Source organism: Gavia stellata, chromosome 3 (assembly GCF_030936135.1).
Source record: "Gavia stellata isolate bGavSte3 chromosome 3, bGavSte3.hap2, whole genome shotgun sequence".
Taxonomy (NCBI): domain Eukaryota; kingdom Metazoa; phylum Chordata; class Aves; order Gaviiformes; family Gaviidae; genus Gavia; species Gavia stellata.
This window is the reverse complement of record NC_082596.1, coordinates 35031681-35175859: the sequence shown is the minus strand read 5'-3', so window position 1 is coordinate 35175859 and position 144179 is coordinate 35031681. Positions and strand designations below refer to the sequence as shown.

Sequence of the window (144179 nt, the reverse complement as noted above, 5' to 3'; positions counted from 1 at the left end):
GAAGCACAGGGCTAATGGAGAATAAAATCAGAAGTCTGAGGTAGAAAGGTTAATTTTTTGACTGATCACTGATAAAAGAAGGTCGTACTGGCCACATTTCTGAGGTGCATAGGAACCACTGTGGATTTGTTTGTGCCAAATAACAATCTGGAGACACTAATGTGAGTCCACAGTAACATATATTAATGACAAATAAGATGCCAAAATTGTCAAACAAATTGCCACTTTCTATTACTGCAAAATGTGATAGTGTTGCCATGCAACTGTATTCAGATTGGATACCCCAACATTTCATTTGCAATCTCATCATGTAACTGCAGTCGTGTAAAGAAGCTGTTGAAGAGGAGAGTGATTAAAACAGTGTACTTCACCTGTTTCTCTGGATTTGTGCTCAGACTTGTACCTGGTGCTTGTCACTCCAGCTGTACAGTCCATGGCAGCCAGCTGAGGGGCTAGTCACACCGTGGCTGTTGTGGCATTACGGGTAGCAGCCCTTGCCCGATGGACACACAGGGAATTTCTAGGAGGGTAGAGAGTGACACAGATGTGTATGTTTTGCTTAAAGTACTTGTTTTACCACTGAGAAATATGCAGAATATTATCCCAGCTGATATGTCATATTAATAAAAAAACAAAACACAAAACCAAACAGTAAAGTACTGAGGGCTGCTGGTATTTAATATTCAGAGCAATGCTCTGCTGAGGTTCTCGTGTACTCTTGTGCAAGTGAGGGGATCTTCCTTGCCACTGGCAATAAAATTGAGCCAGGAAAGATTAAGGATTAATCAAAGAAAAAGAAGAATGAAAGCACAGTTCTGTATTGCTTGAATGCTTTAAAATGATCATTAGCAGACCCCCTAGGCTACCAGGTTAAAAAAAAATCTTCATGGATTCTACAGTTAGCCCATACCTTCTATATAGCAATCTGTCTGCTGGCAATCTCAGGGAAGGAGCGCCCCTACTTCTCACATTTTGTTCATATTTTCTTTGTGACAATGAGGGCTGTGAACATCTGGTTTACACAGATATCCACACAGAATGAGAAAAGCATTAATACAGTGTATGACTGTGTATTCTGCTCCCTTTATATTTAGATCACAAATTCTTGCTACCTGTTGCCATTAAAAACCATTTCAGAGTACTTGCAGAGAAGAGGAGAGTTCATTGCCATTTGCTTCGGTAATTATGTCTCTTCTACAACAAGGCATGCATAAAGATATAACAATACTAAGTCAGATATTTTCTTTTGTCCCTGGAAATCTGCATTCTGAAGTTCGGGGAAGGTATCTCCGAAAAAAAGATTAATTTTTGTCTCTGAAAATCAGGAAATCGGGAAAAAAATTAAATTAAAAATGTTTCAGCTTTCTCATGGAAAGTCATTTGGATAAATGATCATCCCCATCTGAGTAATACTTCTCCTTGCTCCACACATTGCATAATGAAGAACGAGACTACCAAAGGGTAGGTTGATATTTTTTTCTTACTCGTCATATTTGCCAGGAATAATGCATCTTAAATTCCTCTTCTTCCAAATTCTGAACTTTAAGAACAACTTACAAAGGGGTGCAATTCCAGGTGACAGTATCAGTCATTCTTTCTCAGGTGTGGCATCTCTAGTGGGGACAACTAAAATGTTAGTTTTCAATTTACCTTTTCAGCTCTAAAGATATTACTGGTTTAAGGATCTGTTTTACTTGAGAGATATTCTACTGCTTGAATCCATCCTTTTTGTCTACCTGCAAGAAAGCTGAAATAAAGATTTTATCTGCATGTACTTTATTTTTACTTTTGAAGTAGTGAATCATCAGAAAAAGACGATGTAACATCACTCTTAAGGAAAGTAAATGCAGTAAAGTGTTGACAGATCTTACCGGTGACTTTGGAAGAAGCCAGTAATTGCTTTCTGTGATGGAAAAAAAAATCACAGCATGTTTTTCAGAATTTATCAATCAGATCATAAATATGACGATAGGTATCAGCAACACGGAAAGTGAAAATTATGAATTGTCTTTCTTTTGTTCTTTGACAGTGTGTTGAAGAGATGTAATACAAATGGATGACCATTTTGATATTTATCGAGCAGCCAGATTTTTTTCCACTTTAAAATTATGAAATGTTGAAATTCTGTTTATTTTTCAAATAATGAGGAGATATCCTCTTGCAGAAATGGAAAACAAGTCATTAACATATTCTGGTATACATAAGAGCAATTTAGGAATATAACATTTTTACACTTGCAGGGGTAGGGATTGTCTGCTTTTAAGAAAAGTGTTTATCAAGGGCCTATGTGAAGTTCCAAGACATTTTTCCTTTCCTTTCTTGACTTAGCCAGTGATACTTTATAACTACGTCTATAACATCCCAGAACTCATTTGCATCAGTCAAACTATGAGAGAAAGCCTTGTCAGAGTAAGGAAACCTCTCTCCTCTCTTTTTGCTAAATGTTAAAAAAGTTCTCTCTGAAGAAATGAGAACCCTTAAGGCACATGATCAAGAAGCTAAAGTAATAGACATACATGGCCACTTCTACGATTGAGCCTATTTCAGCAAATTATGAAATTAATATTCATTAAATGCGCCTGTATTATCTATTCTATTTCTAGCTCTTCCAGCTCTGGAAAAAACTCAGAAAATGACCTGATGTAGCCTTTTCTCCAGGTGTTGGCATCCTTTGGATGGCCAAGCTGAGCTCTGAGAGACACAGACTGCTTCCTAGAGCCCTGTAGACTGCAAAATGACATCTCACAAAGTCAGCTTGAAACCCATCGTTTTAATACTGGTTCCAGGTAGAAACGTTGTGGTGCCTGTGTTTGGACCATCTTACTGAGACAGGTTAATTTAAGGAAAAAAACAGTCATATCATGAATTTTACTGATATCCAGAGGTCCTGAATCAGACCTTACATAAGAAAAAGATGTAGTTTCCTAACCTTTATGTAATTACACAGTACAAATATTATAAAGCCAGACTAGAAGGACTCCAACCTGTTGTGCAGCAAAACTGAGAGGTGCTCCATGAAAAGAGAAGGTCCTTAAGGAGGATCTGACATTAACAATTTCACCTAGTCATACTGAAGGCCTATAGTGAATATATGCCCCCTGCTTTAATAAAGGTACAGATCCCAAATGACATGGTTCCTTGATACCATCAAAATCCTGAGGCCTGATATTTCATTAGCACCAATGATGGGCTCCAGCAAAGTTTGCATGTTCAGGCTGTGCTAATAGAAGTTGCAGTAGTGCATTTAAAACTTGGAATATGAAACGTTTTACTTTTCAAATAAAATTACCGCAGGGTAAATGTATCCAGAGTAGCAGTAAGTTTGCAGTAACACAGCAGTCCTTTAGAAAGTTTGCAGTAACAGCAAGTGATTCGGATTAAGAGTGCTCCATTTAATTTGTTCTGGTAAACTTATTCAATGTTTTCTACTTACAGATAAAGTAGTGAGGTTGCTGTCTGAAGTACTTTGTTGCTTTCAGCTTTACCCCCTGTTCTGCAACAGCGTTTGCCCCCTAAGACATGTGTTGAGCAGGGTGTCAAGAGAAAGCTACTCCATTTAAATGATTGATATGAGGAGTACAATTCTGACTTTAATGCGAATGAGCAGAACAACTGTGTTTCTAAGTTCAAATTATAGTTAAAAATGGTTATGTACACCATTCCTCAAATTAAAGCATAGCTATCAATATAGGAAGGGAACAGACAATTATTTTTCAACTAATGTTGTGGACAGATCTTTGTAATATTGTAGTTGCTTCTCTTCTTTTTCTTCATCATAATGTTTATTCAGCTTCACCATCATTTTAATACCTAAGAGTGTAGTTGTGACTAGGACCTCCTGTTCCAACAAAGCTGTTGCAACAAAGAACAAAAGGGCAACTCCATCCCTTCTACATATAAATTATCTAAAAACAACTGAGAGACAGCTATAGAAACAGCTATAGAAAGGGAGGGTACGAGGGAACTGTGACCCATAGCATTAAAAGGCTTCCCTTGGGAGAGGAAGCTTGCTTTTTGGGCTTCAAGAAATTTCATTCAACATTAAAGAGATTTTGTTTTACAGTCCATTGCTTATTATACATTATGGAATTAAAAGAATTTATTTTTTACTATTTGATTACAGAGTGAAACAAACAAAAAAACCATCTTGGGTGATATTCTGGCCTCACTGGCAAAATTCCTGCTGACTTTATTAATGCTAAGATTTTAGTCCTAACTCTCAACTGGCTTGTGCTCTGTGAGTGCAGAGAACACCTCAGAGCTGCCTCATAAAGCCTCATAAAGTGGTCTCTGGTGTTGAAACTCCCTGTGTAGAAGCACTGGCCTGTTCCCTCTATGCAGTCCACTTGACAATTTTCAAGTGAAGTGTAATTTTGAAGTGTAGTTTTGCAGGGAGCAGTGCAGAGAGCACAGTGGGACAGCTTTCTAGGAAAATAATCTTTGGCTGAGGAAAGAAAAATAAATTGGCCAAAGGATGTTCACTTCAAGTTGCCAGTGGAAGTGTGGTGAGATGCTTTAACTCTATCGCAGCTCAGTTAGACCCGGTTGAGAGGTGGGGAGGGTTTCCATGCTGGACCAAATCAGTGATCTGGAGAGTTGGGGGGGGGAACTTTATACTGGGTGGAAGGAACATGACTGCTTCCCCAACTACTAATGATCTAGCAAATGAAGATTTGCTATCCCCAGGGAGAGAATGAGCATAGTTTGGCTCTGGGAGTTTGCATGATTAGCATTTGAGGGTGAGTCACCACCTCAGATCTTGACCCACTGAGTATGCAAGTCTTTCTCCTTTTTCCCTTTTGCAATTTTGTGTTCATGTCAGGCAGCTTTCTCTAACATGGTTAGTAGGAACACTGGATTGGTCATAATTTCACTGTTTTTTTAAACTCCTTGCTAGTTACCTTGAGCTTTTTAACTTCTCCTCATACAGAAACTGTCCCTCTGGCTTTAAAGTTACTTCAGTTTCTCTTTTTAGGATATTTTTCTATTTCTTTATATGCTATTTATCTATGTACAACAATGAAGCCTCACGGGTTCAAAAATCTAAATGTCTTTGCCCTGTTCTCTTACATATTCAAAACAGGGGACTGAACTGAGATACAAATTAATACAAGTGTGGACTTAGGATCAGACTTCTTTTGAAAGAGGTGAACTAATGGTACCGTCTCTTACAGTTTAGAAGATTTTAGGTCATTATGAGATAATATTTTTTCTGCTTCAGCCTGCGTTAATTATTTGCCTTTTCTCACGGAGATGATCTAGAGCTAGTCCTAGAGGGACTGAGACCACCTTTTCTTCTAGGAAAATAAAATAAAATAAGGAAGGTGAGGCACTTCATCTTCTCCCATGAAATACAAATGATTTACATAGCAGGAGGGCTTTTCACCAGCCTGCTAATGAAGGAATGCAGGAAATTAAAAAATGCTGCATATGCTCCCCTCCCCCTTATTTCTTATTCAGTGGTTATTTTCTTTCTCTTTCTTTCTCTTTTTTTATGTTTGCCAAAAATTTCATATGTCCAGAGAGTGGTCAAGAGTGAATAGATAATGGAAAGCAGAGCACACTATATATCACAGTAATGCATACCTGCCAAATCCACAACTTTTTAACTGAGTTTGAAACAACCCCCTGAAACTTTACCAATCAAATGCTGGAGATAATTCCTGAGAACCAGAAAAAGAAGCTGAGGAGAAATGAAAGTGGACTGGCAATGCTCTCACTGTCCAAGGCAGGGGCCGTGCCTAGTTTAGAGAGGGCATTAATAGTGAAAACCTAATCCAGACTTCACATTTCTTTCAAACACCTAACATACTATTTTGTGAGGCAATTTAGTATGCGAAAGTATGCTGGGTGGAAATCAGGAGCTTGGTGCTATTTGTGCAAATACAGTACACATTTAGATTATTGTGGGACTGCAGCCAGGTCACTTGGGAGCAATCACGCAAACCTCATGTTCAGCCTCCTGGCAGGGAGCACTCGTGCCAGAAGCATGATTAATCCCAGCGAAGGAGGGTGTTTATGGGGTGTTACAGTCCTGGCGGAGCTGCCCCTTATGGATGCACACCAGGCAGCTGTGTTTGGACCCACATGCTGGATCCATGTGCTCCTCCGTTCCCCTGGGCCTGGGCAGGCTCCAAACACCGACTGTGGCCCTGGCCTCTCAGGCGCACTTCCCAGACACACTTTTATGCTTGTACCTACTGTTGCCCCCTCTTTAAGCCCTCTTTTGGAGACCACTGATGTACCACGGAGATGATAAAGGGTTATTTGTCCACTAGCCACATGCAGCTAATTGACTTAACGTCAGAGATACAAAGCAGAACAAATGTCTGTACACAGGTTTTTTCATTTTGGGGCCTGGAGCAGTTCCTGTGTTTTGGATGGTGCTATTGCTGCCCCGGGTCCCCTCTCTTGTACCCTAGTGCTCCAGTTTAGCCTTCTCTTCCCAAGTTATAGACTTATCTCTAACTCCTCCGAGAAACTCCCTTCATTTTTCAGAGCTGAGGTCAAAGTATTCCCTGGCTTGAAGACCATTCCTTCTCAGCAAGCTTCTTCCTAACACTTCTCTGTCTTGTCCTTTTACTGTCAGTTTGCTTTGACTTTGTTCTGGGACCTTTTACGAACAGGTGTAAAGTAAATCCGCTCTGCTTTAAACACCATCCATCTTACTTTCCCTGAGGTGGTTCCACTTGAATGAAAGATCATTTGTATTAAGGGTTCATATTGATCTCTGTTGCACTTCTTCAGCTTTAATCTAGGAGGTACCTCATTCACTCCATATTAGCAAAAGCCTTGTTCAATGACACAGCAATTTCATAGAATTTACTAAATTTTGTCCTTTTCACTTAGAGAAATTTCACAAACTACCAGACAGAATCAGGGCGTGAATTACTGTCCTAGTCCATGATCTGTGGTCAGTCTTTTGACTTTGCAGGTTTGCAAAATTAAAACTATGAAATAAGTGTTAGAAATCATTATTAGCTCATACAACGGAACATATTTGTGATGTAGGCCACCTTATCTTTTGATAAGTTTACTTCTGACTTTGCCTCTTATTTCATACCTCAGAGAGCATACTCTTTATTTCATAGCCACTCAAGATTTATGAGTTTGAGTTTGGGTTTGTGTTTAAAAAGCTGCAATGGGCTGGGTAGGCAATTTTACCACATTCTGTTCCTGCCTTTCTACCTGCAATTCACTAAAACTGTCCTGCACCAAAACACTCCACTCAGGGTATTCAAAATTTATCATATCTAATTCCAGGATCGAGTTCCTACTTGGGTATCACTCAAACACTAAGATATACTAGGATTTGTGTGTACTTGTAATATAACAGTGAGATATTCTCTATCTGGAGCTGCAGTGGTGCAGTAGGTTCTATTGCTGATACCTCTGCTATTGCTGAGGCAAGCCTATTTGCAGTGGTGAAAACAGTGGAGTTACAAATCAAGCATGTAAGTGAGCAGGAAAAGCATATAAAGCAGACAGTGTCTAAGTTCACTTGTCATGTTCCTACCATTAGAGAAGAACTTAAGAAGTGACATTGTCTCTTCTTACAGTGCTGTTATCTTTTTATTCCAGGCAGGGAGCGAAATCAGCTCCCATGCAGAATAAAATGATGAAACTCATACCACACCTGGAAGCTATCCATAGTCTTTGCCTTTGTGGAATCCCTTTTCTTGACCTTGTGGCCTCAAATATGAAAAGCTGCCACACACACTCTCTCTGGCTATAGATACTCCCGAGATCCTATTTCAAATGTGTTGGGGTTTTGTGGGGTATGTAATACCTGTGCTGAATTATTCTTCCCTGTGTGCCTCTACTTCACTTTAACTTCCATCTGAGTCCCATCCAATGTTTCACTCCTCTCCACACATGGATTTCATCAACACAGAAGGGAAAATGGTAGAAGAATGCCTGTTCAGGGAAGGGTTTTTCCAGAAAAAAGGGAGAGATCTGAATACTTGGCTTCCTCTCATGATGTGGGTGGGAATTCTGTCAGGCAAATCCTGCTAGATCCGGTACATACTGCCCCACAGTTTTCTGAATTCAAGAGCTCTCTGCCTAGGTTACAGATCTGATGTATTATGATAGTATATTTGTGACTTAAGATACTGGCTTCTTGTGTCCTTGCACTGTGATCGCTATTTGTTTTTTCTGTTCTACTGCTAAGGATATTTTATTTTGTCAGGTTTGGGATGAAACTCTTGCCAAATCTGCAGAGGCTTGGGCTGCTACATGCATTTGGGACCATGGACCTTCCTACTTACTGAGATTCTTGGGCCAGAACCTGTCTGTAAGAACTGGAAGGTGGGCAGATAACCTAAAAAACACTTATTTTGCCAGCCTTTGAACAGCCTTTGAGATCCAGATCTTAGACTGATGCAAGTGTCATCCAGTATTCTAGCAATAATTGATATCCATCTATGTTCATTTGGCTTAAGAGTATTATTGCTTAATACTGTGCCCCTAGTGATGCATGGAGAAATGTGTATTTAGGTGACTTGCATCAGAGGGATGAATCACAGAATCACAGAATCACAGAATCACTAAGGTTGGAAAAGACCTGTAAGGTCATCAAGTACAACCTAAAAAAAAAAAAAAAAGAAAAACCCAAACAACGCCAAAACCACAACACACCAAAAACCAACCCACCCAACACCACACAGCACCATGCCCATCAAGCCACATCCCACAATGCCACATCCACACGCTCCTTGAATACCTCCAGGGAGGGTGACTCTACCACCTCCCTGGGCAGCCTATTCCGATGTTTCACTACTCTCTCAGTAAAGAACTTTTTCCTAATATCCAGCCTGAACCTCCCCTGGCGCAACTTGAGGCCATTTCCTCTAGTCCTGTCACTAGTCACTTGGGAGAAGAGACCAACACCCACCTCTCTGCAACCTCCTTTCAGGTAGTTGTAGAGAGCGATAAGGTCTCCCCTCAGCCTCCTCTTCTCCAGGCTAAACAACCCCAGCTCCCTCAGCTGCTCCTCATAAGACTTGTGTTCCAGACCCCTCACCAGCTTCGTCGCCTTTCTCTGGACATGAGCAGCAGAAAGTCCCAAAACACCTAAATCTAAAATGACATGTTTTTCTTTCTGTCTTTTAAACAAACCCAGGTATCGATCTATTCTCCAGCTGGTAAAGCCATGGTACGATGAGGTGAAGGATTATGCGTTCCCTTATCCTCAGGATTGCAACCCCAGGTGCCCCATGCGATGTTATGGACCCATGTGCACCCATTACACACAGGTTATATAAATTACATTCTTCTATTCAAAATCTGCTGTCCAAAGCTGCACTTTTCTGTGATGTATTTATAGCTCTCTCTCAAATAAATGTGTGTGTGTATATATATATATATATATTTCTTTTCAATTTGGACTTCACCAATAATAAATATTTATTCAGATGGTTTGGGCCACTTCCAATCGTATAGGCTGCGCAATCCACACATGCCACAATATGAACGTCTGGGGATCTGTTTGGCGACGAGCTGTTTACTTGGTATGCAACTATGCCCCAAAGTGAGTTGCTTTCTTTTAATATTGTTTATTTTTATACTTCATGCATGTTTTGGTCCTCTCATAGGACTGCTTACTCCTTTTTCTGCAGCTTGACCTCTATTTGTGCTTTTTCTGTGGGCTGCTCCTTCATTCTAACTTTACATCTGAACATACAGAAGATGCATGACTTTGGTATACGAGGAAGCAAAGGAAATAACTTGATGTGTATGGAACAAAACCAAAAGCTTGTTGTCTGTTATTGTTGTTATTAATATTATAATTCTTTTTGCCTTCTTCTTTGTGCTGACTCCACTTTACTTTCAATTCCTTATTTCTTCACTCTGTTATATATACTCTTGGTGAGCTAGACTTCCTCAGGTAAGCAATCCCACTGTAGATCAGGCCCTTGATTTACTGTGGACACATGTTGTTGCCCACAAGATGCCTTTCCTTATGACCGTGTTGCATAACGGCACCCATAGCATAGGTTTCATACAAAGTCCATCTACCTAAACTCAGTGCCTACAAATCTCATTTTACCTTCCACATTAGGGTCCTTCAAAGTATAGGTCATAGACACCCATAGGTGGTCCTATGTCAGGTAGCTGTGCAGAGATCTGTGTTAGGTTGAAAAGAAGAAATGAATTTTCTTTCAGCATTTCCTAGACATCATCCCAAGCTTACACCTGCTTGCAAAAAGAATCAATGAAGTGTGGTTCTGGGGGAGCGTTGATTTGAGGTCTGGTTTGGACCAGTGCTTCAGAAGCAGCATGGACAGTGTAAATGGCTGGTTTCTGACTGTATAATATTAGGCAAAGCCGTAGTTCTGTATAGGAATCTAAATATAATTAATTGAGCATGTTTTCCATAAACTCTCTGTGTCACAGGTCCATTTGTGGTAAAGAATATGCAAGAATATGTCATTTTTCTAGTTGTTACATGAGTAAAAGAATTTTTAAAGATTTTGCAACTTAAAAAAAGATAGAATTTAGTGAGAAAACTGAGTTGGAAAAAAACCACCTTTGGAAATCAAGGAGATTTCTCTGACCTTTTGTCTTTAATATCTACTAGAAAAGGGTGTAAGAAATGAATGTGAGGGAGCAAAAATCAGGCAGCAAAAATTATATCTTTTAGCTCCACAACATGGACAAGGTGAAATCAAAGTATTTGAGAGAAACCCAAATACTATTTTTTATATATCTCCATTTGAAAAAGATATTAAAAATTACAAACTTCCTAGAATACATGTCTCATGTTCATATATAGGAAAAGAATGGTTTTATACATTAGGCATTATTGAAACTGATGCATTGTTTGCGTATCAGTTAACAATGAATTAATGACATTTTATATTTTCTCAGTCTAAACCTCCCATGGTTTCTCAAACAGCAAACTAAAGCCTGGAGTTACAAGCTGCTTCTCTAGATGAGATTTTGAGTAGACCTCTGATTCATAGGTGGTAGAATCAGGGTTTTCACATCTTTGCCAATTTGGCAAAGATTTAGGATTTAGAACTCCAATAATTTTCACTGATGCCATGCTGTCATGCTGAAAAATATCTATGCTTCTGAAATCAGGGGAAAAAAGTTAAGGAGGATAATTACAAAGTTTAGAAAGGCCCTGCAGCTGGTTATCTAATGGACTCACACCAATCAACCATGCATTGCATAGAAAATTAAGCAGAAATCAGCTTTCAGCAAACTCTTTCTGGATTTCCATATCTGTTATCAAACTAAGTATATTTCCTGAGCACTCAGTCTGCTGTACCCATTTGGAAGAGATGTTGGAATGAGCAAATTATTTGAGAGATTCCTGCTTTATTCCAAGGCACAACCCAGACCAGGGCTTTTGATCCAATGTTATTGGCTGGGAGGTGGGGGATGAGAAAATCTTTCATAAATAATTGCATTACTCACTGCTATACCACATCACATGCAAACTAGAGGAAACTTCTCTGCTCAGTGAGACATAACATTTAAATAAAAACCTAATTTTAACTTACTTTCTGCCTACATCACAAGTGTTACATAATTGTCTAAAAGCCTGGGGTTTATATCAGCACCTAAAAGTCTGGATGCGTTTTTCAGATGTTCCTAGAGCTTTCAGAGTTACCTCTTTTCACAGGATCACTCTCCAGACTTGTACCCCTTTCCCCCCGGGCTCTATTACACAGCTCTATTCACCAGATGGGAGCCCTCCTCTTCCACCCATTAACACCTATGAGACCCCTACAAATGCCCAAATACAGTTCTTTTTAATACATTACTGGTGCAAATAGTTTTCATCTTCCCTTTTCTCTAATCATGAATTCAGCCTCAGAGCTTCACAATGTGGACCTAGGGTAGTGCAACCTAAGAATAAGATTTTGCTCAGTTTGTTTTTCCACCTTCCAAAACCAAGCTTTTAAGATAACTGCCAGTCAAAAAAGTGCTCAAGGAAAACCTTGCACCTATGTTTATGTTGCTAATTTCTCACAAATATAGCCCTCTGGTAAAAAGTACTCTGTCCTAGGCTCAGAGAGTCAAAAATCACTTGGCTGTAGCAAAAGCAAGATGACTGAGGCTTCACCACAGAGACTAAAGGATATGCAATGGACCACTGGCCTGGGGTGACATGGTCATTCTCCTGCTGGCTTTTGGGAATCGGTAGATCAATGTTTGTCAGTACCCTACAGAAATGTATTAATGTATGTTTTCAGTAACAGGGCATTTACAGGATATCACTGAAGACATTAACTTTAATCACTCAAACCAAGCATGGTTAATGAAGTTTTTTTTCTTCCTCTCTCAAATTACTAAGCATTCTTTTTCCTTTTTTATTTTCAGGGGGAATTGGATTGGAGAAGCACCATATAAAGTAGGAGTCCCATGTTCGGCTTGTCCTCCAAGCTATGGAGGTTCTTGTACCGACAATCTTTGTTTCCCAGGAGTAACATCAAACTACTTATACTGGTTCAAATAAGTTAAGGTTTACATTATTTTTAAAAAAAAAAACATGGATGAGTAACAAGAAGCTTGTATATTGAATTTTGCACATATTATATATAGAGAGATATTGTAATAATACTCTGATGTTTTCTTTTTGTATGCTTTTGTATAATTAGCTTTCAAAGTATAGTATAATTTGGTTTTAACACTTTGGGATTTAAGACTTACATTAACCCTTTTAGATTAACATTCTGTTAAAGGAAAGCAAACTAATTTTCACCTTAGCAAGTGTAGCTTCCTGAAGTTTAGGTTCTATTAAAAGCACATTAAAAGATAGAATATGACTTCCTTTTAAAAATAATAGCTCCAGAAAGAGAAGGGTCATTTTTTAATACTGTGCTTTAAAAATGGAGTGTGACGTGCAAAGCAACAAAATGTCCTCACGCTCCCAATGGTTCCTCCCATTTACACCTGTGCTTTCACCTGCAATGTCAATGGGACTCTGAGCAGAGGAAAACATATGTGCAAGAGAAACTGCAGAATATTACCTACCTCATGCACAACTTCAATTTGTTTATGGCGTTCCAAGAGTTCAGCACATGGCTGCTGCTATCATCAACGATGCCTGTGTGCAGACAGCAAAATTAGAGAGAATGAGGAACCGCACCGGCCAAGGTGCAGTGGCTGTTAATTCACATGCCTAAAGTCTTAACTAGATAGAAAGCTACATCACTTTAAATAGACTGGTACAATAACACAGCCTAACTCTACCTTCCTGTGTTTCCAAACACAATCATAATGGTATAATGGTGCTTTGCAGCAGTATATTCATTTTTGTACAGAAAGGTAAAGAAATATATTGCTACAAAGCAACATATATCAATACATTACATCCATACACTTTTACACTATAAGTTTGCCAGTATATGGGCTATCCCCCTGACTGAAACTCAGCCAGGTGAAACTTTCAAGGAGATATCAGACGTAAAAGTAGATAAAAGGATTTCCAAATAAAAGACATCAGGCAACTTTAAAACTTCATACAGATTTGTGACAAAAATTTCAAATTTCTAAAGGAATTGGCAGTGTCCTTTAAAATATATTGTGCTATTTCCTGAAAATATCTGTATAAACCCCAAATCTGTTTATTCATACCTTTCCTGCCAAAAACTGGATGCCTTATGGGTGCTTATTAGAACATTTATAAAGAGGACCTACACTTTAAGCTAGAATATTATACAAGTAGTTTTCTTGAAAAACGGATTATAAAAAGGAGGAAATAGAATGTCTGCCACAACTACTATGTCATTGAAATAGCCTTGAGTTTTGGCTTTATATTACAGGGCAGAATCTACTCCACTTTAAATATACGTGTTTAGTCTGCTTGCACTGCTACATTTAGACCTCTGAAATTTATGAACTTTGAAAAGCAATACTGAGTAGAGCAAGCAGAACAACAGAGGGTAATTTCACTAGCGCTACATATGTATGTGTCTTTAAGAAGTCACTAATTCAATCCTTTTGAGGGTGTTTGAGACAGTCTGTCACCAGAATATGAAGTATCACATTGGTCATATAAAAAGAAAGATCAGAGTTTGAATTCTTCACATTAGTTATTCTTTTTCTTCAGCAAGATAGCTGGGAGGGGGGTGGGGGGATAGGGAGGGGAACGGGCTCTACAGTGTATGAAATGTAATAGCCTCGCTCCGTCTATCCATAATCTGATCTCTCAGAGAACGTCAGCAGCTGATCTGTGGCTCTTCAGACATTTCTGCGTGGTGACACTTATGTATCTGACAGGACAATAACTAGACAAGTATATTGTCTTAAAAAGTGTCCATATTTTAAAAGAACAACACTTGTAATATTCTACTAACTTTTATTCTAACAGTCACAATATAAATGGTTTTCCTTTTGGTTTCAAAGGGTCTTGGACTTGGACAGTGCTCAATCAGTCAAACACTTTGGCTGAGTAAAATCCAGTCCTGTTTTGGGAGTGAAACAGAACCTCTTTGCACCATCTATGTACACATCGAAAGAAATAAGTGAGACAAAACTACTAGGTGGGTCACCAGCTCTCAGCCAGCCCAGTTTTTGACAAAGATGCATGGGACAAATACATTTTTGTTCTGCATAAAAAATCTTCTCTAAAGGTAAATACAGCACAGTTAAAACAGTGCATCTAGCCATTTTCAGTATTTTTTTTTTTAATACAAGATAGGAAGCAGACCATAAGCAAAAGTTCAGGTTAAGCCGTGGAGCCTACAACAGTAGGTCTAACAATAAATGACTATGCACTTTGGAACTTGCAACTTTTATGTTGTATGGTACACTTTCCAAACATGACTAGACATTGTAAATTAATTTATGATTCTGTAATTCAGCTGAAATTATTATAACGGGTATATATGTTATCGTATCTGTTACTTTTTAAGTTGCTACAAATACCTTGATTTTGTGGATTTTTTTTGTTTTCTGTGGATATAGAAAACTTTGCTTTTAACAAACAGGTATGCAGGTTTTTTCACAACATCCCACAATGGTGCTAGGGATTAACTATTGTAATCACACTGTAATTGACAGCAGCAAAAAGTGATCTGGGTATAAGCTATTTCATACGAGCAGCTCTTGATAAAACCAGCCACAAGCATTCAAGCATTAGCTGAATATTTTTCATGGAACAGAAAGGATTACAGCTCATCAGATATTTGATGAAATTTGCCCTTCCACTTTATTTAATAAGTAGTTTACTGAAGGCCTTTCTGTATTACCTATTTGCAGCGCCCCAATTTCTATCATCTTTTTTCTCTTGGATTGGGTAAAGGCAAAGCCAGTAAAGCTCTACTTTGGTTGCCAGTGTCAGTGCTGCCTGATTGATTACCTGACACCAAGTGCTGCTAGAACAAAAGTACTGAAATGTGCAGAAGACTTCAGATGTCTTTGGCAGTATATCTGCTCTGATACATGCTGGTGAAAATTCTTGATGAGTTCAAGGTTACGCTGAGGCAAACTACCCCCAGCTGCTGTTCTGCTAGCCTTGAAGATTTGTACTGATTCCTTCCGAGCAGAGTGTTGTGCCTTTAAAGACAGAGAAATTAGCTCAGACTTTTGTTCTGTTCTAAATATAAAATTATGAAAGTATACACACACTAAAATAAGGCTAAAAGTATTTCAGGTCAAAATACTGTGAGAGGCATAAGAGTAAAAATGAAGTAATTGATATCGTTAATTATTGAGTGCAGCTGTTTGTAATGTCTGCTTGTGGTTTTTTGCCTCATTTAAACGTCTAAGATGATGGGTAGCAATTTATACCTTTTGGTGCTAACCTATATGTTCTGGTGCTGAAGTTATACATTATTTTTGTGGAAGATGAGGTTTACTTCCAATATTACCATACACACTCCAGTCTTAGTGAGATCTTTTCCAGCTAATCATATCATTTACTACCACTAGGCCAGATTTGGCTTCAAGGTTCATTTTTATGGTTGTTTCAGGCTCTCATGAGAGTTTTATGTGCATCAGAGAGGAAAATGTATTCCTATTCAAAACCAAAACAAACAGCACCCCCCCATCACAACAGTGAAGTGCCTGTGGAACAAATTATGGGGAGAGTAAGACCTCTGACAGTCATGACTTCAGATTGATGCTGAGCAGGTTTTAGTGATCCCAGATCCTCTCTCTGGGGTAATAAATGACTTCAGAAAATCTAGACTTGACCTTGCACACTTATTCTTGGGAAGCTGTGTGTTCCTCTTCTCTGAGATGTTTGTTCCCCTCTGAATTTGAGACGAGTTGGATCAGGCCTCAGTGAAAAACAGGGGAGGTGTAACATAACTTTTGTAGGAGTGAGAAAGTTGGGTTCCATGAGAGCTTTGCAGACAGGAAAATTAGACTTCATGTGCTATCCCCTACCAACACGGGGAAATACCATGGGACTCTGAAGGAGGAAACCTCCCAGAGCAAATGCGTTCTATACCACAGCTGGGACTTAATAGAAATATATATATCTGCATCTATATCCATATCTATGTCTATAGATAGATATATCTGTTTATATAATGCTCTTCAAGGATCAGGTTGCAAGCATGGATGCCCTCTTGTGGTTGAGAATGCCAATATATTGGTTTGATTTCATAGGAATCCAGAAGGTTTTAGGATTTTTTAAAAACAAGCACATGCAAATTTAGTTTGTTTCCTTTAAAATTTTTGGTGTTGATTTTAAAGACACATGAGTGTCCATTTTCTTTGACAAATGAGGCCCACTGCATAACTCCACCATTTCTTAGTTTTCTGTGATTTGTAAGTACAGAACTCAGTCATAATTGTATTGGCTATCGGTTGCCTATCATACAAAGTTTTATGAGTATGAGGTAAAACAGAGCTATTCAGATGTCAGAAGAACTTTTAGAGGCATTAAATCAGATATAGTTATTAAAAAAGCAGTGAGTGGGAAGCCTCATTACTCAGATTCTAAATTCTAACAATCGCTAATAAAATAAGAGTTTTAAAGGCCCAAATTACTGTTGAAATTTCCCCATTATTGCTAAGTTTTCAAGACAAAACTGTTGCTTTCCTCATGTAGAATGAAATTATCTCATAGAATCCAAGCACAAAGCATTTTTATGGTGCTTTTTAAAACTGTGCAAAATACAAAATTTGTATACTCTGGTTGTCAGATCATAAATGGTCTGATGGTCTCAAACTGCACAAACCTTCCCATTTGGATTCATAAGGAGAACATTAAACTTCTGTCACTAGTAACTTGAAATAACCACAGCCTTCTCAAACTGCTTCCTTTCAATAGAAAATAAATTTAAAATCAAGAAAAAAGATAGTAACAAGCCATCTGGTTAATTCAACAGATGGGCAACAGTGCATCTGGTTAACTCAAGAAAAGAAAAAAAAATATAAATTCAAGACTTTCTTGCTGTTTAACCTTCATTTACTGAGTTTCCCTCAGTATATAGTTATTTTCTGTTAGAGAAGAAGCTTTTGCTCATATTACAAGGCAATGCATTTTTAAATTCATACAAATTAATGGAACAGACATAAACTTTTGATGGTTACCTCCACTCTGCTGAGCTCCCCTGAGTGTGAAGTGTGAGAAAACCAGACTGAAATGGTTGCAATTCAGTATTACCTCCTTGTCTTCTGCCAAAAAAACAAAATTCAGAGTGGAAAAAGATTTTATGGTTCCTTTAGCTTTTGGCACCTTATCATTTGGCAATCAGGTTGTAAATTCTTTAAAAATCCCTTATACTGACCATCAATGTAAATTATGCTTGGGGTCTTTTTGGCCAACAGAAGAGAGGGAGTATCCCTCAGGTTATAAGTTTAGCTCGCAATAGCAATCATTATTCAAATCACTGGGCTGTTCATCATGCTGCAAACTTGCTACAGCTTCAATGCTTCATCATGTAAGTCAGGAATTATCTTAGATACAATATTTAAGGTAATAAACTTGTTCCTTAAGAGTGAATGGTAATATTGGAATCTAATAGCTCTGAGGAGTTAAACATCTTTGTTTCATGTAGGGTGCTCTGATATAATTGAAATGGTGCTTAAAGGCAGGGTTCATTTAAGAAGCAAACTATCTACAGTTGCTTTTTTCCATATGCAATAAGGAAAGTTCTTTCTGAAGATTGAAGATGTTGAAGATTGGAAAATAATGACATTTCTATGCTTTATATCTGAATCCAAGCCAAAAAAATGTTCAGTGTTTATACAGTGAAATGTCCTTTCCCCCCTCTCATTATATATTTTCATAATTTCCTGTTTAGATTTTTTTGATAATTGTGTGGGTGGGGTTGTATCTGGTTTTTCAGAGAAGAAAGCTTGTTGTGTAACACGTCTTGCAGTGAACTTATCAATATAACATTTCTTTCATATTTTCATATGATGCTATATACATGTTATACCTGAGATAGAAATTTGTATCCCTGTTTCAACTTCTAATGCTATGAAACTATAAAGAAATGTACATCATTTTGATCCATTTTGTAACATCTATGCATTTAAATAAATAAGTAAAATTATGAGTATTTACACTTGATGTTCTTTTGAGGCATCTTTTGTTGTTTCTTTTGTTGATCTCTTCCCTGAAGAAGACAAGTTTTCAGGGAGATGGTAAAGGACATATCTAAACTGAATTTAAATGCAGTTTGAATATATTTATATGTGTGTATGCTTCACACCTGAGCTCCATTATATACTTGAAATCTGTCTTTATGTATCCACCTATACGGATAGAAGCCTATCTTTTGGTGTTGAGAGCCTGAACCCTTCATCAGAATTAGTGGTGGGGGAATGTTCTCTTATGTGCCTCTGGCCAAGAAGAAGAAGAATCTGAACTGTGACAGAAGGAGAGATCCACAGAAAATCAGAGAGGTACCATTATCAATTTGGCCAAGTTCTCTTCCGTGGAAGAAACCATGCTGCAGTCAGAAAAACAGTAATTCTTTGGAACCTGAGTAATTCTTTCTCCCAAGGTGGAACCAAAGCTGTAAAAAGCTACATTTGAAAACAAAAAGCCAGAAATATATATTTAAAAGAAAAAAAGGAAGCTATATCATGAGGACAAGGGAGAACATAGGGAGGAAGATAAGGCAATTTTAAAATATTAAGAATTGGCATTACAAAAGCTATTCAAACTGTGAAAATCCTTTGTTCTCTTTGGTTCATCCTTCACAAGCAAGACACAACAAAACCCACTTTTCTTATAATTCAGCATGACACAACGTTATTTTATACATCATTAATTTAGAGATTCAGCTGGGAGGACACAATCTCACAGAAAATGGGAAAGAATAGAAGGAAGAGCTGATTCTTTCAGCATGCCACAATGCATTTTGTCTAGTATGCTCTTTTTTGTTTAATGACATTGTACGCTTTTCATCACATCTGTTTGTGATGTAGAAGTTCACTGAAATTTGGGATTAATTTTATGTGTAATTATGAATGCAGCCCAAGCTGTTGGCACTCTCTGGCCAATTGTAATAGGCTTATGTCAAATGTCAGTAGCTAACCAACAATATTCAGTGTTGTTGCTCATCTCTTGCTGATCTGAGCCCAGTACCATTTGCACTACAACAAAAAGAACAGTGGTTTTACCTAATTTCTTAATTCTGGAGGGACTTGATTTGGTTTCTTTTTCTCTCCTCCTGTCTTGCTTCTCTCTCATTTTTCTCTTGACCTATGAATTGGTCTACAGTTTTTGGAAAGACAATGCTAAGGCACCTCAATCCACTATATTCTTTTTCATTTTCTCTCTGATGCCCTTTTATCTGGATCTGAGACTGAAACAGAACTGACCACTGAAGATTCCCACTGATGCCCTGTCTCAGCCTCCTAGTTTTCGAATCATGGTTTCTATCATGCCTTTACACCTTGATTTTTCACCTGCAGAAACCAGGACATTGAGGAGCTGGTGTGTATGTAACATTCACCTCGATAGGGAGAGTGGATGTAATTGGGGTGTGTGATCTCAGGTGTGGGAACTTGAAATCAGTCATAGAGTCCACCGTTCAGACATAGCATGAAGTGCCCTGAACTCTGACTTCAACAGGAGGAACTGTTGTCAGGAGGCAGCAAATCCACATGTTATAGTAGTACCATGGTTTGGAGTGCCTTTATGTTATTGCACAGTGTTTATTGTCAGTCTGAGAACCGTTCATGTAAACTACGAGATTCAGTTTTCTTTATTTTTTTGAGAAAATTATCTACCATGCCAACAGGGTATATGTCCACAGGGTGATAACCCCATATATGCACAGGTAGTCAATGTGGCATCCCAGCCATTTACAGCCTAGGAGAGAGGCAGATAGATTCCTGCTCATGGAATCACACAGTTCCTAAGAGCCCAGTTATAACAAGTTTTTGGATTCATCTTAGCCTCTAATTCTCCAAGTCCCCAGTGACTTTGACATCAGGGACATTAATTTGATATTCTTTGACCTTTTTTTTTTTTTTTTCTTTTTTTTTGTGTTTGTTTTCTTTCATGTTAGTAACACAATAACCTAAAAATTACTCGGTCAACCAGGCAATTTTTTCCTGTGTTTTTAACATAGTCCCTTATGTTTGACTGGGGGACCATTGTAGTAGTTGCGTTCCTTACACATATGACAGGCCTTTACAGCAACATCATGAAAATATGTAACGGAAAATAACATTAAGATTTCTCCTTAATAGATAATAGAGATTGACAATATCTTTTCTCAATTTGGCAATGCTTGTAACTATTTTTACTTTCTGCGGGATTTCATCCTGAGCTCTAGCTCCATCGTTTTGAATCCCCTTTTCATCTGAAGCAAGACAAGTTTATTTGATTTTGTCGGTGAAACTTAGCACTCGACTTGCCCCACTGCATTTCTTGTTGAAAAAGTTTGAAAGTATGTCTGCAAGTCCAAAACTCTCTGAGGTCTTGCTCAATTTGTAGTCCATACATCTGCAGCTACAACCTTATAGAGTGCTGTTTTGCTCTTTTGTAGACATTGGCAACAGTGAGGTGACGGTAGTTTCAACCAACAAGGACCTTGCATAAAGATGAAAGATTTTTCCACCCAGATCGCATCCAAAGTCTCCTCTGTAACTGAATGTATTGAAATTCACTTTTATTAACAGTTGTAGCAGATGAGTCTACACTTGACCATACTGTCATACTAGAATGTAGAACAGAGCACAGAGAGGGATGTGCTAATATCCATATAGAAGGTGAAGTGTATTTGCATTATTTAAGTACCATTTTGTCTTCTCTAAACTTTTAATATCCCTGTGTCTGTTTAGGCACTGTAGACCCCTTGGCTTGTTGCTTTAAGTTGGATTTAATTTTGGCACCATTTTTTCTGCATCATTCTTCAAAGAGTCTTTGCATCTCCTCCTTGTTTGCTGGATCAGATGTGTTGATAAATTCTTCATATTTACTGTGATCTACCTGCAGATCCTGCTATATAAACTTCTCCCCATGTCTGCTATTTTCATAACACAGAATTGATGCTTTTACTTTTTTAGCTTTTCTCAAAATCTCCAGCTCTTCCCATAGCTGCATTCTAGTCATCCTCTTTTTCACTCCTCCCCAGTAGAAAGTGTAATTTCTGTTTAGTATGCTGTATACCACCCGCATTTTCTATTTCCCAGTGAAAAGCATATGTGCCAAACATAACTGAGATGGCAGTCTGCAAAAAAAACAGTGTCTCCCTATGGGTGTGTTGAATGCGCACAGACATGTGGTCTTTTTTCCTATGGGTAATGCCAGAATCCTGCTGATATATCAGACATGGAAAAATGTTTGGCATTAGCCATCTCCTGAAGGATTTTTCCCCTTGCAGGTAGTGGAAAACATTCCTCTTTTACATATCTGTTTGACTATTTTGGGTATGTCCATAAGCAAAAATAAGCACACTGTTTTTTAGTGAGTGTATCTATTTTATCCATTCTTCTAACCCCAGTGTAGTCACCTGGAGCTGTATACCAAAATGTAATGTCTGGGAACCATATAGCTCAGTGAGCTGAGGGCAAGGGATGGCTCCAAGGGTGGCTCATAACCAAAAGATGCCTTTGGCAGTCCCAGAATACTTTTATTTCCTTGCTGAATGAACAAGGCCACATGGGCTTTGCAGCTGGACCTCATGATGATATTGCGACGTTTACATCTCCAGAGTCTGTTTCACTTCCTTCCACAGCCATATCATGAAATCTTCACACCCAAGTAGCCTTGATGGTTGTGTGACAAAGCTCCAGCAAAAGGCCTGAACATAATACCTTTCAAACTGTATCACAACTCAAGAGCCATCTCTTTCATTGCTGGGACCCTACCTAATACCTTTGGAAACTCAGTTTATGGTGAAGGCACTTCTCATGGGTACCCAGATTGTGGCACAGCTTGGCTGGATCATGCACAACAGTGAAAGATCCTCCACTCTTTGAAAACAGTGTCAAATTCCTCACCTGTTTTGCTTCTGTTCTCTCCAAAGTGTGAACTTTCTTCATAAGACCAATAGAGTGACATGCTTTTAATAAAAAAATAGATGCTCTTTACCCAGGTTCTATTAAAGTTTTTATAATTTCCATCATTTATTCACCCAGGCACGTAATTCATCTACTTTTTCATGGCAATAAGGTCAACCTGAATTGTATCCACTTATCTTCTATTACTCATAGCTTCTCTGACAAAGTTGTGAGGAATGTTTCAGGAAAAATCGAAGCTAACTTTTTTGACTATCTTTCCTTTTATTTGTATCCATATATTATCTTTCCTTGTCAAAAAAATGTTTTAACTACGGTCTGCAATCTTTGATATATACATAGATTTTCACCTTGACAGGGTCTTTTTGGATTTTTATTCCTCCCTATAAGGTATTTTAATTTCTTTTTAGCTTTATGACATTCTTTTCTTCAGGTATTTCCCAGAGGTTTATGGTGGTAAATACAACTTGTGATGCAGATAATTCCCCTCTCTCCCAACCAGGTTACCTACTTGCCCTTAGACATCATCTCTCATTTGTGTCATCTTTACAGCCTGTCACTCATGCGCTGTGGATGCTGATGTCATTGGATCATCTTCGTATTTGATAACTTTGCCCCTGCTGCTTGCAAGAGATCACTTTTTCTTTTTCTTTTTTTGTCTTTTTCTTTTTCTTCTCCTGAGTTGGTATCTTAGTGTCTGTGGATGCTAATAACAGCTTCATAGAGCCCCATGTATGGTACTTTCTGGGAAACCCTCCTCTTAAATACTACGGTTTAGGTGCATGTACTGCTATAAAGACATATAGCTATAGAACAAAACAGCAACCCTTTGAAGTCAATAAAAGTTTTGTTCATTCCATTGGAGCTGGAATTTCTCCTCCGACAAGCTGAGGACTTCTGCTTTTCCAGACCTTTTTGAATAATATCCCTTCACCTCAGCTAAAGAGAGAAGGAACTTTAAAGATACCTGCAAGCTCTATCCGCTTCTCCAAAACGTGTGTAAGCATATAATGGAGAGAGAGGGGTTACAAAAAGGAGAAAATACATCAGAAGGAGAAAAATGCCAGCTGAGTGAAACTAAGCAAATGGAAAATATAATTTTAACATTAAGTCTTTGGAAATTTCTGCTTTAGCATGTGGTGTTTATTCAAGTTTTTGTGCAATGGATGCACTTTAACTGTAAAGACTTTTATTTCTGACAGCTGCATTTACCAAAAATACAGAGCCAATAAAAGTCTTTAAACTGAAAAGGACAAAATAAGTAAAATATCTGCTTTGGGTAAAAAATTGACTACATTAAGGGTCCTTATATTCTAAAGATAAACAACGCTGTTTGTGTACTGAAAACCTTTTGCTCCTGACTAGTGGTATCAGAAATTAGTTTCTACCCTAAATTCCTACAATCATATATTATTTGTTCAACATATTTTCTCCAAGCACATTTTAACTTTTATCACTTTTAAAACATTTTCTTCCACTTCAACTAGTGTTATGGCGTATCCTTGTCAATGCTACCCATGTCAATGTTAAAACAGTCTTCTGGAGTCTTCGCTGATCAGAAAATACTGGTTCTTAAAACTGCAACACATGTTTTACTATGTATTATCATATAAATTATGTGTTTTCAAAACTATATTAATTAAATTAGCCTTACTAGCTGTTCAAAATGCTATTTATATGACATATATTTTCAAAATTGCACATCATTACATTAAAGAAAACCTTATTCCTCCTTACAAAGAGTGAGATGTATTAAAATCATAGTCCATGCACCACGTGGTAGAGCACCTGGGTAAAAAAGGCAAGATCCCAAAAAGTCACTTGTTTATTTCAAGAGCTACTTAGACAGGATATAAGTCCCTAAATCCAAGAAAGTAATAATCCTTTCTTCCTACCAACAATGTCTGCATATGCTAGGGTAGAAGCAGAGCCTGTTCACCTCTTTTCAGTGGTGAAAGCAAAACTGAATTTTGATATCCCAAGCATGAAGGGCTGCAGCCTTCTTCCCAGGAAGAAACAGAGGGCTTAGAAGAGCTACAGAGCATGGAGTTTGCTCCTTCTGCTGGCCAGGAAGAAGAAAAGAGACTAAAATGGTGGCAGCAAGTTCTGCTTCTATAAATGTTTAGGTTTTTTTCCATATCGTCTGTTAGATAACACACACACAAAGCAGGATCCTTGGAGTTAGTTTCTTCCTCATCCTGAGGGGATTCAACCCCTCTTACATTTTCAGGAGACTCCCAAATAAAACAGTTTACATGTGCAGAAGAGCTTTGTTAAAAGGCAGGTAGGCAAGTAATAAGAAGCCACTGCTGCACAGCCAGGTATGCAAGAGTCATGCAAGAGGCCCAAATGAAAATGAAAGTGGTGGTTTGGACACCGAACTAGAAGAGTTACAAATCCCAGTGCCTGCTTTTAGGACTGTGGCTGCTCTATGCATTTATTTTTACGCATAGAATGTAAAATGCAACATTCCCAGGAACACGGACTAGAACCCACCACCTGCTATGGAACAGTGTGTGTCTCACCTGAGAGGAGAGATATCACTTTCTCTCTAACCCTTACATAGGCTGGATGAGCCCCCAAAAGAGCTAGGTGGAAGCTAGCTATGAAGTGTGTGTTCACCTTATTCGTTCATAAAGAAAAATTCAAAGAAGGAAGTAGAAATAAGCCCAAATGCTTGTTAAACATTATGAGTATGCTCTCTTGAGTGTTTTGTAAATCTAAAATGAAGGGATGCCTCATTAGATAAGCATGGCTCTTACCCTACATATAAGGTGGGGGTGGGAAGGAAGTGAGCTCTCTAGTGCTAGGGTCACTGAAGGCCAGATTTTGTTACTTCTATTCCAGCTGTGTAGTTGAAAGGGTTACTGACTGTATCTAACGGAATTAATGCGAAGTAAGATAATACAACGGTAAAGTCATGGTGGCAAAACAAAGACTGTGCTATTTATCTGTGCGTGTAAAAGTATATGCAGATATGCATATATTCCTAAGCTTTCACATTCCTCCTCCATGAGAAGTTTGGCAAATCTTAACATACTATAAAGAGTATATATCAATCCATAGAATTTACTTCATAACTTTTTTCCCCTGTGCCTTAGCCAAACCTCACCATGTGTGTGCTTTAGAAACCCTTGACAAAAGCCAGCTGAGGGCTGAAATGTTGGGAATTTGCCCTCTTCACCCTTATGAATAAATCTTTCTTTAAAAGCAAAGAAAAAATCCTCTTGGCTTGGAATATCTCAGCATGCTGACTGTGCACAAACCAAGGCTGGAATAATTATGCATTACTGTGATTTGTTTTTGTATTGCCTCCTTGTCATGTTTTAGAAAAAGAATACAAGTATTATAATTTCTTATTGCTGTGCACCAGGTGCTTGCCAGATAGTTAAGGACGGCCAGCTGTTAGCTTTCAGAAGATGCCAGTGGAAGGACTGATAGAAGTTTTTTAACTAATGTGTTCAGAAACCTGTAACATTCCTGCAACTAGTAGAGCATTTGCTTGCCTTGAGAAGGAGAACTAGGAAAGCACTGAATGCAGTTTTAGCTGTCTTTTTAGAGAAGAGGAGAAAGGCAGCGAAATATGAACTATGATGTGATGAGCTAATTCTTCATGGACCACCAGTGAGTGCTCTGAAAGCTACACTTTGAGAACCGTTTCTGTAAATGATGCCAAATGAAAGCATGGTCTGATAAAACCAAAGAAAATGCTTCTGTCTGTCTCTACCTACTCATAAACTGTGCAATGAAAGCACTGGTGCTTATTCTACTGCTACTCTTGGCACCTAGGTTTATGAAAGCTGCAACTCCATGAAGAGAGTTTAGAGCGAAAAGAACCTGCTATCAGAAAATCTAAGTGCAAGTGCTATCAGTGTTGTTAAAGCAATTATTGCAACAAGATGATTTTAGTTTTCCTGCAGTTAAAACACTAATTCTCAGTATTTGACACTTTCTAAGCTTTCTCCTGTTCGTGCAGATGTTTTAATAAACAGAGGTGTTCTTTCTTGTTCTATCCCACCCCTTAAATGAAAAGGCTTTCAATTAGACACAACTCCATTGATCTGATCTGGCACTAGCCCAGACAGCAAAGTTTGCCAGTGACTCCAGTGGAAGCTGGTTCAGCTCTGCCCAGCTTTGGTGTCATGGGAGCAGCAATGCAGGATTCTCCCTTTCCTGTCATGCCACACCACCACGGCTAGGGTCCGTGAGAACTGATCAGAAGGAGGAACACGGATGGAGAAGGCCGCAACTTCATTAACAAAACACTTGAGATATCTCGGCTGGAAAACTCCCCCCGCAGAAAAGGACCTGGGGCTGCTGGTTGACAGCCGGCTGAAGATGAGCCAGCAGTGTGCCCAGGTGGCCAAGAAGGCCAACGGCATCCTGGCCTGTATCAGAAATAGTGTGGCCAGCAGGAGTAGGGAAGTGATCGTGCCCCTGTACTCAGCACTGGTGAGGCCGCACCTCGAATACTGTGTTCAGTTTTGGGCCCCTCACTACAAGAAGGACACTGAGGTGCTGGAGCGCGTCCAGAGAAGGGCGACGAAGCTGGTGAGGGGTCTGGAGCACAAGTCTTATGAGGAGCGGCTGAGGGAACTGGGGTTTAGTCTGGAGAAGAGGAGGCTGAGGGGAGACCTTATCGCTTTCTACAATTACCTGAAAGGGGGTTGCAGAGAGGTGGGTGTTGGCCTCTTTTCCCAAGTGACTAGTGACAGGACAAGAGGAAATGGCCTCAAGTTGCACCAGGGGAGGTTCAGACTGGATATTAGGAAAAATTTCTTTACTGAGAGAGTGGTGAAACACTGGAATAAGCTGCCCAGGGAGGTCTTGGAGTCACCCTCACTGGAGGTGTTCAAAGAACATGTGGACATGGTTTAATGGGACATGGTTTAACGGGCATGGTGGTGTTGGTTGATGGTTGGACTTGATGATCTTACAGGTCTTTTCCAACCATAGTGATTCTGTGATTTAGTGATTCTGTGATTCTGTGATCTGAAGACGTCTAGAACAAGACTACAGTGCTTCTACTGTGTAATCACAAAGCAGCTTTTCCACAGTCTCTAACACTCTGACTCTCCTCCGTTCCTCTTCTGTAGAAAAGGTAGTGGAATAGGGACCTCACAAGGCAACACCTCAGGACTTGTGCTTCTTTAGGTTTAAGGTTCACTAGCAAGATCCCAGTACTCTTTCGCTTCTTGTACTTGGATCTTTTCTTTTTCTGTACAAGCTGCCACTTGGAATGACCTAAAATGTTTCTACAGAAATGACCAGCATTCAGGTCTAAGTCCTCCACCAGTCTGGCTTTTCCTGACATTGTGAAGAAGATGAAAAATTTGCCAGTTTATCTCCAACAACAAAACCAACTGCTAGCCATGAAAATTAATCACTGGGTGGAATCGAAGTGTTTTAAAACTATATTGTACAAAATGTCAGAGAGTCTAAACCCTGAGGAAACAATTTTATGAAGGGGGCAATGAAGAAAGAAACGGTTGCTCTCTGTCTAAACTGTGGGAGGCAGAGACATGCTAGAAGAGATGGGATCCAAACTAAGTTCTCTTGTGCTCTCTCTGTTCCTTCTAGACATAGCCATGGGATGGTAAATTTGTTCCACTTGAAACTCAAGTCTGTAGCAGTCATTTCACTTTGAGTTAGGAGGTAAGCTGACTGTAAGTATAGTCAATGACATAATGGCAGTATTAGCAGCTGAAATACTTAGCAAGGATGCATGTTCATAAAGAAAGCGTCAGAAAAAAACTTGCTTAAATACAGCTGGATAAATAACTTACGTAGATAAAGAGGAAAGAGATTACAGATCCTAGCATCTGGCTAGTCCCATTCTTGACATGGTCCACTGAAAATTAAATAGACAAAGCTATACCAAATAACCTTCAGATCCCTTTTTTTCCTGAATAGTTTCCTGCTCCTTCAGCAAGACAAAAATGTCTTTTTTGAGAGGTACATTTTTTGAGAAGAGAAACTAGTTCAGTTATTAGAAGGAATCTTATTGTTCATATTTTTTGAATCAGTTCTGAGACTCCACATACACAGGCTCAGATATGTCTAAAAAAAGCCACCTGTCACTTCCTTCAGCAAGTAGCTTCCCCTTATATTTCAGAAGTTTAAGAACTGCATACATCTGAACTGAGCACAGAGACTCGATATATTCTAAAAAGGGGAAAATAAGATCCTACTGATTTTTTCTGTGATTTTTCTCATTCGCTCCCTGAATGAGAAGGTGGTTTTAAAGACAAAGGAAAAGATATAAATCTGACTGGATATAGGGATTAGAATTTGAGGAAGAAATAAAAAATACAGTTTGGGAACCGTTTGCACATAGATAACTTGCTGATAGATTTTGCATAAAAAAATAATCTGGTAGATCAATAAGAATAAGGAGGAGTAAGAAGTAAGGCTACAACTGCATGATATATCAACAAAGCAGGATGAGAATGAAGTAGACATACAGCCTGGAAGCCAAGAGAAGGCAGAAATCAGAGAAAGTGAGAGAAAGAAGAATTGCATAAAAGGTAGGAGGCAGAATAAACATAAAGATGATAGAAACATGCCCATTAGATTTGACTGAAGTGACAGTTAAAAGAAACCTCTAGCTTAGATTATCTGCTGGCAAAGATAAACCATTTTTGGTAAAATCGTTTTTAATCCCTGTAACTTGTAATTCAATGTCTCACTTTTACATACCAAAATAAACTTTCTCCCACATTCTGTATCGCTCTATCATTAGGACTGTTATTTCAACTTTTCGTTTTGAAAAACATTCAGCCCTCTAATAGCCAGTCAGGGACAGAAGATTTATTTTATCCCTTTTTTAAAAAAAATGTTCTTAGAAGCCAAAATTTACAGAAGAAAAGTGCAACAGAGTGGTTCCAATACACACCACTTTTTCCAAATGCAGTGAAGGTACAAGATAAGTCAGTCACATGAAGCACAAGACAGTACTGAACAACAGAAAAAAGTGATATATTGTTGAGACCAGTCCTGCCTTGGCTGGGAGAGAGTTTAATGATCTCATGGGTCTTTTCCAGTTCTAACTTCTACTGTATGATAGCTCTTCTGACTGTGAGCAAATAAAGAAGAAAACTAAGGGTAAAAATGAAGCCAACGTTAGACTGAAATATGTCCCCCAGAGGTGCAAAGGGTAAGGCATGGCTCCTCCTTCTTCCAATATGCATGTTGGACAAGTTGCATTGCTGCTTAATTTCATCTTTAAGACGTCTCACCTCTTTCCTGGGCAGTTGGCTTGCTTCACTCCCCTAAAAAAACCAGCTCCTGTTAAAAGGAATGTAGGAGAATTTTAGCATTTTCATTTCAGGTTTTCACCATCTTACACCAGTTTTATACCACTAAGCTTTACTCTGTTCCTTTCAGCACAGAGGCCCCTGGTTTCCACAGCTGTAAGAGAAGAAAACTAGAGGATCTAGATATTTTGTCTGGCTCTCTGCTTACTGATCTTCTTGGTGTTCTGCTGCAGAATTCAGAGCCAGCACCTATTTCTGGTGGCTGAGGATATTGAGCATCTTGCTCAAGCCTCATACTCCCATTTTCCCTTCCACAGGAAGCAGTTGCCATTCATTCCCACAGCTAGAACATTACCTCAACTACACATGTATCCTGCCACTGGTCCTGATTGATTCTATCCTGCTCCACTCAAAGGCATGGAGAATGCCTCTCATCCCTTACTTATTATTGAAAAACTAAGTACCTAAAATAACCAAGCCCACTATTTTTTACTAGTTTGGCCTATCTTGCTCACCCCAAAACTTATCGTCATTACCTTGTTACATTTTCTGTTTCTACCCTGTTTATCAGTACTGGAGTGGGCTTTTTCACTGGCCTGTGTGGGACAAAAAGACACCTTATGACCAACCTTCAGAAAATGAGAATGACAAATAGGAGCAAGTTCCAGCTTGTATTCAACATTGTATATGAATTATAGCAATCTGCTTCTAATGGAGTTTTATTGAAGAGATGATGCATTCACTCTCTCAAGCACTAATTCAGTCAACCAATCCTATTTTGGAAAACAAAATATGGGTCAAACTTGAGTTTTCAGATGTTTAGCCTACCAAGGAAGGCTTTTGGGGAAGGAGGAAGAGTCACAATCCTCCAGTTTCACCATACAGTGTTCCTATGCTTTGTTTTAAGCAGAGGAAAGAAGCTGACAGCTTCATCATCAATATTATATTGACATCCAGACATGGTCTGCCACATACAAACTTCCCTCCACTGTTTGCATTCATGTATAAAAAAGGGAAAGGGATATGATATATTTTGTATAGAAAGAAGGAGTTATCTTTAGAAAGGGCAGAGTTAGTCCCTGTAGACGACTGTAATCTAAATTCAGTCAGTTAATAAAAAAAACAGATTCAAATATTTTGGGGAACTATAGGGATGAGAAAAAGAGCCGTAATGTTGGATAAAGGGATACGGACACATTTGAAACAAATGTCATTAATGTTTGTGTGGCTCATGATAACATCTTATTTTTTTATACATATGCTGCTTTTAAACAAAAGAGCTATTTATTAAATGGCTTAAATTTGAAAGGTTATTCAAGCTGATTTTGTGTGTTCTGGCTGTGGTCTCATGCTCTATTACTAACATGAGTCCATCTCTGGGAGCTCTAATGCTGCACCTTTAATGGAGAGAGCATATCACATTCATATGAGTTCAAAATGTGAAGAAAAAATTCCAAAGTGTCTAAACTAAGGTTTCACCACATAATGAGCCTTCTTGTTCTCTAGCTACTTAATGAGGTGTGGGTATCTTGAAGATCACGTGAAAATCAACATGACTAAACAAAGGCAATTTCACCACCCACTCTTTTTCCTTAAAACAAAATGTTCTAGACAACTATGTGTAAATCCATGGGACACAGTACTACAGCTATCATCACATCAAGTCAGGCAATATAAGAATTATCTTTTCAGAAGCTGTATTAGCCAAGATATATGCTATATGGCTTTTATTGCTGCTTAATTGTGTGATATTTGTGTTGGACTAACAGTACAAAGTGTTGAGATTATGCAATGTGTCTTACTTTATGCTACTCCGGGAGTGTTAATGACTGAGTTTCTTCCAATTATGTCATTCTAGTTGTGCAATCTTCAAATTTTACCAATTTACGTTTCCTCTCATTATTTATTAATGTATCTTATAATCAGATATTACAAAATCCTATAAAACAGCAGACTGTACAAAACCAAATACTTATTCTCTAAGTAGAATTTCATTCTTCACAAAATAAATCCAGAATTTTTGTTAATATGGCAGAATAGTAAAGAGCTATGATAGTAGCTTTAGCAGTCCAGCTTGAGCTTCCCTGCCAACGCCTTATAACAACAATTTGTCTGATGTCCCTCTGTGAAAGCCCAGGTGATCCTTCTGACAGATGCAGTGAGCATAATTGGTTTCATAAGGTATAGAGGAAAAACACTTAGAGCTTAATTTTGCAAAATTTTCATCCATAACTTTGATAGTCCTGAAAAAAGAATTTCTGTTGGAGCATCTTAGTCCAATTTTTTCTTCCTTTTGGAAAATAAAGGCCTTTGGGGAATTTCAACATAAGGTTTTTCTAACAAACAGTGTTATTTTGTAAAATAAATATATTGTCATAATATATGAAGTCAAAATCAGAACAAAGTATTTTGACTGATTCAAAGATAATTACTTTTTTAAAAATATCTTTTCTTTTAAATATATTTTCATTCCATTTAAAGTTGTACAATATCAGATTTTCATTTCAGTTTAATCTCTATTAGTGTAAAAGTGTCCTCAAAATAGTCTAAAAATCACATTTTGTAATCTTTATGTGCAGCGTGAATTGCCATTCTGTTTGAAATTACAGATGACACTGAATTTCTTTTAATGTAAATTGCCTTTTTCAAGATCCTTGGTAGAAAAGAATTTTATTAAAAAGTGGACTTTTCTCAGTTTCTATTTCTACAGCACTATTTTTACTAGGATGAAAGGTGAAAGGAACAACTGTTAGCTTACCAGTATCTGTGACATGCTGTAGACAGTATAATTTTATCTGCACTGATCAACTGAGCCATGTCTACCCTGCAGAAGAGAGAACAGCCACGACCTGTTAGCACATGGGAACTGTCACTTCCCCTGTCTACCCTACAATTGTAAGATTGCTAGTTGGCATGTTGGCTATCACCTGTCAAGGGCCATGTGCTGTGGAAGACACAAAACTGTGGTCTTCTCAAAGAGGACAGTGTGGCCTTCTTGAAGGAGCAGGACCTTGGCTCCAACTCCCTTCTGCAGCAGGGAAGCAAACTGAGGTCAGCAGTGAGCAAATATGAGGAGTGTAACTGAGTGCAATGATTGCTGCTGTCTGCTACTAGACCTACCTACATGCCAGCGTGGGAAGGGACTTTCTGGTTGTTTCTATCCTCCCTTCTCACATAATTTAGGAATTGCTGCTGCAATACTTCAGGTCCTTGGACTGTGGACCCCATGCTCCCACTTGCTGAGGAGCCACTAAAACAGTTGAGCAAAAGGGCTTAGCTATATTGAGGATGGGCACTGCAGCATTTTTAACCTCCTGCCTAGAGGAATTTATGGCCTTAGTTTCAATCAGTTGAGGGAGTGCATAGGGAGTATGAAACAGCTAGCACTGAGTGAGAAACTGTCTAAAGTATCCATTGGGAAATGCTGATGTAAGAGGGAAGAGGGCCATCCTAGAACATTCAGGAACAGAAGTGCTTACTCAGGGTGCAAATTCCCTTTAGGGAGCAGGTAAATGAAACCCTTACTGACTATTTATAGGACCATTGGGACAAAAAGCAAGGATATTTCTATCATCTGTGACATCAGTGCTTTGCACTAAACCTTATCCTGGAGGTTTGCTCTCACAGTTAGTTGCTCATTAGGTGAGTAGCTTGATTAAGCCCTTCACAAGAAACAGAAGTAGGAAATCACAGTAAGAGCATCATAGTGACACCTAAGCATCTGCTCAACTCTATCAAGAGGTGACTGCATCTGAGCACATCTGGATTTATAGGGAAAATGTGCTGTGCCATAGCGGTTACAGTAGGAGTCTGAATCTCCATGTTTCTGGTGTAGCTCTTAAAGGGCTCCATTTTTTGTGGATCAGCTGCAGGCACAGGGAAAGTTGGACCTGAAGCGCTCTGAAGGAATAGTTTGAAAACCATGAGTAAGCTCAGAGCAAGTCCCCTACTGAGAAATGCAAAGAGATGTTTATTTTCAAAGGAAAATAACAGTTGGTTTCAAAACAATCTTGTATTTCCAACAGAGTTATTTGTAGGAAAAAAAGTATGAAAATATTGGAATGAAGTCCAATCACAAGAATGTAGGGTGAAGTTAACAACATCAAGGTTGTCATTATGAAAAATTCTAGGATTCAGTCTCCCTTGCCAAAACATACATAAATATATATAGTGCTGTTAATGAGACATATGCCTCTAACACCAGACAGTATAATTATGTCTGAGCTTTATTATAAAAGCTAAATAGGTGTTAATTGAACATTTCCCTTTTTTTTTGCTGGTTCCTCCCCTTGTCTCCAAGATCATTAGCTCCTTGGCAATTGCCTTGTCCCCTCACCACAAGACTAGAGGGAACTCCAGGCAGTCAAGAGATGGAAAAGGCCCAGCAGTTCCACCATGTGACTCCATTTGTAGCACTGAATAGAAGACAGCCTCTTTTAATAATGCTCCAGCACCTCTGTTTGAGATCATGCCATTAATCTGTAGCTGTTACATTCCCTGGAGTTGGCAGAAGGACATCATAAACACACTGTTTATTGAAGAGAAAAAAAACCCCTCCATCAACTGAAAAAACTCTATCCTTCAAGCAGGGACAGGAAAACATCAGTGAAATCAAACCTCCCACGGTGCTGAGCTAACTGCATCTCATTACAGGGGCATTAGTGAAGAGCTGTATAGTCACATTTTTATGGCTCAACAGGTAGGAAAGCAGAATTTAGTACAATTAATTGCCTCTTGGGAATAGACAATGACCACTCCTGAGTGACAAACACTTTTGATCTCAGATTTATGTTACTAATTTCTTCCAGAAGATACTGAATGTATTTGGTAGCAAATTCCTGGAACTTCTCAGGTATCATTCAAAACTTCCGAAGGAATGTTTTTGTTGTTATTTCCTCTGTTAACCCAGAGGCAAAGTATGACCCAAACTATTTCACTAGGAAAACTTCTGTTTCTTCATAAAAATAATTCTGCCTTTGCTCCTGTGCCTGATGTTTTGGGGACTATTTTGTTACAGTATAAACACATTAAGTATATTACCCTATGTATACAAAATATTAGTACATATTTTTCAGTCAATGATTTAGAGAATTTTATTCAAAAACAAAATCTAAAATAAATGAATATATTGACTGTTTTCATAAAGGTACAAATCAGCAAAAATAGCTTTTTTTAACTCCATAAGCCAAAAAAAAATTATTATTACTGGAATAAATACCTTGACTGCTAAATATGAAATGGAAGCAAAATTATAAACTCTCAAGACTTTTCTGGTTGATATTGAATTCGAGCGGATAATACGAACAGATCAGCCCTTTCCAAAACACCAGATCAGGATATGGTTTTAGTAATAAATATCTATGTCACTTCTCAGTGTCCTTGTTTTGTGTATGATGACTGGCTTCAAATTCTAGTGCCCTTGCTTGCCAGAAGGGAGCTTAAAACCACAGCTCTAGGATGCTGCGGTAATGCAAGGACTTAGTGCAAGGCTCTACCATAGCCTTGGTGAAGCTGCTCCACTTTAAAGAAATAATTTATTTGAGTAAGTAAAGGGTCCCAGTCTGCCCTTTCCAGGGAGTCCCTTAACTCATTGGAAAAACATTCTTACTTTTTCATGCCTTTTCTCCTTCAACTTAAAATTAAATATTCAATGTGAACTACAAAACAAAGTGACACAGAGACAATCCTGGAATATACCACAGCCTGGCAGTTTATGTTGTCTTCTGGGAGTGGGAGAAAACTTCTGGTGAAGGAGGGACAAAAATGTTAAAATCACTCAGAGCTTTAATGAGTGGCCTATCGAGTAAAACAGGAATTACTCTTTCAGCTAGCTTGCGAATGTGTGGGAAGGGGGCACATGGGGAGGTGTTGATAAGCTCGATCATCTACCAAATCAAGCTGTATTTTGAGAGAAGTGGAGGAATGCACATTTTATGAGCCCTGAAGGAGTTGAGCTATGAGAAAGGAACTCTGCAGTTTACTGCTGTCAGATTACAGGCAGATATGTACATACCTAGTAAAAAGGTTTTGGTACCATAGCAACATTAGTAATGGAAATAAAGGCTCTGAAAGAGCTAAGTTTTGATAGTCCTAGATGGTGGTTTTGTGACTGCCAGTGTTGACCTGAAACAAAGTTTTTCTGCAATTTAGATACTTAAGTAGCCATTGAATATCTAATGGTCAGATAACAATTTAACAGGCAGTCAAAAGGCTGGGACAAGAGGAGAAAACAAATATTAGAGCTGTTTTTATTTTTTTTCCCAGGAGTTCCACCTGAGCTAACCCTATTTCCTCCTGATCCAGAATGACAGGATCAATCAAATTCTGATATTTTGTACCCATTGAAGATCTGGATTTTATTTGTTAATTTTTTAAGTTTGTCACTGAAATTACTTGAAAGCTTTCTGAAAAATGTCTCTGAAGAACACAGACCTCTCTTAACTAAACTCAGCATGGAACTGATTGAACAAGATGAACAGACTCATTTCAAATCCTTTGGGATTAGAGATTTTAATGTAAACATCCAGGGAGAATTTTTTGATGGTTTTTATTTCCAGTGTTTTTTTAACCCAGTTATTTCCAGCTAGTCACATTTTTGCAATATGAAGGCATTATCCGCTTTTTTAAAAAATTCATTGCTTGTAAATACAAGGAATTATGGCAGAAAGAATCCTATATCCTGTATGGGTTTCATCAGATGAAGCGTTTAAGTACTTGAAGGCCAGATTGCAAAGCTCTGTTTAGCTGTTGTGAGTCTTTCAGTCTTTCAGAGTTTCCACCAAAGATGACTTGGTTTTCACCTTCTTCCTCACTTCATTTTTAACTTTGATATTGAAGAGTTGTAAATATTGTCCCTGGGTAAGTTTATTATAATAGCCGCACAAGTGAATTGAGAAGTGTGACAAAGGCTCCTGGTGAAGGCTAGCCAGATGAAGCATTTTGTTTTCTCGAGTTTTAATACGCTCTTATGGAAACCTGGCAAGGAAGGAGTTCATTGTTGGAGCTGATAATGCTCAATGACATCTCTTTGTTTATAAAAATTATACCCTTTCTCCCTCTTTAGGTTTTGTTCTTTCTTTTTTTTCCCCTCAGATAAGAGTCATGGTTTTAGCAACTTTGCTGCTTTGCCCTTTGAACCTTTAATCTTCTCCAGTATGTCCATTACTTTCCTGTTTATTTGGCTCTATCGCAGCACTCCACCTCTAGTTATGAAGACAGAAAACACTGAATCATTATGAATTAGGCAGGGCTGAGAAGAGGCTCCAAAGGGGACACTAGCCAGGGAGAACGCTCATCTATTTAAAAAGGGACCGAGCATGTCCCAAGGCTGCTGTCAAATATAGATCTCCCTCTGTATGGCCTCTGTCTGTGTGTGAGAAGCTTTTATTTTGTTTAACCTTCTGGTACCTGCTAATGATGTGATCACTGAAGTACACGTGTGCTGCAATGAAAACATGATGCACCTCCTCATGTGTTTGTTCATCAGTCCTCTCTATTAGCTGATCTAGTAGAGTTGCTGTTTTAGCTCAGTGGGTGGAGGTTTGTGGTTTTGGAAGCCACATTTAAATCCCAGTGCTGTGTTTGTGGTTGGCTGATGATACTGGGGTCAGTTTGTCTGTGGTCACAGATCATTACACCCTGTAGACAGCAACTCTCATACCACATCACCAAAAATTATACCCTGTGAACGCAGTTGTGCCTTCTGAATCATCTGAATATTTTAAACTACTAATCTTTTGAAGATTGTGCATGATAATTGGCTTGGAAAAGACACTTTTTATGAATTTTACCTTTTTGACATGTTTTAAGAATTTTGTGTCTACATATAGCAATTTTCTCAAGTTTGTTGATGAACAGAAGAGAAAGTATTTTATATTAATGCATCACAAATAACGTAATTTGAGAGCATCTATTATGGAAAAAGAACACAATGTTTCCACTAACTTCAGTAGGTGTTGGATCAGTCCCGGAGTACAAGAATATGTCAAATTCAGATCAGGCACAAAAATAATGAACAGGCCAAATCTTGCTCTTTTTCCTCATACAAAGTATTAGAAAAGTTAACTACATTCTTAAATATACATCATCAAATTCTTTACATAACTGATTCCTACATCTCTACCTAAAAAAGACATAGAATCAAGTCATAGAGCTTCTACTTCTGGAGTAAAGCAAAAAAGCCCACGCAGCAGACTGCTGTAGTTGGTAAATATGAACTGGATCTGCTTTGCAGGCTTGAAGATGAAGCTGTGACCTGAAGTTACAGCATCTGTGACTCACAAATCTGAGTAAATATTTGTTTGTTGGAGTCCATTTCTGCTTTACCAGAAGAGGCAGAGGCTTTCTTATGAGTCTCTGGATGTCCTGCAACTTTCTGTAATTGCTGGCTATACAGGTACAAATGTTGGTTAAAATGACCTGGCATATGCGAGTACACTAACCAGCTTCTTCCATGGATGAGGAAATAAGACAGAATAGTGGGACTTTTTTTTTTTTTTCCATACAGGTGCTTCCAAAAATACAGATTACTTTTTAATAAGCAATTTTAACCACTGGGTGCAAATATCCGTGTTGGAGCTCCAAGCACTTAATCAGAGTTTGATTTTGCTAATCGTTTGCTTATCTGAGCTCCTCAAAAAGTAGAAAAAATATGATGCAAAGTTATAAACTACTTGATTTATTTCCTGACCTATCAGCATTCTCAAGAGTGCTATCCTTTAAAAATATTTTCTGGAAGAGAAATCAATAACAGCACTCAAAACTAATTTTATAAATCAATGCCACTCCTTCCAGCTATGATCTTTCAAGGGGCATATGTTTTACATGGTATGGATCTGTTAATAAAGTAACCACAGTAAAACAACCAAGCAACCAAGCAACCAAGCAAAAAACCCAGGTACTTTAGTGGCAACATATTTTGGACTGCGTGCTTACAGACTATTACACACTGTAAAAACATGTCTCAACCCCGAAAAGCCAAATCTGAACAATTTTAATTAGTTCACTACTAAGTGGCTTACTTCCACACATAAGTTTTTTTCATACTTCACTGCTTTCTAATAAACAAAGCAAATAGATAAGGCCTCTAAACTTGTCTGGAGTAGAAGAAAATCCATTTTCCAGTATTTCCATTCATTTTAGGCTTACAAGCTGGACTTTCAGGCAGGAGCCATCAGTTTAGCAGCACTGAGTCCCATGATGAAAAGAGCTGTGTTAGGATTTGCATCTTTTTATATTTGAACAAGGGTTATTAGCCCAGTGGTTTTGCTGCTGCCCGCTGTGATGATCATTTCCTACCTGACCCAATGTACATGATTCCCTGGCAAGTCTTAGAAGGAAATAAATCCCTCTTCAGTTTTAGAAGGCCCTGTGTCTCTCCATCTGGTTCTGTCTAAATCCACTCTTCTCAATGCTTTTAACTGTTATCCCCCATTGCTTAGTGTTTTGATTGGCATTGTTCAGGCACCTGCCTATCCTGAGCTCTTCTGGATGCTCCCCTTCGTCTTGCGCCCTGGAGCAGCTCAGGAAGCTGCAGTTTAAAAACAGAGGCAGATAATTGTAATATCACTCACAGAGTGTCCCTGCATCTGGGTGTGTCAGCTCTGAGCTGCTGAACTCAATTGCCCTGGTTGGAGCATGTTCAGTGTTCAGTACTGTCAGTACATGTACAGTACTGTCTAAAGAACTGACAGGACACAGGCATCCTTATACAGATATTACAGAGTGAGGCAGGAAAGGGAGCATATATGGATCTTATGCTGTCCAAATGATAAAGAAGTGGACTGCAAGTTTGTTCTACCATCAAAAAAATTTAATTACTGTAAAATTTGATACCACCCCCCCATGCAATATGGGGCACCCTTATCTTAACATAACAAATCCCCTCTTCCCAACCCCTGAAGAGCTCTTCCTGTAAGACATGGGCCCCAACCACAAAGCATTTAATCAGAGCAGCCCAAAACTCAGTGACTTTGCAGATATAGGCATTGCTTTGCTTAATCATGGAGATAGGCAAACTATCACTGTGACCATCAGAAGGTTTTTTCCCAAACAAACCTGAAAATGCTTGACTGTGTTTGCAGGTATTTTGGGTGTCATTACACAAACATAAGAGTTTTCACAGATTTCTGGATATGGCCTAAATAAGGCAGAATTAACGCTTCTCTCATGGTACTCTGCAAGTAGCTTTCTTCTCTTTCCATTCTCCCCTTCCTCACTCTTTCTCAGCATGTTAAAAAATGCTGAACTTGTCAAACTTCAGTCTTTGTTTTCCTGCATAAACAATTCTCCCAGCATTCGGTCCCACCAGCCCCTTTCCCAAATAATTTTCTGCTTACTGTCCTTTCTTTTCAACTGTCTTAACCCATTACATCCTCCTGCCCCTTTATTCTCTCTAGCCATCTCTGACTGATGAGATTATGAAGTTCATAGAATCATAGAATTGTTCAGGTTGGAGAAGACCCTTAAGATCATTGAGTCCAACTGTTAATCTAATATTACCAAGTCCACCACTAAACCATGTCCCTAAGTGCCAATATGTATCTGTCTAAAAATAATAATCACAGAATCTCTACGGTTGGAAAAGACCTGTAAGATCATCAAGTCTAACCATCAGCCAACACCACCATGCCCGTTAAACCATGTCCCACAATTCCATGTCCACATGTTCCTTGAACACCTCCAGTGAGGGTGACTCCAAGACCTCCCTGGGCAGCTTATTCCAGTGTTTCACCACTCTCTCAGTAAAGAATTTTTTCCTAACATCCAGTCTAAACCTCCCCTGGCGCAACTTGAGGCCATTTCCTCTAGTCCTGTCGCTAGTCACTTGGGAGAAGAGACCAACACCCACCTCTCTGCAACCCCCTGTCAGGTAATTGTAGAGAGTGATAAGGTCTCCCCTCAGCCTCCTCTTCTCCAGACTGAACAAACCCAGTTCCCTCAGCCGCTCCTCATAAGACTTGTGTTCCAGACCCCTCACCAGCTTTGTCGCCCTTCTCTGGACACGCTCCAGCACCTCAATGTCCTTCTTGTAGTGAGGGGCCCAAAACTGAACACAGGATTCGAGGTGTGGCCTCACCAGAGCCGAGTACAGGGGCACGATCACCTCCCTGCTCCTGCTGGCCACACTATTTCTGATACAGGCCAGGATGCCCTTGGCCTTCTTGGCCACCTGGGCACACTGCTGGCTCATCTTCAGCCGGCTGTCAACCAACACCCCCAGGTCTTTTTCTGCCGGGCAGCTTTCCAACCATTCGTCCCCAAGCCTGTAGCGTTGCATGGGGTTGTTGTGACCCAAGTGCAGGACCCGGCACTTGGCCTTGTTGAACCTCATACAGTCAGACTCGGCCCATCGATCCAGCCTGTCCAGATCCCTCTGCAGAACCTTCTTACCCTCAAGCCTAATAACTGCATTGTGAGGCAACGTAGTGAAAACAAAGGCAAAATAACAATAAAAGATATATATTGGCTCAGTTTTGAGCTATAGTATATTGGTAAGCAGACTGCTTGCAAAGCAGTCCAAACAGATTGAGTTTCTCTTTTATTCCTATGCTATCTCAGTGCAAGTTTTTATGGGAAACAGCAGCATAACATCTGCTGTTAGTTTGCTCTTTGCCTTTTCTAAAAGGGTCCTTCCTGAGGTTCTTGAATATTTACATCAGGTGATACAGTTGACTGTAAAGTACAGTCTGCTAAGACACACACAGAATTACTATATTGCCACATAGCCACTTAAGCCATCACATGCATAATGCCCAAATGCATATCCATTTTGCAACCTCAAAATTGATCACAACCTCACAACTATTAAACTTTTGTTATAAAGGCTATTTTCAGGGAAAATATTTTGCCTTTGCAGAAGAATCCTTCTGTGACAGTAGAGGACAGAAATGTCAAAACTGGAGGGAAGGGAATAAGGAAGAGTTAAACAGAAAATGAGCTATGCTACCATTGAGATCAGTGTCACGGCTGGTTGTCCCATGTTTGTATCACTAATCTAGTCCACTAGTCACTGCTAGCAGTCTGTGTCCAGAAAAATGTCTCCACTGGTGAAGTTGCTTCAGATTAATGCTGTGTTTCATATTGCTGCTCCTATTCCTTCTCCATTTGCCTTATTGCCATAGCATCAAAAGCCCATGGAATTGCAAAGGCAAATCCAGTGGCTATAGAGAAAATACAATACAATCCCTTTAGTCCCACCTAAGGAAGTGAAATGGACATTTCTAAGAGTTATATTCTATACTTAAGTGAAAAGATCCACTGTGTAGACATGCCTAAAATGGTAAGCAAGGACTGAATTATAAAAAGGCAAGATGGTCAGGTGTATTCAAAAGTTATGGATCATGGGCATCTTTGGCTAAAAAGAGGGAAGTTTACACTCTGCTCTCATTGCACTGGGCTGATCTCAGTGTACTCCTAGTCTTTTGTTGAAATAGCATAGGATTTTCTTGCAGCACACTAAACTCAGATATGTTCATAGCAAAGAGTCTCATTATTTTAACATTCTAATTAATGTCCTTATGGAAGGTGCTTATTATTATTGGCTCTGCCTTGTCTGTAATTCTGACAAATTAACAGATTGAGGGAGACTGTGTTGATGTTGCCTATAGCTGTTTGTGGCTTTCCCATTTGAAAGAGTATATTAAAGTCGGATCCAGATTACAAATGTTTAATCTGGCAAAGATACTTAGTGGCCTCTAAAACAAATATTGTGTCATTAATATAGCAGTATCCATAAATGGGACTGGCGACATATAATGCTGTGTCTGTGGATATTTTCAAACTCTATTTAGGATCCTTAACTAACCCCGTTCTGTGTAGGTATTGCAGTCCCACCTCTTCAATACCTAAATGCAACAAAATAAGTTAAGACTGTATTTTTAACCTTAACTCTAAATTCTCAGGAGTTTGAGGTTTTTAAATGAGACCCTTCACATTATCTGGACTTAGACTTCTTTTGTGGTTCAATAGAAAATACACAGTATTCAGATTTTCACTTTTGGTACGTTTTTACAATGGCATTAAAAATAGTGAAACGTTTCAAGTTTATTCAAATTGACATAGTGAACCATAATTACATTGTTTAGCACAGTTTATTGTATAAATACAAGCTTCGATTTTTTCAAGTGAATTTTGATCCAATGCCAAAATAGTTCTTTGAACTATTTATGCTGATCTTTGACATGATATTCAAAGATGTATCATGTCCATCCAAACCACTGAGCTATTATAATGTTACAGGAAAGAGGTGCGGGCCAAAAAGATACGCGTATTGAGCTTAGGAAAAAATTACTGCATGGTAATTGATGTTAAAAAAAAAAGCATGGTCAATTTTATTAATTTTTTTACTACCAAAGCAAAAAAGCTGAATCTTTATTGCAAACTGCAGTCTTCAGGGACTGGGTGGAATAGCTGCTGCACTGCAGGGACCACAAAATGGCAGGCCTGTATTTTGGTCTTTTGCTGCTAGAAAGGCAGCAGTGGAACATACCACCAGTGGCAAGTCTCTGACACCTTTGCCTACAGTTTGCCCTTTAAGTATTCCATATCAAAAGACAGATGTTAAATTTAGTCCTTATGGAAACAGCTGAGGTAAACCAATGAAATCAGTAAGTAGAAATCTTCTCTTGCAAAGAATTTTAGCATGTGACAGGTAAAACCATTAGTCAGGAACCTTCCCTACTTTGTTTTTTGGACTATCTTCTCTCTGCTTTTCCTTCTCTCTCACACTGGTCTTCTTGTCAAGGGCTCTTCTGTGTATGAATACCATTTTATAAAGTTAGCCAACCATCTGAAGAAAGTGAGGACAAAACCTTAAATCTTTTTAAAGCTGCATACTCCTGTAAGCAGCCATAAAGCAACTCTCTTAGTAAATGGAACTATAAATACAAATTCTTTGTTAAAGATGCATATGATCCACAGGGTGGGAAAAAGATTTGTGTTGTGCAGCACAAATCATAAGTGTCTTTCAAAAATGGGTATGTAATTTTTCTGGCTATCAGACATCATGTGCATCCTTTTGGAAATATTTCACACCTTCTGTCCTTTCAGGTAGTTCTCAAATAGCAAATATTGCTTTGGTGGTACTTTTCTTTGAAGGTCTTGCTAGACTGAAAGCATAGTCATAAAAATAGGACATCACCAGTTTTTGTAGCTCACATTTTTCTGAAGTGCAAATAAATTATCAGTTTTAGCATGAAGCCTCATGGTGAAAAGGCAACAACAATATCCTTGGGGATGGTCAGTCAACAACATGCAAAATATTTCCTCTAAGATTTTCTGAAAACTCCTACTGCCATCAAATTAAACTGGGAATATTGCATACAGTGGAAAACAACCTTTGTCCTCGACACTCGAAACTCAACTCCTTCCCTTGATTGCTGCAAAATCTATGCTTTTTATGCAGTTAATACAAAAACGTCAAGTAATGCAGTAGAAGCTTCTATATTTCTCAGAAGAGGGAACACAGAAAAATCTTCTGTATATACTCAGCAGGTCAGTTGGTCACCATCCTGAAGAGGCTGAAGAGATATGCTATTTTGATTAAGAAATAAACACGGGAAAGAATTTCTCATCGCCTTGTCAATAGTGATTAACATCTAATCAAAAAAGAGGAACAGAGTTTTGTGAATTACAAGAGTTAAGAAAGGGGGAACAGAAGCAGGGAGAACAGTCACCCAAAAATATCAGAAAGCAAAGACTGGATTCACAGCAGCTCAAAATCTGGAGGGAAGTGTAAATTCGCCCGCTGTTAAGGCAGAGCATTGGGCAGTAGCTGGCTATTTTCACTGCAGAAGACATTTAAAAATAAAGACATAAACAAAGTTGCTGGATTTTCAGTGTTTTACTGCCATCTATTGGGCATAAAGTGTATTGAGTGTTTTTATAATTTAAAGAATAAAAGTTAATTAAAGAAATGAGTAAAGCAACTTCAAATCAGTGTTTCTGTACTAACTTAATTCATGAAAGAAGACGAACTCTCCACAAAGCGAGGAAACCTCCCCAAAACTGTGATTATCTTGTAGCAAATGCAAGTGAAAACCTTAAACCTGAAACTTGTATGTTAGTAAGTCAAGAAAACAGGTCAGGGGAGCTCATGGAGCTCCAGGAGAATGGGAAAGTGGGGCACCCCTGAATAGTCTCTCTTCCTGTAAAGACAGGCAGCACAGGGCTTTCTCACTTCCTAAGAGATCAAAGCAACAAAACCCAATAATAACAGCGGGGTTTATTTATATGACTATATGTTTGTTTGTTTGTTTGTTTGTTTTTATTGCATTGCGTACAGGAAAAGAAAATTTTTTTAAAAAACAAACCCAAACTTCCTGATTTTCATAGACTTCCTTCAGGGCAGACACAGTTCACCTCATCTCTGTTTCCTTTCTGAAGAATAGAATTATGAAAATATTTATAGACCTATTTAGACTTGCTCCTCCGTTATGTTAGGGATCCTTGAGTGTTCACAGAATCACAGAATCACCAAGGTTGGAAAAGACCTGTAAGATCATCAAGTCCAACCATTTAAAAAAAAAAAAAAAAAAAAAACAAAAAAAACCCCACCCCAACCAACAACACACCACAAAAAACATCACACCACACAACACCATGCCCATCAAGCCACGTCCCACAATGCCACGTCCACACGCTCCTTGAATACCTCCAGGGAGGGTGACTCCACTACCTCCCTGGGCCGTCTATTCCATTGTGTCACCACTCTCTCAGTAAAGAAATTTTTTTCCTAACATCCCGTCTAAACCTCCCCTGGTGCAACTTGAGGCCATGTCCTCTTGTCCTGTCGCTAGTCACTTGGGAAAAGAGGCCAACACCCACCTCTCTGCAACCCCCTTTCAGGTAATTGTAGAAAGCGATAAGGTCTCCCCTCAGCCTCCTCTTCTCCAGACTAAACAACCCCAGTTCCCTCAGCCGCTCCTCATAAGACTTGTGCTCCAGACCCCTCACCAGCTTCGTCGCCCTTCTCTGGATGCGCTCCAGCACTTCTATGTCTTTCTTGTTGTGAGGGGCCCAAAACTGAACACAGCATTCGAGGTGCGGCCTCACCAGAGCCGAGTACAGAGGCATGATCACCTCCCTGCTCCTGCTGGCCACACTGTTTCTGATACAGGCCAGGATGCCATTGGCCGCCTTAGCCAACGTTGCAGAAGTAACGGTCATCCTTCCCTCAAGATAACCATAAGAAATTCCTAAGTTCCTTTTCAAAACTTCTCTTTTATTCTAGCTTGCAACTCTAATATTGTGAGCATTCTACCTAAATGTAGCTCTTCTCATCTAGGCAAACTAGGATTAGATAGTCTTCACCAATAAATATCAATTGGGAACAATACTGACATCGGTTACTTGAAGTCAGGACTCTCAAACTAATGGAAACTGAGTGCCTCTTATATTTTGCTCAGCAAAGAGTTACATTTTATTTTAGCATTTGCTCCAACTCTAGGTTTCTCTAGATTTGAGTTGTCACTGAACTACTAGATGTGGGTGGGAGACGTAAAATTCGGAAGTACACCTATTTACTTTCCCTTCAGTTCTGCTGCATTTTGATCTCAGTTTCAAATGTTTAATCTGGTAATGTTTTGTCAGGTTCGCACTGACTCTGCCTATATTTTGAGTACTGTGCCTAAAGCTGTGAAGAAACTTGCTTTATTCCTGACAGAAAAGCTCAGCAACAGAGCTTAAGTTTACCCCTAGTACATCATAGCAATCTGTGTGTAACCATATTCTGATGCATTCATTAAAGAGGGTATCTGCTATAAAATTAATTTCCTGACTAATGATGGAGCTATAAATATTACAGAAAAATACCCCCCAAATGCTAAAACATTGCAAGTAATCTTATAATGTTGCTGTTACAATATTTCTTTGCAGTTAAACAATAATTAAGACTACCTTTTAAGGCTCCAATTGGCATTAGTAGAGGACAGAGAAATGATGTGGTGAAACGAGACAAATTGAAAGATGTCTGGAAAGAGGAACACCCTATTCAGCATTCCCACATTTGCTGGGAGAGCTCTACTCTGGGTTCCACGTTATAGCTCTTCCACATCAAGTTAGTGGCCCAACTGCAGAAGATAATTCAGAGTAGAAAAGGGTAGAGTCAATTACTGGGAGGTTTTCTTTTTTTTTTTTTTTTGGCTTAGAGGAATATCGTACTTGTCCTAAAGATGCCTTTGCATATATTCTAAGGGAAAATTATTTGGAAGATTTTTGAACATTATTTTTAGTGAACTCATCTGATAGATGTCTAAACTTTCCTGGGAAGAGTTAGAGGAGTCACTGAGCCACCCAAATACTTCACAGGGCAAGAAAGAAAATTGTGAGGTGCTTTCTTCTGTTTTGGAAACAAACCAAAAGGCAAGAGGAGTCCCAAATTCTTTTTCAGAATTTTAAATGTATATTTTCAACATTTTATTTGCCTAAGAATTGAAGTAATTTTTTGAAGTTTCGAATAATTTTATTCATTTTCAGACCTATCAAGGAATAGGAAGTAGAGCTGAGTAGGACTGGATGACAAGTGAGATAATCCATTTATGTTGTATTTACATAAGTACAGCTGTCAAAAAGATAACAGAAATTAATACACAGTACATAAAAGACACTTCAGGTTACTGAGGTTTGATTCAGCAGAGACACACAAACAGCACTGTAAAATCAGACAGTAAAATAGAAGACAATACTGCTAATCCTATTGTATTAGAAATTGGATTAGAAATTGTAATCCAGCACAGGCTGGCATAGAAAATAAATTAAATTTACTCTGCTTCCTAAAAAAAATGCTTCCAATGTATCCTACACAACTTTCTCTCCATTGTATTTGTATATATAAGACACTTGTCTACTTAAAGAGAACTATTGTAGTATAGAGAATAATGAAATACTGAGAAACACAGTGGGTATGATTATCAGTTTTATCCAATATTCTCTGGCACTCAAAGTAGGATTATTCTTTGTGTAGCTCATGCTATGGATAAATTACTGGAGAATGGATATTGGGATAGCCATTAGTCTGCCTCTTGCTGCACAGTTTCCTGGATTTTGAAGCAACTCTGAGGATAAGGATATTCAACAGGTACACCATTCTCTTCCAGACACAAGAAATGTGTTTTCTTCATTTGCTGTTTAGAAGAAGTAGTGGTACATGCTCCAGGGCAACACTTTTCAATTAGAAAATGAAAACTAATCACAGTTGAATATTTAATAGCAGTGGTCAAAGTGACTGGTATTTCAACTGGAGAAAGAAAAACCTAAGAGGATGTGTTCAGATATTGAAAAGTTGGTATTGCTATCTCTTCAGAAATTTCTGTTTTCAAAACAACAGATACATGAAAAGTATCCTTATATGAGATGTTTGAATTTTTTATTGAAATAAGACATTTTGATCACCCTTTATAATTTATTTTTTATTTTTTAAATTTTGTATGATGTTTCATTGCAATATTTCTAGGTTTGTTCCACTTTGAGGACAAAGGAACTTCACACTGTGGGAATTTCTCATGCAATTCCCTTTCCTCCCTACAGACTAGTAAACCAGAAACCAGCCTCATAGGAGTGGAAAATACAATGTACATACAGGGCATGAAATTATCCCTTGGTTTCCAACTCTGTCCACAACATTCATTTGGCAGTCTGAAGGTTTACTGTGTCCTTGATACAGCAGCAAGAAGTCAGTGCAATGAGAGTATCAGAATGACTGGGTCAGAGCCCTGCAGAAAGGCATAAAAATGGGAGGTCAAGAAATCATCTTTACAGTCAGCTCTACAGTAGCACTGAAACTCAGCTAGTGTGGAGGAGGCAGACTCCTTTCTCATTAGTTATTGGTTCCTGCATTGGTACTCAGGGTCTCACTCGTACCGGCCACCCAGTCAGCACTCATCCTGAAGTGTCGGTAAATCCCCATGGTGTGACTGCGAGGAGGGGTTTTGGGACGGCTCACTCTCTGTTAAGAGATGGAGAACACCCCACGACCCTTAGATCTACTAGGCAGGATTATACAGTGACCATGGTACTTGACAAAAAAAAAGCATCAGTCCTTTACTGGGATAGAGCACCCATAGTGACTGAACTAGAAGCTTTTAAAGCCTAGAGAGAAATAAGAGGTATTGAGTCCCATGCACTGAACATTCAGACTGTCTTTCATGCAAAAGAAATAAAAGACTGCTTTCTCATGGTTTATTTGTGGTAACCCAACACCTTACCACCACACGTCAATCTGGAGCCAGCAGGTTCACTCCCAGCAGAAATACAAGCCTTCAGAAGTATCATATTCATAGATGCATCTATGTCATTGAACAGAGAACAGAATTTCAAAATAACTATTTCTTTTGGATCATGTATTTTCAAAACACCCAAAGAAAACTTTTGAATACATTTTGCTCAGACAATGTTCAGATTTGGAAAAGAAATTTTAAAAAATTATTCTTTACATCCAGAACAGAAGCTAGCTGTCATTGATGGTAGAGATGGCCAATTCCTCCTCTCCCATCACAGCACACACCACATATCCAAAGATTTCACTAGCCAAGGAGTAAACAGCATCAAATTGTTTTTACTATACTTTGGCCCTCTTTAAATGGCTTATTCAAAAGGATTAAACATTACAGCCTTACTGCCTGTGTTCTCCTGACAGTGAGGTTATGTCTATTTACATGTGCTGGAGACTGGAACAGGACCAGCGCAGTTCTCTCAAAGGTAAGCTTTCCTTTGCTTCCTGCAAAATTTCTGCTGGTTTGAGTCCATGGCTCAGAGAAGTTTTGTGATGTTTTATACTCTCTGTGTTTTCAGAAGGAAAGCACAGGAGTGACTTAGTCAGTGCTTAGTCCTCTAAGCTTATTCGTTAGCCTCACACAGTGAATTAAAGCCTTTACATCCAAATACAGGACTGCATCTGGATGTCCTAGATCATGATGAATAGCATATTGATGGAGTAGATAAGGCTGATAGCATATGCCTCTTATGAAATAGTCTAGTGGCCCCATGAAGAAATGAGGACTGATGTGCATAAAGCCCCCCTCTATAAAGAAAGGTAACATCTACCCTAACGCATACGTACATTCTGTTGGTTTTGTGATACGCTTAACTCCTTTTTAACTGATTTAGGGAAACAAAAATAGATTCTTGAGCTATATCTACACTACAACAGATGTAGACTATGTTATCAGACCTGATTCTGCTTTAAATAGCTACGTCAGGTATGGATAACAAGGAAGTTGAAGCACACAAATCACAAAATCTATGTAAGAGCTCAGTAAAGTTAATGAATGTACATTTCTCCATACAAACAGCTCTAGATAGATGGGCTATTTGGTTAACTAATTTTGTTTATAGAAGTTTGTAAAAGACTGAAGGTCAGCAGTGTAAAGCAAGCATCTTGACACTGTCTTTCCAAAGAACTCAGAAAATTCAAACGAGGGTTGGACAAGTCTAATTAAAATAAAAAGTGAGGTGAGTCACAGTCTGAAATTGAAACAAATGTAAATCAAGCTGTTGTTCAGATTGAAAAGAAATAATTGTGACAAACTTATACGTCATATGTCTCTTCATTAGCTAAGAAACATGAAACTGCCAAAATACTTCATAAACACTGCTGCCACCTTATTTTCAGCCTGATAAAAAAATACAAGGTTCAAGACGTCTGTCCTTGCAAAAATTTCAGCAAGGGTTTACAGGCCGCAAAGTTCAGATTATTTGTGTATGTTCAGATAACTATGACAGCTGTAATCTCATATGAACACAAGTGAACCTCTGAATGCTTTGGGTTACTAACAAGTGAGCCATTTGATTTAAACTGATTGCTTTTCAGTATCAGCATTATCTGGACATAAGCAGGCAATGTCTGCTTCCAGCCCAGGAAGCCAACCATATCCTGAGCTGTATCAAAAGAAGTGTGGCCAGTAGGTTGACAGAGATGATTCTGCCCCTCTACTCCACTCTGGTGAGACCCCTCCTGGAGTACTGTATCCAGCTCTGGAGTCCTCAGTACAAGAAAGACATGGACCTGTTGGAGCAGGCCCAGAAGAGGGCCACAAAAATGATCAGAAGGATGGAACACCTCTCCTATAAGGAAAGGCTGACACAGTTGGGGTTGTTCAGCCTGGAGAAGAGAAGGCTCTGGGAAGACCTTATTGCAGCTTTTCAGTACTTAAAGGGGGCTTATAAGAAAGATGCGGACAGACTTTTTAGTAGAGTCTGTGGTGATAGGACAAGGGATAATGGCTTTAAACTAAAAGAGGGTAGATTCAGACTAGAAAGGAAGAAATTATTTGTGATGAGCGTGGTGAAACACTGAAATAGGTTGCCCAGAGAGGTGGTAGATGCCCCATCCCTGGAAACTTTTAAGGTCAAGTTGGACAGGGCTCTGAGCAACCTGGTTTAGTTGAAGATGTCCCTACTCATTGCAGGGGGGGTTGGACTAGATGACCTTTAAAGAACCCTTCCAACCCAAACCATTCTATGATTCTATGATTCTTTTGTACATGATATCTGCTGAAAAAGTGATTCAGTGCTTTTCCAGAACTCAGTATTTAATCACTGATATTATTGGTGTTAGGAGGAATAGACCATGGAAGTACCAAAATCAGTTAATATATACTCCAGATAAAACATATGCTTAAACATGCTCATATGTATACTAAAACCTGTTAAAGTAGATTTAATTTTTTTCCAGTGTGAGAACATTTTGTATCTATGTTGGTTTGTATCTTCTGTCCCATTAAACTACTAGGTGAGAACACAAGAATGGCAGGTGACTGGTCTCTCTAACCTGCTGTCCTTTCTGTAAATGTAGGCCTAGAGAAGGATAAAAACTGGACAAACCTATATAATACTTCTTCCTAATACTATGTCACCTTCCAATTATTTTTAGCCTCAGCAGATGTTTTTTTAGTACTGCTGTGTTTTTAGCAACATTCTAAAGATTTTTTTTTTCATGATCTTGCCCATTTTCCTCTTGAGCCCATCCAACCTCTAGTAATCAGAATTGCTTTTATGGAGGAGGCTATAGGACAACTACCGACTGTGATCAAGAGCCAGAAAGGTGCTATTTCTTTTGTTGTTTCAGTCTTGGTTCCTTCTCCCTCCATTTGGTGCTCCTCCTTTCCTCAGGTCTTGTGCTGGAAGAGAGAGTGAACAGCTGGTCCATATCTATCCTTTCTATGACTTTTGAGATTTTGTAGGATTCTGCTACATTCATACTTCAATCATCTACTTTAGTGGAGCAGGGAAGAACGAACAACTGCATTAACAGTGAAATGAAAAGGAACATGAAAATAAATATTCTGCAGTCCCATAATTTTCCTACCCTTTACAAATAGCAGTTTTGGTGGCTTATCATAGTGAAATCTAAACACTTTTTAGTCTGAGCCTAAAGGGTAAACTGAATTTTCAAGGGATCAGAGTTTTCTTTATAGGGCAGGCAACTTCCTTACCATTTGTGAAGCAACGTCTACACTGCTGCTGTCAAAATAGCTACATATTTTTGCTGAAAATAGTTCTCCCTTCACAATAACTTATAATCCAAGACAGAAGCAAAGCAAAGAAAAATTTCATGCCATAAATTCAAGCAATAAAATAAATAGTGAAATACTGGTGGCCACAGAGCAAATAGTTAGGCAAACTTGGTTATATTATGATCAAGGAAATATTATGATTCAAGGAAATACATACAAAAATAGCATGAGAATGAACATAATGTACATCTACTCCGGGATCCTGTCTATGACAGCACATGCCTAGAGAAGACTAAATGAACAGAATAAGTGAGAAGAGATAGCAGCAGAGAATACAGAATTCTCTTCAAAATGTATTTTTCTTGTTTTTCAAAGGTCTAGAACCTCTGCCCCATGAGATTTTTGAACTTGAGCTAGTTTTTAATGTATATATCAGACCTTCATATGTGCTCAATTTTCCCATGTAAGAAATACGCTGGAGCCTTTTCATTTGCGGATGAGGAATTATTTAGAGTAAATGCTGCTGTTTATTTTTAGTGATTGCAGGTATCTTACACAGTCACGTAATAAAATTCAATTGAGAAGAAAGTATTTAAGTTTCTTTGAGTGTAAGACTGAGAGTGAATTCCAACCACACCTGTTTTGGATGTTAGGTGAGGAGGAGGAGTTGTTTGGTTTTGAGCATATGAAGAAATGGCACAGCTAGTTTGCTATGGGAAAAAAAAAAATAAGAAAAAGAACAGTGGAAAAACACCATTGAGTAGAATTAGGGCAGTGACTGTAAAGATTTGCTAACACACTGACTAATTCTTCATCTTGATGAATGGTGCTTATGTACTGAGGACTAGGAGCAAGAGTGGTCAACACCAACAGCTGGATCACCAACAGCAGCATGGGAGAGATCTGGCTCACTCATAGTAGTGGGAGGCAGGTGCTCTGCTGAGGATCTGACTTCAGTGACAGTGAAATAAAAGAAATTATTTGAGACTAAAAAAGCAGGAACTACTACTGACTGTATCAGGAAAAACTTTGAACAATCGAGAGATCAAGAGTCAGAAATTCAACGTGGTACAGGAACACAAATAAACCACACAGAACTCTAATTGCTGTTTACATAATCCATGAGAGCCACTAATTCTTCATTAAACAAATAAAGCAGACAAATAATTTAGTTATTTTCCATGCTGGACACTCACTGATTTCAGTTACTTTTCCTGAATAGTCCAGGTCTGATATAAAGGAACAGTTGAAACAACTTTGATAAATTTTCTACTGTATTTCATACAGATGTTGAAAAGGTTTGCTAAATGCCTATGCACATAAAACAAATCAGGTCCTTAAAAAGGAAACTGTCTGGTTTTATACAGCATTACTAACAGTTGTGATAATATTTGTAGCAGTCTTTTCGGTTATTCATAGGAAGTGCCTATTGATTGGAGTCTGTTTAAAGTACGCCAAAAGAGAATCGGAGCTCTACTGGAATGGGACATCCAAAATTGCTGATAGTGAGTTGTGCCCTTTTTATAGGAAAGAGCCTTTTACGTCCTCATCTTTTTCTGTTCCTTCTTTACAGGAACTGACTGCATTATATAAATTTTAAAAAGGATCCTCCCACTTGTATTAGCAATGAAGATGCAACTATGGTGCTCTGTCATGTGCTGTGGTACCTCTGAACAACTTCAAAGATATTCCGGACATAAAGCCAACAGGAATTGTGGTCATGGGGCCCATGCCAAGAAACATGCAAAATTAGGACCATACCTCTGTAGCTGTGCATAGTTCTTTTCCATAGGTAACGAGAGGGCAAGGACTCCTGGTGTTCTTCCCTATTTCCAACAGTAATGGAAGGGTTATGTACTTAAGAAAACTAAAGAAAGCAGACTATAACAACAGCATCAGTCTATCTTCTAAGAAGTCTTCTTCTAAATATACCTGTTAAAAAACCCTGGCATAATCTAATTTTATTCATAGACTAGAATGTCTTTGACAATGAAATGTACATCCTCTGCAAATTTCAAGCCATTTGCAAGCTATGTTTGGTGTCTGATCTCTGTGTTTCTCCTTCTAAATGTCTTTCTTAAAGAAAACTGGCACTGAAATACAAAGGATGAAAGGAAGGAAGGAAGGAAAAAGGAAGAAGAAAGAAGAATTAAAAAAGGAGAAAGGAAGGAAGAAAGAGAGAAAGAAGGAAGGAAGGAAGAGAGAGAAAAGAGAGAAAAGAGAAAAAACGTTGTTTCTTCTTTAAAAACTTGTAAGAAAGCCACCCTAAATGTATCAGTACATCAAAAAACTAGTGGCACAGATTTCACTGTGTCTACCAGGTGTTAAATTTTCATTCAAATGTGTCTTGATCCTCTTACTTTCTAGTGTTCATTGTCTTAATGTTATTAAGCTATTGCCAGTCTGCTCAGAGAACCAGTAGTACCAATACTGGTGTGAGATTCCATTGCTTCATCTTAAGTGGTATGAACTTCAAAGACTACCTCTGATCATTTTGATGCTAATTATTTTAAACAACCTGCACAAAATAAATACCTTTAAATATCTATTTAAATCCAATTACAAAAGACAGCAAGAGAATGAAAGAAAAAACCCATAAAACTCACAAAAACAAAATTAATCTGGGCCCAACTGTCTCACAGAAAATAGATTTAGGTGCCAAAAAAGCATGTTTATCTGAAGTACTCTTGCTTTTAACATTTCATTTAGTTTTAAAAGTTCTTAACTGTCATGCACTCTTTAGACATTATATACCAAACGGAAATCTTTCCCTTGAGCAAAGCTTTTCCTTGCAGAGCAGAAAGGGATTTGAGATGCAAGATGCTGAATTTTTTTTTAAGATGATGCTCAGATTTTCCATAGGAGCCTGTGGGTTTTGAGCACTCTTAGCTCCTGGCGAAAAGTAGCGGTACTGTGTGGACGTAAGTTCCAGCTCTGTAACATTGCTCACTTGACTGTTTCTGAAACAAAAAATCTATACCAGCTTTCCCCATGATACCCTGGAAGTAGTAGTTGCAGTACAAAAAGGCAGTTTTCCTCACAACAAGAATATGTTTAATTTTGACCCCTCCATCTTGTGATGTTTAGTTTTCATAAGAAGGAGACCTTCAACAAAGGGTACATTAGATCTTGATAGCAGAGTGGTTCTACTTGTCAGATTTTTAAAGCTGTGTGCAATTCCTTATCTTTCCTTTTTTTTCTTTTTCAACAGAAAATTATTGAATATTGGAACTTTCATTTACTTACAGAAATCATGGGTAACTAAACAGCAGTTTTCACTAAGGCATTCAGAATATCTATGTTCTGGGAAGCGCTTCTCAGGTGTTGCTAAGTTTGTAAGCTGCTGGTCATTGGGTTTTCCTTGTGCTGTTACCTCATGGAAATCTGTGCTTTGCGATACCTTTCTCCCTCGAGTCTCTTCTGAGTTCTTTACTGTATCCTTTTCCTTTCAGTTTTCTTTCCTGTTAGCCTGTTTGGTGTGACTGCCTCCTGCTTTCTTTCCTTCTTGCTTTGTTTCCATCTTGATATATTTCTTTCTGTCTATAGAGATGTATGCAACTTGACAGATCCTTCCCTAAAGCCAAACTTGCATCTTCCAACAGGTTTTGCTTATCTTTGAATCCCTGACTCTAATCACTTTCTGATATCATACAATGAAACTGGCCAAAGTGTCTGATCTGTAATCAAAGATTTCACATTTAAGAGCATTTGGAAAAAAATTCACCAGTTTCATCCAACTCTCATAACTGTAATGAAAGCTACATCATTCAGGTGCTTTATTTTCTTGGGAGTAAAATGTTTATCAGACTTCTGAATGGCAACTATATAATTTCTTCTTAACATGATCTTGTTGTATACTTTTAAAGGCAGGTTCCTGCCTTATTCAGGTAAGATCTTTCCTAAGCCCAGAGGTTTCCACATAGATGTGAAATCCAAATTCTTATCTAAATCTGAATTTCCAATATACAATCCCAATGGATATTAGCTTTCTAAGAACTTTTGGTTGCTTCACTTATCTTGTTGTTCTGTTTCACGTTTTCTAAATTATCTGTCCTGGTTTCTGTCTTCTGAATACTTAGTCTTCCCTAAATCTAACTAATGGTACTAAATGGGTGTTTGGTTCTGTAACAGAAAAGATTGATGTTAACTACATATTTGGAGGGTGGAAGAAGGCTGGAGACAATGCGCCAGAAACAGCTTTCCTGGCTCAATCTCTCTCTGTCCTAGACCCACAGAGACAGCTCCTTGCTTCCAGGCTTTGCAAGAAAGCAGACTTTCTGTTTTTACACAGCATTACTACCAGTTGCGAAAATCTTTTCCATTATTCCATTATTCAAAGGAAATGTCTATTGATTGGAGGCTGCTTAAACTATGGAAGTTCTGTTGGGGATCATTCAATTCGGTGATAGTGAGTCATGCAACTACTGGAGGAAACACTGACATATTTTCTAACAAACCATGAAGTTCCTTTGTGAAATCAACACTAATAACATTACTATGGATATTGCTTGTCCGCTCTGGAAAAGGAGCCCAAGTGCTGGGGTTTGGAGAGGAGTCTAAATAAACAGAGGAGGTCTAAGTCAGCCATCCATCCATCAGCACAGACATCCTCTGTATGTTCAGCTAATGCTAAAAGATGGTTTTATTGACCCTCTCCTAATATTTATTATTTTTACTCATGTTCTGAAACTTGGAAATTAGTGATTTGCCATAAGATCTCAGCTTTTCATCCACAAAGAAAAGAGCATCTCTAGGCCACGTGGTTCTAAAGAGGGCAGAATGAATTAATGAGTCTGACTCATGATATTTTATAGTTTTTGGTTATGTTGGGATTTTTGGGATTATTTTCACAACTAGCCAAAAAATAGCTATCCTCACTCTATCAACAGTAAAAGATTTCAGGTAATAACGTCAGTCCCAAGCTTTAGAAAACAACCAAAGCCCTCACAAATCAAATTCTCACACTTGGTATTAAATTACAAATTGACTATAGATGGTTTTTTCTCCCAGCTTTTGAGCTTTCAGGGGGGTTATTTCTGATGTTTTATTCCAGTAGCTTCTAAAATGTCTCAAAATGAAGATTTAGTTTCTTGATGGACACTTGGCTCCATGAGTTGTGGCTACATGAAAAAAGAAATTGCATATTTTGAGCTTCATAATAAAATCTTGGTGTACCAGCAACACTGAAAATAGTGTTTGTGCCCTTTTTGCAACTGGTGTGTCAACACATGATTGACTGGGAGATCTGCAGAAATACAGGTTTCTGACTAGTTTTAGGTTATACCTAAGGCTAACTGAAACCTCAGACTTGATCAGAAACAGGGCGTAGAAAACTCTGAGAACCAAATATGACCTCAGGTTGATTGGAACTATAAAATGGAGCACACAGATATAGATGTCCTGGTAAAGTGATGTTCCAGTATGTGTAGAGCCCAAATAAGCTTCCTATCTTCTCTTCTGTAGAAGCATGTAAAAGTTCTTGTGTAGCTGCTTCACAACCTTCTTCTCAAAAAATGGCAGGTTCAGTTACAGCCAGGCCTTGAGAAATATCAGCATATCTGTTTATTATTCGTGTTTAAGCGACGCTCTTTCCCTTATTGTAACTAGCACACTGTAGTACTACAGAACAGATCTTATTATGAAATATTTCACAATTTGTATGAATTTTTAATAAGAAGTGATCAAAAAATAATAATCGATAGTAAAACAGATGTAATAATAGGCCTTATTTTTGGTAATTAAAAAATTGTCCTGCAATATGCAGGTTTGCCAGAAGAGAGAGCAATCTACCTATGGACTTGCAGTGTTTCAGCAGCCTTGCTTACATTTTAAAAACCTTCTTATTTAATAACTGAGGAAGGAACGGGACTTCTCCTCTTTCTTTTAGAAATCTGGCATTTGTCACGGTTTCCTTTGTGTCTAAGAGCAGAACACAGAAGGAAGAGAAGCAGGATATATTTATGCAGGTGAAGAAAACAGTTTGTGAACTAATCTTCAATTACGTCCTGAAGAAATGTTTGCTGGAGCTGGTCTTGAAGGGCGGGAGGCCTGGCAGTGAAAGCTGAAATTAGTGGGAGCAGAGCCTTCATGGTTCTCTGTAGACAATTCTCTGACTGTTTTACAATCCGGTTTGTAAGGTTATGCTAAACATAACAAAAGGGCATCTTGTTTGGGCAAGTTTCTTGCACAAACTTCTTGTATGAAGTAGAGAAACTGTCCTCATATGAATAAAGGCATCACCATTTTAAAATTTAAGGGCAGGAGGAAAATAATGGGCAGTTTACTTTGCATTTGAATGTGTTTCACAGTATACCTGGGCTTTAAATACAAAAGCATTTTAAATTTATTCACTGTGTCATACAAACTCTGTGTTCTCCTTAAACAAACAGCACTCTTCACTCCAAAGACGAAATGTGTAAAAGTAATAATGTAAACATAATCTGAAATCCTTTAAATATATTTCCTTATTTGATTTCCTTGATGTTGTAAGTGATATTTGTATTTTACTGTTATTGAATGTTTCTCCTTTGAGCCTCTCAAATGCACATGCAAGCACATTGCCTTGAGTGACCCCCCATTAGGTTAATATGCACAATTTTTCCACTTGTATCAAGCAAAATTATTCCAACACTAGTCTGAAGGGTTTCATTAAGAACATTTATTGGCAGGCTAAATTACTAGTACACTTTTAAAAAGTCTGCTTTGCAGCATTAAGAATATGTTCATGTATTTATATTTTAACATTTATTTATTGATGGCTTTCCTAATGATGGACAAACTGCAATTCTTACTCATGTGAGTAGCACTCTGGAACTTCTGCTGTAAAATGGCATAATTCATATGAGTAAATGCTGCCTTTTAGAGCCCTAAATGCTTTACTAAGTTCCCAGTCTTGGCAAAGTTTACCCAGGAAAATAGTCATTACTTAGCATGGGGAGTACTTTGAAAACTGAGGGTGTTCAGAATTTTATCCTCAGTGGATCTTAATTAACCTTAATCAATGCAGATGAGACAGCTGATACTTTCATAAAATAAGACCTCTGAGGTGTTGAACTATCCCTTGTAATCACTGGGAGCTGAAGGAATTCAGCACTGTTCAGAATTAGCCTCGCATTTGGAAACATTTGCATATCAGATGCATTGAAACTATTAACCAGAACTGAAAATAGATACCTTGTTGCACTGAAGAGTTGTCCCCATGGAAAAAAAAAAAAAGGCATCCTAAGATCCAAATCAGGATAGCCATAATTTTCTTCTCCCTCATTCTACAGCCTTATCTCAGGCTGCTACCTCAACAGCTAATTGATTTACACCTTGCTGGAAGGGTCAAGACTGTGCTAAGTGCTCAGCATGCACTGCTGCCTCCTGCCATCAGAGAAACCTGAGACAGGAGGAGTTGTAGGTTCCGCCAAGTAAAAACATAGCACTGGGTGCACATCCTTCACAACCTCTCCTGTGCTTTTTCCAGAGGCAGCAACACTGGAATACAGAGAAGGCAAAGTTAGGAACCAGAAAGTGGAGCGCCAAGCCAGATAATGATGGGTGAATAAAAGGCAAAGAACGCTGAGCCAAAAAAAGGGGTGTACAGAGCAAATAGTGTCAGTTAATGAATTAATTTGGAAATGTGTTATATGTGCTGTAGGACAGTGACTGAAATTTGGAAAAAGACACTACAAAAGGATAAGTGACCTTGTCCCCTTCAGTGCACTTTGAACTGACAAGTATTAAAAAGAGAGGGTACCATTTGCTTCCTACTCCTTCTTCTCTCAGAAGATCTGTTATCCCCAGCACCAATCTATTCTATTAACTTAAAAATCTAATCATGGAGGTGTGACCTGGGAGAGCTGATTACTACCTGCAGCCCCTCCACATAATTTGGGTGCCAGACTCACAATCATTTTATCACACTATTATTTATTCACCTGTATTAAATATTTTATGATATAATTGAAATATATATTATACAAATATATTATATTATTTATTTATTAAAATCACCCATCATTTTAGAAGGGCATGTTCCTGGCTGGGCTAGGCACACCTTTTCAGGAAGTATCTCTTTGCCAGCTACTTACCTTAAAGATCAGAAAGAACTTGTCATAGACTTGGAGGAACAAGCTGATCTAAAGGAGTTAACAAAAGATAAGGAATCTGTAATCTCTCTTCGAATTCAGTGGGACAGGTTCAGGCAGACATAGGAAAGAGGCCCTTCTCTGGCAAGAATTACACTCACAAGCACCTTGGCTCTAATTCAGCCAGGTACTTACACACATGTCTGACTAGAGATGCTCCACTGAAGTAACTTCCTAAAATTAGGAAAATGCCTAAATTCTTTGACAAGCCAGCACTTTGAGTGTTGGTATTTGCAGTAAAAACCTGTATAACCAAGCCAATTATAACAGCATTCAGCCGAGGGTTCAGAAGGCAGGTTAAAATGAAGCTGTAACCACTCATGTGCAGATGATGCCTTTCTGGCAGCCCAACCCAAGTGAAAGTCTGCTACTGTCCTTTTCCCATCACAATTCAGGCAACTGGGAGAAAGGCTGCCAGAGGATTCAGATCTACCAAGCAAATGGGCTGGGTGTTTTATTTTTCCAAAATGAAAAGCAAAAGAGAGGTTTTCTATACAAATAAAAACCATCAAAGACTTTGAAATAATGTAGAGCTGTTATATATATTAAAGCTATACATACATGAGGAGATCTGTCATCTGTTAAGACAAGAAAACAAGTAAACATACTTTTATTGCATCCATGTGCTTTCTTATGTATCCCATGTTTTATTCTTGGTCCTATGAGTTATATGACAATAGCCCACAGGCAGAACATGACACTGCTACCTGGGGACCAAGGATTGAGTACGTGTTTTAAATACTCAAATTGTTCAAACTGGTGTTATGTGAACAGTTTGGGGTGTATGGAAATGTTTGTGCATGTGCATGTACATGCATGTGATTGTGCAAAGTCCTCCATACTCTCTCTGCTATTATCTATCCATGGTCAAGAAGAACAATTTCTTTAGGATGCCACTGAGCGTTTACCATAGCCTTGGGCATGTGGCAACCACAAGAGCAAAATATCCTTTCAACAGATACACAGACACACAGATAAAGGAATTCCTTACTACAGCTTTGGATTAAAAAATACCCTGTGGCAACACTTGGGAAATCTGCACAACAACTTGGTCACCGAACAATTTCCCTGCCTAATACACTTCCTTTATGGGCCTTAGTCCAACATTTTCCACATATACATTTTTCTAAAAGGAGAGAAAAAACTCGCTGCTTTGAAGGAAAGATGTCCAGGTATTGTCCATAGCTATACTTTGAGGTACTTGCTATAATTAATCTTTCTCTTCAAATCAGTGTTATTGTCCTCAGCCTCACAACAGTTGATCGAGAAATAACTAATCAGCACAGTTTGCAGAATATGTGTACACACAGCTCTTCTGTTCTGACAGAATTTCACTGATGACAGGATTGGCTGGTAGCTTTCACAGAAAGCAATGAGGAGCGGTAATAGTTTTGCCCTTTGATTAGATAATGTTGACCTTATCTAAATAAGACTGAAAGAGAGCTCCAGGCCAATATACTACAAAACCCCAGAATAATGCAAGGTCATATAATTCCTTTTATAAGTTGATGAAACTGTGACTTAAAATATTTACGATTTTCCCCCAGATCTTTTACTAAAAAACTACTTGATAGTCTCATGTTTGTGATTAAAAGCCTTCTTATTTCCAGCCTTAATACTGTCATAGCTAATTTATGACTTTGTCTTGTTTCACCACTGTCCTTTAGTTTCAACGGCTGTATTATCTTCCTGGTGTTGAATGAAAAAACACCCTCAAGACATTTTTATAGAGAATATCTCAACCTTTGATTTGTTAAAAAAATCCAGCTGCTGTCGCTTGTTATACAAAAGGCTTTTATTCTTGTGATCTTCCTAGCAGACTTTCTGTGCCTCTGTCCCATTCTGAATCCTTCTTCCCTGGACATGGACAGCTACTGTTATACATGGAGACCTACCAATGATTCATATAAAGGCACTATTATTTCATTCCCCCTTAGCGGATATATCCTTCCTTGCCTGTTTCACAGACACATCACATCATCCAGGTTTCCTGTGACTGACCAGCCTACAACAAGTTTTCCTCCTCCTCTGTCATTCTCAACAGATGAGCTCCCAAGTTCATAGCACAAATTCTTGTTATTAGTCCCTATGTGCATGACCTTTTGCTTTGCACTCTTTAATTCCTTCCCATTTCTATTACTTGGGTTCTCAAGGTCATTCAATTTTTGTGCTAATCCCTTCCTTATCCAGCTCAAATACTAGTTTCCCACAAAGAACATTGTAACACAGCAGGCTGTCCTGAAGTTTGTTTATACTTTGGTTGAAGTCCTATTTGTTTCTGTGCACTCATTTCCCATTAACCATCCTGTCTTTGCCCTATGTTCAGTATAATTAGTCTTACTGAGAAGGAAAGCAAAATATTAATCTGGTCTGGGATTATATTTTGATTATCTTTAAAATATACCTAGTCATCACAGCATGGCATAATGCTTCTTTATTCCTTGACCTTTTTTCCCACACAGATACATGTCTGGCAAATCTGCTATTGGTTTTAACTTTTTTCTTTAAAGATAGAGCTTAGTTTAGCTTTCAAAAATCCTCAATTTATCTCATTATATCTTGGCTTTCTAGGCAGAGCTCTCTTTACTGACCTCTCTGTTGTATGATTAATCCTAATATGCCCCTCTCGGGCTTCAAGACCCTTCTTCAATTTTTTGTTTATCTACAAGCTCCAGGAAGCTTTCACACAGGCAAACACAAGACTTCTAGTGCTTCTCACCAGTTTCATTCATTTCTCAGTTCAGCAGAGTCCCACATTGACACAAGTCATGGGCAGCATTCATGACTGTGATGTTTAGACAGACCTTTCTGAGAGTCGTGAGAGTCCATGTGATGCACAAACAATGTTGAGATGCATTTGCAGGGTGACTTCCCATGAGACCCTGCCCTAACAACAGTTTTGGCATTTTCAGGTCTAAGATTGCAGGAACAAGAGAACAAGAGGAAGGGAAAAAATACTGCCACAGAAACTCTGGAGAACACTGGCCAGGGCAACTTGGGAGGTGTTGCAGAGCTGCAAGTGAAAAGCAGGCTACTGAATTGCAAATGGAAAGTCCTTTGCATTACACATAGTAAGGCATTTAAGGCAGTGTGCAGATTTCTGTTATTTGTATTGTAACCAGTTTCATCTGCTGTGTGAGCACTTTGAGAGTACTCATTCTGTTGCTAAAGCTTATTGTTATATAAATATTTCAGTGGGTTTTTTTCTCTGACTTCATCTATTTCTAGCCGGGTAAGATACAATACTCTCAGTAAATGCATTGCTCTTGTTGTCATTAACATTAGGACACATTTTCATCATGCTGTCTCTTCTCTTATTCTTCAGTACTTCTTTTTCCATTGTTACATCTCCATTCATCTGATTTTCCTTCAGTTGTGCACTAAACCTATGTGTGAGTTTACAGAAGTTTCTTCCAAATGTGTCCTACCTCTTTTGAAGGTCTTTTTATCAATAGTTCCATTCTTGATACTAGAAGGCCCATTCTCCAAGTGCTCAGGTAGACAAGATTTCCTGTTCAATGAATACCTCCCGTTTGTTCACAGTTGCAACACCTTTCCTTACTCAGAATCACAGAATAGCTGAGGTTGGATGGGACCTCTGGAGGCCATCTGATCCAAACTCCCTGCTCAAGCGGGGCCACCTAAAGCCAGTTGCCCATAACCATGTCCAGACGGCTTTTGAATATCTTCAAGAAGGAAGACTCCACAAACTCCCTGGGAAACCTGTGCCGGTGGTCGGTCACCTTCACACTGAAAAAGTGTTTCCTGATGTTCAGAGGGAACCTCCTCTGTTTCAGTGTGTGCCCATTGCCTCTGGTCATGTCACTGGGCACCACTGAATAGACCCTAGCTCTGTCTTCCTTGCATCCTCCCTTCAGGTATTTATAAACATTAATAAGATCCTCCCTGAACCTTTTATTCTCCAGGCTGAACAGTCCCAGCTCTCTCAGCCTTACCTTATAGGAAAGTCCCTTAATGATCTTAGTGGCTCTTTGTTGGAATCTCTCCAGTATGCCCATCTCCCTCTTGTACTGAGGAGCCCAGAACTGGACCCAGCAATCCAGATGTGGCCTCACCAGCACTGAGTAGAGGGGAAGGGTCACCTCCCTCAACCTGCTGGCAATACTTTACCTAATGCAGCCCAAGATACCATTACCATTCTTTGCCGCAAGGGCACATGGCTGCCTTGTGTATTCGTCATGTCATGTACTTGTCCCTAAAACTATGTTATTCCTGCTGCATTCCTATAAATTATTTGGAATACGTTCTGAATTTTCTCAGTTGCATTCATTATTGCTTTTATAACATTCCCATTCTTTTTTTTTTTTTCATTTTAAATTATCTCCGCAGTGTCTGTGTAATAACTATATTCCTGTCCATTGTATCTTCTTTTCTTTTCCCCAATGGATGTTTCCTCTTGCTGAATAACTTTACTTTTCACAGAATCAGACAGAATCACAGAATCATTAAGGTTGGAAAAGACCTGTAAGATCATCAGGTCCAACCATCAACCAAACACCACCATGCCCACTAAACCATGTCCCTCAATGCCTCGTCCACACGTTCCTTGAACACCTCCAGTGATCGTGACTCCACCACCTCCCTGGGCAGCCTGTTCCAATGCTTGATCAGTCTCTCAGTAAAAAAAATTTTCCTAATATCCAGCCTAAACCTCTCCTGGCGCAACTTGAGGCCATTTCCTCTTGTCCTGTCACTTGTCACTTGGGAGAAGAGACCAACACCCACCTCTCTGCAACCCCCTTTCAGGTAATTGTAGACAGCGATAAGGTCTCCCCTCAGCCTCCTCTTCTCCAGGCTGAACAACCCCAGTTCCCTCAGCTGCTCCTCATAAGACTTGTGCTCCAAACCCCTCACCGGCTTCGTTGCCCTTCTCTGGACATGCTCCAGCACCTCAATGTCCTTCTTGTAGAGAGGGGCCCAAAACTGAACACAGTATTCGAGGTGCGGCCTCACCAGTGCCGAGTACAGGGGCACGATCACCTCCCTACTCCTGCTGGCCACACTATTTCTGATACAGGCCAGGATGCCGTTGGCCTTCTTGGCCACCTGGGCACACTGCTGGCTCATATTCAGCCGGCTGTCGATCAACACCCCCAGGTCCTTTTCCGCCGGGCAGCTTTCCAGCCACTCGTCCCCAGGCCTGTAGCCTTGCATGACGTTGTTGTGACCCAAGTGCAGGACCCGGCACTTGGCCTTGTTGAACCTCATACAATTGGCCTGGGCCCATCGATCCAGCCTGTCCAGATCCCTCTGCAGAGCCTTCCTACCCTCGAGCAGATCAACACTCCCACCCAACTTGGTGTTGTCTGCAAACTTGCTGAGGGAGCACTCGATCCCCTCACCCAAATCATCGATAAAGATATTAAACAAGACCGGCCCCAAAACTGAGCCCTGGGGGACTCCGCCTGTGACCGGCCGCCAACTGGATTTCACTCCATTCACCACAACTCTCTGGGCTCGGCCGTCCAGCCAGTTTTTTACCCTGCAAAGAGTGCACCTGTCTAAGCCACGATTCGCCAGCTTCTCCAGGAGAATACTGTGGGAGACAGCGTCAAAGCCTTTACTAAAGTCCAGGTAGACAACATCGACAGCCTTTCCCTCATCCACTGGGCGGGTCACCTGGTCATAGAAGGAGATCAGGATGGTCAGGCAGGACCTGCCTTTCATGAACCTGTGCTGGGTGGGCCTAATCCCTTGGTTGTCCGTGATATATGTACCACCATTTTTTTAATTGCAGCCAATCTTTGTTAAATTTATTAAAAAATCAATTCTTCCTTTTTGAAACTTCAGTAGTTCTGCATTAATGCTCTTCCCACACTTCTTAAAATCAGCATTTTAAATTTAATAGAATGACTAAGAGTCCAGTGTCATCCAGTTATTTTCAGACTCAGACAAGATATTAGGTCTAGACTACCTTATTGATTTGACCATGCTAGAAGGAAGCAACATTATCTTTACTTCCTGAATATTTTCCTTGCTAACTGTTGTTTCCCAGATGGTCTTAGTCATTATAATCCAACATGATACATGCTTTGCTTTCTCCCAGTCCTTATTTTATGAAGTTTTTCCAACCCTATGTGTTCCCTCTTCTACCTTAGTCACAACTGTTAAGCCTTCAGCATCCAGAACAGTAGTCTTTCTTTCATATGACAAAGCACCCGTCAAGTAATATATGAATTATCACAGCAGATCAAACCAATAGTCTATTTCTTCCAATGTCTTTTCTTTGAATTGAGAGAATACCAAACTTTTCAGAGAAAAAAACAGTTAAAAAATCCCCACAGTGGCTTGCAATGGCATGTTATTGAATAGTTTTTTCCAGTGCAGGAAGTTAGGTATAGATAATGTCTTGAAGCATGAAGGTATGCGTCTTTTTGGAATACATATATTGTATCTTATTGAGTGGAATTGTAGACATTCTTAACAGGTGTAAAAATGCTGAATCCTCCTTAAAGCCCTGCTCTGCCCCATAACATCTTGTGCCAGGGAGCTCCACAGCTCAGTGTGCAGACGGGTGGTTTACAAAGTATTGTCCATACCCGACTGGGGTCTGGTAGGCAAGGGCCCGTGGTCTGCAGCATGTTTGCAGTCAGCCTGTGTTCTCTGACAAGTGGTTATATAGGGCTCTGGTGAGCCAGGAGAAATTCCTACATGCTTGGCTTTTGTCAGTGGTCCCAAACTATGCCTGTAAACACATTCTTCTCCTTACTACTTTTAAATGTCACACTTTTGAAAAAAAATCTTTTAGACGGTCCTATGACCTTTCATTGTGAAATAATTCATACACGTTTGAGCAATCTCCTCCTATGTATTGATTGTTGTAAATTCTTGTCTTGTCAGATCTTGTTCTTTCATATACAAATCATTCTATGTCTCTAATCATTCAAGTTGCCTTCTGCTGGATCTTTTCAATACAAGTGACCAAAAGTAATGCAATATTATCAGTAAATAGTAAAGTTATAACATTTAATTGCAGCATTACCTGTTGATGCACCTTTGTAGCGTATCTTGGTTATCATTCTGAACATTACTGCAAAATGAGCAGTTATTTTCAGTGTTGGTCAAGGAAAAATTCTTAGAAGTTTATTTGAGTGGCTGCACTCAATGTAGAAGCCATCAGCAGCTCTCATTACTTGAAATAGTCCTTTCCACTATTACTGACCCTGAATTTTCCTTTCTGAGATTAATCTATCACTGAGTTGCCAAGTTACCTATGTAGGTTAGTTTCTGTAACAATGCTCATATTAACCTACATAATCTGCATAATTCCTACTGTTGCTTAATGAAGTCTTTACTGAATTCTAGAAATTCTGTAGTGGGGTCCAATTAGATAGGAGAGAAATATTAAATATGTGAGAAATGGTGAGATTTAATACAGACAAATAAAAAAAAAAGTGTTCATAAATCATGTTATTTGGATTCTCTGCTACAAGCTCATGAGTCACACCGAAAGCTCAGGGACAATCTTTCCCAATGCAAGACAAGTCCTAAAATGCTGGCTCTGTAAGAGATACTTTAACTATATCCATTCAGGCATGGTTTCTTTAAGAACTTTTTCAGATACCCAATGGTCCTTTGTGGAAGACAAGTTGGAAACATTGTCTATAAAACTAGTATCTTTTCTTAGGGAAAACAGTGAGAATAACTCAGGTGCTAAATTTATACCTATGGTTTTTGCTACACATTATCAGGCTATTCCAGAGCAGGAAGGGTTTAATGAGGACCCCAACAATGAAAGGGATATATATATAACCTTTAACATAAAAATATAATGGCTATTTCACTTTATCTGTGAGATCTAACCAGCTATTGCCAGTAAGTATGTGGGCTGTTATGCTGTATCTGTGAAATTATCAATAAATCTCAAAAGTTCACAGTGGAAGTGCATTATTATTGTTTTGTATTCATGTTGAGCATCTGTTTAAAATGTTTGTTATCCATTTAATCAGGAAGTAGACCTCCCTCCTGATACGTGAATTACTCACTGGTCAAATGCCAAATTACCATCAAGAGCCAACAGTAAATAATCTACATGATTAGCTTTTAGCATTTCAGGGAGTGGGTTTTGATCTCAAACAGTGAGTACCATATGCCTCATTGCCTTGTTGTATGATTCCTGGAGTGCTTTCCAGAAATTAGCATTACATTATATTTTTATGATAGAATTACTTTCTCTATTTTTTCTTTTACATTTTGGGTATCTAAACTTTACTGCATAATATGCAGAACATAAAGAACAGAAAGATAAATCTAGTTCATTACTGCATCTTTGTAAATAGCCAGCATGGGTGCTTTAGGAGGAACATAAGAGCAAGGCAACCATATATATAGATTCTAGATATAATTTCCCAGTTTTGGGCAATCTAAGGCTCATGGACTTCCTCAGGCATGAGACATATATTTATGTTTGATATATTTTGATATTTTTTTTCCTCTGTGAATTTGTCAACTCACTTTTTGAGCCCATAACAGCTCTTGTAATCTAAACTGCCACGTGATGGTGAGTTTCATGGTTTAAATATGACCTATGTTAAGAAATACCTCCGTTTGGTTTGGTTGTGGGTCTTTTTGAACTTGACACAGTGTTATGAGAGAGCTGCTGAGTGCTCACAGGCATCACTGAGTTTATTTGCAGAAGTAAAAGTGAATGCTTGCACTTTTTTGAAGGCCTAAGAAATCATGAAAAGCAGAAGGGAAAAGCCTGAATTGCTGCATGTTGAGTAAAAGTTGAGTCAGGTAAAAGTTCCGGGATCATGTAGAAATTACGTTTGGACTCGCAAGACATAGCATATTTTCTAAGGTTCTGTGGAAGATTTCTTTTCAGGCTTGCAGGTTCCACATTTTCTGCATGTGACAGATGACTCAATCAGAGCTCGAAGGAAAAAGGAAATGGAAACAACTCTATTCACTTAGTAGACGACCAGTATAAAATTAAGGGATGTATACAACTATGAAGGTTTCATGCTAGATCTGTGTTACTTTAAATGCATGTTACAGATCCTTGGGTTTTTTGTGGAAATTAGTAAGGTATCTGACTATTTGTCCAGATACTGTAACTGCTGCTGGCTATAAAGGTCTGGTTTTTTGTTGTTTGTTTTTCTTTTTTTTTCCTGTGTGGAGTCTGCCATTCTCTTCTGACTATAAAGAAACTATCTATATATATACAAATTAAGGCTGAGCGGGCCCTTTAAAGCTAAAAAAAAAAAAAAAATCTATGTAAAATCAGAGAAAGGTATGTCTTTATGAATGCAAGAAAATATTAAAAAGTAATTAGTTTGTACTAAGCTTAAAAAATCCTAGATGCATCAGCAAATGAAGAAATTTGTTTAAGGAATATCAGTAAATATTGTTTGTTAGTTTTGCTAAGGGAAAGTTGAAAGTATTTTCAAAACTGATGTAATTTTTTATTTATACTTGCAGTTTTATTAAGTGTCGTGGTTTAAGCCCAGCTGGCAACTAAGCACCACACAGCTGCTCACTCACTCCCCCCAGGTGGAATGGGGGAGAGAATTGGAAGAGTAAAAGTGAGAAAACTCGTGGGTTGAGATAAAGACGATTTAATAGGTAAAGCAAAAGCCACACAGGCAAGCAAAGCAAAACAAGGAATTCACTCACTACTCCCCATCGGCAGGCAGGTGTTCAGCCATCTCCAGGAAAGCAGGGCTTCATCACGCATAATGGTTACTTGGGAAGACAAATGCCAAAACTCTGAATGTCCCCCACTTACTTCTTCTTCCCCCAGCTTTATATGCTGAGCATGACATCATATGGTCTGGAATATCCTTTTGGTCAGTTGGGGTCAGCTGTCCCGTCTGTGTCCCCTCCCAACTTTTTGTGCACCCCCAGCCTACTCACTGGTGGGGTGGTGTGAGAAGCAGAAAAGGCCTTGACTCTGTGTAAGCACTGCTCAGCAGTAACTAAAACATCCCTGTGCTATCAACACTCTTTCCAGCACAAATCCAAAAGACAGCCCCATACTAGCTACTATGAAGAAATTTACCTCTATCCCAGCCAAAACCAGCACATTAAGAAATTAATAAATAGGAATATTATTTTGGTGCAATGCATTTCCCCCTTGCAAAATCACAAAGGGTTAAAACTGTGCTTTGTGTTTTATCAGTGACAGATGCTGCTGTGAACAAGTAAAATGTAATAGCTGTATATGTATTTTTACTTCAGTACTGTCCATATTCCCACTACACCTACACAACAGCTCTTAAAATTCAGGTTAAATGCCTCACAAATTATCAGATTAAGTAACCAAAACACCAAATTAATATAGGAAACTGTTCTTAGCAAGAGATAATTTTTATGACCACAAATTAAAACAATAGAAGACTAGAAATAAAGACTAAAACCTTTACCAAGCTAGTAGGCTCTTTGTCAAAGGCTCTTTGCTCTTTTTCCTTGCTCAGAAGTTCTCTACAGGAATGTATACACTAGAGAGGGAAAGAAGTCAGTAAGAAATCTCTTGTTTGCTTATTTGTATTCATGATGACTATACAACAAGTTTTGGGCATGAGAAAAAGGTTACGTTGAAAATCAGTGGTTGTGCTTAAAAATGTGGCTCATATCACCTTCTTGAAAAGCATACCACACTGTTAATGGACAAAATCGTGAACAACACTGAACAACATCCGTTCATGCAGAGTACAGTTACCTTCTGCAAGGTGCAAGGGAGAAAGAAGTCAGAAAAGGGCAGTTGTATGCAAACTGTTACTATTTGCCAGTACCAACACATAGTAGCATAAACTTGAAAACATTATAAACATTTGAGTAAAACTAGGAAATTCACAAATGCTGCATTAGACAAAAAGAGAGGCTGAGGAAAGGCTCTTAAGCAGCTGCAAGATTTTCTGTTTAAGAAACACTTATCTGATTTTCTTATGCTTGTCTTCTGCAATGTCCATACCACATCAGACTCTGTACTGTGTCAGTAAGGAATCACGAATTCCTCTCTCATGCTCCTCAATACCACATGCCAGTGGGGCTGCCTGCTGGCTCTGTCGTCTACCACTAATCCCACCTGAGAGACAGTGCATCAGTACAAGAGATGATGTGATGCTACATCATGCGTGACAAAGGACTTGGGGGACCCTGTGTTCACCTCATTGTACTGATACACAACCCAGCGTGCGCAGTCTTATATACAGGACCTCTGGGAAAGTGAGAGCACTACAGTATCGATAGGTAAAGTGCAGCTGCTTCTCTGGGAAACTTTGTTTTTCCCAGATACAGCAAATAGATGCAACATGTCTTCTCAATATTCGCTTTTCTATATCGTTTTTTGAGCTAAAGCAAATACATTAAAAGGGTTGTCTTATAATGCCATATGCCATAAAATGTCGTGTCACCACAGTATTTTAGCCACTGAGATATCACTGCTACCTCCTGTGGAACCCTGGTGAAAATGTGCTCACACTTATATTTAACACCTCTAGCATCTGAAAAGTCTGTTTTTTCAGCGTAGGCAGCTTCTTGTATGTAGGTCCTTATTTTATGAATGCTAGTTTTGCGGTTGTGCCACTGTGGGGCTGTGGCTGCAGTGGTGATTACTATTTGTCTTCACTGCCCAGTGTGTCTTTTTTGCCACTTATACAAGCAGCCTGATGTTGTGGTGGGGATAGCAGCCAAAGGCTAGCATGTAAAATCCAATATACAGAAGGCAATTCTGTGTGGCTGCTTCTTAACATATTACCCTATAATTAGTCAAGAGCCAGTAAGCTACAGAAGAGGAGAAGCTTGAAACAGAGCATTGAGTCAGATGGAAAGGGTAGTTCACAGCTCCAATAACGTCTCTGAAAAAGTTCATCTTTCCCTTCATGCAAGCACTGAAATCTTTTGTTTTGCAAATCATTTCCTCATGTATACCCATCCACTTGCATACGTCAACAATACTCAACAACTTTTTACTGGTGTAAGCTACTTTTATACTTCACTCTACAGACTGTTTTGGTTTGGATTACAACCATAAAGCTGCTGATGGTACTTCAGCTCAATCTCTGCATGGCAAAAGTGCAAATATCCTTTCCACACATAGTCCCTCAGGGTTATGCTGCAGCCTTTCTGAAAACAAGAGATTCTTACTTGCAAATTGTCTTGTGCATGCTCTTTCCTTTCAGACTGATGTGCCAGCAAGCCAGGGTGAATCTGGCAGCCATTGGAATCATAGCTTATCAGTAGCTATGTGACAGATGTCAGACTATTAAAATTTCCTATAACCCTGATCTAGGTCATATGACTCAAGCCAAGAAAAAAGTAGTAATTCCTCACCTGTACTCTTCTACATTATGGCGTTATGAAGCTAAGTCTTTTTAGATACTGGAAGAAATTGTGTTGCTTGAATTGTTCACTGCATACAGGAAGCTATCAGAAAACTGAAGGAAGTACGCGGAATGAGGTGCTTTCATATTTTATCAGTTAAATATTTTCTGAAGGAAATTGTAGATGTTACAATCTACTGTTGATTATAATGGTAGGACTGAAAGTGCTAGAAATTAGTCCACTGGCAATCTAAAGAATATGAGGAACCGAGACAAGTACAAAAAATACTGGCGTTCACTTTAAACCGTTACTCGATGAAGGCAAATTTACAAGAAATGTAGCAGTCAGGATGAAATGTGGATGGAGGTTTGCAGGTAACAGAAATTTGGAGGTATCACCAGGAAACCGCTTCATGGGAATGTGGGTAAAAAAAGAGCTACAGTTAAACCATCTTTGTGTATACTTCATTTAATGAGAACTGGCTATTTGCAGAGACATAGAAAAGAGGTTATTCGCACTGCCTAACTTCAGGCACCTAAACTAGGAGTCTGAGCTCCTGTATAGTCAATGTAGGCTTCTTTAGAGGGCTGGCCAAGATGAGGAGGTTAGCTTTGATGTTCAAAGTCATCTTCATAATGGACATATTTGTCATAACTGATGAAATAGTGAGATCACGCTTACTTAGCTACCTATCTCAAATGTTCCCAGTTAGAAGTTGTGAATAACCTCTATCAGATGCTGTCACATTAATAGTCAGCACATTTGTTCATGAAGCAGAAGCCACATTCCAGGTGTGACCATTTGATATTATATTAGGAATGTGTGTTCTGAAACTGCCATTTCAATTCACATAATTAACAAATGGATTATTTGTTGTATTACTGATAACTAAGTCTAAATGAGGTTATTGAAATAAATCAACTCTGCTTTTGTGAGGAGAGTGAAAACCATGCTTCCCCAATGAAAACATTAATCAGTAATGAAAGGACAGAATAAGATTTAATTAAAAAGTCATATAAAAGGAGACAGAAAGGCAGAATAAAAAGGCAGAGAAAGAGCACTAACTAATAAATGCAAATGAGGTGTCTTATTCAGCACTCCAGGAAGGAACAGTGACAGAGACAAGAGTGTTTCTCTTATTTTAAACTGCAAAGAATTACTAACTATAGTACAGCCCTGATCTGGAGGAAAATATTCTTCTTGTAGGTATGAAAAGAAGATGATGATGCAAGATCAGAGTTTTGGTTTAGATTGCTTTAAAAACGGCAAATTATAAATCCAGATTCTATTAATAATTTTCTCATAGCTACAATTAATTCTCAAAGAGCAAGCATATCTCTGAAACTATATCTGTGTAGATCTAAGATAGTCTTTCAAGTAAGGAGGATTATCTCATTAATGAAATATTGTTACAGATTTTCTTTTAATGGGGAAAAAAAGCGAGGTGCACTGAAATCAGAGTTCCCTTACCAGGAGATCTTGGCTTACAAATAATTTCATTTAACTAATTATGGGTTGTTTTCATCAGCTTTTTCTCATCAGCTCATCAATTTACCTGTGCCAAATCAACATTTGATTTAGTGGATTTAAACGCTTACCAAAGAATTTCCTTTCCATTCATCTTGTTTTCGGAGCTTAGTAACAAATCTATGAATTTTCTTCAAAGACAAATCATCTTTGAAATGGTTACAATTAAATGGCACACCTGGAACTCAAAGAAGTAGAACTATTATAACCAGCATACCAGTTTGTTACTCTGTGTAAGATCACTTAAGATGCTTCCAGAGAATGAACAGAAAACATCTGTAAAACCCAAGGCAGACTACATTTTTCAGTTCCCTACAGACATCTGAAAGGGTGCTTGCTACTGTTCTTCACTCACTGATATTCCATAGTATGTCTAATAACCAAAAACAAAAATCAAGAACATCAAAGCCAGGATCCATATTATATTCTGTAGCCAAATGAGAGACTGAAGAGATGGGTCTCAATCAAGGAGGTAAAGAGAATTGGCATGACATCAGAAAGTAATTGTACTTGAGAGAAACAGTATTTTCTGTCAGAAGCTCCATACCATCCCTACATGCTCTGCAGCTTCAACTTCTGTTTTATTAACTATTTTGTAGCAGTGATATTTAATTGATATTGTACTGCATTGCATCTTGAAGAGTAAAGATAAAAGTAGACATCAAAAAAAAAAAGAAAATACAGGCACTTGCCATTTAACAATCAAACTTTTAGTAAAAATCCTATCTGTGTCTGTCTATGACCTGTCTGTCTTTGCTATATTTGGCATTTATAGCTGGAGAGGACATGTTTTCCTGGGTCTAATGGAATGGTATTAGCCTGAACTACCATGTCAGGCTGGTGGAGTAGGAGGGAGAGACAGTGGAGAGAAGATGATAAAATAAAGGCAAGGAAAGTGAAAACAATTGGTGAGGGGTTGAAGAGAGACAGTGAAACACATGTCTGCCTTCTTCCAAGAATGAAAGGAAAAGGACAGTGAGCATAAGAAAGGCAGCAGGGAAGAAAAGTTCAGGATCGAAAAAGGAAAGAAAAGCTGTGAAATGAAAGAGACTGAGAAAATCCATTCTGGCAGGCAACAAATGGCTGAAACAATATTGTGGTGAGGAAACTGTGGAAAATATTTTTAAAGGGCTAACTGGAGAAAAATTCTGCATTAGATAAAAGATGGTTGTAAGTGTACAAAGTATAGGGTATAGTATTGAATACTGCACAAACAATTTCAATACATTCCAGTTAAACTTAGTGGATTCCTTGTATTCAGTAGATGGTATGTAACTGTTCAGGGGCTATTTATACAAGTCTTCTGGAAATGCTTCAAAATGTATCAGTCTTGGTTAGGCATTTTTTTTGGCTCTATCAAGAATAGATGGTTGTTCACGAGATCTGAACTGCCAGCTGGCCTTCTTGAGGGTTCCCCAGGACAACTGGATACTTTCCACTTAGACAGGAGACGTGTGCAGCTTGCCTTGGCTTGTGCTACCAAATGTACCATGAGGTGAGGGAAATGTTGAACCACCAGAGGTCCAAAGCCTGGTTTGAAGAATTTCTGCAGTCCAAGAAAGAATGAAGGCTTCCCAAACAGATCTGGGGTAGCATCTCACATGGAAGGGAAGGCTGGGAGTAGGCATGGAGATACCTCTAAGAACTGATGAAGACACTGTACTGAGAGCAGCAGCCTGGCGAGGTATTGTAGTTGGATAAGCAATTGGGTATGGGAATTGTGAAATATAACAGAAATATTTTCATTTGGATGTTTTAAATCACTCTTCTACACATAGAAATATATATATTTTAATTAAAGGTTCTTGTTAAAAAACCCTTTAAAATTAGAAGGACTTTGACCTTTAGTTTCCTTACAGCAATCTCTATAGACGTTACCAATGCCAAACCATCTTTCTTGCACCTAACACTGTTTCCTTTATGTGCCTTTGTTCCTTAAACTGTCTTGAAAGTTGGAAGAAACTGCTTTCCTAGCATTTTTTAAAGAAACATGCTATTTATTATACATCTGGAAATGATGCATTATACAGGTCCCTCAGAGCATTTTTTCTAATGTATATTTTGGGAACCTTAGAAATTTCAGTTATTTTTATCATGATTAGTTAAGTATAGATGTGAGTCTTGCTGACAGGTCATTTTTCAAAACCTTATCATATGTCAGTGAGTGGGTGGTCCTTATGTCAGAAAATGATTGTGAAGGGGAAACCTGGCTGAGGGGAGAAAGCGCATAGAGTTAAAATTTGCCCAGTGTCAGGTGGGTCACCACATTAACGCTGTGTGGCTTTTTATTATGATAATATTATTTTGAGTATGTGGTATGCTATCATTCATACATAGTAATTCAGTTGTAAATTCATGTGATATGAAATATTTAGGAGAAAAATGCCACAATACATAAAAAATGTCATCCACAAGTTTTCATCAAAACCACAAGGATCAGGTTTCACAATCTTCCCAAAAAACTTTCAACCTCTGAAATTTTTCTGAGAAGTATTTACCCCAGGCATAAGCACCTTTTTATAAAACCTTCCTACTATGCACCCTGACAGCCTTGCACATAAGTGGCAGTATTTTACCATTTTACTATTTTTCAAAGTGCTATGGTGAGGGGTTTTTTTAAAAAAACCTGCTGTTTTTAAATTTTAAAAAAATTCCATTACAAGACTGACAAGCAATAGCAGAGAACCCAAACACAGCAGTATTTTGATTTGCTAACTGCAAAGGACATACAGACTATCAGCAATATTTGAGGGGTAGGTCCTTTTTTCCTCCATTACTTAATCAACATGATTTGCACAGAGGAAATGAAGGAATCAAAATCTCCCCTTTCTAGCCATGCACTCACATGTGAGGAGGTTACAGGTCTAGCTCATTAGTGATAATGGAAGCAGACAGTGATACCTTTCCCATGTAGCACAAGTGTCCAGCTCACTGACCCTACCAGATATACGTCTCAGTTGCACAATCATACTGTGCCAGCCACAGACTCCTTTGCACCCTTTGATGTGTGCCAAAAAAACTGAGGAAGCCTACTATCTCCTTGTCCCCTGCAAGATCCAGACTGTGATTCCAGCAGCCCTACTGCATTTTGAACATTTCACACCTCCTCTGTAGTCAGTGTATTTCTTCCATGGTACAAACTAATTAAAATGAAGCCATATCAAATTTCTCTTCCAAAGGAAGCAAACTTTGAGTAAACATTGTTGCTTCCACTTGGTTGCACTAAATTTTATAGCATCCTCAGGAGGACCGGTCACAGAAGACCTTATGGCTCACAAAGTTTATCCTCAGATTGGTCATACACGATACTACTGCAAAGATGCCAAGATCCAAAAACTCTCATCCACATCAGGAAAGACCTGTCCCTTTTCCCCTTTTTTTCAAGGCAAGAAGGAACTGTGGTGTGAAAATATTGCAGTCCATACTCTCTGTAACTGTCTCGTTTGCATATATAAATACTGCTTCTTTAAGAAAAACAGACACTGGCACCACTGTGAGAATGTATGTTTTAGTATTTGCGCACATACAGATATCAGTCTGTTTAGAGTGAGAAGGCTGAAGAACAGGCACACACAACTGGCACAAAAGGGAAGCTGACCTTTCAGTATTTACCCTGGTGGTGTTTTCAATGGCACCTACCTGGCTGACGTTGGCGACGCTGTTTTGGAAAGCGTCAATAGACTTTGCAAATCTGAAAGCTTCTTTGCAAAGCGTTTACTATACTGCTTGCTTGAACTTCCTTTTCTGTGGCCCCACATTCTGTAAGCAGTTAATTATGTTTTATAACATAAGCATTCAGAGAACAGGTCAGTGTTTTGATGTGTATAACCTGCGCTCCTTTAAAGATGCAATTCCTTCAAAGCAGCAACTCAAATCCTCACATACCCTCCTTTAGCTGTAAATGTAGCTGTAGCTGTAGCTGTGTGGGTTTGCCATCCACTGCAGCAGCATATTCCCCAGTCCTTGGCAGAAGCGCTCTGTTTTAACTGTGGGTCAGAGGAAAGAGAGAGTTGGGATTACTGGATGCAGAACAGCAGGGTATGGAAGGCTGATGAAATGGGAGATTCCTAGGAAAAAGGAGATCTCTAATAAGCATCCCTTTATATTTTTCAGCCACCTGTATACCCATGCCCATACTGCTGCCAAATGTAAGATTTTTTAATGCATAACCCACACTACACAAGCAAAAAGGTAGTAAATAAATGGTATATCTACTTAGAAATACGTGTCCAGTTATTCTGAGAGCTGAGGTAGGAAGCTAGGGAATTGTAAAGAGATTGCTCCTGAGGAGGAGTCGGAAGTCCCGATATGAAGCAGGTAAGTACGTGCAATAACAAAGTTGAAGAGGCAGAAAATAAAGAGCTGGGTCTTGCTGTGAGAGGGAGGGAGCATGGGGTCTGGTTGCTTGTTGGTGGAAAGTCACAGCAGAAGTGCAGAGGAAGGGGGAAGTGTGGGACTGGAACAGCATGAAGAGAGAGGAGAATTTGGTGCTTGGCTGATCTCATTCAATCAACATTTGACACCATTCAGTTTAAAGAAATGAAGGAAAAACTGTTCTTCCTGCACTGCCTGCACTGCAGGCACAGAGCTGGAAGCCGCTGCTGGTGGTGAGGCTGGCAACCCATCCACATCACGGTATCCCTGCGATGGTCTTGCTCTTCCACGATCATATCCATCTCTCCTTGATACAACCAAAGGTGCCACATGGATCAATTCCCAAAGCCATCATTGCCTCAAAAAAGGATACTGCGTCACAGACCTTTTCCTGATACTGAAAAATAACTTACCCAGTGTGAGGAATGAGTATTTAGAGGTGCTAACAGTCAAGGCTACGCACTGAATTGTAAATGACTGGCAAATAAGCTATTAATTAAAATAGAAATTGATTCCATCTTGTGGGATTTAAGGAGAAATAAGATTCTCACAAGGTCTCTTCTGAGTGTTCTTTTAGTACAGCTAAAGGCAGTATTTTAATTTTCAAATAATCCAACCCTATAATTAAAGTTACATTTTTGCCACAAATTTTAAAATATTAATGAAACTTGAATAAATCTGGCCGAAGCGCTCCTGGGCAAAATATAGAAAAATACTAATGAGCAGCTTCTTCAAAGATCTACTTATGAAAGAGCCATATTCCAACTGACAAAGTTCATTGCTTTCGTTGTCCTTTGTAATTCTAATTAAATCTTCCTTTATGAATAAATTTTTAAAACATTCCTTCCTTTCATGTTCTTGTGGAATCACATATTTAATTACAGGAAATATAATAATAAAATTAATAATCTTAACATCTTTGTTTTAAACATTGTGTTGATTTTTGCCATCTAGAACGAGTTGCTATTGAAAACTGAGGTGATATGTAGGATGACATAAATTAAGTCTTAATAAGTGGATCATAACTGTCCATGCTGGTATAATTTATAAAGACCCTGTTTTGCACAGCAGGGTATGCGTAATTTATATAGAAGAAAAAAGAATTACTAACAACCTATAATAGAAGAACTAGCATGCTTTTTCATGTCAACGTAAAATCAGATTTAAATATTCTTACTGATCCTTAATAGTCCTGTTTCAGAGCGTTCCAGTTGCACTATCAGGATGTGGATAAAGATAATTTCACCTGACCTTTAGGCTGTGGTATCATGAGATACTAAAGGACGCCCAGCACCAACTCAGAATTGTGATAGCTAAATAATATAATTTTCTTGTCTGATCTATATGTCTGTACTAGTTCAGATTTGTTCAGGAGGAAAAAAAAAGTGGATTAACTGTGCAAGAAATTATTCTGTGCTATCTAAAACTATCCTGTCCTCTAGATGTACTAGCTGTACCACAAGCATGATCTCCAGCACCTCCTTCGTTCCTTTGGCTTCTGCTTTTCCTGGGGGCTTCTGCCCCCAAAATCCCTTAAAAGCACCAGTCCTTTCTCTAGGGGAATGCTACCTATGACCAGTGGAATTATGATTCCTCTGTCTGGCTTTGTCCACATTAAAAAGACATGTGATTCACCCAGAGCAAGGCCTGAGAGTTGTACATCATTCTGTATTTCATTGCAGGATCTGATACCGAACATCTATACCCAGGCAGAAGTGCTGGATGTACCGGATCTCTAGGAGAAAGGTTGCTGCCAAGCAGCCACTTATTAGGGTGGCACGGATGGTGTGAGATGTTACAGACACTGTTGCAGATGATTCAGTATTGGTACCTGAACATGTGTCTCAGATGAAGATGCTCTACCGGTGTCACAGTCAGCCCTGTTTGTTGTTCTCTTCCAGTCATAAGAAGCTTGGCGTAAATAAGTAGACGTGTTCTTCTCCTCCACCTCTCATCCTCAACATGACACACAGCTTTGAAGACCCAGGATAATGTGGGAAGCAGAGGTTGAGTCCAAGATAGGGGCACAATCATGGCAGAGGCTGTTCCAGGGTGAAAATGGGTTTCTTAGAGCTGAATTGCTCCAGGCCAGTCAAGACATCTCAAGTCCTCTGATTATTCTGCAGGGAACTGTGAGTGAAGTAGAACAGCCTGTGTAGAAGCAGTCCCATAGGTCTTTTTTCATATGTGTTTGATTAGAAAAACAAACAAATACTTACATAACAGGGACAAACCAGATCCAAGCATTTCTGTCAGCAGGAAAGTCAAACATTTATGCCTTGCACCATTTCTAGCTCTGGGGTCAGGGCAGTGCTACTTCCTATATTTCTGATCCCCATAACCAGCCATGCATCTCTCCCAGCTCACTTACAAGATCTCTGAACTTGCAGAATTCGGAGCACTGCATTGCTATTAGTTCAAGGTACCTCACAGCACTGGTCATATCAGTGCTATGTAACTCACAGCAGTTCTCAGTTGCTGCTTTTCTCAGAGGTGTGACCTTCTAGTTTTGCAGTGTGATAGTGCTGCTGAAATCTGACAATTTCTCTTGAAGTTAGTTCGTCACCATCTGCCTTACTGCAATTGTGAAGGGTAAAGCAGGCAAACAGTAATAGGACATCAGGTCTGATACTGATGGATCTCTGCCTTCCTTCCAGTAAGCAAAATGTACATTTCACATACCGTATCTGGAATATAAAGTTGGTGGCTTCTAGGTATCCACAGTATCTTTTTCACTGTCAGTGAGCTCCTAATTTGTTCAATGGCCAAAATATCTCAGCACAGATGCCTGTGTCTTTTTCCCCACCCACTAAAGATTTCTTCATCTCTGTAGAGTGATGTACTGTTACCAGTCATTGCTCTTCCTATGTATCCAAACACTTGCAATAGCGAGTAGAGATGAGGTCCTGGAGACATCATCACTGATAAAACGTATGAGGCTGATACTTGCAGACTGCATGTGTCCCAAGTGTGCACACTTTAAGCTGCACGTCGTGCCAGAAGCCTACAAAGTCTACAAAACTCTCACCACCAAATTAATGATTGACCCATCTCTGCGGGCCTGGTGGTATAGCAGGTGACGAGCATGGCCTAGGTAACCTGCAGCATGTAAGCATGTAGGTCTGGAGGGAACAGGATTGCCAATCTGCCAGAGGTGTCTTCAGGAGGAGGAAGCAGGCTCTGCTCCCCCACTGCGGCTAAGCTTGGCTGTAGGTTAGGGGCATGGAAACCTTGGTACCTATGTTGCTAAAACAGCACAGGGGTTAGAGGAATAGGGGTAGGGATGGCGGGGCCCCATGCTGGCATCACATCCAGGTACTGTCATGACCTTGATGCTCTAGGCGAAGATGGGACAGTGCAAAGATAGAGGCCCACTGGAAAGAGTTGTCTTCCCCCTGGGTCTTTTACAGAGCCCCAGCCTCCCTGAAGAGGTCCAGTCCCTCCCTGTCAGAGAAGGGAAATGCCTGGTAGCTGGTGGGTCAATGCCTTAGCGGTGAGTGGAGGTGCTGATGACACAATGGTGAGGGAACCACCTCTGAGGCCTCCCCAGCTAAGAGTTCCACAACTGGAGGAACAGCAGAGGAGATGCTCCCTGCAGCTCTTTGTGCCTCTGTAGCCAGCTCTACCTCCTGGGCCACCTCTGGGCCAGAGCCACAGGGCCACAGATTACCTTCTCAGGTGTCTCGAAACGTATCCCACCTTAGTGAGGAATGTGCTAGGCCCATGATTTAAACTCGCTGGTTGCATCCCTCTCCCCGAGATAACTGGCTAGGGGATCTGGACTGAGGGCCACGTGGCAATGTATAAAGAGAAAGGATCAGAAGGCAGGGGAAGGAAGGAAATGGTATACCCCCTCGAAATGAACCTTTTCCATACCAGACACACGGTTTCCTCTAGTTTGCTGTTCAAGGACCCTGTTTGACTTTGTTAGCTCCAGTCTGCGTTACTGGGTGTAATGGGAAGGGGGTAAGTGGTTGATTCTGCACCTGGACGGGCTCTTTGGATAGTGTTACAAAGGAAGGGTGACATTCACCTGAAGTGAGTCAACAGCAATGATGTGGTCAGTGCTATCCACTGTCCGGGGCACCAGAGCTCCTCCTTGCCATATCAAAGGGGTGTCCCTCCTGAGGTACTCCCACAGCCAGAAGGAGTAGTGCCAAGTTGCTCTTGCAGAACAGTTCGCTGGGTAGAGGGATCTCTCCTTGACAAAGAAGGGTGACAAAGAACATTTCTATTCCTCTCCGTCACACTGTGTGCTGCCACTGGCATTTCGATGATGTTTTGCTGGCAAAAGGAGAGCATGTGGTAGAAGGCAAGGTATTTGCAGCCTGGTGGGAGAGGGCAAGGGGGAGAAACTGGCCTTCGGGGGCTAGAAAAGGCAAGGAGAAGGGCAGCATGGGGGAGGTAGAAGAGGAAAGGCAGAAGAGGGATGAAGACTACTTATAACCATAAAGACTCAAAGGGGATGGTGATACCATACAGTGAGATTTCCTTCGCCACTGCTGTCAGGGTGTTATTCCCCAATACAAAGAAGACTGTCTTCTTATACATCTTAGAGAATTATCAGTACAGCTGAGACCCCCATCCTCTCTGCAATGTCTGTGTGGGTATCAGGTTGGGGCAAGACAACTTGATCAATGAGGGTAAAAATTTGCCTTAAACCCCCCCCAACAAACAAACAAACAAAAATTACCTAGATACTCAGGAGGAGCAAAGGAGAAAGGTGAAGCAAGGAGGGAACAGGACAGAAGCCAACAGGAAGAACTTTTCTCTGTCCCTTCTCTTTCAAGGGGGGATGAACTGAGGAGTCTAGGTGTAGCAGGAGATATCATTCCTGGCAATAGCAACAGTGGTCGCAGCAGTTCAGGTGGTAAATGTTTGATTCTTCTCCTCAGCCCCCAGCGAAGAAGTAGAGATTTCCGTTTCTGTGCTGCTGTGGCCAGCAGGCCCTGCCATGAACACAGGCAGTGGGGTAGGGCTTGTCCTTCTGTCCTGGCTGGCCTCTGCTGGGCTGCAGCTCAGTCTGCAAGGGGAAAAGACATCCGAAAGTGGCCGGCCCACCTACTCTCCCTGCGCAGCCTCCTCTATGGCTGGCATTGCAGACAGGGCACTGGGCTAGATGGACCATTGGTCTGACATGGCAGGGCACTCCTTATGTCCTTCATTTATTCTTACTTTTCAAAGATTTCCCATGCTTAGATGTAGATGGTCAGAAGAAAAAAAAATGCTTCTAACTGCCTAAACTTCATAGCACCTCTATGATACTGTTTCTGTGCCAGCCATCTCAGCCACGCAATCAGGATGCTTGGGCAGATGGAATTTACTCCCTGGAAAAAACAAACACAAAAACCCCAAACAAACCAAAAAATCTTGAGCATTTTCATTGGAAAGGTCTTGGTCCAGGGATATACTTCTCCATAAATTCTCATTTTCAAACATTTTTCTCCCTTTTTATTTTGACTCCTTTTTGTAATTCATATTTTGATAAAGATGCTACTTTTAACAGTAATACTGAAAAAATACTGATATTCCCACCTAACTTTAGAAAAGCTGATATGGCTAAGTCAAGCCATTTCTTTTCCAGAGAGTAAACAAGGAATTAATGACTCTCACAGGGTCAAACTGGACAGGACTGCACCGTTACAATTAAACTGTTAAACTGTTAAGCCACTGCAATGTTAAATGCTCTAACTGGCAGGAAGGGATTCAAACTTTGGTTTGCTCCCTCATATATGCAGCTCAAGTGATTCATACATATAAATTTATAAATAAATTGTCAGCCACATTTCATATAAAAGACGTAAGAAAAATACATGCAGCTCAGTACTAGGTTTTGTTCAAAATTTATCATGACAAAATCCACCTATCTTGGAGTAAAAGTTGGTTTTGGGCAAAATGCTCCAATCCTGTCTCTGCAGCAACGCTGAGCACAAGAGCAACATTTAATTCAGTTAAATTATTTTATGGGGCAAACAGCTGGAAACAGTAAAAACCACCAACAAAGTTCTCAGTCCTATTCCAAATCAATCAGCAGCAAAGGGACTTTCAAAGTGTTTCTGAGCCTATGGCTTAAATTTGTTGGAGCAGTCTGGGTATATCTGTTCAGGCAGAAAAAACCAGCTTGCTTATAAGTCCCCTATCCCCCCAAAACAAAAAAGATGAGAGAAGCATACTGTTGTGAGCTTGAGAGAGAGCAGAAACAGGACACTAAATCAACAAGAATATACATGGTACCATATACCTTCCTCAATTAGTTCTTTATTTCAAATACATTAAAGGTAAATATGAGTTTTCAATGTGATTTCATCTTACCAGAAGTGCCCTCATCACGGGGTTACAAAAGCATTACTACACATCTTTCTGGCTCAAAGTATACTTGATTAGTTTGTGAAATAGAAGTGACAGAAAGAATGCTATCCTGACTCACTGTAATGTACAGGTTGGGGGAATTAATCAAGGACAGTCAGGCTAAATCCTTTTAGAGACAAGTGGAAATGGAAACTTACTCTTTCAGGTGCTGACTGATTATTTCTTGTGGTACTGTGTAAAAGAAAAGGGGGTACGTATTTGTCTTTTGTTATATTTTATGAACAGCCATATTGAAACAATGAGCATATGTGCTAATATCTAAATGTCAGAAACTATTTCTGTGAGTGTCCAACTGTTCTTCATTTCAGGAGTTTTTTAGTTTGGTAAACAAAATAATTTTGGACCTTTATACGCTTAAGAGGCAAGGGGAGTAAATTAACCAGTTTCATAATAACCAACAGTTCAGAAATCAGAACAATTTCCTGTATCTTTCTTTAAAAATGTATCTTCAAAGTATTTAAATCACAACATTTTTCTTTTTAGTGATAACCCGCCTTCCATTCACCCCAGCTCCCCAGTGGCCTGGAGCTCTGACATTTCTCCATTGGTTAAAATCTTTCTTGGATTTCATATTAGTTGCAGAATATTAACTGCTGATAACTTTTGTTCATTGTTGATCTTGGACAAAATTAAGCTAAAAAGATAAACTGTTCTTAATCTCAATTAGAAGCAAAGTAGAAACTCCCCTTAGGAGAAATAATTGCTTCCAATCCCTGTAAATACACAAGAATGACTTTTTCAAAGTAATATAATGATAATAAAATTACAGTTCTGTCCTCATGCAGCCATTGTATTCAAATTTTAAAATGAAACTTTTTAAATTAGCAACATAAAAGTGAAATATTCATGCCATCTATTCATAACAAGTATAAAAAGTTACATTCAAATAATTGTTCTAGAAATTGTTGCATGACTTTATTTCCTGTATTTCATGTATCTTTATAACCCAATTTATATTTGACTATTTACTTTTACAGACCTTTGTGATTACTTTTTCAGTCATTTGTGTGAAATAGCTGGTAAAGATGGTGTAGAAAAACATTTCTGCCAAATTTGCTTTCCATCGTAGTGATGGATAATACGTGATATGTATGGCTCCTATTGCGGAGCGTTACAAGTGTCTTTGTAAAGTCCTGTTCTTTTAAATATTTTCAAGCTTCTCGGAGAGACAATGGGAAACCATAATTTTTGTGAACTCCGCAGGTGGATATAAAATCCGCAGTGGATATAAAATTTTGTCTATGATGCTACAATGTCTAAAGATGACCAACTCTTGAATGAACAGTATGTTACACAAACTGTGCTAGGGAATGTATAGTGATGCCTGTTGATAAAAGGAAATGATTGGAAATGCTATCTGGTACATGCAAAGTGTCCAGGCACCTGAATGACTTCTGACAGATGATATGGGATCTTTATGCATCATTTTACCCTGGTAAATCTGGCCATAGGAAAGCTATGCCCCGTTGCTTTGTTTTGGTTGTGTTCTGTTTCCAAATTACCAATATAGCTGTGCTCTTTGAGAATAGAATAGTTCATGAGGTCCTCAACAATGAATGTGGCCAAGACATTTTCAGCTGAAGGAATCCATCTATCAGAAGACCTTGCAACATTGGAATAATTTAGTTTTGGATATGGGTTTCCCACCACACCCAGAACAGCACAAAGACCAACATCCATCGTCTCTTTACTTAATTTCTTGTCCTTGCCAGGAGCCTTTTGTGACAGTTTTTCAAACCTGACCAGACAGAAAACCAAAAAACTGTAGAGGCAGTTTGGGCAAGAGCTTAAAACAAGGCTCTGAGCACAGTTCCTCCATTTTAGCCACCAACTTACAGATTAATATGTTTGGCTTTTCTAGCACTATGTATATTTAATTATAAAATGGAACAAATTAAACAAGAGCCATCAAAAGGAAAATCAAATCAGACTGCTCAGCAACATGGTGGGCATATTAGGTTCTAGCAAAGGAGCATTCAAGAGCCTGCTCCACATCAGGAAGAGATTAAGTTTGAAAATTGGTCTCCCACCTTACAGACATGTCTCCTGAAAAGTCTCCTGCTTGGCCATTTTTGTGGGAGTCTGGAGCAATTTGCCACATTGTTAGGACAGGTAGACAGGGGGGTGCCTTATTTGGGAGAGTTACTGGAGTTTACGTGCCTGTAAGCAGGTTTGTGATATACGCAGTAATGTACACCTCCAGGGGTGGAACTTTAGGTGTATAGCAGGTTTTTCTGGCAACAACTGTTCCCATGATTATTAGTTGCCCACAGGATTAGGCAACAGCTAAACACTGTTTTTGTGGGTCTAATTTTTGGAAAAAAAGTGGCAGCAAAGTCCTATAATGGGTCAGACTTCTTCATAGTTCTTTTTGGTCAATGCAGTGCTGGAATACTGTAATGTCAAGCAGAAAACCAGAAGGTATATTAACTAAAGATGTTTAAAATCAACGGAAAGATGGCCTGGATTTTTCTTCTTCCTTCTGTTTTCAATTAAAAGCCCAGATCTTATAATTTAACAGATTTGCTAAATATGTGTTTATATGTATTAAAGTCTTTCTCTCTGTCTTTCCTACTTGGTGGTGTCACTCTTTCTTAACTCAATTATCCACACTTGGGGGCCCTGTGTATTATTTCTATTAGGAAAACAAATTGATGATGAAGTAAAGTATCTTTCATTCAGGCCCTTGTTTATTTACAATGACTGCTGGAATTCTGTCTCTTGAACCCGGGAAGACTCAAACAGCAGAAGATACTCTTTCCCTCAAACTTTAAATCATTTTTTAGCCAAAGTTGAGGCTAAAAATCTTCCTTTCTAGGATTTTCTCAGTGCCATATTCTCAGTGCTTGTCCAGCATGTACCTGGTGACCCCTTACTGATTTCTTTCAAGTGGATTTTTTTGTTGCAATTGTTGCTGCTGCTACAGCTATTCAGAAAACAGTTACTGAATTTGTCTGTCTGCATATGCTCTGTCTGCATGTGTCTTTAGGAAGGGAGGATAGTTAGTTTTAGTTTCAGGAGATGTAACGGTGCTTAACTGTTTATTATAAAAAATTTAAATTATGGATGGCAGTTATATCCTCAGTGTCAGAAGTTTAAACCAATCCAGAATAACAAAAAAGGAGAAAAAGGTTTCCCCCAAGTTGATTAAGACAACAGATCCAGGCAATTACGTTTAATTACATACACAAAATTAGTGGATAAGTCAAAATATCATTTGTCAAAGTCACAACACTCTCACATGGTCACAATTCATACAGCCATAAACCAATACAAAGGGCACAGTCACAGAGTGTAAAGGGTTTATTCACTTGCTGATAAATTAATTGATAAACAAAAAAAAATCCGTTTCAGTGAGGTCTAGCTCTTTTTCTATTAGTGTTTATTTTATAGAATCTAAAATCTGCATTACAATATAAAAAGGTCTGCAATCTGACCAAGACCAAATATGATCAAGTGCTTTCTAGAAAGTATGATGAATACTCAAAATGAAAGATGGAAGGTGATGTTTGAGCTATACTCTATTTGAAGCCCAGCAGATGTCCAATGCTGACGGAAAGGGGCAGCTACTGTGCTTTCCAATGATTGATGGGAACCTCATAAATATCTTCACTCCTTTAGAATTTTCAGTTTCTTGTGTGCGACCATTAATGGCTATAAGAGTAAAACTTTCCTGCTGCTTTATAGTGAAATAGCACTTGTGCCTGTACACAGAATAAATGGCTTGGTATGACACATAGTCTTTATTAGGTGATGATGGTGAAGCTATGCCTCAATGATAAAGAGTCTATGTCTTGGCCTCCATAGGTTTAAAGAGGATGGAAGTCCATCTAGCAAGACAAATGGGATGTGGGTGCTACAAAAATCCAGATTAGACGTTTAGACTGTATCAAGTTCTTCTAATTTTTTGTTTCCTTCCCCTCTCTTCAAACTCTTTTGAATGATCACACTATAAGTAAAGCTCATTCTTTCGTACCAAAAATGTCCGATGTTAAGCCATCGTGGTGCATTAACCTTGAAAAAACTCACATCTAGTCTGTGTATCCAGCTGCACAGTGGCATTTTACCTCACACAGTTTTGCTAGGAAAAAAGTTCAGTGCCTGATACTTAAGTGCAGAAGTCCACTTCCCAGCATTGCAAAGAAAGAGTCATAAAGATCAACCAATATAGAGCATAACAATTTTTGCGTATCACCGTACGTAAATAACAGAGTACTTCTAGCATCCTGCAAGCCAGTTTAGTTTCAAAGTCTTTAGGGAAATTATAACTAAAACAGAAAGAGAGAGTACAATAAGAAGCAGTGTGTTACTTGCACGGCATTGTTTCTCTTGGGCCCATGAAATTTGGAAGCATTTACAGAGCCGGTCTGAAGCCAGCTGGATTCTGATGAATTTTAACCTCAGCCTCTCAGTTTCTGAAAATGAAAATACAGAAAACCTTTGCAAGCTGGTACAGCAGTCCTGTGAAGGCTGGAAGCTGGTCAATCCTGCCATGAGCTCAATGCACCAAATTATACTAAATAAATGAAACATTGTCCCAACCAGCTTGCATAAAAAACTCAGGCTAGCAGATTTTGATACAAATACAACAAAGAAGTACATATTTGATGCCTAGTCTTGCCGGAAACAGAAATGAGTAGTTACAAGCTTTTGAATTCTACTTCGTAAGGAGAAGTCTCACACGGCTGGTCTGAATCCGCAGTAAAATTCCTGCCCTGATACCTCCTGCCACATTCACACGTTCTGGACTTTTGTGGAGCTCATGTGTGAACACCCATCTTTTTCGCTTTGCTGTGTTTCAGCAGGAGCAGGCTGGCTTAGCATCCTCTTGCCAGCTAGCAACGGATGGAGGCGGCAGGGGACGGGCCCCCCTCGACCTTTTCTGGGCGATAGCTTTTGCAGGACCCAGGCCAGCTTCTGGCAGGAGGCAGAGGGCCCCGCCAACCCTTGCTGCCCGCAGGACTCGAGGCACCGCCCGGGGAGCTGGTGCGGGCTCCGCCGCCCCCAGCAGTTCCCGCGCCCGCCCGGGCGAGAGCGGGCAGTGTGGGTGTGGGCGCGGGCGCGGGCGCCGGGGCCGGGGCCGGGCCGGGGTCGGAGGCGGGCGCGGTGCCCGAAGCGCGGCGCGTCCCGCCCCGCGGGGTTCTGGGGAGGGGTGTCCGCCCCACGTCACCGCCGTCCGCGATAAATGCCCGGCGGGGCGGGAGCCAGAAGGAGAAGTGCGGAGCTCCTCGGGGCGGAGGCGACGACGACCCGGAGGCCGGCAGGGGCGGGGGAGGAGGCGGCGGCGGTGGCGCGCTCAGCGGCAGCCCCTCGCCGCGGCTCTGCGGCTGGACACGTCCGCACCCGCCGCGCCGCTCCCACCGCGGCTGACCGCCGCAGCGAGCGGGGTGAGGCCGTGCCTGCGCCCCCCGGCCCTGACGCGGGCCTGGCGAGAAGGTGGGCAGCAGAGCGAAGCTGGCTGCGGAGAGAGGAGGCAGCCGCCGCCGGAGGGGTAAGGGCGTTACTGGGGGGCGCCCGGCGGCTCCCCGCAGCATCCACCCCGCGGCGGGCGGGGGGCCGGGGGCCGGCGTCGTCCAGGCCCCGGCGGCCGCGGGGCGCTCCGGTTGGGGAGGGGCTCCGCGGGGCCGGCTGCCCCACGGAGAGCGGGGCCGGGCCGCCGGTTGCGGGGGGCGGCGGCGCGCTGGGGAGAGCCCGGTTCTGCCCCCTTCGCCTCTTTTTGTTTCCCTCCCAGTGGCTGGGTGCAGCGCGGTCGGTGTGGCGGCGTTCACGCGTTGTCACCCGGGGTGAGGGAGTGACCGTGTCTTTCCTACCTAAAGCACTCGGTCATGTAACAGGCGGTGTTGCAATGTTGTATTCTTGGAAGTGGTACTACTTTTTCTCAGCGTTATCTATGCTTTCCTTTGTTTGGTGAATAGAATAGAACCCCACCTCCCCTCATTTTCTTGGCCGAGTTGAATAACTTTAGTTTTATTAGGTTTTTGGAAAACATGAAACAAAAGATTTAATCAAAGTTGTATTTTGAAATGCACCAAGAGGGGATATTTCATATCAACTTCATTGTGTTTTTCAGTTCATTTTGGCAATGAATGCAAGCCTTTTAACTTTTTTCTTCTTAAATTCCAATACTGGAAGACCTTATCTACAGTCTAATCTTCACTGATGTCTGGCTTCTTTTAAGTAGATAAGAAAAGCATGCTTTCTTGCATGCAGGCAGCAAAATGTGCATGCCAGTGTACTACATAAAACCACTTGAACAAACTGGAGTTCATAAGGTTGAAGATAAGCTATCTTCCCAAAGCAACAGTGTATACCTACTAGAGTAAAAAAAAAAAAAAAAATTAGCATGCTAGTTTCTCCCCCTAAAACAACAGTGGCAAACCCTGTACGAACTAATTTTACTTTTGTTGCTTAGTAAGTTCATACAGGCCAGTAGTTCAACCTCCAAATTACATTACTCTCTCTTATGCATTTACAGCCAACAGACCTGGAAGAAAGACTTTGTCTTGGAGCTAACTCCTGTGCATTTTGAGATCATTCATCATGAAGTATGTAGTACAGGAATGGCTCAGAGTAACTACCTTGCTATTCATAACTCAAGCAGTTTCTGCAATGGTTCTTCCCAATGCCACGCTCTTAGAGGAACTTTTGGAAAAGTACATGGATGAAGATGGTGAGTGGTGGATCGCCAAGCAGAGAGGGAAAAGGGCTATCACAGACAGTGATATGCAAAGTATCTTGGATCTTCATAATAAATTACGGGGTCAGGTGTATCCACCAGCTTCCAATATGGAATATATGGTAAGGAAAAACTGATAGCGACATGCAGAAAGAAATGTTCTTAGACTAGTTACTGTCATTTTATGAACCAACATACTTTCAGTGTTAGCTTGCTTGTTTTCTCATTTACTTGTTACTTGTTTGTCTTTTTTTTTTTTGTACAGGCATGAACTGAGATAAAAATGCCTGTTTGTGGATCAAGTGTCATGTTCTACTGATATTAATGGGTTTAATCTCTCACAGCTTTCCTGAATATACATGGCAATTCCTCAGTGTAAGGGGCCAACTTTCAAAATTGCATTACTTAAAATGGTTGATTGTGGCCTAAGAAGTTACCATCTAAGAAGAGTACTGAACTATGAAGTTTCAAAATAACATGGATTCTGTCCCATGCTTCTAGGCTGGATGGAATTTATGAGCAAGAAAGTTGTCTATAACAAGAAAGTTGTCTATTTAAGTTGGCATGTGCTACTAGGCTGGAGACCTGTATGTTCCTATGTCTAATAGATTAATAATGTAACACGTAGTTTCTCTTTGTTTTTCCCTTAAGAAGCCTCTATGTTTGGTTTGTTATTAGTAGACTTAAATCTCCCATGTTTTTGAGCTTTGATTTTATGCCATAGTTCAAAACTAACTATATCTCTCCTTGCTAACTAGATCAGATCAAGTCATTAGAGCTTTTAAGTCCAGAGGTCTGACAAGAATGGGCAACTTTTTTTCTGTATTCTTATTGCTGCTGAAAAGCTCAAATCTTTTTCCTCTGGCAACACTCTGTATTATTTGTTTATCTGTTCAGGCACCAGAGAAATAGCATTACTATAGGTTGGATTGTTTATACTAAATATTACACAGGTTTCCTGAAACTTTCCCTTGTAACGTTATGACAGAGGATCATATTAACACATTTCAAGATGCAGTTATCTTTCCCAGCTTGGAGTGATGTCTCTCAGCTTGGACATCTGATTGAACTGAGCATATATGTGTCCTGGAGAAATCATGCTTGGTTAAACCATCAATAAAGGTAGTTTGACTTAAGTTTACCTAAATGAGTGTTACTATATTAGACTAAGAGCCATCAGAGAATTACTTACCACGCTCCATCTCCAAACAAAGGGATGATAATATCTGAAACTCCTTTAACCCTTTCAGTTACAATTGTCTGCACATATCCTTAAACTTTTTTTGTTGTGAATATTTCAGACCGTGTTATAATATAGGTTACCTTTTTGTTCCCAGTAAGTCAGATTGATTTATTTCTGGAAAACATAAAAAAAAGCTGCCCAGCCTTTTTGTAAAGTGAGAATAGGGAAGACTGTATTGTTTTCCCATGTTAAAATACTGCAAAACTTTTTCCCGAGACTCTACAAAAGGGTAGCTTTGATTTTTAGTTATGTGCCTTTTTCATTCCTAATGCCATTCTACATTTGCCTGTGTTACATATCTTGAAAAGAAGAATTTGGATATACTCATTGGAGCTACGTTTTTGACAGCTGTGTTCTTCAAAGATTCCTCCTGCACTGCACACACTTTGGCCTAGACTTTGTGTTAGGTACATCTGGAACAAGTTTCTTTGGTTTTGTTGTTGCTTTTTCCTGTGCTCCTCAATGACCCCTGACGCAGAGTAAAAGTAGCATGGAAAAGAGATTACCCAACTTGAATGTTAAGGAGATATTCTTATGTCCTGTTATTCAGAATGGGACAGCAACTTTCAAGAGTGGGATTTGATTTTTGGCGTAATATCTAAGGGAGTCAGGGATTGGGATGGGCAAGAGTTTGGGATTTGAGAATGCAAAGGGTCTGTGTAAAGGGTCTAGTCAAAGGGATGGATACATGTTCAGGGACCCAGGGACCCACGAGAAGGGCATGGAGAGAGGCTGAGAGTCTGGTCAAGAAGGTGTTGAGAAATCAGTAGTATGAAAGAAAAGAGCATTTGATGAATAAATGTGGTTAAGGGAAGAACTGTGACTATCTGGGCAGAGAAAAATTGGGGGCAGGAGTTTATGGAGGGAGGTCAAGAGCACATAAATTTGCTAAGAGGCTCTTTAAAAAGACTAAGCCTGGGAGTAAGTGGGAAGGGAGATTGAACCTGGCAGAAGCAGGCAGGGGTCAATACTGGGAACCCGGAGAGGGTGGTTTAGGAGACAGTGGGAGCCCTTGGCTGCTTGAACAGAAGGAGTAAATGACAGGATTTCTGATTGTTTGCACATACATTTTTATGATACAGTTTGTGATTGTCCACTGTCTTTTCTATACGAAGTGTCATAAAGTAATCAGGGCTGGTATATTCGTTAATAACAGCAAAATTTGAGTACAAAATTGTAAATTGGTGTGGAGCCACAGATTGAACAGCAAAGAAGGAGCAATAAATGATAGCTCATTAAGGAAGTGTGATTTGTTCTGTGCAAAGAGATTCCTTTGGAAAAACTAATATCTGCTCATTATCATAGTGCATATATGCAAGAAATAAATTAGAGGCAAACTCCATTCTATCATTTCATAACTTCTGACAGATATAGCTGTCTTACTATTACTGCCAGCTTTTTGTCCAAAATTAAAACAAATGCCTGTTTTGACACTAAATAGTCACTTTGCTTTTCTAGATGCATATTAATAATAGGCTGGGCAAGTTCCACTTTTCCCGATAAAGAAATAAGCACTGTTAGATCTGGTTTACCAAGGGTCTGTGACCTCTAGATCAGTTTTGTGAATGACAGAAAGTTCAAACACCCAAGTATTGATAGAATTAAAACTGTACTTGGCTGTTTTTTATAAAATAAAGGATTGGGGATAAATGGGGATGTTTAATTAAAAAAAACTTTCAGCAAAAGGACCCATACACTAAAAAAAAATCCTTGCAATGTGATACATTGGGTATTACCAACGGTGAGTTCCAGTGCTCCAGAATAGGGAAACAATCCATCTAAATGTTTGCCAGATGTTTAGTGAGCTAGATAAGTACAGCTGAAATACTTTTGTCTACTTTTAGGGTGTTTTATTAGTATAGACATGCTGGCAAAAAAAAAATCTGCTATGGGTACAGTCATGTCGCTGTAAGCTGCCCCATGTACTAGTAAAACCTCTCCATGTAAATAGAGCTAGCTCTGCTTGTGGAAGTGAAGTTTTAAGTCTTACTGAATCTGAATGGAGGTGATCAAGGTCCAGGTACCTCACTGTTACACCGTTCTCTCTAGAAGTCTGTTGTATAGTTGAGAAGTTTAAGATCTCCAAGAGTCCTTGGAACTGGGAGAAGGTATGTAGGGGCTGCATGCTCTCATTGCACTGTTAGTGTGTAACAACTAAGCTAACCTACCAGGTGGCTCTGGCTGAAATGCCTCTGTCCTGCTCCTGCCACTGGCATGTATCTGAGTTGATGAGATTGATCCAAGTACTTAAAGAATCAGATTTTATTTTTTTAATTTAATTTTGTTTCCAGTTTCAGTCATGAAACTGGCTCCCTACATGGCTGAATCAGATGAATACCAGTGCTGATAAAAGAGAGTGGGAATGCATAGCTAAGGAATGGGAGTGATGAATAAGAGAGAGAACCGTAGGGCTAATGCCACATTTTGGTTTAAGTTGTGCAGAGGAGAAAAGTTTTTGAGGATGGTGTTCAGCATATAAGATCTTATAAGAAAACAAAAAGGTTGAATTACTGATTTTCTGTACAGCCTTTTTATGCCTTGAAAAAGAAAAAGTGTACTGGGCTATCACAGTTCAGAGACCTAAAGTTAGTAGCTGCAGTAAGATTCACAGTAGATATGTTGAATGAACGGAATGTTCTCATGGTTGTCTGGCTGAACTTACCAGATGAAAAGTTCATCTTCCCAAGTACTGTGGCTTTGGTGGTGAGCAGTAATGGATTCCTAGGGTAAGAGGATAAGAACAGAGCATGTGAATAGAGAAACTTCTGCAATGAATCCCCCCAGCTTCCAGCAAACAGCAGCTTAGGGACTTCCTAAATCTGCTGTTGTACGTTTTGTGTCCAATAGTCTTGGAATTTTCTTTAATGAATCTGAGTGCTTTTGACTCCACTTGTATTCTTTGAATCCATGGCATCAAGTTGCAGAGCTCTATACATTTAATTATGCACTGTATGAAAAAGTACTTTTTTGCTTTAAACATGTTCTTTTATTTGATGCCTTTTTTTTCTCTATTGTGAGAAATAATTTCCTCAGGGGTCACATCTTCTTCAGGTGAAGAGTCCTACTCCCCTTCTTGAAAACTGTTCTGACTGAAAAGCTATTCCATTTTGCTTCCTTCTCTATCAGCTATGTTCGCCTTTTAATTCAAAGGGAACAAACCAGACCATTGATAGTTACAGCATACTGAAAATTGATATAGTTGTATTTTTTCTTTTTTTTTTTGCTTCCTAATCTAACATTCTTTTACTTTTTGACTGTGGCTAAACTAAAGCTGCCATTTTCATAGAGCTATTCACAATGGCTCCAAGATCTTTCCAGTGTGCTAAGAGGTCATTTACTACACTACAGTGTATGTATAGTTGGCTGTAATCTCCAGCTATGTCCTCATTATTTAGCATGTGTTCACATTGCATGCTATCTGTCATTTTGTCTTCCAATCACTTAGTATTAGTGAGTCTCCTATCTCTATCTTTTATTTTCCTACCTTGTTTTTAACTACCTTAAGTAGTTAATACCTTCTTGCATTCCCTTTTCTTGGGCTGTTGTGAAGAAGGTATACAGCAGAAGACCATGGACACATCTTGCAGGGAATTTGAAAAATGATTTTGTATTCTTAAATTTGTTTTCTATCTTTTATCACTTTTATCTCATGATAGCTTAATTTTATTCATTTATTAATTTTTAAATAAGTTGGGAACTTTGTGGAAAGCTTAACTGTGCTTAACCCTTTTCCACATGTTGTTGACACCTTCAAAGTCTAATATATTTGGGACGAATTCATGTTATCTGTATATTTACTATGTTTTCTAACTTGCCCTATGAAATCATCCCAATGGAAGTTAGTCTTTAGTCTGCAGTTTCTCAGGATCTACTGGAAGCTTTTTAAAATATTAACACCCACGCGCTGTTCTTTGTTACTGTGGTGATGAGGCCATTTTAAGAGAGGTTGTGTACCACACAGTAATTCAGAAGTTTCATGATCAAGTTCTTCCAGATTCTTGAAGGATATTGTCTGGTCCTGGCAATTTGATACTGTTAACATTTTCAGTTTCATCTGATGTTTCTTAAGTCTGATATGGATGCTCCAGCTCGCCTTCTGTATCTTTTTTAGCATAGAAGGATTCTGGCGTGAGAACCTGTGTAAGCTCCTCTGTAGGGAACTGCAGTCCAACAAATTCAGTTAATTCCTCTGCAGTGGCCTTATATGACCTTATGACTGCATGTTAGATCATTCTTTCCCAGACCTCTTCCTTCAATGCGGAGAGAGTTTTTGAATTGTCATGATTATGAATTCAATAGAAAAAAATAAAATCTTTCTTGAGGTTATGATGAGCAGTTTGTTATGAAAATGTATGGCAGATGCATGCTGTATATATGTTTATCCTGCCATATGCTGTACACATTGTTTCCTAGTAAAGAAAGGCGTAAGGAACGTTTTGGTTTTGGTGTGCACAAGAATTTAACAGCACTGGAAAGAGAGCTGAGAGGGATGATGTTTCCCTGCTGCCCTTCCAAAGCACCCAAACAACACTTATCAGAGCATTGTATAAAATATCATGCTTTCAGCATGTCCTACGCTGGGCCATTGACACCAGCGTGGCCTTCACACCATGTATGCACTTGGGGTACATATGTATGGAAGAGATATCTGAGCTGGCACTGAAAACTGAAGTCAGCTGCTGCTGGCAGTAGTCAGTCTGACCAGAGCAGCGTGCTGTTGTGGCTCTGCTGCTCTGCAGCTGCTCTGGTGTCCCTGCCTACTCCTTCACTGTGATGGACCTGTCGGTGCCTGCCCAGCCTTCCTTGGCAAAGACCTAGCCTCTAAGATAAAACTGGGAACCATCGTGCTTTGTCATACACTTGTTGATGTTTGTAATAATCTTGGAATATATTAGGCAATACATTCTTTCTGTGGTTAAAATCGTTTTTTGGCGGATTGACTTTAGACAACTTGATGCACTCTACTGCCATCAATCCCACCCTTAAATAAGTATCATACAAGAGACTGTGACCAAATTGGGAAATCAGTACATTGGTTTGTTCAGACTGGATTGATGTGGAAGGCCTTACAATATGTTATTCAGCTAGAAAGGGGTTTATTGCATTATTAATAAATTCTTACTAGATTGTAAAGTGTTAATAAAACTGGAAAAACTTGGTTTAGGCACCATAACCCTACAACTTTCTAACCTCTTGATTCTTTTTTTTAATAAGTGTTATTTGTGTATCATGGACTGAATTTGCAAAAACTTTTTTTTCCCTGATAATTTCATTGCCAACATTGCACCTTAATAAATCTGAACATATTAATGAAAACTGAGATTTTTTTCTTTCATGGTTATCATGGTCAACACTTTAAAAATAGTCATCATTATTTGGATAGTAGAAGTTGTTAGTTCCTTTAGATTCCAAACTGTTGTACTCTGCAAAATAAAAGGAACCACCAAGAATAAAATTTACAAAAGCGATTTTGATTAATGAATTTATAATGCATTATATTTTAAACTGTTCTTTTAGTGTTCATTCCTTGATTTCATACATAATTTCCCAAACAAATGAAGAAGTCAAATAGCTCATGTGAGATCCTCATTCCATGCTTGTGCCTTTGCTGTACTGAAAAGTGTTTAGGTTCCCAGCTTGATAGGTAGCAATGCATTTCAGCCTGGTATTTCTTGGCACCTAGTCACACACTGCATTTTGCAATTACTGTAATTGGAGAACATCAGTGTCCTCCTGGGCAAGGAAGTATTTATTTCTTTGATTATTTTTAGTTGTCTTTTGGCTGGATCCTGCCAATAAATGCTGGGGACATCATTGGAAAGCCCACTCCTTTCTTCTATAAAGTTTTATTTTACAAACCTTCTGAAGAAAATACTATCTTCTAGAAGTACTTTTTAAAAAGTACAGATTAGAATAATTTGTTTGGTGTAACTGCATGGTTCTTAGGGACAGTTACGGATGTGTATCTGGCAGCAGTATTGGATCCATTTTTTTTTCACAGGAAAAAGAAATATATTTATTCTTTCTTTGTGTTGGTATAATAACTCTGAAGGTCTTAGTTTGAAAACCTTGATAGTGATGTGTTGAAAGTGCTGGTACCATATAATTCCTTTTAAAACCATGACTGACTCGTGACTTCTGTGGGGCTTTATATTTTGGGAGGCTTGAAGGTTTGCCTCTCCATTTCAGTAACTTCGTGAAGACTTCAGAAGAAGAAACTTAAGAATGGCTATAAATAGTTCTCATTTAGATTTTTCTTAATTTTTCCTCAGGCAAATTCCTGCTGTATTTAAATATAGATCAGTGGGCTTTGGATCATATGAACCCACTAGCAGATAGAGCTCTTGCATGGATAATAGTAAAACGTTGTTCGTGTAATCATAGTGACTGACTAGGGATTGAAATAAATTTTTGGCTGTTTCGTGATGCTTTTAGATCCTATGATCTGCCTAAATCTGGATGTAGCAGTTTCTCTCTCTATGTGTATCTGTCAGCTCACGGCTGAGATTTTTTGTCTGTAGTCTACTTAGGAGAATTAAAACAGCATTAGGAAACATAAAGGACCTTATAGTGGACTTACACATTTTGGTAATTTTTTTCTGTGCTGAACAGAAGTGCCCTGTTAAATTTCCTAGACCTTTCTGACAAAACTTTTTAATGTCTCTGTTTAGTGTATCTTGTCCGTTTTGCCAAAGCTCTTCGGGGACGCTTGCTTAAAAACAATTCCCATTCCTTTCGAGCAGAGGACTTTGGTTTGTGGAATCCCTTAAGTGGCCAGAGAGCACTTTGGGTGCCAAGAACAGAGCAGCTTTATTCAGAGTGAATCCTGCCTGCTTTCCCTCTGGTTTTCCACTTTTCTGCTCCACTTCAAAGGTTGGTGGAAGTGCTTCAGCTCCTTTGCCTGTGCTCAAAGGCTACTGACACTGCATCAAAGAACACAGTGACGTTGACTTATCCTCTTATTCTCTCTGGCAATTTTAGCAAAGGATTGTGCAATTTGAAGTGGCCAAGAAAGCAAGTGGATAAGTCCACGGTATGACTTTTATTGATGTAGTGCCAACAACAACTAAGCAACTCCAAGTAAAGAAACTGAAAGTGGAAAGTAGCAGAAAGGCTCACTGTCTCAAAGTTTAAGGGAACCTTCCCAAAATAAAATAATTAACAACACAGGACAGACACTGTTTATGTTTTATTTTTGCTGTCAGAACTTCTTCATCCCCCATATCAAAAAGATTATTAAAAATTAATCAGTAGTAGCAGAATCAGAGCTTAAATGCAAAATACCTGGAAGAATCAGTGAGATTTATAAAAGTAACTCCATGTAGCCTGTTATCTTCATGATATCTGCCTGGGAATCTTCTTTAACTTAAGATATTTTCTTTTAACTGAGAAAAAAAAATATATTTCTTAACATAATTTCATTGAAATGCTAGATATTAATTTATCCTATTGGCTATAAATATAGTTCTCAACCTTAGATTTAGCATAAGTGACTATCATAGTTAGAAAAGTGTGATTCATTAAGAAGACTATCTTCTGTCCATATAGAGAAGGACAATGTTTACTTTATTATGAAGGAAGATAACAGCTTCTTAAAATGAGTCTATTTCACTCATAAAATGCAGAATTTTGGCTACTATATATCACAATATATTTGTCCTGAATTCTCTGGTCAGGAACTTTTCCAACTCTTTTTCTAGATTTTATTTAAATATATTTCCAACAGTAGTGCCAAGTCACGTATGATCAATGGGTGCTCTCTGGCAGTAAGTTTAATTCACTTATGTCAAATCACAGTGGTCATCTTTTAAAAGCAAACATTCACTGTGACACATACTTGAGATACTGCAGCTAATTCCTGTTCAAAGTCCAGGAAATTCTGTAGCATATCTAAAACTGCTGTATGCAAGCAATCAGTTATAGCTAATTTATCATGGTAAGCACGACTAGGATTTGAGGTAAGAACCTGTGCTCTGGTCAATTTGTAATTAGCTATAACTATTTATGAATACTATTTGTAATGAATATGTGTAATTCATACTTTGACAATGGACAAAATGCAGAAACCAAGATTAGCTTTCACACTGTTGCTTCTCTTCCATTCGTGTCAGAATATAGAATTGAATAGATGATTTTTAGTCATGTTCTAATAGAAAGTCTTTATGCGCTGCTTTTAAAAAGTAGCAAAGTAAATGTAGTGTTTCAGAACACCTTGGAAAGCTGAATATTCCAGCAAGGTTTTTTTAACATGCTTAGAGTACACACAGAAGTAAATGTGATTAGTCATGTCTGCTTGTTCCTATTCCTGGTTTTACTTTTTGAACACAAAAAGCTCAAACACATGAAACTGTAATAGGGAGATACTTCTAAATATTGGTGCAATTTATTCAGTGTTCGGGAACAATTTTTTTGGCCTCATACAGCTTTCCTGTTTCCAGGCAAAAGCCACGGTTTTCCTGCCTTTTACTCTTTTCCAAAAGAGTAGCTGAAACCTCAAGGTCTATTCAGGGATCTCTGCCCAGTTTAAGGCTCTATAAACTCCGGTCTGCCGTATGGTAGCGCATAAGGTCCTTACCATTTCATTTCTAGACAGGTAGTAGTCCTCCAACAGAAAACGGATGCCCAATTTTCTTGGTAGTGGAAAGTTTAACAATTTTTGCAATCCCCTTTCTTTGTGCTTAAAAGATACATCAGTAGTAGTTAGTATAGTTGGTTTTGTATTTTCAAGGAGAGTTGTCTGGTGTTTCAGTACTCCCGAGTTTTTGTGGTCATTCTGCTGTATACTGTAAGGGACCTTGGGTGAGTATGGAGGCCACATTTTTTTCAAACTCAAGTGACTGAAGGTAAGCATCTGAGTCATGTGCAAGTTACTGACTTTTCAGATGTGCTAATTATCATTAGTTTCCGTGGACTTCCTTCAGCAGCCTTGGTATGGATGAAAATGCCTCACCTAAGCATAACTGAAAGCCAAGGCGATGAAAACTGCCGATGTCTGTTCATCAAGAAGAGATCATGTCAGACCAATCTATTGTATTTTTTTTTTTGACAAAAATACAATCTATTGTATTTTTTTTTTGACCCAGCGTAGTGTGTCAGAAGAAAGTAGTAGGTGTCATGTTTTTGAAACTCTCCACCCCAACATTTTTGCAAGTGAAAATTGACAGAAGCTTCCTGTTAACTGGCAGAAGATTGAAGGTGTTGATGCTGTTGGAGCCTGTCCCTTTTTGGTTAAGCACTTAGGTTATGACTTGTGTGAGCAAAGAATACACTTGAAAACTGCAGAATACATTAACATGGGCACAGTCAGGGTTGTTTTAGACAACACAATCAAAATTAGAAGAACTTGACAAGTAGAAGTAATGGCCTGGAATCAACATGATGAAATTTAACTGCAAGATATGGAATAAGGAAGAAATCAAACAGGTAAAATACAAGGAATAACATGTAGAGGTAACACTGGAATAAAAAGATGCAGGAATTGCATGGAGTTAAAAAATAATATGAGGCAGCAATCTTTGAAAGGAGACTTTTCTCTGTGAAACTAGTGAGACCTTGTCTGAAATACAATGTCCAGTTTTGGTCATATTTTTAAGAATGGTCTACCTATTCTAGAGAAAATGAAAGGATTAATGGGATTGATTATAAACACAAAATACGTGATTTATGAGGAAGATTGAAGGAATGAAGCAGCTGAGTTTGTTTTATCTGGGAAATAAAAAAAGATTGTTACAGGAAAGAGAGTGATTTCTTTTTTCTTGGCAATAAAACATCAGCTAGCATTGCAGGGCAGGAGGTTTAGGTTGCATACCAAGGAAATCCTCTTTACTCTTACAGCCATAAAATTCCAGAAGAAAATTACAGTAAATATTATTCTGAAACTACTGTTACTAGTTTTAATTTTAAAAATGTGGATAATACATATATTTGATTCTGGGTAAGTGGAAGAGGCTAGATAGACTACAGTCAAGATCAGTCTCTTGAAGTAATTTTCAGCTGTACCTTTCTGTCACTTTGTGCTGGTGCCATGCAGCTGACTTCTAGTTCTTAACTGTATTTCTGGCTTATTTGCTCATGGCATTTCTCATTCTATGTTTCATCTTTCCTTTTTTTCCTTCTCAGTGTCATTAGCCTTAAAGAATACAGTGGATTCTATTAAAAAGTAAATAAATACCCATACTGTACTGTGGTATTTACTTTATCACTCTCTCCCTATATTTAGAATGTATACAGCAATGAGGTATTTATGCTATGCCATGGTAAATGTTTACTTTCAGTGGTGCCCACTGTACTTACTTTTCCATCTTTACTGAGCTTAAATTTTAGCTCTTTTTTTCTTTCCATATAGTCCCATTCCGTATGATTTTTTTCTGCCTTTCTATGTATATGGAAATCTCTCCAGTTAAAATGTTATGACTGTATTTTTTGTATTTTACTGGGAAAACATTTTTTGAGCTACGGGGCTTGCCAGTTCTGTTGCAGTAGCAGTTGGTATAATTGGTGGACTTGCTTATGCTGTTCTGCCTTGGGTGAGAATGTACTCTTTTGATTTAACACTCACACAACACAAATGGTGGGATTCATCTCACCAAGCTTTTGATGTCTGTGGTGTAGATGTCTGCATTTGAACCAGTCTCCTGTATAATTAGTAGAGAAAAATGAGAATCTCCAACACACAGTTTATCTCAATTAAAGGTGGGGAGCTAAAATTATCTCCCTCTATAGATGCTTATTTGTCTATGTAACTGCAAAGGTGATCTAGATAATTAGCTCAGATGTAGGTATCTGCTTTGAGGCTGTTTAAATTCAGGGCAGGTTAATCCCACCCCATGTGATTAGTTTGGCTGTTGATGAATTGTAATTTAAGCTGTGGTAGCCTCACTGAAACATGAGCTCCTCTATAAGCAGAACATTGGTTTCAGTCAACATGCTACTTGAACCCCGTGTTGACAGAGGTTAAATACCACAATTTGTAGTCCAGTTTGTAAAGTTAAACTAGTGTTAGTTGTGGTTTATTTTAATGTGATATGTTGTAAACCAGAAGCATGCAGAAGATCCATATTGCATGCAACATCCCTGCTGCAAAACTTGTAACCTTCTGGGGTAGAAGAAGAGTCAGCAGCTGGAGTCGGTAACTGCTACTACCATTCAGTTTAATCTGCCACCTGGGTTTTAGCCTCAGCTAGTCTAGCATATGTGGGACATTTGTGAAACACTGATAATGCCATTTTTGTGTGAATGTCTTTGATGGTGTGCTAGGTTTTAACAAGATACTGGTGAAGGCAATGCCCGTGTTGGCAACTGTTGTGGTGCAATAGGAGCAGATTTGTAAAGATTGAAAGAATTGGTGCTGAGGATCTGACATTCATGCTGTCTGCATTTCAGGGGTTTTCATTTTGAGCTAGGTCTAGTCTGTGTGGACTGAATACCCATGAACAACTGCAAAGTGTTAGGTGCACTCCTGGAGCACAACTCCTGGCATTTTATCTGGAAAGGATCCAGCTTGTACTCCAAGAGTACTCTGTGATGCACAGTAAATGGGAGTGATCAGGACTTTCATTTCAAAAGCACCTTCCTGATCTAAATTAAAAAAAGAACCCTAATCCACTTTGAGTTCAGTTATGGTAGTATTGCAACCCAGTTTAAAAGATCAGCGTTGTTTCCTGTCTGCTGGCTTCATGAACGGGAATGTTTTAGGTAGTAGATCTGTGTGAACTCTCAGAAATGCAGCAGAAATAGCATAAATAATCATGATACTCAAATGATATGCAAGTTGTTTTCCAAAGCTTAAACAGGAAGACACTAGATAAAGTATACAACCCTACTGAGACTGTAAGGCTGAAGTATGTAGAGCTAAATGTTTTCTTTTACTGTAAAATAGAAGCTTGCAGGGGCTGGAAGTTTAGCCAATGCTCCTGCTGTACATAGTGGCTCAAATACAAGTTTGAAATAGCATTTTTACTGTGTGGCTATACTGTTTGGGATAGCAGAAGCATCTGAGCTATAGACCATGCCAACTTGTCAGTGGTAAACTATTCAGAGTAGATAATGAAATCAAGTCTAGGGCAGCACTGAGCCTTGAACTAAGGGTTGTTGTGTGTGGATGAACTATACCATGGGAGGAACACGCTTCACAGCAATGGTATCTAAAAAGTTAATGTAGACCATTTCTGTCACACAAGAGGATGGATACAAGAGTAAAAGGGAAGTGGTTATGCTGGTAACTTTCTTGGATGGCTAAAAAGCTGGTTTCCAGCGTCTGGATCTTCTGTTCTGAAATGTACATGTTTCATTAGAAGAAAAGATTGTTTGTCATAGAGAGGGGTGTTACTTGAGAACTTAGTCATGTCTGCATGACCTAAGGGTTTTAGAAAGAGTACATTTGGCAAGGTTAAAAGCTAAGAGAATATCTTGATTAAGTATTCGATAACACTTGCTTGAGGAAGTCTGCCTTGCAGGATGTTGGTTTTGAGTATCAGCAAACTCTATATTACCTATGCCTGTTCTTTTTTTTTTTTTTTGTTTTTTGGTCCTCTCTTCCTGAATTTGGAAATTTTTATATCAAAAACTGAAGCACAATGAGCATCTCTAACATTAAGATCAGCATCGCTTCACTACCATTCAGCAGTCTCTGCCAAATGTTTCAGTTTTTCATTTTGTTCAACAAAGGACAGACATGCTCTTGTGAATGCCACAAAAAATATTAGAATAACAAAACCATTATTTGTTTTTATAAAGGAAGGTCTCTATTAATGAATCTGTCCACCACTTGGAACTAGACCAGTAGGCAATAATGGAGGAGGGAGGAACATCATCCTTTGCCTTCATAAGGACCTAGATGTCTAAAGTTGTTTGTTCCTGCAGTCTTCAGGAATATGTGTGTACTCAACGCTCCAGCCGTCAGCTATCAGCGTAACACTACCCAAATCCCTTTGGCTGTTAGCACCATTTAATGTACCAGATGTCTAAATCAGTTGTGTGAATCAGAAGAAATGTATACCTGTATGCTCTCAGAGCAAATGTAGACTTGTGACAATACCATCATCTGTAGCTGAATTAAAATAGTCTTTTTTTAATTATGTATTCCATCCTTAAAGCAGATGTTTACAAAAATCTTAAGAAAATTTTCAAAGAGATTAAACATCAGATATGGGCTGGAATATAAGAGATTAATGTCTTTCTAGTTGAAGCCAGGTCCATAAACTTGTAAAACTGGTACATGACTTGTAAAAGCCATGTACGTGACTTGTAAAAGTTGATAAAGTCAAAGTCTGCAGAACTGCAGTTGTAAAAAAGTTAATTTGTTAGACACAAACAGTTATCTGTGAAAGCTGAAATTAAGAAAGATTCAATGCCTAAGTGTAATATAGAAAAGAGGTAAGATAACGGGAGCAAGTTTTCACAGACTGAAATTTCAAAGGGTGATCACTCATTATTTCCTGGAGTTTTGGTGCACAATTATTTATGTATGCAGAAGGTTAGAAAGCACTGAACCAAAGGCCATCTTGAAAATTTTACTCTGGGAAAAATGTAGTTTATGAGCCAGAAAGCTGTATTTGTCATGATAACCCCGTGTTCAGTAGCATCAGGGAAGGAACTACAGCACTGAAGAGATTGTGGAGCACAAAATGGTACCATTTTCTTAGACTTGAGTATGTATTGATTTGCACTTGTCTTGCCCTCTTACGTCCGAAGCAGAAAAAAACAATGTGCATTTCTCAAGCTGTGTGCAGTTGTGAACTTGATCTGTATGAGAGGGAAGGGAAGAGAGGTACGTAACTTGGTAGCTACAACCACTTTGACGTCGTGACTGCTGATGGACGAGAGGGTGAAAAACCTCTTTATTTTCTCCCAATCTCTGCAGTAGCACTGTGTCTTCCTGTTGCTAGGTAACATATTTTGGTCTTTATAATTAGCATCACTGAGTGATCTTCTCTTGGTAGTAAAAAATGCAAGAAGTATTTGGAAAGTAGAAGGACATTTTTCAATTTAAGACATGCTAGCAACTCCTTTTACATTTGTTGCTACTCTAACAGAGTTCTGTGAAACAAAAGGAATAGCTTCAAGTAGGTTTGTGTTGCTGAGCAGTTGGTGATAAGGTCAGTGTTTACCTGTCTCTCTATCTCAGTGTAGAAAGCCAACCCTGATGATGGTCCCTTATCCAAAAGGTAGACCACATGCAGTTTTCTGACAATGTGAGCAATACTTTTTCTTTGTAAACAGGTTGAATTACCTTGCACGTAGTACCGAACTATTGCTGGTCAAAATGCTTGTCAGACCTAGGAATCAGCTGCCTAGTCTTACAGGATGTGATTTTAACTACACAGCTCCTGTTACTACTTATCAATTGCTACAATTTAATTATACGTAGATTCAGGCTATACAGCCCACCCCTATTGGAATGAATCCCACTCTAATAAGAAAACTATTACATCATGAAAATTTAAAAAGATTGTTAAAACAAGTTCAAGAAAGTGGAAGAAAGACTTTAATTACTGCCCATCATGATACAGAGGAAATACACATCCTGTAAGACTAACAAAGTTGTCCACCATTTGATCATCTACTTGTACAAGATCACATTGAGATCTCAGACAAACACATCCCATACCCCTGTAAATTATGATGGTTCTTAGGGTCTCGTTGGGATGCACCTCAAAGTGACAAACATTTTGTTCACTGTCAAGACAAATATCTTGCCCTTTGATGGTGTTTCCTTCACAAATAAATCCTTGTTGGTCTCGTACGATACAGGCCTCGACATCAATAGTTTGCCACTTATTCCTTATTTTCATAGCCCATACCCTATGTCCTAGGGGATAAAGTACAGTTCCATGGTAATTTAATCCTAGTGCAACAATTGGGTATATGTTATACACTAAAGCTTTGTATATTGTCAGTACAAAAGCTGTAGCTGTGTTGTTAGTAGGGTCAAAGGTAAAATTAACCAAATGCCACCGTTTGAATTATATTGAAGGGATACCGACAAACGTCCTTTCTTTTACATATTGTGCTACCTGTTGTATTGACAGAGTCCCAGACAGAATCATTTTTGACAGTAATTTGGGTCTGGAGAGGAGGTGGGTTACTTACTTTAAGGAGTCTACAACCTATCTGGACCTCCTTTCCTTTCTCAATCATCCAGGTATAGACCAATTCTATCCCATACAGTTGGTCGCAGTGTCATGTTATTATTACATATTGCCACAGTTGCCAAATTCAACCCTTTCCCGAGCTTCCCGTATACCCAAAATAAGCGTTTGTCCAAGGCCACTCCCAACAGTGGTTACAGTTCAGCAGAGTCATAAGAATCCATATCACCGCTTTCGAATGCGAAGCTTCAATGGTCCCATAGATGTCGATTCCCATTGTGGCTTAGGGGCTTTCTTTACTCTGGTATGATGCACCCACGAGGTCTGCTCTTTAATCTTGATCGCTGTATGGGATGTCAGCAGCACCTGGAAGGGGCCTTCCCATTTCTGTTTCAGAGGTGAATCTGTAAAGGACTTCACATACACATAATCACCAGGTTTAATATCATGCACTGGCCCATCAAGACCTCGGGCTCTGGTTCCTAAAAAAACAAGTTTCTCTATCTCCCGAAGTTGTTTTTGCAGGCTTATCATATAATTAGATAAGGTTTCATCTCCAGTCTGAGTTGATATTCCTGCCTGTACAATATAGGGCCTCCCGTACAGTATTTCAAAAGGGCTCAACCCTTCTTTAGTTCTGGGTTTTGTTCTAATCCTCAGGAGTGCCAAATATAATGATTGTGGCCAAGACAATCCAGCCTCCTGCCCCAATTTTACAATCTGTAACTTAATTAAGTGGTTCATCTTTTCCACTTGACCACTTGCTTGTGGCCTATATGAGGTATGTAACTGCCAATCTATTCCCAAGAGTTTACTAACTTGCTGAACAATTTTTGCAATGAAATGTGATCCTCTATCTGAGGAGATTGTTGCAGGAATTCCAAATCTCAGTATTATTTCTTGTAATAGTGCTTTAGTTACTTCTCTAGCCTTATTAGTTCGGCAAGGGAATGCTTCTGGCCAGCCTGAAAAGGTGTCTGTTAGAACCAGCAGATATCGAAACCCCCCTTTTCTTGGAAGTTCTGAGAAATCAATTTGCTACTGCTGCCCTGGATAGTTTCCTTTCCCTATCTGTCCAAGCTGGACTTTAGGGCTTACCTTAGGATTATTTTTCAAACATATTTCACACTGCTGTGTCACTTGTTTAACAGTGGTGTAGAGGTTCCAGGCAACTATACACTGACTCAAATGTTTATACAAGGCCTCAGCTCCCCAATGGGATTTCCTGTGTTCTGCTATAACTATGGCCCACAGTAACGCAAATGGGATTATTATTTTGCCCTGCAGAGTCTTTGCCCACTTACCTTTCTCTACTTCTCCCCCTACGTCTTCAACTAATTTCTGATCTTCTTTGGAATACCTGGATTCACAATCAATTTGTATTTTACCGTCTGGGACCAAAGACTGCACCTCTAATTCACCTTTCTCAGCTGCTCTTTTGGCTTCTCAGTCTGCCATAGCATTGCCCAATTCTTGAGCGGTATCTCCTTTCTGATGAGCCTTGCAATGCATGATAGTCACTTTTTCAGGTTGCTGTACTGCTTCCAGGAGCCTAAGAATTTTTTCAGCATGTTTTATATGTTTCCCTTGGGTGGATAGGAGTCCTCTTTCTTTCCATATGGCTCCATGGGCATGGACTACCCCAAAAGCATATTTGGAGTCTGTCCAGATATTAATCTTTCGTGTCTTTGGCTAGTTCCAACGCTCGGGTTAAAGCGATTATTTCTGCTTTTTGTGCCGAAGTATTTGGGGCAAGGGCTGCGGATTCTGTTACCTGATTCACGGTGGTTATTGCATACCCTGCTCTGCGGACGCCTTGTCGAACAAAGCTACTTCCATCTGTGTACCAGGAATCCTCAGCGTCTTCCAGTGGCTCCTCCTTTAGATCTGGTCGGCTGGAATAGACCGCTTCAGTCGTCCAGGCAGTCATGTGATACCGGTTCTCCTGTGGTTCCACTGAGGAAAGTTGCTGGATTGACAATATTAGTAACAATTATTTCCACATCATCCTGTTCCACCAGAACAGCTTGATATTTAAGGAATCTCTGTGGTGAGAGCCAATGCCCCCCTTTTATCTCTAATACTGTGGATACAGTATGAGATGTCAGCACTGTAATCTTTTGGCCCAATGTAAATTTACGTGCTTCTTGAATATTTAACACCAATGCTGCTACCGCCCTTAAGCAGCTAGGCCAACCTTTACTTACTTCATCAAGTTCTCTGGAGAAATACGCCACTGCTCTTCTATATGGTCCCAAGTTTTGGGCTAGGATTCCCAGAGCTATTCCCTGTTTCTCATGGGAGAACAACCAGAACATCTTAGTAATATCTGGTAACCCCAAGGCAGGGGCTTCCATTAATTTCCTTTTCAGCTGCTGAAATGCTCTTTCTGCTTCGCCATTCCAGGTGAGGTCTTTTGGATTAGATTTCAACAGTTTATAGAGTGGTCTTACCGAGAGTCCATAGTTATAGATCCATAGACGACACCATCCCGTCATCCCTAAAAACGTACGGAGTTCCTTAGTTGTCTGTGGTCGAGGAGTTTAGCAGATGGCCTCCTTTCTTGCTGTTCCTAGGGTCCTTTGGCCAGCAGTTATCTCGTACCAGAGGTAAGTTACCTGCTGCTGAGCTATTTGGGCTTTCTGTGGAGAGACTCGATAGCCATTAAGTCCAAGGAAATTCAGCAGACTGACTGTCCATAGTATACATAGTTTTTTTGTTTTAGTGGCTATCAAGAGATCATCTACATATTGTAACATTATTCCATCTCCATGTGGTCACTCCCACTGTTCCAAGTCTTTGGCTAGTTGGTTCCCAAAAAGAGTGAGGCTATTTTTAAACCCCTGTGGTAACACAGTCCACGTTAATTGTGTCTTTCTCCCAGAGTCCGGGTTTTCCCACTCGAATGCAAACAGCAACTGGCTCTCTGGACTCAAAGGTAGAGAAAAGAAGGCGTCTTTTAGGTCCAATACAGTAAACCAGGCCAATTCAAGTGTCAATTTAGTTAATAATGTATATGGGTTTGCCACGACAGGATGCAGATCCTCAACAATTTTATTAATAGCTCTGAGGTCCTGTACTATTCGATAATTACCATCTGGCTTTTTGACAGGTAAAATGTGAGTGTTATATTCCGATTCACACTCTGTTAGTAGCCCATATTTGATAAACCGGTTGATTATTGGTCGGATTCCTTCCCTATCTTCAGTTCTGAGGGGATATTGCTTAATTCTTACAGGCCGCGCCCCTGATCTGAGCCTGACCATTATTGGGGAGGCATTTTTTTGCTTTTCCTGGTATTTCTGAGGCCCATACCCCTGGATATACTTGGTTCTGGATTTCATCAGATATTTCTGAGCTAACAGGAGTATCTATGAGGGCCAGACTCAGAAGTTCAATTAGCTGGTCATCCCCCACTTGAAGCTCTATTTTTGCTTTCTCAAATTTTATTTCCGCTTTTAGTTGTTCCAGTAAGTCTCGCCCCAATAGACGTTTTGGTGAGTTAGGCATATATAAGAATTTGTGTATTCCCAATTGTTTTCCCAATCTAAATTTAAGAGGCTTTGAAAAGTACGCCTTTTCACTTTGGCCAGTAGCTCCTTTACTGTTACAAAATCATCATCCGTAGGTGTTAAAGCTTGGTTAATAGGTTTCATCTTGAGAAAAAAAAATAAAATCAAGGACAGGGTCTGCCCTTTCTCTGTGATTCTGAGCAGCTGGGCTGCTGCGTCTGAGAAGCACCTTTGAGGCGGGAGGGGCCCCCTTGGGCACACACCACGCAGCACCGCGCTCGGGCCTCGTCACAGCGGTTTTACTGGGCTCCAGCTCCCTCCCCAGCCGGGGGAGGCTGCGGGACCGTTTCCCTGCTTCCACCCCATCTGGGAAACGCGGTACCGGCTCCCCCTCAAAAACAACATCAGTTGCAACAAGGTATTATAATTCAAGGTTCCCTTAAAGGGCCATTTCTCCTCATCATTTTTATTAAAGTCTTTCTGCTCACGATTCCTCCTGGCAGCTCTCCTATCTCCTTCCAGTGAGCTAAAATACAGCCTAGAAGGCTCCTTTTCAATATTCCGCCACTTTGTTTACCTCCCATAATGAACACCCTGCCCGCAGGGGCTTATTCCTCAGCCTAAGAATACAACCGGATTGAATTGACAACAATAATACCTTGTCCAAGGCAAAAGATGCAAGGACGTACTCGCCCCACAGCGAATGCACCTAAATTCAAGACAATTGTCAAAAGGAAATACTGTACTTATGACACTCCAAACACAGCACAAACAAACAAGCAACACCAATGGCAAATCAGACAGGCACTCCACGCCAAATAAACCCGTCACTATTCTGTTCTACGTTTCCCCCCCACACATACCAGCGACATTTTTACTGATTCCTTATACCTTTTATATTTCCACAAAGCACCTGCTTCCTTGACACTCACTATGCCAAAAATCATCTCGTCCCCAAACTGTACTCAAACGTTCTGTTTACAACCAAAACATTCAAAAACATATTCGGTTGCATGAAAAAATCCTGATATCTGTGTATAAGACAATAAGGGTTAACAATCAGTTCGATTAACACAGTCTGTCATACACTTCGTCCGTCTCTGGCCGCTTTCCTTGCGGAGAACTCGGAACCGTGGATCAGGACTCCGCACTCGCCCCGCAATCCGACAGCGTCTCACTCACTCAAACACTCACCCAACTTACAACAACTTACAACAACATTAATTGTATATAATGAAGCACTTTTCACAGAATACACGGTACCGGGAACAAAACTTCTTAAGTATATAGACTGTAATGACTATCATAAAATACCAATTATAGCCACAATAATATAAATTTCAGTTCCCATGGGTTATAATAGTTGATCCAAATGATAGCAGCCCCGCGTACTTCCCTTAATCAGGGATTCCCGCGTTCAGGTAGCTATCCCATACTCCCCGCAATTTCAGCAGAGAGCACTCCCGCGTACTTCCCTATACAGGGATTCCCACGTCCTCACTACTGGATTCGAATCCCTCCTGGGGCGAGCACCAATGCTCTTTACCTCGCGTAGGACGTCTCCTCACGACTTACAGGTTCCCCTTCCTGAACATACCTGGTCCGCTGATGGTCCTTGTCTGCCCCTGCAGTGATCGGGCGAGCGAGGGAGGTCCTCCGAGAAATCTCGGGGCGCGCCAAGGATGTCCCCCTCTCAGCCGGTCCTGCAGCCGGGCAGAGAGGGTCCCTTCGTGGTCGCCAAAATCGACACGCGGAAACAAACTTCACAACTCACACAGAGTTATAAAGCAGGCATGTTTATTGCGGTGCCGGGTGCAAGGGGATTTCTCCACAAAGCTTGCACACAGGGTTAAAATCATGACAGGTATTTAAAACAGTTAACAAAGTTAGTTACGCCTACTGGTGCTACTCCTTAATAACTATTGGTTAATACTTTTCTTACTTCATCTTAAACTTACAGTTCTCTCTTAATTCACCACGCATGCTCAGAGAGTAGGGGGCTAAATTGGGTTGGGGCTTCTCTAGCTGGGAGGTGTGTTTTTTAGTATTAAAATGAGATTATAATGAGACAGGTTAACTCTAGGGCACTATTTTGGCAGTCTTTTCTATTTTTCTACGATTCGTCCTTGCGCTAATCATTATTGCTAGTTAGCAGAGAGTCAGTGAAGACAATCTTTATCAGCAGAGAGTCAGTGGAGACAGTCTTTATCTCTAATATGTCTAAGTAGCAGGTGCAGCTGTTACAAAGTATCTTCTCTACACTTTTCTTTCTAACTTTTAACCCTTGTTTCTCACGATGCCCTGTAACAGTAACTGTAGAAATGACCTTTAAAATTACCTTTAAGCTAACTTACTCTGTGTTAGCTGTGATATGGGATTCCAGTCTATCAGATTTCTTCTACAAGTTTTTTAATTTGTTTTGAGAAATTCCGTACCTGTTCATAATGTTATTAACACCTGTGTAAAATTTTTGTATCACTGCAGTAGTCAGATGTAAATTTAAGATAAAGTCTTCTCAAGAATTGCATCAGAAATTAGGATATCAGTTTCCCATTTTTTTATTAAAAATAGAGTGATCCTGGAGACTGAGGAAAAACTTACTCATTTCTACATTGTGGTTTGGAGTTGTGTTGTATTGCTTCTGTCTTAGTAGGGGTTGGAGACCCAAGTAACTGTGACTTCTAATTCCTTCTACCTTTTTTGCACTGACTTTAGGAGATAATTGGTGTTTTATCCCCTTTTAATTTTCTTTTGGAAGTCTCTGGCAATTAAGAAAGTGACTTGGATCTCTAGGAAATTCTTTGGAACTGGGACATTGGGTCTTGTCTTCCAGAATATTTCATAGATTTGATGTGATTTAGGAGACAGCTGGATGATGAATACTGCAATTAAAGAGATTGTTTCCTGTATGTGATTTACACTTCACAGATTTTTTACCTCTGAATGTGTAATGGTTTTGAGATGTACTCCATCACACACCAAAACAATACTTAAATAATTAAATTGAAGAATAAATTAAGCTATATCTTGGTGATCTACTTGGTGTATCTCCACACTGTGGACTGAGATACCTGAAGTAGCTTTGAAATAACTGGCTCCAGTAACAACAATAGTCATTTATATTTGAGCACATTTGAACTCAAATGTAGTCTTGATGAAGAAGCAATATTAAGTTCTACTGTAGGTCAATATTTCTTCATGACCTCCTTCTCATCCAAAAAAAGCCCGGATCAAACTAAACGTTGGCTGGCATGATAATAGGCAGTGTTTTCTGACAATAAACTGTTATAGCTATAGGTGCATGATATCCATGCCAGGTAGTTTTTGTACATGGCTTTAGAAATAAGGGATTTAGGTGTTAAAGGTTGAGAAACAAATGAATGAGTCCTTTCTTCTATGGCACACACAATTTCCTGAACAGCTGACTGTTCTGGAGTGACTTTATAGTGTGGTACATGCATCAGGGAGAAAAGCAAGATATGTGGCATCATTTGCTGCAAACTCAAAATATATATCCAGGGTTTTTGACATCTGATTCATTCCAGATATCTCATAACATTTTGAAGTTGAGGTTATCTGTTGATTGATCAGCCTACCATACATTCGGTTTAGGCAGTATAATTGGGTGAATTCAATCCTTACACAGCAGCAACTATTTACTGTTAGATTTCTGATTATTTTTATCATAAAACTTTTTATTCACTACTTCTAATCAACATTTTAGTGATTAAATTGAAATAAAAATTAATGAGTATAAAATGTATGCTGTGAAATTTTATAGCATATTTTTGATATTTTTTGTGGTTGTATTTAAATTCTGATTTATGAGACAGTTCCCATGAGACAGTATCACAGACATTTTATAAAGGTACTGAAATATGAATTACTCAAGTTTTAAAAATCATATTCTTTCTCCAGTGTTATAAAGGTCAGATTGCTAAAGCTGTTTTTAGAGAACAGTTGAAAACTGAATAAATGATGTGAAGATATTTTATATAAAAATTTACCATGCTAATTAAGAAAATGTATCTCATTAGGCTCAATAATTACTATCTTAGTACATTTTAAAGATTTCTTATTTCTTTGACACACTAATAAATGACAATTATCTAGCTTGTTAATGCTAGTTAGAATACTTTTGAATTTTTGATTAGAGAAAGGAAAATTGAAAAATTTCAATTGAAACAATTTGTTTTTAATCCTCTAATTATTTGTTTTCAATGAAAACTGTTAAAAATTGTGATTAGTTCAAGTCTAAGTTCCCTATGACTTCATTCCCTTCTGTTCCTCTCATGATTGTCATGAACTGATGACTCTGTGGAGTTTCTGTCATTAGACCTGTCATTATGATTGACATGGAAGGGCAGTGACCAAGGAAGGCTGATGTTATCACTGTCTTAGAGGACTCCAGAGCAAAATCATAAATGAAACTGCTTCAAGGAAACTGCACTATGATGAGGCTCACTTCACCATAAACAGTAGCAAATAAAAACCCTGGAAAGCACCAATGGGACAGATTTAAACTCTACCATTAAAAGAAATAGGGTGATTACCTCATGATGAGCCTAAAGATATGACCTCTTGCCCTTAATTAATTGTGCAGATTCCTCTCTGAGATAATCTTGCTCACAAAAACCCATTCTTGTGGGAGAGTGGAGCTGGTTCTCTAGCTCATATACCAACCTTTCCTGGAGTCAGGAATGACTGTGCAATGAGCAAAAATATCCAAGCATCCCAAGCTCCTCATTGCTGATATTGTCTCCTGCGCTATGCTACCTGCAAAGAGCTTCACTGCATCCCATCTGCTCAGCCATGAAGATTATTTCTTTGCTGTAGCTAAGGTTGTGGCCTAGAAGTGTGCCTATCTCTGGCTAGGCAAGCAGGGGGGAGTGAAGACGATATTTGGATGAAGGCAGAAAAACAGTTAAAAAAAGAAGGAACTTTTTTGAAGACAGTGTCTAATCTCAAAAATACCTTGGAGTGAGGGTGTTTATCTGTCAGGAGTATTAATGATGAATTTAAGTTTTTCATCAAAAGGCTATTCTTGCAGAGTTCTGGGTGGCTTTGTCATGCATAGCTACCATCAGTCTTTAAAAGCAAATTTTGTTAAAGTTAACTACTTCACAAGCTTAAGGAATTGATTCAAGCAGCTACTATTGACTACCTAGCTCTGATCTTCCAAAAATCATTATTTCACTTAAAATAGCTGCATAAAATATTTTGAAACTTGCATGGAGAAAAAAAAAAAACCACAACAGTACAATTCCTTTAATGATGACTGCTGTTTTCAGAGTTCAAAATGTGGAGGCATGCTTTGCAAGAGAATATATTGTGCATTTGTTTTAAAATGTTAGTCTCGTGATTCCATTGTAGAATGATGAAGCAATTGTACTACAATATATAAGAAAAAAATATGTATGTGGAAGAAGAGTGTTAATCTTTGTTTTTTACAATGGGTACAATAGGAAGAATAACTATTTATGATGGTGTGACATGGAAAGGGAAGAAAAGATTTACACAAACTATCATATAAAACTTTCTTATTTAAGATTAGAATATTTTTTATGAAGAATAGAGAATGTTATGGCTTATGACATTGAAATACAGGCCCAGTAGGGTGAGTAGAAAATTCCTACTGTTTTCTAAAGTCAGTGGGTTTTGTATTCATATGTGGGTTAAAAGCTTTATTCTGTCATTATTGTAGTGTTAGAGTAATTCTGTCAAAATAAATGTTGCATGTCAAAATCAAGAGAAAAATAAATCCTAGCACATGGAATTTGTCTGTTATATTTCTGTATTCTTTGTCTGTGTTAAGGAGTTTTTTACCTTTAAGCTGTGCCAAAAATTTGTAGACTTGATCTCCAGTGTCTGCGTGGGAATTTGGGTTTGGAAATACTCAAAGAAACTTAGTCTGAAATTTTGATGAAATAATTGTGCTTCTATCAAGAAATGTGTTTCCTTTCTGGAAATATTTCAGTTTCCTAACCTGAGTGTTGGTATCAGAGAGCCAGATAACTGCAAACTACTTCTGCAACTATCAGGAGATTTTAAAAGTCAAGCAATGGTATGGATACTTTGCACAAGAGGGACCACTTTGAGCAAACCCCAGCTTAACACAGTAAAAACTATGCATACACAGTATGGTATAATTTCTTTCAAGAAGAGTAGGTTTTAGTATTCTTTTGAAAGAAAGAAACTTGCATTTGCCTTTCAGCTACAAGCCTATTCTTCCATGTCCCTTAAAGAATAAAAAATAAGGACAAACAATTGTGATAATAATTTATAATCTTTTTCTTTAACTTGTCCTAAGCATGCCTCTTACTAACATGAATGCCTCCTTTTTTGCAAACCTAGCCATAAAACCAATGAATGACAACCTTACTCTAGTTTTCATATTTTGTGTTGCACTGTGTATTATTTCAACAAAAGCTGATTATAGAAAAGCGAGAGAAAAGCACTTTCATTTCAAATAAACTATTGGTTTAGAGGAAATAAAGCCTTATGTTGAAAGTGTTGGATAATACCCTTTTGGCTAAGAAAAGTGCCTATTACTAAAAAGAAATCTCACAAGACAGAAAATGCACTTAATTTAGCTTGGAAAGTTGAACTAAGCCTTTTAGTTTCATATTTGTCTTTTATTCACTGCAGTGTGGCTGCACATGCTTTTAAAGAGAATGCTGTGCAGGGATTAAAACTTCTTTTTTCTCTTGGTGAAAACTTTTTTTTGTTACGTATCACAAACGGGGCATAAAATTGTCAAGTCTTGCTTTTTTCTTTAGTCTTCTGCCCAGTAGCTTTAAAAATGGACAATCCTTTTTTTTTTTTTTTAAATAAGAGATACTAACCAAGTGTTTCTAAGATGATGTCCCTTTCTTTTTCTTTCAAATTTCAGACGTGGGACACAGAACTGGAGAGATCTGCAGAGTCGTGGGCTGAAACCTGTCTATGGGAGCATGGGCCTGCAAGCCTTCTTCCATCAATTGGGCAGAATTTGGGGGCACACTGGGGAAGGTAGTTTAAGATACTGTTTTATACTAGATATGTGGGGTTTTTTAAACCTAACAAAATTTGCATAAAGGTACAATGATAGAAGCTACAACTTTTGAATGATCTAATAGACTGCTACTGGCTTTCATAGGTACAGACCTCCAACATTTCATGTCCAAGCATGGTATGATGAAGTGAGAGATTTCACGTATCCCCATCCTCATGAATGCAACCCATATTGTCCTTACAAATGCTCTGGTCCTGTTTGTACACATTACACACAGGTATGTAGGTGGGTTTGGTTTTTGTCAGCTATGGAAAAGAGTGGTTAAGACCTCCAGTTAGTTTGCTGTGTGACACGTAAAACATACTAATCTTGCAGTATATACCGTAGCACTAAAGCACAAAAGGGGCTTGTTGTCATTAGACTCCATAGTTTCAAACATTGGCTGCTGGTGACATAGAGTAGGGTTGTCATACAAATCTTTAGATTTCATCCTCATAAATATCGCTTCCTTAACAGGATTAAGGAAAAAGCTTACAAAACCCAGTACTGAGTGTTACTGCTCAGTGCCCTTTGTATAATCTAATCTCTGTGCTGGTATGCTGGTAGTCCTTTCTGTAATATGCTGAAGAAACAGCACATTTTTAAAAAAGAGGTTTTCTTAAGTGAATTCCTCAGATCAAACAACAGTTTTTAACATGTTGCTTTAACTTCAGCAAGATTTTGAAATTGCGTAAGAACTAATTTATTTGGTACTTGTGAAATCTGTGTATCTAGCCTGAATTTTTCCAGAGGGGAACAGTCATGTTTTCAGTGAATGGGAAATGTGGGATCCTCAGATTATACCTGGATTTTAGTATAATATTCATAATAATATTAGAAAACTTCAAAATTATTAGTTTTTAAACATTTATTTTGTTTGTTTATGAGCACAATTGTATCTAATTTTAAGACAGAATTACCTCCATATTCTTATTTACCATTTCTGTAAAAATACCTATAATTACACTTATCCATTACATGCAAGATCTACAATACATATATTTAGTTCTTTGTGGTACTAATTCTTCACAGTACCTATCTCTTTCAACTCCTAAATCCTTTTGGAACTACGCAGCTGGCTTATCGTGAATTAATACAAGTTTAGCGCCTGTCATATTTGTCTAATTTGAATGTTCCAGCCTTTGTCATTCAGATTATTTTGAGATCTGCAATGAAAACAACAGATAAATAAAGGAGCCACCTTAGATTGCAATGACATGAAAGAATATTCATTTAAAATCCATGACTTGAGTCTTTTCAGCATATAAGGTTTTTTGTGAATAGTTTTATCATTTATGTTACTTCCTCTCCCTGCTGACAAATATCTAGTCTCTCAGTCTAACCAATCTAACCCCCTCTGGGTCCTTAGGTTGTGCTGAGAACTCCAGGGCACAGGAACCTAACTTCTTCTAACTCACGATTATCTATTAATTGTAATTCTAAGAATCAGTTCTTCAGATCATGGTTTGTAAATATTTTGCTGCACTTTCAAATACATGCTTAGACCATTTATACAAAATGAGAGCCATATCTTTTGTATCAAATCTTTTCTTTCTAATAAGGATATAACCGAAAGGCTTTTTGATAGTTGTAACTGGGTCACTTCAACCCATTTATAACAGAAGGGAATATAACATCACTTTTGTGATTTGAGTTTTATATGTTAAAGTTTGGACACAGTTTTGATTTTATGTTAATCAGCTTTAGTTTTCACATGCTTTTCTCTTTCCATTTTCCATAGGTTGTTTGGGCTACAAGTAGCAGAATCGGTTGTGCAATTAATTTGTGTCATAACATGAACATCTGGGGACAGATTTGGCCAAAAGCAGTCTATCTTGTATGCAATTATTCTCCTAAGTAAGTAGGCTGACACCCAATAATATCTTGAGTGGGCAAGATACTTTATAATAATCCAGGAAATAATCTGAAAGGAAATCAGTCTGGGTTTTCTATTTTTTGTACTATTACAAAGCAGAGCATTGTTCCCAAGGCAGCCTTTGGCTGCACAAATACTTCTTGTGATTCTCTAGAGTTTCAGTTTTCTGGCCTCTGTTTTAGCATGCAACATCAGAGATCTTTTTTGTAGTGTGGTATTTGTCTGAAAAATAGGTAAATCTTCCCATTGTGACTTTAAGGAATGTGTAACATGAAGCCCATGGTTAAAATCAGATTCTATAGAATATTCCATTTAGGGGAGCAGAGCCTGTTCTCATGTAATTGAGGAATTTAGTCTTACAGTGCTATGCCAATCTAAAAAGATCTTACAGTAGCTTACGGCAGTACTTCATTTTTTTCTGCATGAATGTTTCAATTACTTCCTGTGCATTTGGTATATCAAAACAATGTTACGGTGTAAGTGTTTGCTGGTTTTCATCGTTTATTTGTACACAAATTAAATGCTGTTTAATGTTAAAATATTCATTTATTAAGGCATGTTTTGCTAATTTTTTTTTTTGGTGTAAAGGGGTAACTGGTGGGGTCACGCTCCTTATAAACCTGGCCGCCCTTGTTCCGCATGTCCCCCTAGTTTTGGAGGAGGTTGCAGAGAAAATCTTTGTTACAGAGGTATGTCCTGTTTCAACAGTACAACTATAAATGGGCAGAGAAATGTAACCTTTCTTTTGCTTTCTTTCCTCATTATGCATTAACATAGTGGAATAGAATATATTGTGCATGTGTCCGAAGACCTGGTAGGGACCTGCTTTACTATGATGAATAAGGTCATGTACTTATGATATGTGAGGCCAAGCCTCACCAGAGGGAGTGGAGTGTACTGAACTCCTGCTGATTTAAGCACTGATTGAGGGCTTTTAGCACACAAAGATGTAGACTGTCGCTGTGTGCTATTTGTATGCCTTTCTGTAATTATAGTGGAAGTCTATGCAGTGATTTGTTTATAGGGAAACATGTTATCTCAGTGACATAGGCATGTGCATTGCTATAAGAAAAATCAAGAGCAAGACTAGAAGGCATTGGTAATTAAACAAAATGTTAATCAGAATGGTTATTAACTTCTTACAATTTTCACAATGCTATTCATATTTTATAGCATTGAAGCACAGCATATTATGAAGCTGCTATTACTTTTTCGTTTACTCTGTGTGCAAGTAATTTAGCAATTTTTGTTAGTAACTTTTGAAAGTTATTAATCTATTCATATGGACCATAAAAGCTGCACCAGTGTACCTAAATTCCTTTCTTCTCATTCTTGCTTAAGTAAGAAATGTAGATTCAGTGATGAGTATTTCAAAATTATTTTCATTATTTATGATTAGAAGGGCCTAATTTTCAGGTGTATTTTTTATGAAATCATCTTCTTTAATTAGAAGTTATTTATGAACTTGCTAAAAACTCTTCCAGTGTACCAGAGAAATATCAGCTTTGTTCTGTTGGTTTTCTGATGGTATAAAGAAGATACTAAAACAGGAGTCTTAAAAGGACTTTCATATCTCACTTCTGCTGCCTGTGCTAGAACAATTCTACCTGTTCTCAGCATCAGAAAGATACTTGAGATGTATTATTAAGTTTGAGGTCTTCATCTTATGAAGCAGTGGAAAGTTTGCTTTGCTTTCTTGCTTGTATTCATCCACCATTTTGTGAGAACAAAGCCATGTTGCCAAAACATGGTAAGGGATTTACATTCCACAAACACTGATTTTTTTTTTGCCTGAGAGATTATTTTTTGCCCATTTTCTGAAACAGAGGATTCAGAAAGGCCTTACTCTCCCCACGAACCAGAAGAGGAAACCAATGAGATTGAACGTCAGCGATCCAAAGCCCAGGATGCAACGGCGCAAAGCCGGCCAAGAACTCATTCACCTTCAGGCTCCACAGGCAGTGATGACAGTGAGAAAAATGAAGTAATAAGCACACAGCAAATGTGTAAGGAATTTACCTGATTTGCAAGTGGTCAACAAATTTGAATTATATAGTATCAAATTCATTGCAGTGAAATTGCTTTTTGCTTGTTTTAGCTCAGATTGTTTCATGTGAAGTAAGGCTAAGAGATCAGTGCAAAGGAACAACTTGCAATAGGTATGGTAAATTTTACAGTTGTCATTCTGAGATTATTATAAAAGGCTATATTTGTATGTGAGCTGGAATATTTTCCCTTTTTGTAATCCCAGGATTTAAGACGAAGTTGTACTTTATTTTCTCAGGTATGAATGTCCTGCTGGCTGTTTGGAAAGCAAAGCCAAAGTTATTGGAAGTGTACATTATGAAATGGTAAACATTTTAAAATTAGATTTTGTACCAGTAGATTGTTTAATGAAATGGTTTTTTCTGTTGGAATACTAGTTAAAATCATATTAAGAACGGATTTTGAAGAAGTCAATATTCACCAAAAATAAAAGCCTACATCAAGTGTTTAAGATAGCATCGGATGATCTAAGTTTGCATCTACTATTCTGCACGTGCTGTCCAAATGTACTTCATACTACTTATACATGCACAGAAGTAGCATTTTTGTGTCCACATGTTAGGGTGTAAAAATCACAGAATCACAGAGGTTGGAAAAGACCTGTAAGATCATCAAGTCCAACCATTAAAAAAAAAAAAAAAAAACCAAAAAACCCACAAAAAACTACCCACCCACACAAAAAACCACCCACACCACACGGCACCATGCCCATCAAACCATGTCCCACAATGCCACATCCACACGCTCCTTGAATACCTCCAGGGAAGGTGACTCAACTACCTCCCTGGGCAGTCTATTCCACTGTGTTACCACTCTCTCAGTAAAGAAAATTTTCCTAAAATCCCGTCTGCATCTCCCCTGGTGCAACTTGAGGCCATTTCCTCTAGTCCTGTCACTAGTCACTTGGGAGAAGAGACCAACACCCACCTCTCTGCAACCCCCTTTCAGGTAGTTGTAGAGAGCGATAAGGCCTCCCCTCAGCCTCCTCTTCTCCAGGCTGAACAACCCCAGCTCTCTCAACCGCTCCTCATAAGACTTGTGCTCCAGACCCCTCACCAGCTTCATTGCCCTTCTCTGGCCGCGCTCCAGCACCTCAATGTCCTTCTTGTAGTGAGGGGCCCAAAATGGAACACAGTATTCGAGGTGCGGCCTCACCAGGGCCGAGTACAGGGGCACGATCACCTCCCTAGTCCTGCTGGCCACACTATTTCTGATACAGGCCAGGATGCCGTTGGCCTTCTTGGCCACCTGGGCACACTGCTGGCTCATCTTCAGCCGGCTGTCAACCAGCACTTCCAGGTACTTTTCTGTGGGGCAGCTTTCCAGCCACTCTTCCCCAAGCCTGTAGCGTTGCCTGGGGTTGTTGTGACCCAAGTGCAGATCCTAGCTCTTGGCCTTATTAAACCTCATACAATTGTCCTGGGCCCATCGATCCAGCCTGTCCAGATCCCTCTGCAGAGCCTTCCTACCCTCCAGCAGATCAACACTCCCACCCAGCTTGGTGTGGTCTGCAAACTTGCTGAGGGTGCACTCAATCCCCTCATCCAGATCATCAATAGATATATTAAACAAGACCGGCCCCAAAATAGAGCCCTGGGGGACTCCGCTTGTGACCGGCCGCCAGCTGGATTTCACCCCATTCACCACGACTCTCTGGCCTCGGCCATCCAGCCAGTTTTTAACCCAGCGAAGAGTGCACATGTCTAAGCCACGAGTCGCCATCTTCTCCAGGAGAATACTGTGGGGGACAGTGTCGAAGGCTTTACCAAAGTCCAGGTAGACAACATGGACAGCCTTTCCCTCATCCACTAGGCGGGTCACCTGGTCATAGAAGGAGATCAGGTTGGTCAAGCAGGACCTGCCCTTCATGAACCCGTGCTCGCTGGCCCTGATCCCTTGGTTGTCCTGCACATGTCCCGTGAGCGCCCTCAGGATGAACCTCTCCATAATCTTCCCCAGCACCAAGGTCAGGCTGACAGGCCTGTAGTTCCCCGGATCCTCCTTCCAGCCCTTCTTGTAGATGGGCGTCACGTTGGCAAGCCTCCAGTCGTCCAGGACCTCCGCTTTTAACCATGACTGTTGATAAATGATGGAGAGCGGCTTGTCAAGCTCCTCCGCCAGCTCCCTCAGCACCCTTGGGTGGATGCCATCAGGCCCCATAGACTTGTGAGTGTCCAGGTGGCATAGCAGGTCATTAACTGCTTCCTCCTGGATCATGGGGAGTTTATTTTGCTCTCAAAATGTGTGAAGGTATGACTTAAGAAATACAGCAACTTGTGGGTATACGCATATAAATTGTTTCAGTAAGGCAGGCCTACTTGTGTAAGCCTAATGCTAGCTGAAAATATATAATTTACTCTGTAGAACTGAAAAACAGTATAGGAAGTAACAGCTACTGTGTAGAAATATGCTGTAAGTGAGTATAGTTTGTCTCTGAGTAAGGCAAAGTGGTGTTTTCTTCATTTGAAATAATACCTACATAGACCACATCAAATTTAATAGACTATCTACCAAGTTTTTAATGACACATTGTTATTAAAACCTGATTTTTTCACAAATAAATTACATTGTGAAATAGTGGCTTTGTCTGAAATGGAACTGCTTTTCCTGCTCTTTTTTTCAGCAGTCCAGTATTTGTAAAGCTGCCATACATTATGGCATCCTAGACAATGAAGGTGGCTGGGTTGATGTCACTAGACAAGGAAGGAAAAATTACTTTATCAAGTCTTACAGAAATGGTGTTCAGTCAATTGGGTAAGTTTTCTTAAAATTAAAATGTATGGAAAGTTTTTCACCTGTTTCTTTTTATTTCATACAAAGTATATCACAGTAATGGCATTTTGTTCATACTTTTTATCATAAAGAATATGAAAATGCTATAAAAATGCATGTGGATATACAGGTATTGTATCCATTCTGAAACTTTAGCCAGTGTCTAATGGTGCACAGAAAAGTGATGCAATAATGATGCAAAAGAAGGTGAAATAATTTACAAAATCACTTGGGCAGTAAATTAGTATTTGTAGTTAAATAATCTCAGTATTTGGAGTATTCAGTTAATTCATTTGTCAGTGTATATATTTATTGCAGAAAACAAGTACATACTGGCACTGAACTAGATTGTTTTACGTGTTTTGGACAAAGTTGGTAATATTTCCAGGGTTGACCCATGGACACAGTAATCTGTGACAGCTAACAAGGCAATAATCTTTCAAGTTTGTGTTTGGAAGTGACCCTCTTGTACTGTGCACATGAACAATATGAACCAAGTAGAAAATACACCTCTTCCTATGTGTTTCATATTTTCATCACAATTCCACAATTTACATATGATATTTTGCACCAACATTTTGCACAATTTCTGCATTGGCCAGTGACGGAATAATATTACATATTGTGGAAATGTCATTTGAAGGTGTTCAGGTGCTTGCCCTAAGACTGGTGTGTACAAACAGGTCCAAGTACTTGTTGACATGCTAAAAGAAAAACTAGAAAAACAGTGCATAGAAGTAGAGAATGCTTGGCTGTTTCCATATGCAATTATCCAATGACAGGACAACAACAATACTAGTATGTTTGAATTTAAGATATTATTAGTATTTGCAAATTACACTTCACTATATCTTAATGTATTGTGCAGAGATGTACATTGCTGTCCTTATTTCTGTCTATAGTTAGTATATGTGTAATAGTAGTATGTGTGTAACAGTTAACGTATGAGTAATATCAAACTGAAAAAACCCAAAATTTTGCTGAGTGATATATCTGGCTCAGGTGTGAACCCAAGGGTAAGGAGACAGGTAATTATTAGAGGCTGTGCTCTTATTCTGTGCTGTGCAAATAAATGCCACATGCTATGACACCTTTCATAATTTCTCTTTTCAATAGATTTACCTAATCCAGGATAGAGAGACACACTGACCAGGTAGACTAAATTCAGTGGCCCATAATTTGGGCTGCCTGGGTAGCACTTAAGGCATTGATATCAATCTGTTTCTTTGGGTCATCCGATGATATGACTGTAGTCTAAGTTACCCCCCCTAAAAGTAAAGATACAGACAAATAACTCTTTTTTTTAAATGTTTTGAGAGAAGTAAATCTTGCTTATATCAACACTAACATATTAGGAGCCAGCTTTCTTACTTAGGAGTAGTTAAACTGCAGAAAATCTTCAAACTAGAAGGAATTAATTTCCCATCACTTGAAATCTCTGTGTTTCTATGGCATCTGAGACAAAACTGTACAAGAGTCCAGTCTACAGAGTGTGTTTAGCACCTATCCTCTGAGAATCAGAACTCAGAGTGAGGTATTAACACTTGGTTTTGTTTGCTGTGGGCATGAATAATCGTATCATTGCTGAACAGTAATGGCAGTTTTGGTTTTGTCATTTAAAGGATATGAAAAAAATTAGATGCCTTATAGAGAAAAGACTGTTAAAGGACCCAATTTATATCTTCTATCTACAAGTATATTTCAGGAAACTCTGGCCACTATGTGTGCGCAGAGATGACATACTTCTTCATTAATGCCCTATAGTATTTAGGACATTACCTTTTAGAATGAATTTACAAAATACTGTGATCAGGCATCAGCTTTATAAGTCAGTCTATAAATCGAAGTCTTTGGGATAAATAAAGATGATTTACTAAAGTTTCAACCTTCAAAAGGCCCATCAATAAGGCTGGGGATACCTTGCGGCTACCTGACTCTTACCAGTGTCTCTAGATGGAGCCTTGCATAAACTACCTATCTATTCAATGAATAGATGAAATGAAGTGGATCTCACCTCTAGTGCATACTGGAAAACAGAAGGGCAGAAAAGGGAATGTCAGTGCAAAATACAGCAAATTTCCTAATCTTCAGCTCCTTTGATTTATAATCAGGATTGCTAATAAAGATGTTTTTTCAACTGTTGCATTTTCGTAGTATAGAATACCATTTTTAACAATAACTGAGCAAGCTAATCAAGAATAGAATACAGTGAACTATTCCCACATCAGTGTTTGACAATGCTAGGGCAAGAGAAGTATGAGCTAACTCCGTGAAAGCAAATTGGAATCCAATAAATGAGCAAATGTGAAATTGGTGGGCCATACAACTAAATAAACCAATGTAAGCAAACAGTTTCTGAATACAAATTGCAGTGCTATGGAGCACACAGGAATAATTTGCTCCAACAGTGAATAGGGAATAATATCCTAGTTTGGTTTTTTTTAAATAATAAATAACTTTATGGGTGCCAAAAGCATCATCAGCTTCTTTATTACAGATAAAAGATAATAGAATCAGAAGCATAACCAATGAGTTAAAAGAGGAGTAAAATAGGAGATAGAGGAGTAAAATAGAAGGGTTTATCAATTGTAATGTAACAACAATATATATACCTGACTTTATATAGCAACAGGAAACAGATATATCTGAGTGCCATATAATTACTGAGAAAAACAGACTGTTACATGTTATACTGTGTTTCTAGTGATACTGCTGGTAATTTAACATAGACACATGATCAAGAAGTAAAATTTAATGACGTTTTTCATAAAGGCTGCCAGGAGAAACACTTTTCAGTGTTGGAGCTGTTTGTAGGAATTAAGCTTTGGGGGAAGCGAATGATCTCTTCTGGTAGATGGATGCTTCTGAGCAATTCTCAACCACAGATTTTCGTTGCTACATTTTGAGGGACAAAGAGATTGCATAATTTGTTCCTAGCACATTTATTCTCTTAGCAAATTAAATTACTGAAAGAGTTTAACATGCATTCCTGGTTTTCAAACAGTTTGACTGTGAGTACAAAGTAAATGTGTCATTGCAATAAATAGATTCACAACTGGGGAGAGGGGGTGCAGGGAGTAAAAATTGATTGGGGACAATGTCTTGAGGTTTTTTTTCTAGATTCTCTAATAATTCTCCTAGCTAGAAGAAATCATTGAGAGATGTTATTCACTGACTATTTCTATTATTTCTTTTTCAGAAAATATCAGTCTGCTAACTCCTTCACTGTCTCTAAAGTAACAGGTTAGCATTTATTTCTTATAAACTCAGTAGTACTTTGAGTTATATTTTTTCTAAATAACAGACATTTATTTGTTTCTGGTTTACTTTCTTCAGTTCAAGCTATCACGTGTGAAACAACAGTGGAACAATTGTGCCCATTTCAAAAACCAGCCTCACACTGCCCAAGGTAAAATTCTTTGAGTCTTATTAATTCAAAGTGCTGCTGTAATTTCTGTCAGTTGCTAATTATCGATAGTTGTCATTGATAAAGGTGACAACAGTATCTGTGAAAGTGAAGCCAGAAATGTTTTATGGGTATTTTAGCATTAGGTCTAAGGTAGGTAAAGATGATCTACAGGCTTTTTCATTAAAAGAATCTCACTTTCTTTTGCCCATAAAGATCTTTCTTTGGTCCCTTGGCAAGTCTTAGTGAAATCGTTGTTGGTTAGACCAAAGAGTTCGAAGTAAAATGCATTTTTCTTTTTCATTGTCCGCTATTAAGTCTATGCACCTTGGGCAAAATACACTTTATTTCAGTTTATTTGCCTGTAAAACAGATACAATAAAAGGATATGATACAGATATTTATCATAGAAGTTATCAAATTGTTTGGGAGTTTTAGAGGACAAAGTGAGCAAATATGTTTGCAAAAAAATTGAAATATGTATTCTTAAGGTAAGGTGTGGTCTGCAGGTCAGTTAACAGCTTTAAATATATGTGCCATTTCTCTGAAGCCTACATTTTAACTCTTCGAAAGGAGCCTGTGCTGCAATATTTTGAGGAAGGAGATCGGTAACAGTTCTTAAAACCATAGATGAGTCAAAGGTAAATACACTGTAGCATGTTTTACCACAAGCTAAACTGGAGATATCCACAGGATTACTTTCATAGCAATCCTACAGCCAATACAGGAAGCAAGTACAAAGCCAGAACTGCTAGGAAAACATCCCTTCATGTAGCACTTGGGTCCGTGGACTTGTTTGGTGTTTGGCTAGGACTCCTGGCTTTCTATCTGGAAGATGTGGAGAAGTAAGCGAAGGAGTGGAATGCAGGAATGGATGGCTACTATCTCATACTTCCATCTTTTTCTTTTTTTTCTTCACTATTAAAAACTAAACCTAGCTTCATTAAGAGAAAAATAGGCCCTGTATTTAAGAAAATTTAAAAATAAGATTAAAAATGATTGATTAATTCTGATGCGTCAACTTAAGGAACTTCACAACAGCAGTGATTCATTCAAGATTCTGTGCATGCTCTTAACTTAATTCTGAAAATGTAGTTTCAGGAGTTACAAGCAGTAATCAGCTATGGCATTGATTTCACAATCTAATTTTTCCCTCTCATCCCCTAATCATAAATCAGCAGGTCTTCAAAAGGCCTCTTTGACATCTTACTTCCTTCAGACAAAAATCTTTCCTAGCTGCATCAGCCTGTTTTAATTACCCATCTGGTAAGACTGTAGCATGCCCAAGTGGTGTGACATGCCAAATATCTATTAGAGCATGGATAGCATCCTGGAGAAGAACGGTTGCCCAGGGCTGTCCGGTGTAGGGTGGCTCCAAAGCCATTAGAGCATGACCCATTTCTAAAATGAAACAGCTCAGAGTATACCTGGGGCTGACTGGCACTTCTTCCTTTTAGCATATTGCAATTACCAAACAAGATGCTTGACACCTTCTATACTGCTGTTAGCTTCCCACATAGTTTTCCTGTGTATTTTGGAGCTATATCAGGCACGAATCACAAAGAGAGTTTTTCTCAAAGGTTAACAAAATGCAGTTGAATAAAGACAGTCTTTGTTTCAGTGGCTTTCTGATCTCCTAGAATCAGCTAGGAACCCCATTATCTTCCAGAGTTTTTCATTTTAGCCACAGATGCCAAGTGCTCACCCTCATTAGAAGTTGCTAAATTGGCTTGCATCATCAGGTCATCAGCATCATAGCAGGTTCTCATTCAGATATGCCTCTCCTGTGAAGGTATTCAACTGTACAGTTTGTATAGGATGCTGTAGAAACAGATAATAGTATGAGTCAACAGTTTCTCTTCTCACTGGCTTTTCTACTGGCCTCACATCTGTTGGACAAGAACACTATCTGCTTATCCAAAGGGAAGAAGACCAGACCTGTTGAAGTATGTTTTCAAGCACTTTATTATGAACCACAACTTACATCAGCAATGCTTTCGCCCATATTGTTAAAGCCTCAAAAACTGACAGCCTTTTAGTATCAGTACGGACCCATATGTATGCATCGTTGAATTGATTTATACTCAATAATGCCAATGTTGAATATGATACAGTAATATTCTGATATCATTCTTCCTAAGTGTGTGTGGTTTATTTTTGATATTTCAGGGTGTATTGTCCTCGCAACTGTATGCAGGCAAATCCACACTATGCTCGTGTAATTGGAACACAAATTTATTCTGATGTAAGTATAGTGATTTACATTGCATTATGTAATGAAATATAAAATCCTATGAAAAGCTATAATGTAAAGATAATAAGATATAACACAGATATCCAGTTTTTCTCCATATGCTGATTTTTTACACAGTCTTTTCAATAGTTCTTTTTCAGAGGCTCCCATTTAAGTTAGTAGTACTCAGCTGCTGAAGATACAGAAACTTATTTGAAAACTCAGTGTAGACTTCAGTAGTCTCTGGACCCATATTTTAAATTTTTAATCAAAATTCTCACTGATTTGTTCAGTATTGGCAGTGTATACTCATTTAAACCCTTGCTCTTTAGACCCTGATGCAACCATAAATTCTGTCAGATTAAACTAGCCAAAAAAATTTTTCTGAAAATAAATGCCCGCAGTCTCATTATTTTGGGTATTTCCTATCTATGTAGATAGCTAAATATCTGCATGAGGATTTTGATACATTTGTGTAAAGTATCTCAAATTGTCCTATTATTTTAACAGACTAATATTGTTTGGTTTTTTTGTCATTCTGTTTCCTACTCAACTTTCTTTTTCTGTCTTTTCTACATCATGTTTAGTTCTGAAGTGGGTCCTTAGTGTGTATAAGAGGGGCAGTTAAAATAGATTCAGTGAAAGTCCGTTTTGTGGAAGACTACTTTCTTTCAGTCCTGTGATTGCAATCAAAGGTTACAGATAAAGTTTCCAAGTGAGTTAGAAAAGACTGTTGCAGGATAAAGAAGATCCATTTCTGTTTAACTTACACAGGAGAACATCTCAGAATATGTATTTGGTTTGGTTGGAAAAGTCCCAGATGACTTTAGTTAATACTATAGAGTTATGCTTTAAAATTATTTTAGATGTACTATCTCATTATTCATCTCCATTGTATAGAAATGTGTGCAGCCATACTGCTTTTAGGAAAAAATGGACATAAATACAGGTAAGAAACCAGGGATGGGAGTCTTCTTATCAACTTCAGATGCTGTCAGGGTCAATACCTACACAGGTGCTATTGTAGGTTATGTTCATAGTAGTTTGTAGTACATACAGTATAGTGGTAAAGGAGATAAATAGGCATCTGCACAACAGAATTCATTTGACCTTTTTGGAACGTCTACCTCAGTATGAGATGAATTGCCTAATAGAGATGTCTATTCCTCTCCATTTCCTACAGAATGGTCCTAGGGCACCTGGCTCAGATATAGACAGATGTGTCTTACCTATATTTGTATAGATGTTCCCATCCATGGTGTCAGCATTATGCGAATTTTTACAACGTTCCTTTGTTGCTAACATTTAAATTATTTTAAAGCTAAGATACTTTTTATTGAAATTCTCACTAAATAATATGATTGGGTATTTTGTGCATTATAATTTATTACTGAACTAGTTTCAGGTGAAGTATTTATAGAGAATAATCTATTTAATAAGTGTGTCCTCTTTTGCACTTTTTCATGTACTCACCAACAGATTTGTTCATAGATATAAAGAATTCATTTACCTACTTGTCATAGTAAATGTATTTGAAATTGCAGTCCGTGATCTACTTGGTTGATTCCACAAAACAGATGATTTTTTGTGATGTTCCTGCATATTCTTTTGTTTAAAAAATGCATACATATGTATGTAGATGTATGCATATATGCACGTGACTATTTATTTGTGCTAGTGCTTAGGCCACTTGCATTCAGTAAACGAGGAACATTTTTCAGAGATATAAAGACAAAAAGCAAATAACATTAATAGATGTCACTAATGCAAAAAGACATGTTTACAAGACCATTTTTGTAGTATTCATGAGAATCTAGTTAAACTTTTCCTTTTCTGGCTTTGGTCTGATCAGACATTCATTCTTTAACTCATTTCGTATTTTATGGCAACTTCTTTTCCTCCCTGTTCCTGAGAAGGGTTGTTCTCTGGTTTATCAGTAGTGCCCCACAGAATTTTTACTCTTTTTTTCCTCCCATTCTTTTTTTCCTTTGACATTGAAATGACTGTCCCTAACTCGACTGAAACAACCCCCCCATTATTTCATCCTCCATTCTTCCAGTCTGCTAGTTATTGTCTCTTTGTCTGTGGCAGATAAATCACAGCCATGTTTTATATGGTTTATACAGCCAGCATCTATAAACTCACATGTGTGTGGAGTTTTCACGTAATACCCATCCCCCTGTGCTCTATACTTTCTATTTTTTTTGTTGATCTCCCTTTGTTTCACTTGCCTTGAGGTAGGTTGCAAGCTCGTTGAAACAAAAGTACCTCTTATTCTGAGTTTATGGTACAATTAGTTTCTTTTCTGAACAGAGCTACTATGGTATGAATAACAACTGTAGTATATGTCATTCTCAGCAGACAGAAGTACAAATTACTCGTTCTGCATACGGCCCAGACACATTGCTTTGTGCTTGGTGTCTCTGCTGGTCCCACTGGAAACTGGAAGAGTTTCCACATGGCAATGCTTTGTCTTGTTGGGAGACCAGGAAAAAAAGAAAGTTTCCTCCTATCTTGTGCTGAAGAATTGGTTCCACCTTTCAACTTTGATTAATCCATTTTTTCTAAAACTTTTTGAGTCTTATTTCTGGAATTTCAGAATCCTGTCATGTTGACAAGCATTTTAACAATATTTGTATTTTTAAAGCACTTTTCAATATGACCTCATTTGTGAAATAAAATAAAAACCTTCCCAAGAACTGAGTCATGTCAGGCCCGATGTGATTGTCTGAACTCTGTGGGAGATGATCTTGCAGCACCTGCCTGTACAGAGATTGTCCTTTGTTGCTGTTAGTCCCTGGATTATCAAGGTACCAAAATAACAAACATTTTTGTAGATAGAAGGAGAGGCTACAATAGTTCAGTTGAAAATTCTTTCCCTTGCATGTTTTTTTGTAAAATTTCATTTTAATGGACACACCTTAGGTGTGTATATGGTAGAAGTTCTTAACCCCATTCTAGTTGCTTTATAAGAATTTCCAAAGAGAGTAAGATTTATATTTATCCTACTGTTTTCACAGTAGGCAACATTTCCCCCAAAGACAATCTCTTACCAGTAGGGACTCTATATTATAGGTGTTGATTGAGCAATTCTACAAAAAAATTGAGCCTCCTTTTGAGGGCTAGAGATCAACAAAGGTCTTTAGATAAAAGAATTTCATGGGGTTGTATAATTTCATATCATCTGAGGTCTTTGGCCATATAAATTTTTGTTTTAGTAACCATATATGGAAATATTTCCCTAATACTTGTGCAAAAGTATTCATAATTCTCTGCTGTGGTGAAATATAAACAATATGATGTAAAAAAGCTATTAAATAGTTCTGTAGTCCTGTGATGATGAGGGAGAGATGCTTGTGGTTAAAATGCCTTTGCAGAGTACTGCTATGCTGTGGTAGATATTTGGTATTTTGCTGAGTAGCTGAAGAAGGAAAATAAATAAGCAGCTTGGTATTCAGATTCTATGACCTGTTAAATACTAAGGGATTTCAGAGGGTTCACAGCACAGCAATAAAGCGGGGTCATATAATGCTGTATGAAATGTTTATGTTAACTTAAAAATACTGCCTTATATATCCCTTGGAGTGAGTTCATCAAAATTAAAGAAACCAACTCAAATCTCTGAAGACTTCCAGAAAGTGGCATAAGGCTGCTAATGTAAAATACCAATAATATGCTAAAATTTGTGACAGACCTAAGTGTGAAAATTCTGTTCTACTTAAATTAACGGGAAGTTCACCTTAACAGTTCAAGGAAGTATGATCAGGATGACATAATATTGTTAAGTATAGGAAATATTATGGCATCAGTACTGGAATCTGATTTCATTTAGATGAAGATTGCTGAGCCAGTGATTCTTGAAAGCTCAAAGCAGATAACACTTTCTCAAAAAAATTATATTCTGTATATATTGGTAAAACTATATGCATTTATCATCTGTATTCTTATGAGCTAGTTCATAATTATGAATTTATACTCATTTAATTGTTCATATATTCAAAAAGTATGCACATTTCTTCTCCAGTCTCATCTGGAAAGCAGCATCAGAATAGCAGTTTATTCTTCATCTGAAAATAGCCTCTGAGTTGGCCTCATCAACCACCTTCTTCTGACCTCTCCTTTTTCACATATCCCATATAAGCATCTTGCCTTTAGCTTTAAAATGTTGTGCATTAGCCTAGCTGTACTTCATTGATCCAGTAACCGATTGTGGTACCAACCCTAATAATGACCTTTACTGGAAAGTTTCCAACAAGTAGTCAGCCTCTTCTGTCAAACCCTTGACTTTTCCTTTCTTTTTTACTTGACTAGAAACTTCCAAATAACATTGGAACAGCCAGGATCTTAGCTACCCTCAAATGTAGTTATGAAGGTATCTACCTAATCTAATCACATACACAAAATGTAGCCTTTTGGTTACTATTACAGAGGTGACAAACTTTGATCTTTCTTTTCCCTAATTGTACCTCTAGCTTTATTTACGTGTCCACTGTGAACTGAAAACAAAGTTGCTACTATATTATAGTACTAGTAATTAATAGTGTTCTAGTTCTTCACTGTACTTAATTGCTTGTAGATCTCATCTTTTGTTTCTTTAGACTGTAATCCTGTATTGCAGAGGCCATTTTTCCCCCTGTATATTTGAAACTGCACATGATCAATCTGATCTTAAGTTACTCCCATAGTATGAGTACATAAAGGACGCTATAATCCTAAAAATAAGGCAACTACTGGTGTTCAGGATATAACAAAAGTGTTGTAGCCCTGTGAGGAGGTAAAAAAATTACAGAGGAGCATAAATGGCATCCCTTCTGGCATTCTCAAAAACTGCAGCCAGCGACGTGAAGAGAAAAACTCTAAAGTGTCTTTGCAAAAGATTCTTTGCATAAACAGTTTCAAATCTTTGCTCCTAGAAATATTGTAACATTAAAAGACAAACTATATAACAGTGACACTGGCAAGTTCTGTGCTTGGAATAAGAGTAGGAAAAATCATTGCTGTTTTAAATTCCTGATTTTATATAGCATTGAGATTACAAAATAGCTACAGTAACAGGTATAAATTATTCCAATTATAACTGGAAGAAATGCAATTCTTTTTATAATAGTGGTTTGTGTGACCAGCTATTGATATTTATATTGGCTAAGTTTTAAAGGTTGGTTGAGGAGAGACCTATTGCAGTGAAGACTTTTTCCACAAAACTTAGCTTCAAGAGGAGATTCACTGTAGCTGGAGCTATACTTTTTTGTGCTGTGTATTGAAGATTGGGACCTACGTTCTGCAGTATCTAAGAAGTTTCATTCTTCTGGTGATTAATTCTTAAAATGCTGAAAGAGTAGTAGAGGACTGCAAGTTTAAATCAATTATTTAAATGAACGTTACAAGATTGTCACTGAGCAATCCTTCTGTAGATATTATTTATGCTACATAGCTTCATGAGAGGAATTAGTGGCCAGAGTATGTAGGTTTCACTCAGATGAAACTGCTGTTAACTTCACAGAGAATTTTGCCTGTGTAAAGTTTGTGGAATTACACCCTGATTTAAAAATTCTTCTTCTGAAGGAATTTTGAAGTCTTTACCTCTTGATTCTATTTCCTCACTCAGAGGTAAGGAGCTAAAGCCATTAGTCTTCCACTAATCAGCTGTCATAGCTAAGGGATGATTTTAGACCTCTATCTTCTGTTTGATGCTCAGATTATACCTTTAATCTAATTAGCTGTTAATATTTGCCCATGCCTGGGTAGGAAACGTGGTGTTCCCTTTGAATATGGATCATTTCGCTGCTGTTTGAGGTTTTGCACCTAGAGATGGAATTATTGCAGTCTATCCCTCAGCTTTGGGGTAGGATATCCTCCTAGAAACATATGACTGCAGTGCGCCTTTGCTGTTTTACAGTTCCCCTGTTTGGCTCTGGCTGGAGATTAAACTGAATCTCCTGATCTACAATAATTAATGGGACTAAGGTTTGAGTTTTACTACCTTTCTGCTGTTGAAGTGAAGGCTGATAGAGCCTTTCATTTTGAAAGGCTCAAGAATTCAAACATTTTCCTGATCCTTAAACTGAAATAGCCTGAAATAAATGATTTTGGGGTCATGCTGCAGAAGATCTTTGAAGAGGCAGTGTCTGTACTCCTATAAATTGGCCTAATTCCTATGAAACGGATTTAAATACTGTAAGATTAATAAAATTAGTCATGCAATAATTATTTTGTGTTTCCTAGAACTTGCTTTAAATGTCTTTATTAGTTTTCTTCTAAACAATTTTGAAATAAAAGGATGAATGAAAACTAACCTTCTCCTCATTCTTTCATAGATATCCAGTATCTGCCGGACAGCAGTACATGCTGGTGTAGTCCGCAACCAGGGCGGTTATGTTGATGTTATGCCAGTAGACAAAAGAAAGGTGTACACTGCTTCCTTTCAAAATGGGATATATTCAGAAAGGTACAGAGCCCAGTTTCAAAGATTACACTTTACCCTTCACCTCAATAAGATTTACAAAGTCTTGCATTGTGTCTGTTTGTACCTGGGGCAGTGCTGGAAACCAAACAAATAGGCCAATATTGGTGATTTACAGAGCTTGTGTAACAGCTGTGGTGACTTCGGAGAAGCTGTGGTGCCAGAGCCGCCTGCCTCCTCTAAGCTCATAAATCATTGCTCTAAAAAGCTGCTTAGGAAATAAAATAACCCTCTTGTTTACTTTGCTGGCTCTGTTGCAACTAACACAGTATTTGATAAGAAAATTGCCTTTGCTTTCTTTGGGATTTTTTAAAATTGACATTAGTAATTTATTCTGTCCAAGTTAGAGGATCTGCAATAGATGGGTACTAGTAGCTGATACAAGTTCATTACTGATTTACATGGATCATAAATAATATTCACAAAGATTAAAATTCACAATCATTAAAACATATTTTTAAAATTTTTTTAACAGATTGACTGTTTTTAACAGTGTTTTTCTGAAAGACATGGAGATTCTGTGAAAGTTCATTTAGTTGTATTCAGTGTATTCATGCATTCTATGTTGATAATGCATGGCTGCATGTTGCAGATTAAATTTAATCCCAGAAAGAGTTCTCCAGGTTGTAAAGGAAGAAAGAGAAATTACCTTTAAAAAAAATCTTGCACCACTCTCTTAATCCTGTAAAGCTTAGAGTGATTGTTACCTCTAAAATGATAGGCTTTCCAAGAAATTTGTGTGGGGAAAAAACCTCCAAAATTTTCTGCAGAGGACTTGGAAGTAGGAAAAGATAGAGGTTTTTTTCTTATTTTTAATTGGGGGTGAGGGGATGTCTTGCCTCTTTCCTTCAAACCTTTCAAGAAACCTGGAAACTTGTAAAATACAGATTTCCTTTGCTTAGTGGATGACTGAACTTACGTATTCTTTGGCCTTTCCACATGACCATCCAGTTCCCTCAGAAAGACTGCTTCCTTACTGACACTTTTGTTCTCCATCTATATCTCCTCATTGAGTAGAGATGTAGCCAGGAAGAGTGTTGCAAATTTAGTCATAATTTTTACTTTACCGTCTTGGTAAAGTTTGGAAGGTCACTGTGCCCTTCCTTACTTTCACCTTCATTTCCCTTTCCTCCCCAGATGTGTCTCAGGCAGGGTTTGTAAAAGAAAACAATGGGACCATTAAATATGACATGCTAGTTCAGTTTATAAGACAAAAATATTTATTCTAACTAAACTTCATTGCATTTGGGTACTTCTATTTAATTTCTTTTGAAGCCAGATATTTATTCATTCAGAAGGAATTTCCTTTGTTTTTCTAAAATACTAATTATCTTTAGAAATATATTCTTCAGCATATAAGCAACTAACAAACAAGTGATCTCCTAGGTCTGCAAGTTCTATCTGAATATAGTTATTAGAATAGTGAGCATAAGATGCATGCTTTCTCTTTTTCCTAAAAACTTTTTGTAGTATTTTGCTTCAATAGAGCTTCAGTCATCGGAATGAGAGAATCCGTCATTGCTAAGGATTACTTGAATTTTTTTATGTTATGATTTGTTCCTAATAAGCTGCTTGGAAGAAAAATTAGTCTGATATTTATGTAATTTTTATTTGTAGCAGCTTTAAAAAAAATTTCTTAGATAGTTAAAGTTATGAGTAGTCACAGGAAGAGTCACAGGATCCTAGAATCGTATTGAACAATTCAAAAAAGTTGTCACTGGAGTGTTGCAGTCTTATAAATAACATCAGGAATGTTTTTATGTTTCAGTCTACAGAATCCTCCAGGAAGCAAGGCGTTCAGAGTATTTGCTGTTGTTTGAGCCTAGCAAGTAAAATGTAAACCAACCAAGTGAAGCCAGAGCACTTGGAAGAGAATAATAAAGGCCATTTCTTACAATTCCTAAAATTTGTATAAAGCTGTAACTTTACTGTACAGAAGATGTATACTGCTTTCCACCAAAAAGTTTAAATTACATATATATCTTAATGAAAAAATCTGTAAAAGTAAACATGGGAGAAAAATTCATTTGAAAATCTATAATGATATATAACAGTGTTTTGAATCCTGTGTTAAATATTGCTATATTTTCTTAGCAGTTACTCCTATACAGTTAATTCAAAGCTCATAAACGTTCTTTGTTTTCTTCATCTGAATATATTATTGTATGGTGCTTTATATATGCCACTAACAGTAACCTTAAAACTATACCATAGGGAGGCCTGGTTTTATTTCCAATGTATATAAAAGAAGGCATCCCAATAATTCCATGTAATAAATCATGCCTTAAAGTAAAATAAAAATATATATAACTTTTTGGTGATTTACAGTAGCATTAGCCATGCAAGCATAAATGAAGCGCTAGACTGTTTTCAATTTCACACTAATCTTAAGTACAAATACCTATTCTGAACTAAAATAGAAAATATGAAACACAGGGAAGTCCGGGGTCATATTAGCTTGTTTTCCTCTAAGGAAATATTTTTAAGAGACTGGGCCATTCATGTTTATTATTTCTTAAATATGTTAATAAATAAAATGTTTATTGGATGCTGCTAAGCTCTTTAGTTTGAATAACCAATTCATTATGGGACGGTCTTTCCCAGATATTCAGCTATCTTGGGATGGATGAGAGAGAGGGAGACAGATATAACCTTGAAGGATCTGAGAAAATTTTCATATTGAGAGGTGGAGTAACCTGAAATTAAGGAAAAGGCCATCAGTTCTGCAATGCAGCTCTGCACACATACATACTTTATTTTTGCCATGTGACTCCTTCAATTTACCTAAATTGGATTTCAGCAAAAACATAGGATTGTACACATAAATAAAAATTTGTAAGCTTGAGGCCTTAAGCTGTGCATGGTATCCGTATACTATACGTTGATATCAGGGTAAATGTTCAAGAAAAACTTAAAGAAAATGGTAACAAAGGCTAACCTTGCTCCTCATGACCTGGCAAATACTCCTGCAGGCCAGGAAGTATAGGGGTACGGAGCCCAATGACAATAATGTCATTTGTTGCTTCACCATTTTTAAAAATTCTTATATGGTGAACAGCCTTGTGCATTAATTTTACCATATTATGGTATATGAAGAACATGTAGTGGTGATACTATGTTTCTTTCTATGAAAAGTGTATTGGTGCTTTAAGACTGAAAAGCTGTTAAACTTTATTTTTGGTATTTTTTGTTTCTGTTGTTGAATTTATTTCCTTCCAACTTGTAAACTTATTTGTATTCTCGTATTTCAGAATACTATATTCTTCCTTCTGTTTGCTACATGTACTACCTCATGTAGTTAGACAAGCTTTGTTAGTTTTTTTAATCTGTTTTGAATAAAATTAATTTACATAGTAAGAGTACCTTTGACAGCCTTTATTTTTTGATTGTTTGTCCTGCCTCTAGAAGAAAAAAATAATAGCCACCCAAAATTTCCTTTTTTTTTATCTGACCTAAACATTGTAAGTGTAGGACCAAGCAGTAGACATAGTCTGAGGTTCTAAAAGCTGTAAAGGCAATTTAGGCATGCAACTTCCATTAATTGCATTAGGAGTTTTATGGATAAATCTTCTGGTCGTTTTTTCAAGTTTTGATCAGGGTCTTTGGGAACAAATCGCTTTCTCATTTTAATGGGGAGCTCTGTGTGAGGAAGTGATTATAAAAAAGCCACCACCTTTTATTCAGTCCAACTCTTTGCTGTTGTGGTAAATGTTTCTAGTGCAAATGTTCCTAGCTATTACTGGGAACAAGCAGGTTTTTATATTACACATTCTTTTTTTGCCCCATAAGACTAATGGTCAACTTGGGAGTTCCAGCTGGGCAATCTATTTAACTGATGACGGAGACAAAGAGTCTTTAATGTATAACCCCTTTTTTTGCAGGTGGTGGGAGGGGGTATTGAAAGAAGCTTTATATAGATTTTGCAATGCTGGCATTAACCGTTTTTTTCAGAATTGAAACTAAAGTGCAAGTAGCCTTTGACTATGATAGGACTTCAAGTCACTCAAAGGCTTGAGATAGACTTGCATCGCCTTTCCTTAAAAGCACCAAAGCAGTAACACAAAAAGGCCTTGCAATACCCACAACTGGGCTTATCAGAACATAAAACGGGGTAAGGCCACTTCTGAAATTAAGGACACGCAGAACTGCTGAGGGAGACATTTGAAACAAAACGGTGTGAATGCAACTGTAGTGTCCCTTTCCACACAGGTGGGATGCTTTCTTGCAGCCCGGCCTTGCCATCCAACAGCTCTCCATGTCCCCCGCCTGGCCCATGGACGCTAGCGGTTGCCTCAGGAGCCCATGGAAAGCCTGTTGGGTGCTGCAGAGCCTGGGCTGTGAGCTAGCTCCCTGCTCTGCTGACCAGGCAGTAGGTTGCACACCTTTCTTTGGGCAGAGCAGAGCCTGGGACGAAGATAAAAACAAGACAGTCACAGCTTCAGTCATAGCCACAACTTCCTCACTTTGGGTAGATGGGTGATTGGAGTCCCATGTGGAAACACAGTTGCCACACCAAATTTCTGCCTTTTTGCTCCGTTTGTTCCGTCTGACATCTTTTTGTTCTGCTGAGTATCTTTGCTTCCTCTCTTCTCTCTCATCTGTAAAGTCCCACCTACATTTGCTGGGAGTTCCTGTGCAAGGTGGCAGGGGGGGACCCTTGGTGCCATAGCCACAAAGTTAGTGCGTGGTGGGAGGAGAAGTGGGGCTACCTTCAATGTGTGTGGATGGTTGCTGTGAGCAGCTCTACAAACCAACAGTGACTCGAAGAAAGGGAGGTGAGTAACTCTTTCTCCTCACATCTTCTATAAGTAGCCAACAAGAATTATTACAACTGATACAAAACTAACCTCTGCCAAAAAAAAAAAAAAAGCTGTTTTAGTATGTTGATATCTGCCATTTATAATTTTGAAAGGGCTAAAATATCAAGAAATGTAAGCCCACTAAATGCAGTGGGCCCTTGAAAGTGTATGAGAAGCAGGGAGGAATACATACAAACCTTTTCGCATGATCCTGTGGTATTTCCCATTAGGACTTGCTCCACGAATAATCTTTTGAAAAGAAAAGCATAGGAGTAATTTGGAGAGGAGTCAAGTGTTTGTCAAGCGTAGTTCACTTGGCTGGTGAGCTCTTCACTAAGGATCAGTTGAGGCATTTCTCTGCTGTGCTGCATCCCTTCCAGTTGGAGTAGTTAATTTCATAACTAAATAAGAGTTAGTATGAAAGAAAGTGGTCAGATCCAAACAGATAACCTTTTAACAGTAATTTTGATAGCTATATGAGAATACGTTTGTTTTGGGGAACTTGGGACCCATACTCGTGTCAGCAGGCAGGTAGCTCATAGTACTAGGTGGACATAAACTAAGGAAACTAAGAAACATTTCCTAAACCTTGCGGATACTGAGGAATTTTAGAGAGTTTACAGACTTCCTTGTGCCTGATTTCTGTATAGGGGACAGTCTGATCTAGAAATTATACATCAAGTATTTTTGCAACCAAGCCCGAAACACAGGTTGGGATAACGTGTATAAGTTTGCAGGTTTTTAACTGATGAAGTACTCAGTTTCAAGTTTTATGTAAATGTCAGACTGTCAGCTGTCTATGGGTTTTCAGCGGATTTAAAAGAAGAAAAGTAACATCAGCTTTTTTGTTGCATTTCAGGCAAATGCATGACACTACTTCATATGGCAAAGGTGTAACCAAGTTACTCGCATAAACAGTGTCTTCTGTGCAGCAATTGCTTTGGAAGTATGTTTTGAATTTGGCTTAAAACTCAGATAACCCAGCTTCCTGTGAATACACAAGGGAAGGGTTATTTCCTGCGATTTCTGTAGTCATACAAAGGGTCAGATTTAGAAATGTAAATATTTGGAAGTTACAAAGATTATTCATACAGTGCAATATTCTGTTCAGAAATTTATATAAATACTGTATGAAATACTGTACTTTCACACTTCTATGTCTTAAGGCTTTTTATAGCATCTGTGGAACTCTAGGGAATTATACAAGGAATGAAAAGCCTGAAGAGTTTTGTTTCATTCAGTGTATAATATGGATCTGACACGGCTTTAAATATACAAATGATAGCATACATTAGTATTCAGAAAATTGCATATGATTTTATAAAGACATACATTGTGCATATGGGAAAAGAAGCCACACTCTCAGCCTTAACTTTAGCCTGTCTTTGCTGTCAGAAATAAATGATGATAATAGCATTTCAAATATGGTCACTATTGATATTATTGTTATTAAATGAGAAGTCCTTGTCATGTACTAGGGGGCTGTGAAGATATAATAAAATATGATTCCTGCTCTGTGTTAACATACAATGATAATGTGACACCTGAAATTTGCCATCTGCTGTTCAGTGATCTGTGTTAAATGTCTTGTTCATCTTAGCCTGTTTGCTGAGAGACAGATGCCTACATCATTAAAACATCATAGCACTTTGCAAAAAGTACTAATGAGTCTTAAATTTTCAGATGCTAGCAAAAGCCCCTCAGTAAGACTAGGTCAATATAACAAGGCACAGGAAAACACGAGAGACCGAAGGAGGAAAGTAAAGAACATGCAACCAAAGCAGCCAGTCATGATGCTCCATGTCTTACTATTCACATTGATTTCTGCAATAATTACCCTAGCTATTCCATTCAGTACCTGCCCCCAGTGCTGTATCCAATATTAGTTTTGTCTTTACTAGCAATGGAGTGAGTGTCTGAAGGCTAGCAGCAGTTGTTGGTTAAGAACTGAGATACACTGGCCAAACAACATGAGTAAGTTTGTAATACTGTATCTTTCAACGGGCACACACAAGACTTCAGCTGTCAGTAGCAATAACTCTTGGGCTTTTAAATTAACTAATTTTATTTAAAGCATAAACATTATAAGAAAATAAAAATGTCAGCACATGCTTACTCTTTAGTAAGAAATTCAGTTGTTAAAAAAATTCTGATTTATTTCGGCTGAACAGAAATTGCTGTAGCTAACACTAGCAATATTAACAATAATCTCCTTGAATTTTTATTTAATATAAAGACTGCT

General features: G+C 38.7%; 2 protein-coding genes across 2 annotated transcripts in view; both read left to right on the top strand.

The window, feature by feature from the left end:
• Positions 1 to 12536, top strand: part of PI15 (peptidase inhibitor 15) — a 22289-nt gene extending 9753 nt beyond the window's left edge. The window contains exons 2-5 of the mRNA XM_009815963.2: positions 8192 to 8310; positions 9125 to 9257; positions 9417 to 9532; positions 12337 to 12536. Coding sequence (XP_009814265.1) covers positions 8192 to 8310; positions 9125 to 9257; positions 9417 to 9532; positions 12337 to 12472 — 504 coding nt within the window. The 3' untranslated portion in view covers positions 12473 to 12536. The remainder of the gene's footprint in view (positions 1 to 8191; positions 8311 to 9124; positions 9258 to 9416; positions 9533 to 12336) is intronic.
• Positions 12537 to 90260: 77724 nt separating this feature from the next.
• CRISPLD1 (cysteine rich secretory protein LCCL domain containing 1) lies at positions 90261 to 138987 on the top strand. Its single transcript, XM_059836228.1, has 15 exons — positions 90261 to 90283; positions 91268 to 91590; positions 118205 to 118323; positions 118451 to 118583; positions 120087 to 120202; positions 120810 to 120910; positions 122048 to 122227; positions 122320 to 122380; positions 122506 to 122572; positions 124891 to 125021; positions 128239 to 128282; positions 128376 to 128448; positions 130615 to 130690; positions 136993 to 137123; positions 138907 to 138987. Exons 2-15 carry the CDS (start codon positions 91333 to 91335, stop codon positions 138956 to 138958), a joined length of 1542 nt encoding a protein of 513 aa, XP_059692211.1. The 5' UTR covers positions 90261 to 90283; positions 91268 to 91332; the 3' UTR covers positions 138959 to 138987.
• Positions 138988 to 144179: the final 5192 nt, after the last annotated feature.

Bases quoted from the DNA above. Each gene is read 5' to 3' on its own strand.
- CRISPLD1 (XM_059836228.1), top strand. From the start codon at position 91,333: ATGAAGTATGTAGTACAGGAATGGCTCAGAGTAACTACCTTGCTATTC. The intron at 91,591-118,204 runs GTAAGGAAAAAC...TTCAAATTTCAG, and splicing joins CTTCCAATATGGAATATATG to ACGTGGGACACAGAACTGGA. The intron at 122,381-122,505 runs GTATGGTAAATT...TTATTTTCTCAG, and splicing joins AAAGGAACAACTTGCAATAG to GTATGAATGTCCTGCTGGCT.